The 143299-nt window shown below is 35.2% G+C and overlaps 12 protein-coding genes across 20 annotated transcripts; 2 read left to right on the top strand and 10 right to left on the bottom strand.

Annotated features, from left to right (window-relative positions):
- Nucleotides 1-1118: 1118 nt before the first annotated feature.
- On the bottom strand, nucleotides 1119-6193 carry LOC147403379 (Protein phosphatase 2C family protein). 3 transcript variants are annotated; one of them, XM_086438946.1, is made up of 6 exons: nucleotides 6041-6193; nucleotides 5833-5909; nucleotides 3493-3774; nucleotides 2985-3234; nucleotides 2220-2347; nucleotides 1124-1435 (listed from the first exon to the last, which is right to left on the bottom strand). In XM_086438946.1, exons 2-6 carry the CDS (start codon nucleotides 5863-5865, stop codon nucleotides 1298-1300), a joined length of 831 nt encoding a protein of 276 aa, XP_086295072.1. In that variant the 5' UTR covers nucleotides 5866-5909; nucleotides 6041-6193; the 3' UTR covers nucleotides 1124-1297. The 3 variants fall into 3 exon arrangements, with proteins under 3 accessions (XP_086295073.1, XP_086295072.1, XP_086295071.1); XM_086438947.1 differs by lacking the exon at nucleotides 6041-6193 and having other exon boundaries at nucleotides 1119-1435; nucleotides 2220-2317; nucleotides 5833-6012; XM_086438945.1 differs by lacking the exon at nucleotides 6041-6193 and having other exon boundaries at nucleotides 5833-6008.
- A 9713-nt stretch (nucleotides 6194-15906) lies between these two features.
- On the bottom strand, nucleotides 15907-17502 carry RIC7 (ROP-interactive CRIB motif-containing protein 7). The gene has a single exon (XM_086438942.1). The coding sequence runs from the start codon at nucleotides 17391-17393 to the stop codon at nucleotides 16014-16016; it is 1380 nt and encodes a 459-aa protein (XP_086295068.1). The 5' UTR covers nucleotides 17394-17502; the 3' UTR covers nucleotides 15907-16013.
- Nucleotides 17503-26547: 9045 nt separating this feature from the next.
- Nucleotides 26548-36843, top strand: LOC147403377 (glutathione gamma-glutamylcysteinyltransferase 1-like). 3 transcript variants are annotated; one of them, XM_086438941.1, is made up of 9 exons: nucleotides 26548-26795; nucleotides 28158-28314; nucleotides 29127-29365; nucleotides 30377-30540; nucleotides 32441-32492; nucleotides 33935-34162; nucleotides 34254-34766; nucleotides 36151-36204; nucleotides 36365-36843. In XM_086438941.1, the coding sequence occupies exons 1-9, from the start codon at nucleotides 26721-26723 to the stop codon at nucleotides 36377-36379; spliced, it is 1497 nt and encodes a 498-aa protein (XP_086295067.1). In that variant the 5' UTR covers nucleotides 26548-26720; the 3' UTR covers nucleotides 36380-36843. The 3 variants fall into 3 exon arrangements, with proteins under 3 accessions (XP_086295067.1, XP_086295066.1, XP_086295065.1); XM_086438940.1 differs by having other exon boundaries at nucleotides 36293-36843; XM_086438939.1 differs by having other exon boundaries at nucleotides 26549-26795; nucleotides 36151-36843.
- A 1492-nt stretch (nucleotides 36844-38335) lies between these two features.
- Nucleotides 38336-44400, bottom strand: LOC147403376 (kinesin-like protein KIN-10A). Its single transcript, XM_086438938.1, has 6 exons — nucleotides 42997-44400; nucleotides 41452-41607; nucleotides 41243-41350; nucleotides 40975-41085; nucleotides 39155-40651; nucleotides 38336-38792 (listed from the first exon to the last, which is right to left on the bottom strand). Exons 1-6 carry the CDS (start codon nucleotides 43642-43644, stop codon nucleotides 38505-38507), a joined length of 2808 nt encoding a protein of 935 aa, XP_086295064.1. The 5' UTR covers nucleotides 43645-44400; the 3' UTR covers nucleotides 38336-38504.
- A 1545-nt stretch (nucleotides 44401-45945) lies between these two features.
- Nucleotides 45946-50745, bottom strand: FIB4 (Plastid-lipid associated protein PAP / fibrillin family protein). The gene is made up of 4 exons (XM_086438937.1): nucleotides 50459-50745; nucleotides 47365-47601; nucleotides 46602-46728; nucleotides 45946-46391 (listed from the first exon to the last, which is right to left on the bottom strand). Exons 1-4 carry the CDS (start codon nucleotides 50696-50698, stop codon nucleotides 46177-46179), a joined length of 819 nt encoding a protein of 272 aa, XP_086295063.1. The 5' UTR covers nucleotides 50699-50745; the 3' UTR covers nucleotides 45946-46176.
- Nucleotides 50746-52076: 1331 nt separating this feature from the next.
- Nucleotides 52077-63588, bottom strand: LOC147403374 (uncharacterized). 2 transcript variants are annotated; one of them, XR_015177478.1, is made up of 2 exons: nucleotides 62732-63588; nucleotides 52077-52188 (listed from the first exon to the last, which is right to left on the bottom strand). XR_015177478.1 is itself a non-coding variant. In XM_086438936.1 (1 exon), the coding sequence occupies exon 1, from the start codon at nucleotides 63209-63211 to the stop codon at nucleotides 62804-62806; it is 408 nt and encodes a 135-aa protein (XP_086295062.1). In that variant the 5' UTR covers nucleotides 63212-63587; the 3' UTR covers nucleotides 61093-62803. The 2 variants fall into 2 exon arrangements, 1 of the variants encoding a protein (XP_086295062.1); XM_086438936.1 differs by lacking the exon at nucleotides 52077-52188 and having other exon boundaries at nucleotides 61093-63587.
- A 9091-nt stretch (nucleotides 63589-72679) lies between these two features.
- Nucleotides 72680-85122, bottom strand: LOC147403373 (heat-inducible transcription repressor). 3 transcript variants are annotated; one of them, XM_086438935.1, is made up of 12 exons: nucleotides 84926-85121; nucleotides 81593-81889; nucleotides 78333-78410; nucleotides 77654-78219; nucleotides 76996-77227; nucleotides 76595-76872; nucleotides 76301-76455; nucleotides 74764-74975; nucleotides 74207-74340; nucleotides 73749-74104; nucleotides 73556-73659; nucleotides 72680-73110 (listed from the first exon to the last, which is right to left on the bottom strand). In XM_086438935.1, exons 2-12 carry the CDS (start codon nucleotides 81870-81872, stop codon nucleotides 73040-73042), a joined length of 2466 nt encoding a protein of 821 aa, XP_086295061.1. In that variant the 5' UTR covers nucleotides 81873-81889; nucleotides 84926-85121; the 3' UTR covers nucleotides 72680-73039. The 3 variants fall into 3 exon arrangements, with proteins under 3 accessions (XP_086295061.1, XP_086295060.1, XP_086295059.1); XM_086438934.1 differs by having other exon boundaries at nucleotides 74213-74340; nucleotides 76595-77227; nucleotides 84926-85122; XM_086438933.1 differs by having other exon boundaries at nucleotides 76595-77227; nucleotides 84926-85120.
- Nucleotides 85123-86121: 999 nt separating this feature from the next.
- On the bottom strand, nucleotides 86122-105168 carry LOC147403372 (RNA-binding (RRM/RBD/RNP motifs) family protein). Its single transcript, XM_086438932.1, has 10 exons — nucleotides 105015-105168; nucleotides 101142-102628; nucleotides 100908-101045; nucleotides 93440-93511; nucleotides 90659-90700; nucleotides 90431-90520; nucleotides 90047-90154; nucleotides 87676-87777; nucleotides 87494-87573; nucleotides 86122-87042 (listed from the first exon to the last, which is right to left on the bottom strand). The coding sequence occupies exons 2-10, from the start codon at nucleotides 102534-102536 to the stop codon at nucleotides 86328-86330; spliced, it is 2742 nt and encodes a 913-aa protein (XP_086295058.1). The 5' UTR covers nucleotides 102537-102628; nucleotides 105015-105168; the 3' UTR covers nucleotides 86122-86327.
- Nucleotides 105169-111424: 6256 nt separating this feature from the next.
- On the top strand, nucleotides 111425-121797 carry LOC147403371 (exocyst complex component EXO84B-like). The gene is made up of 7 exons (XM_086438928.1): nucleotides 111425-111714; nucleotides 111809-111906; nucleotides 113992-115042; nucleotides 116425-116919; nucleotides 118151-118339; nucleotides 120174-120310; nucleotides 120934-121797. Exons 1-7 carry the CDS (start codon nucleotides 111595-111597, stop codon nucleotides 121643-121645), a joined length of 2802 nt encoding a protein of 933 aa, XP_086295054.1. The 5' UTR covers nucleotides 111425-111594; the 3' UTR covers nucleotides 121646-121797.
- Nucleotides 121798-124377: 2580 nt separating this feature from the next.
- LOC147403370 (multiple organellar RNA editing factor 2, chloroplastic-like) lies at nucleotides 124378-128907 on the bottom strand. The gene is made up of 4 exons (XM_086438930.1): nucleotides 128414-128907; nucleotides 127392-127489; nucleotides 127244-127309; nucleotides 124378-124744 (listed from the first exon to the last, which is right to left on the bottom strand). Exons 1-4 carry the CDS (start codon nucleotides 128830-128832, stop codon nucleotides 124602-124604), a joined length of 726 nt encoding a protein of 241 aa, XP_086295056.1. The 5' UTR covers nucleotides 128833-128907; the 3' UTR covers nucleotides 124378-124601.
- Nucleotides 128908-129710: 803 nt separating this feature from the next.
- On the bottom strand, nucleotides 129711-137882 carry LOC147403369 (protein unc-13 homolog). Its single transcript, XM_086438927.1, has 5 exons — nucleotides 134604-137882; nucleotides 132722-133600; nucleotides 131605-132054; nucleotides 131320-131506; nucleotides 129711-130859 (listed from the first exon to the last, which is right to left on the bottom strand). The coding sequence occupies exons 1-5, from the start codon at nucleotides 135123-135125 to the stop codon at nucleotides 129883-129885; spliced, it is 3015 nt and encodes a 1004-aa protein (XP_086295053.1). The 5' UTR covers nucleotides 135126-137882; the 3' UTR covers nucleotides 129711-129882.
- A 276-nt stretch (nucleotides 137883-138158) lies between these two features.
- Nucleotides 138159-142840, bottom strand: LOC147403368 (heterogeneous nuclear ribonucleoprotein 1-like). Of its 2 annotated transcripts, XR_015177477.1 has the most exons (3): nucleotides 142477-142840; nucleotides 139497-140719; nucleotides 138159-138504 (listed from the first exon to the last, which is right to left on the bottom strand). XR_015177477.1 is itself a non-coding variant. In XM_086438929.1 (2 exons), the coding sequence occupies exons 1-2, from the start codon at nucleotides 142696-142698 to the stop codon at nucleotides 139610-139612; spliced, it is 1332 nt and encodes a 443-aa protein (XP_086295055.1). In that variant the 5' UTR covers nucleotides 142699-142840; the 3' UTR covers nucleotides 139269-139609. The 2 variants fall into 2 exon arrangements, 1 of the variants encoding a protein (XP_086295055.1); XM_086438929.1 differs by lacking the exon at nucleotides 138159-138504 and having other exon boundaries at nucleotides 139269-140719.
- Nucleotides 142841-143299: the final 459 nt, after the last annotated feature.

Here is a 143299-nt window from a genome sequence, read left to right as displayed (position 1 = left end):
TCGCAAAAGGGTTTAGTGTGTTAATGTCCTCATTTGCTATACATACATTAGGATTGCAAAATGTTTCTTTAAGTTCCAGAATATCTGACATAATATGATATGCTCGTCTATGGCTTCAAAGTTCTTAAGCACTTTTGTTGATGCCAGCACATCACTTGCCACTAAAGCAAATTCAGTTATGGATCTTACCATTTTTAGCTGTGGATCTACAAGAGCAGTGTTTCAGTAAAACTTGGGTCTTGAAATAGTTGGTTTGGATTAAACTTAGAATGGATGACATTAAACGGCATTCAAAAGGGTTTATTTTAGGATTATAAGACACATTTTGGAATGCTACTAGTGCTGGCTTTTTTTCAGAGTTGTTCTTGCTATAAAGCGCTTATGATGGAAATTGTTAACCAGGTCTTTCACTTTTGTACTTGTTTAATATTATGTTGTGTTTACATCTAGTGAATGTTTGCATCAACAAGGGAAGATATGATGAAAGATAAAGTTACCAAAGAAGGTAGCAAAATTGTGGTTTAAAAATTGCTGAAATTAATTTACCATATAAGTTAATTTTTTTTCCATCTATTTTGCTATTAACAAAATTATAGGAAATATATACATTTTAAATTAGAATACATAATTATATGAAAACATAAACAAAAAAATAAAAATAAAAAAATTTATGTAATAACTTTAAAAGATATGAAAATATCAAACATTTATAATATGAAGAAAAGGGTAAAACATATTGGTTCCACGTACCCATTGGACAAAAATGGGATTATTGGTCCCAGTCCTTATTTGGTTCGATTCCTTTTAGACCCGGCTCTAATCTAGTGTTGAAAATAAGGATATGAACCAGAGTTTTGGGTTCTGATTCTGGTTTTGGTTTTGGTTCCAGTTCGGGTCCAGTTAAATGGGTTCCCATTGACACCCCCTATATGTAATCAAAGTAAATTAAATTATTAAAATTGTTTTATTATATTTTTCATTCAAAATTTCATTGTTGGATTGAAATAATTAACAATAGTTTACTCTACTAACGGCATTTAGGAGACAAGGGGTAAAAATGGCAAAATATACTTAAAACAATGTAGGAGAAGTTTTTCTTTTAAGAAAAAACAGTATTGTTATGAGTTATGACCATTGAATCACAAGTATTGAATAATGCTTAGGGAATTATTTTGGATCATATCATCATCTCTGTGAAGAAAATGTTGATTATGTCTCCGAATGAGATTTGATTGTTTTTGTTAAAACTAATACAAAATAGTAAATTTGTCTTTCAACAAATTAGAAAGATTTTATTTTAATCAAAACGAATGATTAAGCACGAAATGTTGCCTTTGCTCATTCTTGTCAAGGCCTCCTTTGCTAAGCATTCAGCTGCTTCTTGTGGGTCCTCAATGTGCCTGATCAGGTTCACTGCCTCCTGATTCTTCATCACCTACACACACACACACACACACACAAAAGCAATCAATCCACATGTGTTCTCCTATAAATTTTTTTTTTTTTTTAAATTATCTTTTAAGTGGTGGACGTCTATCAGTCAGTGGGCACTGAAAAACAGGGTAAAATTCTATATGAACTTTGAAAAAAAGGTTATTATTATGGCACACGTTAAAGTGCAATTAAATACACTTTGAAAATTGGATTTTGTACCAAAAACGCCCTTAAAAGAATCTTTTTATTGTAAAAATAGCCTAAGGTGCTTAATCCCAAGGTGTAGTTATTGCACTTTATTGAGACCCACTGACTAGTGGTTTGGAATTTTTTGGACTTTATAATTGGTGGGGGTGGGTCTAACTGTTTTCTTCGATGGCTAGAGGGCCACTAAGGATGATATTATCATGATTTTTAAACTCGGTATCCCGTCTCGTCTTGTTCAGTTTCGATACCGAGTCGTCTCGGATGAGTTTTCCGATACGTTTGAGACGTCTCGTGAGATTACTCAAAAAATTACACTGTGAGACATAAAACTCGGTCAAAAAATGACTTTGTGAGTTGGTCTCGTTCAGCTCCGATACCGAATTAACTCGGGTGATACGTCTCGGTCTCGGACGAGTTTAAAAACCATGGATACTATAGGGAAGAAAGAAAAATGAGAGGTAAGGGCATGTTTGGATCACCACAATAGCATCTTCCATCTTTAAAAATTGACAATCCAAACAACCCATAGAAGTTGATGGAAAATGATATTATGAGGTGAATGAGATTGGGTTTCTTACCTCCCATATACCACTGCTTGCTAGGATAACGAATTCTGTATCAGAATCGATCTTCTCAACACCAACAACTGGTTCTGAGATTTTAGAGGTCTTATTGCCTGCATTACATAGTCGCATGTGCAATGCACCTGATTGATACGGAGTACAAAAGTAGACACACATTCGAGCACAGTTAAATGCATGATACATGATCTCATTGAATGCATACAAAAGCCTAAATCTGTATATGTGGCTCATTGTAAAAAATCGTAACAACAAAGAGACAAAAACAAGCACATATACAAGAACATAAACAATCACTATATTCTCATCAATTTTACCGTTCTAGAGATCTCTATTTATAAAATCAAGAGTTACCAAAACATGTAAATCTCCCTAAAAAATAGAAAATATTACATGATTGCCCTTTTCATACCCCTTAAATTTTTTGAGCCGGGGGCTCTGGCCTCTGCATTTTAGCAATCTATTGTATGTCAGTCTAGATAAAAATTTGATTGTCTCTAATTCAATCACAAATAATGCATTAGTAAGAGGAGACTATCTTTATGAAGATGATATTGAATTTGATGATTTTGATTGGTTATAAATCTTATTCATGATTGTAATCCTAGTCTCATAATTTATATAATTAGATTGGATTGGATCATTTCGCCGAGTCATCCAAGCTCAAAGCACCAAATAGATTTAATCCATTTTTAGTTGGCTGATCTGATCCATGGATCCATTGACAACAAACACATGAAGAGAAGAATTGTTGTTCAATACCTGGAATGAGATTGAATGACCAACGTCTCCTGGACCTGAGATGTTGTGTCTCATCACATATTTGATAGGCCACACCATCTCTACATACAATAGCTCTATAATCACCTATGCTTCCTGCCACAATCTTCTCTCCATTAATCACAATCACAGATGTGGACCCCTCATTTTCATGCTTTCCATCACTCATCTTTGATCTACTTGAAAAGTATGCTTTCTTCATTGTGTCTTTGCTCCTCCTCCTAATTTGATTCTACAAAACACATCACCATGGTTTTAAAACTCGACCGAGTCCTGATGAAATTCAGAGGTTTTGGGTGAGTTTTTCCAATGTCGATCGAGATCACATTGATTCACCCAATCCCCAATTTGAAAATGGCCTATTAAAATAATTGTGATTAATATAAAATGATATTTTATGGTTGTAACGTTCTATTAATAAATGTTGTAACAAAAATAAAATCAATATTAAAAAAAGAACAAGAGATTTGATTTTTTTTTTTTTTTTTACCCGGTTGAGATCCTTAAGTAAGAGATGGGATTGCAAGTATTTGGTGATTCCATCTCCCTTCTCTGCATCAAAGACTCCAAACAACCACAATTCTAGATCTTGTATTTGCTCTCTTTGTACCACAACCAAGTCTGATTTTGAGTCGTCGGATTCATAAATCGATGTTCGTTCCTCGATGACCTGAAATCCATGTGAGATGGGAGTCATCCATGATGGCTTCTTTGCAGCCTCTTTGTTATTTCTTGGTCCACCTTTGATGAAAAATCGACTCACTCGGAATGCCTATTGAAATTAGAAAGAAAATTATCATTATGTGAGCATGGTTTTAAATCACATCTGAGACAGAGATAACTCGTGTGAGACCAACATGACTTGCCTGAGTCATCCCATTATTGTCCATGAACGAGACAGATAGACAAGGCATATCATGTGTGCAAAATCTCACAAAACAAACAAGATGACTTAGATGATATTTTTGAAAATCTCAAATGAGTAAGTAAAAAATCGAAGTATTAGTCAAGGCGGGAGCTTGACTTGACAATGTCAGTTAGACGAACTGGACCCATCAAAGAGGGTCCACTGATTGGACTCTCTAGAGAGAGCCTAGGTCAATTTGGCCCATTAAATTCAAGGTCAAAATTAGCCTAGACACTATATTCAAGAATAATGGTTTAAAGAACAAGATTTGATAGATAAGTCCTAATCTTAATTGACTGAGTCAAGCCCTCCCAAATTATTACGCGCCTAAATGGTGGTTAAGGGCTTAAATTTGACGCATTCCAATAGACTCAAATTTTGAGTCATGGAAGAAACTACTTGAGAGAGCTATGAGCTACAAAAAAATACCAGAAAAGCCCCAAGAAGTGTCCCGCCCCAAATGAGAATCGATGTGGACATCAACTGCAAAGTGTGGTGGTTTGTTACTTGTCTAAGTTATTAAGGGCATATAAATTTGATGCATCCCAACAGTTCTAGGCCTTTTGGTGTACTAGTTTAGGTTTTTAACACAAACTGATTTTATATGTATACATGTGTGTGTGTGTGCACGCACGCGTGACCAATGATAACCTGGCAATCTTTCTATGACTTGGCAGTGCATGGAACTAAAGATCTTTCTCCTTGTGTATCTCAAAGAAAGATCTACGGTTTTATGCACTGACACGTCAAGGATTTACAAAGATCCATATTTCAATATATGGGCTGGAAGTTTTGGAATAAGCTGATTTTTTTGTGAGGATGATCTCTAAGGTGAGGGGATCCTCACAAAAATCAGCCCATTCAAAAAATTCTAACCCACCAAATGTGATTACAAATAATTGATGATCTACGACTATTCAACTTGTAAATTAGGGTTAGAAGTTTCAGAATGGGCTGATTTTTTGTGGGGATGATCTCCTCATGATCTCCTCATCATAGAGATCATCCCCACAAAAATCAGCTCATTCCAAAACTTCCATCCCATATATTGAAAAAGGTTTGGCTCTCTTTAAAGCCTCTGAACGCTCCCCATATATATATGGGTTGGGACCAAGTGACAATCATTTGTCTTATATAGGTTAAAAGTTATGGAATGGGCTGATTTTTTGTGAGGATGATCCCTATACTAAAGAGATCATCCTCACAAAAAATTGGCCTACTCTGAAATTTCTAATCCCATAAAAAACTGTTTACAATTTAACGGAAAAAATTGATGGTTGATAATTATTCAAATTTTAAATAATTTTGGCTTTTTTATGAGGATGATCTTCTCACCATAAAGATCATCTTCCTGAAAAAACTCGGCCCATTTGAAAACTTTTAACCCTATAAAACAAAGGATTGTCATGGGATCCCAACCCATATATATATACTCAATAAAATTGATTTAATTTTTTTTAAGAAAACAAAGAAACTTTACTCTCAAAACTCAATTACTAAATGCTACAATCACATAATCTCGTTTTAATATCAATAATGAATACTTAAAACCAAATCATTAAAAAATACATCAAAGCCAATTTTTATTAAAAAATGGCCTTTTGAGACCCGATCTCAAATAAGTCACGATGAAGTCTGGATTAAATCTCGAAAGTAATGTTCTTATTTCTCTTTATGCATTGAGGTTCCAAGTCCAACTATCTTCAAGAATCCATATTTTTCTTTAATTAGAAATAAACAATAATATTCCAAACCAATTTTTTTTCCTTGTCAAACAGGCCCCTGGTTTGGGTCATTCTATAAACCTTCAGAATCCAAACAAAAAATTAAAATTAAAATAATCTACATATAATTACATAAAAATAAACAAAATTCCATAAAAAAAAATATGAAAGAAGAGAATACAAAGAATGATATTGTTACCTTGAACTTGCGATGAAGATCCTTTAAAGCCATTCAAATGGTGTTGCAGAGAACTCCCTTAAGTTTGATCTAAAATTCTGTAAAAATGGATGGATTCTGATATTTAAATCAATGGGTTTAAACAAAAACAAAACAAAAAAACATTAAACTACAAAAGAAAATTCGCACACACAAAAAGAAAAAAGAAAAAAAAAATGATGATAAATACGTGAGGAGGAGAAGGAGGAGAGACCCAGAGACTTAAAAGACTTGTATTTGATTTTCCACATTTTCAAGTCTATCTGTAGATACATAAAGATCTTTCAAGTCAACATGGACTCCTTCATCTACAGAGCTTTTTTGGTATTTAATTAATTAAGGTGATTTATTTCCTTTTTGGAAAAATAAAACTAACGGCCAAATTTGAAATTTTGTTGAACCAATTACAACTGAATCCATTTATAAGGAGAAAATACGGAAATAACCTCAGCACTCATGAATTTGCATAAGCATAATTAGGTGTGTTTGGGTACATGGATAATTGGAGGATTTGTTCTTTGAATGAGTTAAAACAGGTTTTCTATGAGGGCATTGGGCATGGCATCCAATCAGGTTTTCTAATGAGTTAATTAGGTGTGGCACTCCCATCACAGAACCGTAGATCATTTGTCTCGGGATATGCATAATCATAAATCTCTATGAGTGATTTTTTGTGAGGATGGTCTCTATAATGAGAAGATCATCCTAAAAAAACATCAATACAATCTGAAACTTCTAAGTCCATCAAAAGTGATTTACAAATTATTGATAAAAAATCGATGGTCCACATTCTAAATCACTTTTGATGGGGTTAGAAGTTTCAGATTGTACTGATTTTTTTTTTTTTAGGATGATCTTCTTATCATAGAGATCATTCTCACAAAAAATCAGTTCAATCCAAAACTTCTAACCCATATTTTGACAAATTATTATTATTACATTATTTTTACATATGTCCCATGATCCATCCCTAAATATATATATATTGAGAGAGTGGATTCCGTTAACTCAAAAAATATGACTCAAGTTATGGAACAAGATCTTGACCGTGTAAACACAAAATCCAATAGTAGAGATTTTATACATATCTCAAGAATAACTTTTAATCATTGGATTTTGTATTTACACTGTTAAGATCTTGTACCATATTTCTTGAATCAACAGAATCTAAACTATATATATACATTTTTTTTTTGTGGTAATTGTTCATTCTATTTTTCAACACACCAATCAGGCAACCACACATACGATGATATAAATAAATAAATAAAAAATCATCTTAGTATGTTTTTGATTTCTTCTTCTTGTTTTTTTTTTTTTTTTTTCCTTCATTTTGTTGAATTGCCATCACCAGCAACAAAGCTTTATCCCAAAGATTTAATAGTGTCTATACAATCGAAGTGAATCAAAAATCATCTGCCCTAATTCTAACATGAAGCAAATTATGAAATACTCAGTAACCCTATATTCCAAAAATGCTAAATGACACTTGGCCCACTAACTCATGAAAATTATGCAACATATTTTAGTGGACCTGCAGACCAAATTTTAGTCAACTTAATCTATAATTACTCCCATTTTGTGAGGCCCATATTGTCATACTGATAATATTTTTGAGTTATTCTCCACATAATGATCATTATCATTAAAAAGCAATTTATTCTAAAATTACTCGCTATATAAGAAAGTTAGTTTTAGTTTAACAATTCATTTTTTTAAATTTAAAGTCAATTCTTTTTTAGATTAATTCATTGGACAGTTAGATTGTGATGTGGACCTTACTTAGCTCAAAAACCTAAAGGATCTCCACAAATAGGCCTAGCCTGGCCCATAAAAACCTTGCTCAGCCCAATCTAATATGGGTCTCAATTTATAACCCCTCTGGCCCATCATATTTATAAGCCGATCGGGTAGGATCTAGCCTGGCCTGACCTGACCTGACCCAAAACCGTCCGTTTACAGTCCTACATGGCAACACTGGCTCTGTGTGTGTGTGTTGTGGGACTCTGGAGTGGCAGATCGGTTTCATGGCCATGGCTGCTTCAAGGGCCTTTATTTTCAACAAAAACTTACTTTTCTTCCTCCCTGTAAATCCTAAAACTGCCACCTTTCTCTCTCAATGCAACAATAGTCTTCACTTTCTTACCATCAGATGTATTCAATCCGCACAAAAAGCCCTCGAAACCCAAAATCAAGATATGGGTTTTGTTTGCTGACCCAATGTTGTTAAGATTCTTGAGGAAAGGTTCCTCCTTGAGTCGATCACTGGCAAGAATCTTAGCTCAGGTCAGCTTGTTCATACCCTAATCTCATTCTTTTAAAGGATTATTGTGGTTTTGATCCAACAGCAGAAAGTTTAAACTTGGGAAACTTAGTAGAGAGGCCTGAACTAGATTTTGGAACAATAGAGAAGAATACAATGGGAATTGTGGACACAATTAGTACAATTTTAAGTAGATGGGATCAGAATAGAAATTAAATATGGTTTTTGTAAAAACCCCGATTTCTGATTAGGGTTCTGAAGAAAATCAGATTTTGAATGTGGATTCTGCTAAAAACTTGATTTCTAATAATGAAAAAAAAAAAAAAATGGAATGTGGGTTCTGCCAAAAACTTGATTTTGAATGCTGTTTATGGTGATTCTTTCACAATCTTGAATAATTTCGATTGCTGGAAGGAGATTACGTTGTTGGATTTTTAGAGAAAAAGTTGGTCGATTTGTGAGAGTTGGGTCTATGCTGGCGAAGGAGAGTGTGAATAAAAGGTTGGAATCGTAACAAGGAATGAGCTACACAGCTCGTTCAGTTGGAATCCCTTTTTGACTCTGTGTCGTTAATTCTACTGTATTGTTATGTACGGTTGCCTATACATATGAAACCGTACATGCCTGTATCAAGTGACTTGATTCATCCACGGTGAAGAGAGTCTATCTGAGGCTTTGAAGGAAACTGAAGCATTGAGGCATAGAGCTGAGGCGAGTTTGGATTGGAAGACCATTGAAGGATTGCGAGTATGTCCCGTCCTGTTCTTTGCTTATGCTCAGGTCGTGAATGCTTCTGTTGTGGATCTTTCGGTTTTTCTAGTTTACTTGAGAGTAAATCGGTGGCGCAAGACCTAGTGAAGCAAGGGGGGGCTCTACTTGAATAACAACAGAGTTGATACTGAGGGAAAGACAAATGAGGAAGGAGACATTGTTGATGGGAAATTGGTCTTACTATCTGCTGGAAAGAAGAACAAGATGGTTGTAAGGATATCTTAACTGCCCTTTTTGGGTTATTTTCACATATATGTTCTAAAAATGTTCTTTTTTAGTTATGTACTTCCATTAATGATTCTAACAATGTACAGTCACATACACTTCTATGGGTTTATTTAGTTTGATTTGAGTGTAGAGTAACATTCAGAAGGTCTTCTGTTGGAGCAGGGCCACAGGGTGAAGTATATGGAGTTGCTTAGGATTTTTGAAAGGGGATAAGGCTTAGGTCAAAATTTATTGGTTTCGGAGATCATTTTTAGATCAGCTGAGATATTACGTTATTTTTCTTATTGGACTCAAATCTATGCATAGGCTTTGACATTTTTTTCCACTCTGTTCTTACCATCACCATTAAGGTACCTGAACTGTTGACTAGAGATGGGTCTTTGCCCTTTCGAATTTTGTTTACTAGGACTCTCTACTTTATTTTTTTTGCTTGCTCTGTCTTTGTTCACATTAATCCAACTTTTTACTGTTGAATTCACATATGTATTTGAGTGACTCAAACATGTGCTTATGCCTTCTTGATCAAACAAAATGCTAGCTTTCATCTAACTATTTTTAATACGCTCGACATGAATGAATATATTCAATGTAGTTGATCATTGCAATTGTTGCTTTCATCGTTGATTTAGGTTCACAAATTTTAATTTTAATTTTTTATGATAGTCAACTGTTCTGATACAAGGTGAAATATAGAAATTATATAACATGGTCGGAAAAAATATATATTTTATGCTCTTTAAAGAGAACAAAAAAGTATTTGCTTAACCCATGTAGAACCATTCAAGGACTATATTATATTACCATACAATAGTGGGACAGGTTGTTCTCCTCTCCAATAAGCACAACTTTTTCTTTTCTTGGCCAGACAATTGTTCATGTGTACAACTTGTATATCTCAATGACGAAAGAAAATATGCTTTTGGGAGATACAAGTTGAGGTATACGTATCTCATTATAGTCAAAACAATATCAGATGCTTTTGGATAAAAAACCAAGTGCATACGTAGAGGGAGGACACCTAGCCTGTGGAGCCAAATCTTCTTGGGTGAATGCGATCTTCGTGAAAAATTGGGTCTAGGTTCATAATGAAATAAGCTCAGATTCAATGTGTGTGTGTGTGTGTGTGAGAGAGAGAGAGAGAGAGAGATTACCTCCCACCCCCATAACTAAAACCAACACTCTTTTTGACATTTTCGTAGATGTGCAGAATTCATTTCCCAAAGACCATTTTCCTGATGAATTTATATTCCCTTGAAAAACAATGAAATGAAAATTTACTAAAAATTGAAAACTTTAGCTTCAAACTGAAATATGAGTATATGACCCCTCGAAATGACATATTTTCAAGATGCGTAATTATAGGTCTTGTCGTTAACTTTCTAACAGTATGTTATAGCAGTGTTACTGATAATTGATCACAAAGTTATGCCCATTATTACAAGCTAGGGTCCGCAGAGACCATTATTCGTATTTAAAAGCTTGTTTCTTCTAAGCCAAGCTCTCTAGAAAGGCTACCAAATGACTCTAATAGCATCTGAGATGCTGATACTACTTTTGTTTTGTTTTAATTGACTCTTAGTAGAGAATGAGACTAATGTAACTAATGATTTTATAATATGCACTTTTCCTTATAATTAGTCAAAAATGAGTGTGACATCTTTGAATATAAGATTATCTTTAGCTTTTCCTTTTGATGAATTTCATTTACAAAAACCAGATTACTAGAACAATGGCAACATAAAAAGTTTAGCAAAGATAATATTAAGTGTGGTCTTCTTTAAACAAATATGCTTTATTTATTATAATGAGTAGATCATCATTGATTAAAGAAACCAAGCTTTTTTATCTTTCTTTTTTTCTTTTAATCTTCTCTTTTTCTTTTTTCTTCGAATAGATGGTTAGTTAATCATGGATTTGAAGTGCCCTGGTCCTACTTAGGGAATATGTACAATTGCCCGAAAATCGAAAAGAATATGGTTTTAAGGAAGAATCCAATTCATCACACTTTTGATTGCACGTTTTCAAGAGAAAATCATTTTTCAAACAAGAATCTCGATCCTCCGTTTCATTCAGGACTTTAAACAAAATTGAATAGAGAAAGATTATTCTCGTTCGACCGACCCCAAATTTTTTAGAGAAGAAAGGTGTATAAGGGGCATAAGAAATAAGATCTGTAAAGAGGGTTTGGTAGGTCCAACTGATTCTAAAGAGCTGAGCCAAAAAATTCCTCTATAAGTACTAGTGGTGTATGTAAGGCATAGCTTCACAGGATAAAGAAAACATATGTTGTTTCCTCGTCCTTGTTCTGCCTAATCTAGTTCACAAATTCCAGAAAATGTTTATTTATTTATGAATTTTTGGTAGAATTTGTTGTGTGATTGATTGCAATTTTTGTGGAAAATTTATTTTTTTCTGATAAAACATTGTTTTCAATCAACACTAAAAGCATTTGTCAATTAGACACTTGGAAATTTTCGCATTTGCAATCAAATACTGCCTAACATTTTCTCACAAAATTAATTTAAAATAAAAATGTTTTTTCTCAGCAATTTGGACCAATCAAATCAAAGCTTCCCAAACTTTAGAAGTAATTAATGTTAAAATTAATTTGGATCAATAGATGCTATAATCAAAACCTCTCACTTCCCTAACCAAATAACATATATTTAAATTCTTAAAATTCATGTAAATTGGCTTAAAATACTGATGGACCAACTCAGTTTGGGGACCGACCGTGGCATTAAGCAATGCTCGTAAGTAAATCCTAATTTTGTTTTATCATTCAAATATTAGCACAAGTTACTTTCAATTTCAACCATTTCCTGTTTTGATTTGTTTTAATCACTAACTTTACGATTAAAAATTTTAAAATGAAAAAAGTCACCTCTTCCACTCCTCTTTAAAAAGTACTAAAGAAAACATCACTATAAGTATTTTTATTATCTCAGTTTAATATGAGATTTGATGATATGATATGAGATGTTAGTAGTAAGAATAATTACGTAGTCGTAATCCTAGTCAATGTTTTTTTTATTTATTTAACTTTGCCTTTTTTTATGAAATGTTCCCAAACCTCGACTTGGTGACTATGGTTTGTATTTGGGTATAGTGGAATAAATTCTCTAGTTATTTTATATAGGGAAGTTGGCCATATTGCATGGTGGGGACTGGAATATTACACATTAAATCATGGGTCAGGATTTTTATTTATTTATTATTTGTACTTAATATTTCATTAAAATGCATATATTCTTTTAGAATTTGTAAAATTGTTTTTGCCTATAAAGCTCACAAGAGCTACTCTTGACTCCATAGAACTAAAAAAATGGGAGGAGGAGTAGGAGGAGGAGAAGAACTAGAAGTAAAAAAGGAGGTGAAAGAAGAAAGAGTGGTAGAGGAAGTCAGTCTAAAAGAACTGTCAAGGAAGCTTGAAGAATTTGCAAAGGCAAGAGACTGGGAACAATACCATAGCCCTAGAAATCTACTTCTTGCTATGGTAATTTCTATTACTCACACGTTTTTTTTAATCGTGCCGTAGTGATCACTAATTTTAAGTTTAGTCCCACATCGGACACTCATTGTCTTGTCTCTCTCTTTATAAATTCTTGGGCCTCTCTACTCATAGTCAATTGATTTTGAGTTGGACCCTAACTTATTGACTAATTACTCTTATGGCCAACTTATTTTCTTGTTTTACGAGTTCTCGACTGATGAAGTCGAAGGCACCATCCAGTCGGCTTGGATAGTGTGCTTAGATGCACATGTCTGGGTTAAATTTTATTCTATTGTGAAGTGGTCACCCATTCCCTTGATCTAAACATTTAGTTTACTTTTGGAAGATTCTTCTAAGTCAATCGATTTGCAATGGTTTCAATGATTTTTTTTTAAAGAATTTTAAGATTTTTTATGATCATAGTTACAATAAAATAAAATAAAAAATTGATGGTATAACATCTGTTAATTTAGATTATAAAAATTTATTTTTGAAATATATAATAAAATTTACAATTGATGTCAAATTCGTTAAACAGATTCGACTATCTGATCTATAAAGTTAGGTTTAAATACCATGATTTAGTGTTGTCACTATATATCCTGTTGTTTGATGTATGATTGCTGAGATTCACAATTATCTCGAGGAATATCTAATGGATTAGAATTGAGTTTACACTTGTACAGGTCATAATCCTCTTTAACTATAAACCATTCCACCAATTACGATCAATTTAATTGACTTCTAACATCAATTGACTTAATTAATGTTAGACTGATGAAATAAAATCCAAAAAATCAGAGTGGCCTACCATACTCGAACTGATTTTAATTTTTTATTGAAAAAAGTTAACTAGATCAGATGCCTAAGATCTTAAATCTAAATCACAATCAATGGTTCTCTCGACAATCAAATGCTACTTTGAGTGTTATTTAGAGTCACTGTGGCAAGACATTAGTTTGAATTGATGTTACATCTTTTGAAGCATTGAGACAATACTAAGACTATGTTTGGTAACACTTCTAGAGTCTGGAAATTAGGGCCTATTTGGATATCAGGAACAGAACTATTGTTCCAAAGAACAAAAGTAGAACTACTCTGTGGAGGAGTTGAAAAAGTAATTCTGTGCAGAAAGGGCGTTTGGCAATCAATTCTATGAAGTACTGGCAGAAGTACTTTTGTGCTGGAAATCTGTTTGGGAACCATACTGAATTCTCATGACTTCTAGAAAAAAAATCAGAATACCCTTATATTATACCAGTTACTGTTTTTTGTCTTTTAGTGTCATAATATGCATTCAAACTATACTGTTTTTGATATTTTAACTATAAATATTATATAATATAATATTTTAAATATTAAATATTAATATAATATGTTTAAATCCATTATACTCAAAATTTAAAAAAAAAATTGACAGATTGTCTTTTAGTGTCATAATATACCTTCAAACTATACTATTTTTGACATTTTAATTATAAATATTAATATAATTTGTTTAAATCCATTATACTTAAAATTTAAAAAAAAAATTTGACAGACTGTCTTTTAGTGACATAATATGCCTTCAAACTATATTATTTTTGACATTTTAACTATAAATATTAATATAATATAATATAATAAATATTAATATAATATAATAATTTAAATATTAAATATTAATATAATGTGTTTAAATCTATTATACTCAAAATTTAAAAAAAAAAAAATTAATATTAATAAAGGTTTCTTTCGTTTGATTTAAGGGCAAATGAATTAGGAATATTTTCATAGAAAATTAATAAAGTTAAGGGCATTTTAGTAAAACGAACCGTTAGATTTTGACTCCCTGCAAGATGAGTTTTAAGAAATAGGTTTTCTCGACTTCTTCGCAAAGAGTAATTTCTTGTTCTTGCGCGAAATAACTCTTCGAAAGAGTTGTTCATCCAAACGACTTCTAACTCCCCGCAAGAATCAGAAAGAGCCAAGGAGTCCTATTCAAACGCCTACTAGAAATCAAACTTCAGAAATTTCATCCAACACCCCCTCATCGTTGGTTCAAAACTTCTGGATTTTAAAAATAGACTACCTCCATTAAGACTTCAAAAGTGATTATCAAACACACACTAAGCCATCCTACAAGTTATCTTTAATTTAGAAAATCATAAAGAAAATGAAAAATCTTGGATTTTATAAAAAAAGAATTTATTATTTATTTTTATTATTTTATATAGGTTGGTGAAGTTGGGGAGCTATCAGAAATATTCCAATGGAGAGGAGAGGTGCCAAAGGGCTTACCCAATTGGAAGGATTCTGATAAGGAGCATCTTGGAGAAGAACTATCTGATGTGCTATTGTATCTCATTAGATTGGCTGATATTTGTGGAATCGATCTCGGAGATGCCGCCACTAAAAAGATTGTCAAAAATGCCATCAAATACCCACAGCCCAAGCTCTTTTAATTCCCAAAAAACGAATATTAATATAAATCTCAAGGAAGTCATTTATGTGCTCTTTTTTTTCCATCTTTTAATATATAACATCTAAAATTATTAGTCTCTTTTAAAGTTCTTATATAACTCTTTTATTTTCTTCTTCGATCAATGGAGTTAAATTTTAATGTTTTAAGTGATATACACACAAACAATTAGACTTTGCTACATAAAATAATAAGGGAATATAAATTTCACAAGAAAATGATTATAAGAAAATGAAAATTTTCATTTGAATCTAATTGTAAAAAATAACTTAAACAAATCGTAACTTTTGATCCGAGCATCTATTCTGGCTTATTATTAAATACGATCCATCTACACTATTACGTAGAGAAATCTCGTTCCTTCGTTAATTGGGGAGACAAAATTGAATGAATAAACAAGATTCTTTCAACGGATCCTAAATTTTTTGAGATAATGTTTTGATTATGATTATTATAATGTAATACATATAATATATATCGATACTTTGAAGCATTTTCGCCATCTGAATTTACTGAAATAATACTAAAAGCACCCCAGCTTTTTACCATTAAAAAGACATTTTTGAATATTAATTCATGGTTTTAGAGGCTGTAACATCTAATTAATGCTTGTGTTGGATAATAACGTTCCCCCTTATGACGACGACCTCAAGGCCTTTTTAAATAGAAAAAATAAAATGGGCCTAAGTGCAATCGGCCCAATCCAGGGTACAGCCTGATTAGAAAATAGAAATTGGGTGTCTTAGCGAATCAACGAAGATTGAAAATCAACCAAAATTTAAGTAACAATCACACAAAAAGAACAGGGTTCAGAAATATATTTCATTTCTTCTATTAAAATTCCATATTTTCCTTAAAAATTTTAATATTAACATATTTGTCCCTCTCAACAAATTCCCAAACCAAAACTAAAATATCTCACCATCTCCAACTCTTAAAAAAACTCTTCAAAAAACAAAGACAAATAAAAACCCTAAAAACATCATCAATAGAGGAGGAGAATATTGTTGTAATGAAGAACACCCAGAGAAAAGGACAGGATTGGGAATATCCGGTTTGTTACATAATCTCAAATACCTCAAACCACCACTACTTTTAGCTGAAGTTAATCTCTCACCAACACACAGTTCAGGATTCCCAGCTAACTTTAGCTTTCCTCCAATTTTAGCCGAGAATTTAGAGGAAAATGGAACTCTCCCGCTCAATCGATTATTCTCCAAATTCATCTCATTAACAGATTCCATAAACCCTAATTCCTCTGGCACTGTTCCTTCAAGCCTGTTATTATCAAGTCCTAAATAACAAACATTTCTCAAATATACCCCCATTGAAGCAGGAATTTTACCAACTAAACCCAACCCTGATAATCCTAACCCCAAAATACCCCCAAGTTTTTCCCATATTTCCGGAATTTGTCCTCCAAGTTGGTTTCCTGTTAAGTACACCTCTTTCAAGCTCGTCATCTCCGCTAAAAATAGCGGAACTCCAAAGTTAGCGAAACGGTTGTAACTTAAGTCTAAGAACTCCAATCTCTGTAAACCCATAATGGTTTCTGGGATTCTCCCTTCAAAGTGATTCGAACCCAGATCGAGTTTCAAAAGCTCTGAAATATTTCCGATTGAATCTGGAACATTTCCTTCGAACCCATTGTGGCTGAGATCAAGGACCTTAAGTTTCTTCAGCTTCGCTATATTTTGCGGAACTTCTCCACTCAATCGGTTTCTCGAAAGTGTAATCTGTTCTAGCTCGAGTGACTCGCTAATTCCATCTGGGATTTCTCCAGAAACATTGGTTCCGGTCAAAACTAGCTTCCTCAAACTTGTAAAATTACCGATTTTGCCACTGAGAGTTCCGTACAGAGAAGGGTTTTCGATGAACACGAGTTCTTCTAAGGTTGAACTCAAGTTTGAGAGATACCCAGGAAGGGAAACCGCTGTATCAGTGAAGCATTTGTAGAAGAAGAGCTTGCGAAGTTGTGCGAAGGAGGAGAGATGAGGGGTAAAAGAGGCATTAAAATTACAAGGAGGGTTAGAAGAGTAATCTGAAACGTAGCCAATGTTGAGCTCTGTAACGTGGAGTGAACTGTTACCAGTTTCATCGGTGAAGTAATCGCAAGTGAGACCGTGTGGACCCGAGTTGCAGAGGTCGTCTGGGAAGAGAAATCGCCAATCAATAGCCGAGTTAATCGCGTTGAGAACTTGGTATACGGCTTCTTGTTCGTCAAAGCTTAGAAGGGATGTTTGCAGAGAGGTTTCTGTGTCTGAGCGGGCGAAGGAGATTAAGAGGAAGATGAGGACAAAATGGGGAATAAAAGAAAATAAAGCCATTAGAAGAAAGTGAGCTGAAGAGGTTTGGAACCAGAGAAAGAAGAAGATGAACTAGTTGGGTTTTAAATCGAACAGAACTTTAAAGGACCAATAATCAACGAGAATGCCGTGCACTTAGTAAATGACTAAAATAGCCTTCTATTGAGTAAACTATAAAAAGAGTAATAAATTAATAAACGTTCCCCAGAAAATAAAAAATGAATAAGGATTTTAGTATCCTCCTTGGAGAATACCGTAGAATGTAATACGATAGGATCCTCGAGATTCATCTCAGCTGTACTCTAATGGATCCAACGGCTTGGACCTGGGGATGACATTGATACAATTTTCTGGGGTGTGTTCCCATTTATAGTTAATAAAAATTATAAATGGTATTATCCTCTCTGCAGTTGGAACGTCATCGCGAGATCTGGACCGTTGGATGGTCCTAGGAAATTTGATAGACTGTTGACTGTACTCTGGATGTAATTTGTAAAATTTTGGAGGTAATTTGTAAAATTTTAACAACAAAACGTTAAAAAGATATATACTCTTTGATGCTATGGTCATTTTTCTGGATTTTCTGGTCGGGTTGGTGGTCCCAAAATAACTCTAATGATTAAGTGAATCGATAATTTAATACAATTTCAAGTTTGATTATACATATCATAGATATGTATGTCTCGGGATACACGATTGCATTTTTTCATAAAAAAGTGTATCCTAAGAAAGCCGTGTATCTCAGGACAGTCTGATTTACAATTCCCGAACTTGTCCACATCAAGGAATCGATTGAGTATGCCACCTGACGAGTTATATTATTAGGACTCTAAGCAATTATCAACTTTTTTATAATTTCCATGCACATTTTATAACCATACATCAACTTCCCATGATTTCAATTCTAGATTATTTATTGCGAGTCTTAGGAAGCAATCTCTTAGCAATGCTCCATATACCGATCATCTAAATACTTTAACGGGATAGATCTACCTGATCTGATTGTAAGATCCTAAATTTTTAATTTTGACCCCATTGACACCATAACCATTACATCATTGATTTGGATCAATTTTGTTATTTGAAATCTCCAATATCAAACTATCAATTATGCATGTCTCAGAAAGAAAATTTCTAAATGTCTTGGTGGTTATTCTAAAAATTATTTCTATGGAAGAACTTTTCCCCAAAAAAAAAAAAAATTCTTAGAAAATTAATACAGATAGAATGTGGTTGTCCAACATTATCGTGCAATAGCAATCGCAATGTAAAGTATCAAATAAAAAGAGGACTGTTTGGACCAAACAGGTGTGGTGGCCTAATAACCCACCTTTTCTAAAAGAGGGCACCTCTGTAAGTTTTAATTTTGTAAAAAATTTCTTTTAATTAAACAAAAAAACACAATCGCCTAAAGGGTATATTGTGTGGGACAGCTGGTAAATGGAACCCTACACTGAAATTGGAAGGTTCTGCCTCTCTAGTATGCAAGTCTTCATAAGACATTCTTTTTTTTTACGTAATTACCAAATTACCACATCAACAGTTGAACAAAAAAAAACCCTGTCAAAAGGCTAGCTATTTCTGTCTCTTTGTTTATAAATAAACATATGCTCTTAATTATAGGGAGATACTATTACCACACCAGCTTTTACTATTTTCACACCAATTTAAAATCTTCAATAATTACTATGGAATGTGAGAAGTAACTCAAAAAAAAAAAAAAAAAACACTTGGTTTCTCTATTTCGATCTTACCTCTCATCCAAGAGAAGGAATTCTCTCCCTCTCTCTCAATCCATCATCTTCACCCTATCCTAAAATCCTAGATTTTTTATCTCGAAAACTCAACATGAGGGATCTTAGTAGTTTTTTAGTCACCAACAAATGAGAAACTCAAGGTAGGAAAAAATGAAAAATAGATAGAAGAAAGAGGACTCCACCTTCTTCGTCATCCTCTTTTTGTTGCACTATTGTGACGTGGAGATTAGGGTTACTTGAAGTTAAAAAGAAATTTTTGTTTGTCAGCACAATTTATATAATTTTTTATTTTTTACTTATTTTTCAACCACTAAAGATTCAAATAATTCATTTCTTGATTCTGTGGGTAATTTCCAACAAATCTATGTTAAATTTATTGGTAATTTTTTACTTGAAAGCATCAAAGGTGTTTGATGAATTGTGTGAGAAAAGAATGTATGCAAAAGAATCTCTATTAATTAAATGATTTTAGATATGACAGATATGTTATTGAGCTACTCTTTATGGTGATGTTTTGATAATGGATCGGGATGTGTGTTTGAATCTCATGTAGAGGTATATAACATTAAGTTTTGTTAATGGATATTTTGAATTTGATAGTCATAGATGTGTGCTTCTTTGCGAGATGATAGTAACACAAGAAAAATGCTAAGATTTTTTGTCCTAAAGCATTGGTGTGTAGTAAAAACGAATGGTGTATACATTTGTTTTTTTTTTGGTGTGTGTCATATAATTTAAGTAATTGGTGCGGCAATAATAAAAGTTGGTGTGGCAATAGTAGCTCTATGATTCTAACTTTACTACAATTGCCTAAGGTTGCTTTGGTAATTTTGATTCGTTCAGTTTGCTTTCCACATGAAGTATCAGTAAGTCGTTGTGTGGGGCATCAGACAAATGATCAGAATCAGATAAACAGGAATTTCAGACAAACAGAGTTCCGTAAGTATCGAATATTTGGTTGCCACGCGTACTTAGATGAACGGTTGAGATTGAAGAAGGGTGTAAGAAATGTTCGAAATTTAAGATGAGACGATGGTTGGTTTATTCATGTTGGAAAACATGATCTGATTCTGACGTGGCAGAGAATGGAGCCGGCGGAGCCGACCACGATCTGCAAAGTAGCCGCCGACTACGAACGTGACAGAAGAAACATGTTTCCATCCACCGGCATGTGCGGACTCTGTGGGGCCCACTCATCGTACGAGAAATCACTTCTGTAATGATTTAGTAAAACTCCTGCGAAATTATTTATATTAGGTTTACCACCTTCAATGAATCAGATCGGATGGACCAGAAACTCGATCCATTTCGATAAGGAAAATGCTGGAATGACACGAGGCATTTACTGCGATTCTCACAATTCTACACATAATCATAGATGTGTTTCTCGTGATACAAGTAAAAATTATCTACGATTATGTATGCATCTTCACATTAAAATTGTGAGAATCACAATAAATCCTGTGTCACCCCAGCACGACTCTTTAGATAATGTAGTGTTGCATCAATGATTTGAGTTCCAACAACATCCAGATACAATAAAAATTCAATCCAACAACTTGATGGATCCCTTTGAATTAACAATGTTCCCATGATTATGTTGTACATTAATTATTTTTATTTAAATATATTAAAAGTTGGCATGGGTAAAATGTACATGTATGAAAAGGATTATTTGTAATTTAAAATATTGATTTAATGATCTAGGAATATCATATCATAAAAATGATTTTTTTATTTTTTGTAATTTTGAAAACTTACTACCGTTGTTATAGGATAGTGGGCCACAATTTTCTTTTTCTTTTTCTTTTTTATTAAAATGATTCTCATCATATTAAGTTTAAACGTAAAGGTTGAGGGGGGAGGAGGAGGGTGGTGAGATCCAAACCTTGACGTCGAATTACTTCAATTCAATCATCCTCACAAAAATCAGTCCAATTTGAAACTTTTCAATCATGTAGAACAAACTTGTTGGCTCCCTAATGTTGGTTGTTGAACCTAATCCTATATGGGTGACGTTCGACAGCCATATAGGAGGTTTGTGAGATCCAAACCTTGATGTCGAATTACTTCAATTCGATCATCCTCACAAAAATCAGTCCAATTTGAAACTTTTCAGTCATGTAGGACAAACTTGTTGGCTCCCTAATGTTGGTTGTCGAACCTAATCCTATATGGGTGACGTTCAACAGTCAATGTTGTCTTATATGACTTAAAGTTTTAGATTGAGTTGGTCTTGTTGTGAGGATGAGCTATGTGGTGAGGAGATTATCATTGTAAAAAAATTAATACAATTTGAAACGTTTAAGTCCATCGAAAATGATTTACAAATTTTTTGTAAAAAATTAAAGATCCACAATTTATAAACTATTTTTTATGGGGTTAGAAGTTCTAGGTTTGCTAACTTTTTGTGATGATGATTTTTCTCACCATAGAGATCATCATCACAAAAAACAAACACAATCCAAAACTTTTAAGCAATATAAGACAAACTTGTTTGCTCCTTAACGTTGACTGCTGAACCTGATCCATATATATAGTTTGTTAAGTCGATTTAAGTTTGAGTGTAGATATTATGATCTAAGTTCAAAATCCACCTTTACTTACTAATTATTGACAACTAATCTCACTTGCATATGAAAAATAAATTATATATATATATATATTAAATTAGATTTGATCTTAAATTAATTTAGTTTTGAATCCAATATTGTGATCTGTACACATAATTTTTAATATGACGAAAATATGTCATGCATTTATATATTTTATAATATATCACACAACTAGGTCATTATTTTGGATGTGACTACTTAGTTATTAGATTTAATAGTTGTCAGATATAGTACTTATAAAAATCCAATTATTCGATCAAAACTTGAAGAAATTGTATTGAATTTTGGACTTGACGATCCATTGATCAACCTATGAAGGAGGTCTTTGGTATCCCCTTTGATATTTACCTCCACAGGCCTTGCTTCTTTGGTGGAGGAATAAGGAGTCACTTTTTGTTTTTTGTTAGAGAAAATATTCGTAGAGCAAACACAATAAAAGTTATGTTCATTTTTTATTTATTTTTATCAATAAATCTAATTTTAATTGAGTTCAATAACTCAGTGATGTCAGGATTTGAACCCAAGTACGTGGTGTCATCACACAAATACTTTACCAACTAAACCAGTTGGCACCTGCAAGTAAGATAAAATTATTTTGAAAGATGCCAAATGAAAAACAATCTTTAAAACTACTTTGTCAATATGTATATGTGTGTTTGTGCCCATTGGGAATAGCCTCTTATGATTATCATTACAATTGGAGCAATTTCCATCTAGTTTGGTAGATATGAAACTATTAAAGCTATTATCAAATGCGCATGAAATACTTATCAAATTGATATAATAGAATGTGTGTTGTGGTACCAAGTACCGATTGAAGTTTTCACCTTTAGAATCGCTTGGAACTCCAAATCAATAGCCTGAGATTTTACGTAGAATACGAAGGCGATACCAACCTTGAAAGCGCAATAAAAATTGAATCATTGGTCTTGAAGTTTTTTCATAATACATGCCTAGTAGACTAAATAAAGAAAAAAGGAGAAAAAAAAATATTATCAAAAATTACGAAAATAAATTTGAAGCAAATTTATTTATTTTAAAGGAGTAAACAAATGACTCAAAAAGAACCCTTTTCAAAATAACAGAGCCAATATATATTACATAGTTTTAGAGACCATATTATTTATTTATTTATTTGGGTGTGGTGTTTTAACTTTTTATAAGTGTGAAAAAAAAAAAAAAATTTATGTAGGAGTACGGTCATCTCATATCACCAGAAATAGTGTGATTTAGGGGGGGGCACAAAAGTGGAATTCCTTTGGGTGTACTCAAAAGGTTTTGATTCTCTCTTCCCCACTCACTATAGCAATGAAGGGGTTAATCAGATTGTCGTGATCCTACATATTATGATGTTATGATGTGACAGCGAAAATCATTTAAACAGTTCACTTCACGCTTTCAGCCATGGCTTTTCTAGTTTTCTTTGTTAACTTTGGCTAAAGTGGGCTACCGCTCTAAGCTAGCGAAGTCCCTTAGAGTTACGCTTCTTTTCTTTTTCTGAAAAAAAAAAGTGGAATTTCGCAGTCCTTGTCTGACACGACCGTTTTCTTTCCGTACAACGCTATGTATGTGATATACCGGCATAGACACATTTAAAAGCTGTGTAGCACAGTCTATTCGGTGGGCATTTATTGGATCGGATTGGACCCGAAAACCGATTTGTTCCGATAGCCGTCTGAAATCTGGACCATAGCCACAAAACACGCCGAAAATTTCAGAAATAATCGCTCAAAACTTTAAAGGAAGTCTAGAAAAGAAAATCGCCGATTAATCGACTGGTATAAAATAATTTGTAATCTATTAAGAGGATCACCATTTTTTTAAACAAATTATTGATTATTTTAAATTATACCATGGCCATTTTTAAAATATGAGATATTATATTGCCACCTCAACTTTTGCTAATGCCACCTCAATTCATATACAAATCAATTACATAACTCTTAATTTTTCATTATGAACCAAGACCCTACTCTTTGATGAAAAATGGTTAGAACTTGTCAAATAAGAATACATTATAAAAACAAAGATTATTTATCCATTTATTTTGATTCTTAAGTGGAAAGGGTAGAGTGGAACATAGATACTTGATCAATAGATCCAAAAGAGGATGACATATGTGAATTAAAGGTTATGGGGTTTATCGCTCCTCTATGAAATGTATACTAGAGAATGTTGCGTGATAAGGTTTTTTTTTTTTCCCTTCAAAAGGTAAGCTAGACTTTAGCCCCTAGTCTCAAAATAGTAATGATTCAAGAATCTTTTCAAAACAGAGTTTGTTGATTTTTTGTCATTATACACTAATAATTAGTTTATTGTCTATTTTTGTCATTGATTACATACAAACAATTTCATCAATCTCTATTACGATTTCATCATTAAATTCATACAATAATAGAAATAATATGAAAAAAATAAATAACACAATGATTTTCTACTTGATTCGGTAAATGTGCTTACGTCCACGGACTCGGAGAGCCGTTTCAATATAAATCAAAGTTTTTTACATGACCTCTTTGTCTCGATCTCTCCCTTCCTCTTCTTTTTTACAACACCTTAAAAATCCTAAAAAGAATCTTAATCCTACTTAAATTACAATTGAACATATTTCCCTTATCCAAAATTGTAATTATATAATAAGAAAAAAAAAATCCTCTTAATTTGGGATTATTCCCTAATAAGATTGAGTTATATTCAAATGATATCACGTGTCCGTCTCGAGATGCATGTTGACGGTACGAATAAACAATCTAGATAAGAGATTATTTTATCTCTCCACAGTTGTCTTGAAATAAATATTTTTGTTTTATTCAGTTCTTAATAAGAATCTAACTTAACCATGATGAAATTGTATATTTCCAACATTCATAAAATATGAATAGCGTATTTTTCTTATCGAGAACTCCAATGCAACCAATCAAATAATTTTGAAGTTAAATTATTAAATATTTTTTATGGAAATGAAAAACAATGCCCAATAGTTATAGACTCATGATCCAATATGGTGTCCCATTTTTATAAAACAGGACATGTGTCTATGTGGCATGCTTTAGTTAGTGTTTAAAATATCTTGGGCTCCAAATCAATCCGTTCATGCAGCCCAATGTGTTTAACCAATTGTGCCAAGTAGACATTGTTCCTAACTATAGAAACGGGACATCGTATGGGATCTCAACTCATAGTTATAACCTTGTCATCAATGGTTCAAAATATCATAATGTATCAGCCGATGGCATTGGTGTTGATTCAGACCGATATGAAACATTGATCCCAAACATTGAATATCTCAATAAATGTATTAAAATTCTTTTAAAGTTTACAATTTGATTTTTTTTTCCTTGACCAAAACATTAATCTAATATGATGTGTTAAACCTTGTCTATCATGTTCATGCTTAAAAATTGGAAATTCAAGAAAAAAAAAATCAAATTAAGATGTAGAACAATGTCTTAATGGAAGGAATAACAGAATACTAATTCGACCAATATTTGATTTGGGTGCAAATTTAGGCATAAAAAAGAGTTTATTCTCGCTGTCGTGCTCATTACTATGCTAAATCGTGCGACTATCGTCCTAGGAGATGACTCGCAAGTAAGCTTTAAAACCTCTCTCACACATACGCACATACACGAATACAAATAATACACTAAGCCAACAATGACGAAAAATGCCCAAAATATAACTTTAACTACCAAACAGTGGTAACATACTTACATGGTACTAGTTGTACAAAGTTGTACAGGCAACTAGAAGGTCAAAAGGTTTTTAATACTATATTATAAAAGAAGAATATATTTTTGTACTTTTAAAAATTAAACAATGTGATTGCGAGTGACAATTTGATTAATTTTTTATTAGAATTATCAAAAATATATCAATTTAAAAATGTAAACGTAAAGGCAAGGCAGAGCTAATAAAGAATAAGTGGGGGCAATTCTCTCCCCTTTCTATTTATGCCTTAATTTTATATATGATTGTATTTTTAACTAATGACATTGCCTCATTTGCCCCCACTCCCTCACCTCTCTCCAAATTTTGTCCAATCCCTCAATTTTTTTAAGATGACATTACCCCATAATTAATTAAAAATGACTTAAATACCTTTTTCTTTAACATCTAGCCAAAAACCTTTGAATCTTTTGATCCAAAATCATTTTGACGTCAAGTTCTTCAATCTTACTATTGACAATACTTTGCCCCCATTGCAAGAAAATCCCGATCCACCACTGGTCAAGAGTATTCATGGGATTCAAATTTTGGTGTGGAATCACTTCTACTTCGTCTTTTCTCATTATACTAATTAGGATTTGAGTTTTAATGCACAAACATTTAATGACTCACCAGTTTGTTCATACTTGGCAACTCGCATGCCAAGTAATTTGGTAGCATAGTCATAAAACTCTCCAATGTTTTTTTTTTAAATTCATCAAATAAGGATTAATTGATTACATCAATGAATTAATCAATAGCAATTCATCAATTAATAGTTGAAAAAAGTAACATTTCTATCTTGGAATCTTAAAATTTTACTCTCATTAATCTCCAAATCTCGAGAATAAGATATAATTTTTAAGGAAATTGAAGATGATGGACTTTGAGATGAAACCCAACAAAAAAAATTATTTGTATAATATCTAAAATCTTTCCGAATGTTTTGCAGGATTTTCCGAATTTTATCCGAATTAATCGAATTAAACCCGATCAAATAATTGCCGTATTTATTTACTAGACTAGTTGTTGCCTAAATTAGAGATTTTTTTTTTGGATTTAAAATTGACCCCAATTTATGAAATCGAAAGAAAAAGCCAAAAAGATAAAAAGAAAACGAAAAAAAAAAAAGTTCTCCAAAAAGTAAAGTCCGGCGGGCGATCTCTCCAAAAACCCTAGCGAAACCTCAAGGAGAAAATTCTAAACGAGAAAGTTGGAAGAAATTCATAAAATAATCAAATAAATAAAACATCAAAATCAGATCGACAATGGCAATGGCAGGTTTGTACAGGCGAGTTCTTCCATCTCCGCCTGCAATTGAGTTCGCTTCCTCCGAAGGGAAGGTAAAATTTTCTTTATTTTTTATGTTTCACAGTTTACGATCAAGTATTAAAAAAATCCGAGAAACTAATTGTTTATTTGAGGTTAGAAAACTGAATCTACTGTTTTGTTCTTCATATCTGTTACTGGAATTGATTATGGTAGAATTTTTGTTGTACTTTATTCTGTAAATGTTTTAAAGACTTTCTTGATTTTTTTCATATGTGATTTGTGCTTCAGTTATTTTTATTTATTTATTTTTGTTGTATTTTTTCCTCTCAGGTGAATTGCAATTATTGGAAAGTTTGGTTTTTGCAGTGAAATTAGAAAAATGTGCACATAGAACTCTCATGAAATGGGCAAAAAGAAGCAAAAATCTAACAAATGTCTAGGAATGACCTCAAAGGACAAAAGACATAAATGGGTTTACGGTTTTTGGGCAAAAGTCACAAAACCAGTTGATAAATTTTCTAAATATTCACACCCTTAGTTATTGGCACAAAGAAAACTTGAAAAAATGAGCAATGATCGACACAAGCTTACTCTCTTACGAACATGAAATGTAGTAGTGAAATTTGATTCTATTAGGTGATATGCAAAGTGGGTACTTCACCTTTGATGGATAATCAAGTGCCGTCAGTGGTGAGATTGTGTATAAAAGTTGTTGCCATTTTCCTGCTCAATACAAGTTGTGAAGACCCTGTCAGAGTTGTTTGATACACTAGAGCCTTAGGTAGGCTCAGTTTTGAGGTTTGAAGTCTTAAATGGTGGATTGTCTAGGTCCTTCAAGATATGTGGCCTCACATGGGCTTCGGCTAGGATCTAGTCCTTGGTGCGGCTTACTAACAATGTACTAGGTCAAAATGTACATTTTGGGTACCCAGACATAATTGAATTGCAATTTAGATCTAAACTTGTAAACTGATACCCAAAGAACCGCACTTAGAATGTTATTGGCTGGGTCGCCCAAATTTTTTTCTCTTAGAATCATCAACAACTCCTCAAATATAGGATTCAAAATTTGAATATAGAACCTGTCCTCCTTATCATAGTTTAGAGCTGAGCATCCAAAGGTTGGGATTTGATTACTCTCCCTTGATCTAATGGTGGATGATTTTTTCTCATCTTCCATAATCGGTGAGCAAGATCGTCCAAGATAATTTTGTATACTTGTGTCCTTCAGCTTCTTATGTATTATCAGTTGGTATACAGTGCTTATATTAATAATTCTAGTAGAACCTAATAAGGCCAAGTTTTTATATGCATTTGTGCCAGAATAAGAGTTTTTCCGATTTATGCGTTGTGAATGTGCAATTCTTCAGCACTAAAAGCATGTGTTCTGATTTCCTTTATCCACTATAACCCTTTTGCTGTGGAATTTGCAGCAACTCTTCAGTGAAGCCCTTCAAAGTGGAACCATGGAAGGATTCTTCAAGTTAATATCTTATTTTCAAACACAGTCTGAGCCTGCATATTGTGGATTGGCCAGCCTTTCAATGGTCTTGAATGCTCTTTCAATTGATCCAGGACGAAAATGGAAAGGTAAATCTTGAATTTCTATGTCTTGAAAAAGTGGATCTCGGCGGTTGTTTGTTTACAGTGGATCCTCTCAACACGAAGGGTAAGAAAATGAAATTTCACTAATACCAGACCAAAAAGGGAAACTGAAAGCTATTAAACACATTATGTTCTTCATGGTACTTTTGGGCTTTTGGGTTTTATTAAAACACCCGTCTAGTCACTTCTATATTCTTGTGTGGGATTGTCCATTATCTGTACTTGATTTCGAGATTTGTTGGATATTTTATATTCAGATGCGTTCTAGTTTGTTCAATGCAATATTCTATACTCTGTAAATAGAAGCACGCTGGTTGTCTTACAGATGTTCTGATGAACATTACATGAGGACCTCTGAAATATTTTCCCAGCATGTACTTTGTGTTAGGCATTGTATGAGTTATTTAATTTGAAAGCCACAAATAAGAGGCTACCTGTTGTCAGAGAGCCTGGTCAATAATTTAAAAGCTTATACATTTGTTCATGTTGAAGTAAGGCTCTTTTGGAGGGTTTGAATGCATATTCTGTTAGAGAGATGGTATACATGTTTATGATCACTGGGACGCAGCCCTAGGTTGTTTAGTTAATAGGACTATGAATCATATTCTATTGGCTTGGATTGAAAATGCAATTCTTCACCTCTGACCATGATCTATTGCATGGCCAAATGACTTGGATTCTCATTGTATGTGTTCTTCACCTATGGTATCATTAACTCGTGTGTGCATTTATATTATTGTATGGAACAATGGGGGGAAAATAAACATGTGCCATGTAATTGTTGTGCTTTCCCACAGGTCCTTGGAGATGGTTTGACGAATCTATGTTGGATTGCTGTGAACCTTTAGAAAAGGTTAAAGCTGAAGGGATCACCTTTGGCAAAGTTGCTTGTTTGGCTCAATGCGCTGGGGCTAATGTTGAAGCTTTTCGCACAAACCAGAGCACCATTGATGATTTTCGGAAATATATCGAGACATGTACTTCTTCTGAAGATTGTCATGTGATCACGTCATACCATAGAGCACCTTTCAAACAGGTATTTTGAGGTCATTCCAATCTGCAGTTCAGTCAATTGTAGTGAAGGTTTAAAATCTCAAACTCATTTCCTGGCTTCTAAAACTGACATAGCAAGACAAAACAACCAGGATGGTGATACATTTTGAACTCTTGATATCTCTCAATAAACAAATATGCGAAGAACACTTTAAACTATATTTTTTTTAGTTCTTAAGTAAAAAATATTGTTTATCTTTATGTTTGTTATTAAAACACATATATCACAAATGTCAAGGTTTCACTTCTACTTGAAAAAAATCTGGACTGTTAAATTACACTTAATTTAAATAAATTTATCATATGGTTTGTGATGTTGGAATAGACTATATATATAAGATTAGCTGTAGAAGATGATGTTATATATAAAGTTAAATTTAAACCTATTTAAGCAATGCACTACAAATTACTTTTATCTTGTGTTTCTTGACTTCTATAATTATGATCATAATACTCTGAATAATTATTTAATTTTACTGATATACCCATGTAATCTTATGTTATTTAAATCTATGATACCCATAATAGTCAACATGCCTGTATTGGAAGGATAAGATGTCAATATTGGTATGGGAGTGTGCATGGATACTTCTACGACACAATTTTCTCATTTCCTATTACATTTTTTGTTATTTTCTTAACTCCTATCATTGTCTTCTTTGTTTCTTGAACAAAATCATAGAAATTGTGGCAAACTTGTTGTGAAAGACTTCGCTAATATTTGAATCTTGATTAAACTTGTCTGGATATAAATATTTATATAATATACTTAGCTTAAAGAGACTAATAACTAAAGTATGATATCCACATATTGAATGGATTACATGTATCGAATAGTGTTGTAGGTTTTTGGTATGAAAAGCTGTATACTTGTTTCCTGTCTGTATCCCATATGCATGATATTTTAGGCTAATTAGCTGTCATGATCTTGTTGTGCACTTTCCTGTTTATTGATACATTTAGAGATGGGGAGATCGTTTTATTTTGTTTGCAGACGGGAACTGGTCATTTTTCACCGATTGGTGGCTATCATGCTGGAATGGATATGGCACTGATTTTGGATGTGGCCCGCTTCAAGTATCCTCCTCATTGGGTTCCACTTACACTTCTTTGGGAAGCCATGAATACTGTTGACGAAGCAACGGGACATAGCCGGGGGTATACTTTTTTTTAAAATCATTTGAAATATAGATTTTGCAAAGTAATATTGAAATGGTTGTGTTGTTAGATGGGGTATAGTTTTCTTTTTTGCTCTCTTTATTCATTCACTTTATGTATAGTGTTTTACCAATTTTATAGTGAAAATGGCTGTTTAGTTGGAAACGATGGCTGTTTAGTTGGATTCTACTTGTCTGTTCCCGAAGATTATGATTCACTAATTGAAAACAATAAGCAAAAATCATAAATGAAGTTTCAGAAAAAGGAAAAGTACAATTATACATGCCTTGACAGAAGACATTGTATTACAGTTAAATTGCAATACAATGATTTAACTGTATTACAGTTAAATGGCGACACAATGATATATATATATGTATCTCATCATCTATTCTCAAAATTTGGGGTTGGCAACATGAATCCTTTTTTGCAATTTAACTGTAATACTATGTCTTCTGTCAAGGCATGAAGAGTAGAGTGGTGGGTGAAATCATCAATGATGCCAATAATGATCATGATAATGGAGAAGTTCCAATATGTGATCCCCCTTAAGTTTGGGAGTTATGAGTTTTGGTGAGACTTTTTTAATTTTGTTGTTTCATCTTTTTTAAGATACAAGGAAAATACGTTTTAAAGGCACGTATCATGTCGTCGACCCTCTTACTGTATATAGAGTACATTGGGGGTATATCAAAATGTCAATTCACTTAATTTTTTTTTTTTTTTGATAAATATAAATTTTAATATTGATGAATAAGGATAAAAGGAGGCTGAGATAACCCCCAAACAACAGAACAAGAAAAATCAACGAGGAAAAAAAAGAAAGGAAAAAAGATACACGCCCGGCGGGGGGCTATGAATCACAAATGGTTTCCCAATTAAAAGCAAAATCTTGGAAGCACACTCCCGCAAAGTCTTTACTCATCTTCGACCAAAAGAAAAGAAACCCTAAAATCTCCAAAATCACCGTGTGAGACTAGCTCTCCTCACTATGGAAAACCCTGTTGTTGCGCTCACTCAAGAGACCCTAAGTAATAGTGGAAGGAAGGATAGCCCAAAGATAACTCTTTCTAGAAGAGAAGATATTGAAATTCCAGCCTTCTAAAAGCGCGAAGAAAGAAAAGGAAAAATCCAATCCACTTGGAATGAGATAAGAAGAACATCCAAATAACACGGGAGAAGGAACAATGAATAAGAATGTGGTCGTGGGACTCCCCATCCCTTGAACAAAGATGACAAAAATTGGGGGTAATCCACTCCCGATAGATCAAATTATCTAATGTGAGGATTCTACCCAAAGAGGCAAGCCATGAAAAGGAAGATACCTTAGAGGGAATAAGAGCGGACCAAATGATAGATGGATAGAAAGATACCTCACATGATAGAAGCAAGCAATAATAGAAAGACTTGACAGAGAACCTCTTATCCTTACCTTTGGACCATTCCCTCCTGTCCTGCTTGTTCTCTCTGAATTGGATCGAATTAAGGAGATCAAGAAGAGATGTGACTTCCATCAATTCCCAATTATTGAAATTCACTTAATTCAACTAAGAGTTAAAATATAGTTGATTGTAACTTGTCTTCATACATTTGTTTTTAGAACATGATTTGTCTAGTGTATCATACCATATTGTACAATCTCCTATGATACACCCTGGTTTCTCAAACTTACCAACACATTCCAATATATATAATATAAAGTTAATTGCATTAATCATTCTTCTTTAATCACATTGGGCTCTTTCTAGAAGTTTATTTGCTCGCATTAATATCTTAGTTTTAGGATATTTAGTAGTTATTCGGATGAGCTCTAAATATGATATGGAAGATTTACAATAAAGACTTCAATGTTAGCTGTTTCAAATGGTGTCCTATTTATTGAACTTCAACAAATTTTCAGGTTCATGCTTATCTCAAAGCTTCACAGAGCACCATCACTGCTTTACACCCTGGTATGATTTTGTTTGGCAAAACACTTTGCTCAACTACTTCTGGTTGTGGGTGGTTCAATATTTTGTTTACTCTCGGAATATCTTTGCCAGGACGTCTCAGTCTCAAGGTTATTGGGATGAGACATTGAGGCTGTGTTGGGTTCGCCCAACAGTTTTTTCTCAGTTTTTTTATTTATTTCATATAGCATCAATCAAGAAGTTTTTGTTCAACTTGGACATAGATCGGACTTTAAACCAAGGTCATAGATTGAAAGCATGGGTTTGCATATACAAGATCTAAACATCGATTCACCCATAACATCAGTCAATTAATGTTTGACCTAATTTGGAGAAGTTGAATTCATTTGGAAATGGTTGTAAAATTTGTCAGCTTGAGCAAATTTGATAAAAAAAATTTAAGCCGGTAATTTGGAAGTTCACAGAAGTGACCCACAGGAAGTTTGGAGAATTTCCTAAATTTGGCTATTAACTATGGATATAATACCATAGAAAAGGTAATTAGTAATGTTTCAAGACTTGGACAGCCATCAACCTGATGAAGAAGTTGGGATGGATCAATCCGGTTGATTTAGTCGGACTGATCCATGGCATCAGCTGATGTCACATCAAAACAATTTTACTACAAATGAAATAATAAAGGTAAAAAAAGTGAGAATGGAGCCTATCTTGGATGCTTGCAAATTGCAATCTTCTTCCCTCTTAGTCATAATAATGGACTCGTAAAATTCTAACATAAATTCAGGTTTTTTTTGCCTTCTGATTTCACCTGAGTTTGATAGGAGTTCCAGTTAGAATTTATTTGCATTTTATATGTTTATTTAGACAATGCCATTTTCAAGGGTATACTTTACAAAGGTTAATTTTGTCAGTAAATGAATAGATGAATAATATGATGAGGAAATCGAATAAATGAACATGCACACACAGGTGTATATATGAATATAGAATAAATCTAGACTGGTTCCTTACTGGTGACACCACATTGTGCTTACTATGGCGTTAATAATCAGCAAAAAGGGTCTGTTATGATAAAACTAACCATGTTAAAGGTTGCCTAAACTAACAACAGCATGATCCAACATTTTGAAACACAAGTTGACCTCATATGGTTAGGAAAGTAGGAATTAATTGATTCTTTGAGACTGATCTCTGTGGTATGGATAATTCACTAAGTGGTTGAATTGTTGAACATGATCTTGATGTGGCCCCCAACATCGTGTCTAAGAATACATGTAGATTTACTCATCTCATGTTTGTGTGTGCTTTCTGTGGAAGTGATTCACCCATTCTTTTGGAAGCATACATGCACACATCTACTTACCTACCGATGCCCATACAGATGCATCCTAATTTTTGGTAGATAATCTGAATTTGTAGCTACGAGTCCATGATTGGATGCTTGGCTTTGTCAAAAATTGTGAATGGATCTGGAATTTATGCAGAGCTGTAAACATGAGAGTTGGATTAGTACTGCAAAGTACTTAGTGGAAGATGTTCCTGTCCTGTTGAAGCCTGAAGATTTAAAGGATGTTCAGGAAGTTCTCTCAGTTGTATTTACATCACTTCCCACCAATTTTGGGGAGTTCATTAAGTGGGTTGCAGAAGTTCGGAGGCAAGAAGATGGAGTTTCAAGTATAAGCAAAGAGGAGAAAGGAAGGCTTGCTGTCAAGGTCTTGCATAGCTTAATCTCTTCCATTTCCCTCGTAAATCCCATTTTGTAGTTTTTCCTAAATCTTGGAACATGACCATTTTGGGTTTCAGGAAGAGGTACTGAAACATGTACGGGAAACTGCACTATTTAAACATGTCACCGAATGGTTGTCTTCTACTAGTTCATGCTGTAGAGGTATCCCATCATTGGAAGATAAAAGCACTTTGCCCGAAATTGCAGCAAGTGTTTGCTGTCATGGAGCAGAGCTATTGACAGGGAAGCATGGCTCTGCGTCTGGGTTTTGCTGTAGAGCGACATGTGTGAAGAGTTTGGAAGCTAATGGTAACATGCCCGTTACAGTGGTGTCCGGAACAGTGGTGACTGGGAGCAGTGAACAAGGGTATGATATGCTGGTTCCTTTATCCCCAACAAAGCTGAGGAGTTGCTGCGGTTCTGGCTTAAATAATTGCATTGGAAAGCACCCAGCAAGCAGTGACATTTTAACTGTATTATTGCTGGCCTTGCCGCCGCAGACATGGTCTGGTATAAAAGAAGAGAAGCTATTACAGGATATTTGTGGTCTCACGTCAGTTGAAAATCTTCCTACTTCACTTCAAGAAGAGGTAAGTTATTCTCTTTGCTTCTTTTTTATGATTTCTCTTCGTTTGCTTTGCCTTTTAGATAACTGTTATGCTAGGTACCACTTGTTCAAACTTCAAAAATGAGATTTTGTTGTTTGTTGTAAGAGACTTAACCTTCTAAAATTTATTTCCGAAATGTCTAAATTTTGAGTTATATTTCTATATTTATCTGGGTTCCTTGCTTGGTATTGAAAATTTAAAATTTTGGATAAGATACCATATATATTGAAGGATATAGTTTTTATTTTTATTATTTCGAGGTGGGGGAGGGGATCCCTTTCCTAGAAAAATGAGATAGATTGGACTACTTTGTGCTACAAACACAGTCCATCTCCAGAAAAAAAAAAAGGGAAGAAGCAGCAAAGGAACTACACATTCCCATAAACAAAAGAGAGTGATATGGTTGTTTCTGTGTAGCACACAATTCCTCTTAAAATATCAAAAGAAGAAGGTTATCTTAGCTGGGGTTCCAAAATGCGAGTTAAGGAGAGAAATGAGTTGAAAATAATCTATTGGAACATTTGATTTCATGTCTGTTTACATGTATATGGAAAATACATTATATTAAGTTGCATGGGCCAATGCTTTGATACCTGTTGAGTAGCGCCTGCCTAGGGGTTAGAGGCCCTAGCTTGGCAAGGCAAGGGGTTCACCTAGTCAGAGCTCACTGGTAAGGCTTGTGTGTAGATTTTGTAATGCATTTTTAGATTATCATTCATATCCTATAAAAGTTAAATGTAGTAGTAAAAGAAAATATTATGTTGGACTGAAGTTGATTGTTTACCGTTGAGAAAATGTTTCCACTGCTGGAAAACTGAATTTCATCGAATTTCGAAACATGCTTAATGAGAAATACTTGCAAGTTTGTGAGGCATGTTTAGTGGAAACTAAATTGTAAAAAATGTCATGGGTTACGTATGGAGCCATCCAAGGGTATGGGACCAGATTGATTCTGAGGGGACAATCCTCAGATTGGAAGCATTCTGTTTCAAAGTTGAGTCTCAGCCTATGTACTGACATGTTTGAGCGAGAGGGACTGAATTGGTTGGGTTCCTTGGCAAATGTAGGTTGTTGAAGGGTCTACTAGAGTAGAATAAGACCAAAAAGACTGCAGATTGAGGTGGTGTAAGCTGACATGAAGGCACTTGAATCAACAGAAGACATGACTTTGTATATAATTGAAGGAACATAATTTGTTCAACCGATTCCAGATAGCTGGGATAAGGCTTTGATAATGATGATGTATTGTTGAGTTTCTATTGTTGGTTTGTAGCTTTCATCATGTAAGAATCTATGTTGACATGCAACTACTAGATATTCTCTCTTTCACAAGGTAGGTCTCATTGTTGTACACATTCAATGGCAGGTGCTACACTTGCAACGGCAGCTGCATTTCCTCAAAAAATGTCAAGAAAGAAAGGTAGATGATGATCTTGGTTCACCTTCTTTCATTTAAAAGCCCTTTTTTTGTTATCTTTTCACCCTTACCATTTCTCTTCTTGTAAAAGGAAACCTATTATGAGATGTAAATGTTCTAGCACCAGAATATTTAATCTATAATGTATGTGTACTGCGCAAAGGTTTCACAGTTGTAATAATCAAGAATCTTGATGAAGATGCCTTTGGAAGATCAGGCTGACAGTGGTACCAATCATCCTAATACCAGAGCATTTTTAAATGGAGGAGCAGCTGATTAATGAAGTCCACATCAGCATTTATTTACTTTTTTTTTTCAACCCTGATGTAAGATATTTAAACATTTCAGGTGTATGAGGGTAGGTAGGGGAAGACATCTAGCTGGTATTTTTCTGTTGTTGTTTCCCGCTCTTAGGTATGTCACCTCGACATCCTCTTTGTATTAGAAAATAGAAATAAGGTCGGGTTCAGGCCACTTGATCTTAGGTTTCAAGATCAGTATAGTGGCAAGTGCAGCAGACAAAAGTATTTGGTGGGATTTAAAGATTGAAGAATTAATCATTCTAAGGTATGGGTTTTCTAATTGTTCAATAGCATTTATGTAATTCATTAGATCTGATATGCAAGTTTACGTTTATTTTTATTTTTTGACACTAGCATTTTCTGGCTGTTTTGCATCTACTACCATTTGTCCGTTCCTCATGCTTGGCTTGGTGTAAAATCTGCTGTGTTTTCATTGTACCAAGAACATCTTAGCTCTCTCCGAAAAAAAAAAAAGCTTCCTATTTTCTTTTCCTTGCAAGTACCTGGTACTGGCCGGTCGAATACTCTCATCTTTAACTACCTCTCCAGGATATACAGGCCACAATGGTGTCTCCCTCTTGTCGTGGACCATTTGATCTTGAGTACACAGTTATTATGCATATCATTGTACCTGCGCCTTGTATTTTACTCAAGGGTTCTTTATGATTGTTGGGAATTCGTTTTCAAGGTATGAATTCCTTGGTAAAAATGGTGATGGGGAAAGGAATTTCGTCCTATGAAAAAAAAAATATGCTTTTTATGTTTTGGGAGCTGGGTAATCGTGAGAGAATAATGTTAGGACGTGGAAAAATCATTTTCCCAAAGGGTGTGGGATGGGGATATTTTTCTGACCCCTAAGGTGGAGAATTCCAGAGAAAGTATGCAATTGTACTTTAAAAATTGCATTTTTCTGCCCATTTTTGTGTGAATCAATGTGAGAGCCATTCATAAATCCCCACAGGATCATCTATCAAAATTATGATAGGATCTATTATTGCAAATGTCTTCTATTATAAAAATTATGTCTTCTATTATTGCATATGTGTTCATATTTCCGGTCTTCATCTAGTTATGATAGGATCTTCAAAATTCATGTACTTTTCTAATCCAGGCTGTCATCGACTTCCACATCCCAAGAGTGACGTGGAATAATCCCTATAGTTGCGTTGTAATCGTGGAATAATCCCTATCTATAGTTGAGTTGTAATCGACTTTCGTTGTACATGACCAAAACGTATCAATCAACTTTCATTAGCTTATCATTAATTTGGGACTATTGTTACATTTTCACGCTTATTGTTTCTTATTTTACTCTAATTACTAGGGATGGAGTTATGAATTCCATTATTTGATTATATCATGAATCATGTCTTGTCAAAAATAGATTCCTTCGTATCTTTATTTATTGCCTTCATTCATGTCATTTTCAATATATTAATTTGATAAATAGACCGTTAATAATGTTATTCACTCAATTTAATATGATAAGTGTGTAAATGTCAACAGTTAATTTCTTTCATTATTAGCAAACCAAACCATTTCTCTTAATAAACTTCCATAGGTTCGGTTTTACCATTGTAGAAACATGTTGCATTTAAAATTTCATAATCTCCCTATTGTTCATAAACCATGCATGCATCCTTTTAGCTTCTTTGGTACTAAGCTTCGACTAATTAAATAGTTCCGACAAATTAAAAGGTGCATGCATGGTTGCTTGAACATAGACAAGTACCTAAACAAGTAACAAGGCTGATATTATTGTTCTGTTGTGTCAGCATCGCAGCCCCACTACTTACATATCCTTAAAATGGAAGAAAATAACGAGAAAAAGAAGCGTTCTAGACATTCTTCCTGCAAAAAAAATGAATCTCCAAACCAATAAACCATAGTAGCACATTATGTACTAGGAAAAAAAAACAGAATTTGTTTCACAAATCGTACATGTATGAGTACATATGCAAATGTACTCAAAATTTCCATGAGATGATGCACACACACATCTTATCTATAAAGAAGTCCTTTAGTAACATATGGGGTGGGGGGGCTTAAGTTTTGGCCTAATTTGGGAGAGAAACCTTCGATTTTCTTCATAAAGGTCGACGGAGAATTTGAAGCAACCTGGAGTTTGTTCTCCAATGGGCTAAAGGGGAAATGATGATTAGGCTGTTGTGCCGCCTTGATTGGACGCAAGCAGGCAAGGTGGACACCCAATTGGTTGTTGCAAATGGGGAGTTTGCTTGCTTGAACAGTTGCTTCTTTCTCCTTCATAACTGGAGCTCCTGTAGGTTCCTGTAATAGGTACAACCACCACAGTTTTTTAGTATTAAGAAGCTAAAAAACAAGTATAAATCCTACACAGATACTTCAACCCAAAATGGGTAACTGTTTCTTACAACTCATACCCAACAATGTGTAACTAAAAGTTGCAGAACCATCAACAGTCTTATGGGTTATTTTCAATAATCTTATGGTGTTCAAGTGACAGGTTTTTTATGACTTATTTTAACTAATTCGTGTAAATAACAACAATGTCTGTTTTCTATACTTTCAAATGTTCTTTTTACAATATCCTCTAAATGTTACATTACACTACTATTAAACACTAGTAAGAAAAGAAGTGAAAACAGGGATTGAGCATTTTCAAACATTACCCCAAGCATGAGAAAGGTGAATCCTTGTTTGCTATTTTCATCATCAAGACGTGTCTCGATCAGCTTCCGTAGATCAGCAAGGCTGGAATCTTTTACAACATTCAATTTAGTAATGAACTTGCCTTGATATTCCTTTGAGGCCTCCCACTTCACGTAAACTTCAATCAGACCATCTTCGTTCTCATCATATGGTCTAGTGTTCTCCTTCAATTCTTGTTCTGTTGATTTCTTCTCATTTACTAGTGATGCAAATATCTCCTTTAGTCCTGAATTTGGGTTCTTTGTAGTGTTTCTCAATGTTACATCCGACAGAACTCGATTTTGCAGCCCAAACTCTGGAGCATTAGATGACTGGATGTCAGCAGCTTCGGTTCGTTTCTTGAAAGGCGTTGGGATTCTAACATGTTGAGCGAGCTCTCTATGGTTCCCACAAAGCATGAAAATGTTTTGAATTCGAGTTTTTCTAGTCAAGGCCGGATCTTTTGTATTTTCAAGTTCATCCATCAATCCCAGACCCTGACTCTTCTCATCCGAATGGTCTAAGCTATTATAATCCGCTTTGTTGAAGTCTCTTCTACCAAATTGTACGGCTGTTTCCTCTACTACTTCTTTCTCCACCTCTTCATCCTCGGTACTCTCTCTTTCTTCTCCTTCGTCTTCCTCGAATACCGTACTCAAATATACCTTTTCTTTGAATTTGTCTTCCTCGTCCATAGCATTTCGAACACAAGAATTAAAAAGTGTGTGGTTGCCGAAGTTTTCGGTTTCCTTCTCTACCACCACTTTCATATCATGAACAATTGTTGGTTGTTGGTCTCCCATATCCAAGTCCATCGATTTTTCCATCCCTTGGTCCCCATCTCCATATATTTCCAACATCCTTCTCGCAAAGTTAGTTCCCTCATCTATGTTTTGTAACCCATTGTTCTCCTTTGAACGACATAGCTCAGATTCGATTTCCTCCAACCGCTGCCTCAACATCTCGACTTCCTCCTGTTGTTGCAAGATCTTCTCTTCCATTCTTCTCCTTTCTGATTCGACAAACTCATTTGCCATTTTTTGGCACTCTTGTAACTTATTTTCTAACTCAAGTTTCAGAACCCGGGTCCTCTCTTTGACCTTCAAGTCAATCTCTTCTTCACTTGCTGCTGATTCCCTCTCTTCAACCTGCTCAAGCTTAGCCCTTAGAGCCGCTACTTCTTCTTCTTTCCTCAAGAGCTCTTTATGGGCTTCGTTCCTCTCTTTTTCCCTCCGTTTGTTCTCCATTTGTAGCTTAAAAATGAACTGATCCATGGCTGCAATTCTTGACCCTAAAACTACTTCAGATGAGGAATTCTCAAAGCCAACTTTATCCTTGTTTGGTGTATGACCGCAACGAACAATGCACTTTGCTTTTGCCCCATATTCAAGTGTGGAAATGGTCTTGTGCATCTCCTTGGGATCCGGGCTCGCACATAGTATCATCAGTATTTTTGATTTATCGTCCTCGAAAGAATCCTAAATAAATACAAAAAGAAGATGATATTGTGCAGAAACCAATCTCTCTCACAAAAAAAAGGCTATATGTGGCCACTCGCCTGTTTGGATACACTTTCAAAAGTAACTATTTTTTCTTTTTACTTTTGAAAGTTGAAAAGTTAAAAAACTTGTTTGGGTTAACTTCAAAAAACTACTTTTAAAAAGTAAAAAAAAATTAACTTTTTAAAAAGCAGGAGACTTTTTTAAAAACTATTTTCTTCCCTAGCTACTTTCTTCTTTGTATCCAAACAAGGCCTTACTGTGAAACTCATGAGATTGACCACAAGAAGAATGGAAATTACCTGCAAAAGCATCGTTAATTTGCTATCTCTGAATGGAACATGTGAATCTCCATTTGCTATGGACTCAACCACTCTCTTCAAGGCTATATTGCCTTGGTTGATCTTTCCTGTCTGCAATTCCAACAAAAGAAAAAGAAGTAAGTCGTTTAAGCTAAATATGAGAGTTAATCAGCCGACAACTAGATAGTTACTCTCTTCAAGATTGAGTAAGAAATAATATAATTCATTTCCGACTAAAAGATAATATAAAAGGAAAAGATAACTCCACCTGCACTTTTGCTTCAAGTCCAATTTGGCCAGCTTGTTCGATATTTTCAGAACCCGCCATGTCGACAAGCATCAATCTTCCTCCAACAGTAGGGACATCCAAGATTATCTGCACAAGTTTCAGAGAGATTGATAAGTTCATGTACAAGCAATGCTTATAAAGAGAACTAAATACAAAGAAGGAAAAATAAATTGTTAGAAATTATTGACCACGCAGTGGCTTCTTGAACTTCTGTCATTGCAGAGTGTGCTCTTAACAATTCTTCGCTTCTCCACTTTTGCGACTTCTCTTGATATCTTTCCAGCTTCATTACCAGAAATGAAAGTTGCATTCTTTGCCTTCTTCCCCATCACTTCGAGTTTTACCTACAAACCCCAAAATTGAAAGAATGAATATATATATATATATATATATATATATATATATATATATATATATATATATATATATATACATATGGTGATCAGTATATGGTTGCCATTGATTCACCTTAATTTTGCAAACAGTAGCACTCATGGCTAAATCAAACTAAGAAAATCAAAGTTTTATGAATGGGTTTTAATGCAATATAAATATAACATAAGGATAAAATAGACCAAGAATTATGTCTGGTGTCTTAAAAGTTAATGGATATCCATGTAACATGTAGGAAACAGGAAACATGTTCTTATTTGTTAGAGCATCAAATTAAACCTGAATTGTAATCTTATTTATCCATTGTGAGAATAACACCCATGGAAGTTTTTCTATTGTTCAAATGGGGTCGATTTAAGCCATGAAATAAGACTTTGTCTGATAAATTTCTGAATTAGTCACCATCTTCTAGTCTGACAGAGTAAAATACAATGATTCCAAAAGCCGAAATCTGTTGTTTCTTCTTCAAAGTAAAAAGAATGCCATGTATGATGTTCTTATTTGTTAGAACATCTAATTAAAAAATGACTTGGAACCTTATTTATTCATTATGAGAAAAACACCCATGGAAGTTTTTCTAATTTTCAAATGGGGTCGCTTTTAACCAACAAAAGGAAACCTTGTCTGATAAATTTACAAATTAGTCACCATCTTCTAGTGCGATGGAGTAAAATATAGTGATCCCAAATGCTGAAATCTCTTTTTTCTTCTTCGAAGTAATAAAAATGCCAAAATTCCCCCACACAAAGAGAACATAAAATTGCTAGGCCAAAAAATGTGAAAAAAAGAAGATAAAAATAGAACTTGTTAATCTTATTTACAATGACTTCATTTATTATCCAATCTACATTCAATCTTTTATACGAGGATTGGGTGTCCATAATTCTATCATCGGTACTCTATTCTTGAGTCACATAAGCTTCCACATTGCTAAACATGGATCCCCAGCCTGAAAGTTTTTGTTACTAGGGTAATTCAACTATGGGAAGAAAATCACACAATTTCTTGTTTGGATTTTCCCTGTTAATTTTAGATGGGGTTTGGGATTGATATATAAACTTCATCATTAGCAAAGCCTTATCTCAAAGATTTATGGTTGGTTATTCATATAAACTTATTCAAAAAAATTTAATTCACATATGAAGCTGTAGAAATAAATGTAGCCTAAGGTAAGCCATGTGAATCTGTATGCCTTGTATGTGTGTGTTATTGTTTACTCTTTCTTCTTGTTTGATTATTTTCTCTGAATCAAGAAAATAAAGATCACATATAGCCATAAACTTGCAAAAGGTTTACCATGGAAGATCAAGACGAAAACAAACATCTATAAACTAATTTACCTTGCAAGAATTACCCTTGGGCCAGGCAAGGCCTGATCCTCCTCCGCAATTGTTCGACAATAGATCGTAAATCTCCTCATTGTATATCTCCAAAACAGTAACTTGAACGAAGGGTCCGACACCGATAGCATGACTTTCAGTATCATTCTCTGCATCACTTCCCCCCAAAATATCTTTCAAAGCTCTGTAGACTATACCCGGTTGCTTTAGACACCCAAACATTGTATGGCTCTTCCCTGAACCCGTCGGCCCATACATCATAATGGTGCATTTCTCCCCTAATTTCACACCATTTATCCTCGATTTGATGAATTTCTTGTAAAATCCATCAAGATCTTCTTCCTCGGAAACCGAAACACCATCGAGGATAAAATCTCGGTACCCGATATCTGTTTGAACACGAATGGTACAGTGATCTGCAGAGACGTGAAATCCTGATATGGGTTTGTCTTTCTGGTCTGGGTAATCGCGTATTCGGCCAATAACTTCGACCGGATGCTCAGCTAGTGGGTTTTCTTTGGCTGCTGAGGTTGGATTGGGAGATGGGTGGGTGTTTTTAATGGAATTGTAATGTAGGCGATGTTTGGATTGTGGTGTCTTTAATGGGGTTGTTTGGCCTTGAACAGATTTTGAAGGTGTAGGGGCCATTGAAGAAACCCCCAGAAAGGAATTGGAGGTGTTCTTGGAGTTTTTTACAGAAATTTTTTGTTAGATTTAAAAACTCTGTTTTGGGGGGTTCCGCAGAGGAGGTTTTTGAGAGAATCTCTAATCTTGAGTTGATGAGAAATGCTGATTTGGAGAAGAAAAAGAGATTGGGTTGGAGACGATGAGAAAGAAATGCGTAGAAAGCTGAAACGAAGAAGAGTTGAGAAGATGGATGTGAGAGAGAGCGAGACTTTTGAAATTTGAAATAAATGTAGCCGTTACGAATCCAACGTCTTTATTAGGAAATTATGTAAACTGTGAGGGAGCTCATACGACGCTACGTACCGCTGTGTTCAGCAGCGATTGGGGGCTCACTTATCGGGAATTAATCGGCGAAAATTTTCTTATTTGTTTTCTGAGTCGAGGCGACTCGGAAGAGTTGGAACAGATTCGAAGACAGCGAGTTTTCCATTGTCTACCGGTTACCTCATTAACTCGTTCCTGACCGAGTCAAAAGATCTGTGAAAGTTTTTTTGGGAAATTCCACCCAATCAACATGTGCAAATGATTTTTTTCTTTAAAAAATAAAAATAGAGAGATTCTATTGTCACACCACCTTTTACTAATGCCACCCCAAGTGTGTGATTCTGTAAATCAATTGGGGTGGCGTTAGAAAAAGTTGGCGTGGATTGGCTCTGATTTTAGTTCATGAGGTACCCTAGAATCAAGAACCCTCATAGTTTTCGAATCTCCAATTTTGTCGATACTGATTCTAGAATAAATCGAACTAGAATTGAGGTACCTTAACACGAGCATTTTACATATATATATATATATATATATATATATATATATATATATATATATATATATATATAGGGTAGCGTTCAAGGGCAAACTTTTTAACAAACTTTTTGGCAAAACATTTTTCAAAACAAGGGTTACAGGTTTTGGAATGGGCTGATTTTTGGTGAGGATGATCTCTACGGTGAGTAGATCATCCTCACAAAAAATCAGCCCATTCCAAAACTTCTAACCCATGTTTACCAGTTGAAAAATCGTGGACCGTCCATTTTTTGTAAACTGTTTTTGATGGGGTTAGAAGTTTTGGAATGGGCTGATTTTTGGTGATGATGATCTCCTCACCATAGAGATCATCCTCACCAAAAATCAGCCCATTCTAAGACCTCTAACCCATGTTTTGAAAAATGTGTTTGCCAAAATGTTTGCCAAACTGTTGGCCATTGAACGCTACTCTATATATATATATATATATATATATATATATATATATGGGAAATGTTCAGCACCCTAAGTTTTACCACACACTTTAACAAATGTTTTTTGTCCTACATGGGTTAGAAGTTTTGGAATGGGCTGATTTTTGGTGAGAATGATCTCCTCACCATAGAGATCATCCTCAACTCTATATATATATATATATATATATATATATATATATGGGAAATGTTCAGCACCCTAAGTTTTACCACACACTTTAACAAATGTTTTTTGTCCTACATGGGTTAGAAGTTTTGGAATGGGCTGATTTTTGGTGAGAATGATCTCCTCATCATAGAGATCATCCTCACCAAAAATCAGCCCATTCCGAAATGTTTAGCCCCATGTTTACAAGTTGAAAAATTGTGGACCGTCCATTTTTTGTAAATCATTTTTGATGGGGTTAGAAGTTTTGGAATGAGCTGATTTTTGGTGAGGATGATCTCCTCACCATAGAGATCATCCTCACCAAAAATCAGCCCATTCCGAAACTTCTAACCCATGTAGGACAAAACGCGTTTGTTAAAGTGTGTGGTAAAACTTAGGGTGCCGAACGGGACCCTATATATATATATATATATAGAGTAGCGTTCAATGGCCAACAGTTTGGCAAACATTTTGGCAAACACATTTTTCAAAACATGGGTTAGAGGTCTTAGAATGGGCTGATTTTTGGTGAGGATGATCTCTATGGTGAGGAGATCATCATCACCAAAAATCAGCCCATTCCAAAACTTCTAACCCCATCAAAAACAGTTTACAAAAAATGGACGGTCCACGATTTTTCAACTGGTAAACATGGGTTAGAAGTTTTGGAATGGGCTGATTTTTTGTGAGGATGATCTACTCACCGTAGAGATCATCCTCACCAAAAATCAGCCCATTCCAAAACCTGTAACCCTTGTTTTGAAAAATGTTTTGCCAAAATGTTTGTTAAAAAGTTTGCCCTTGAACGCTACCCTATATATATATATATAATATATATAAAATGGATTCAATGTTGAAAGTTTCTGGAACATATAGTTAAAAAGAATTAAACTAACTTTGGAAAAAAAAATATTAAATACAAGTGTTGATTTGTTCTTTCCAAGAGCCATGGATTACAATGTGGACTTATACTCTATAGCACAACAAGATCTGTGAAAATGGACTTTATGACTACCATAAAAAAAGTTCGAAATTTCAAAAAAAAAAAAAAAAAAGAAAAAAGAAAAAAGAAAAAAGAAAAAAGAAAAAAAGAAAATTGCTGAGACTTTATGAGATCACAAAGACCCTCAACTCGCCTCGATCTCCCCTTGTGATGCGGGTATCTGCATCAAGGTAGGTAACTTCAAATTCACCACTACCCGTATTAGATGGAGGCCTCAATGCATCTGGAATTCGAGGTAACTCGAGAGGTGGTAGCTGCGATAAGTTTCCAGTGGTCTTGACACTCGACTTCTCAAATACAATTTTTACCTTCGCAGATCCTACACAAATTGTTCCAACAACAAATTTCAATTCGATAATAGATAAATATATGGACGAGATTAAATGGGTGTGTTGGGTTGCGGTTATCCGAGGCTAATATTAAATGGTGCTTTATATCTTTTATGGAGTGTCACTTGCAATTTCATTAATTGGTGTTCCACCAAAAAAAAAAAAGTTGACTTGGTGGTGAAGGGGGCAGACAAACCAACCTATAACTTCAAATTTGTGTGCCAAAGTGGCAGTTACTTCTATGGGTGGAAGCGGCCATGGAGCACCTAACTCAAGCTCTACTATGTTGTCAAAATCTTTGCTGAAGATATCAATACGTTGGAAAACCTGTTCAAACAGAGTTGAGTTAATGCATAGTGGAGGCAAATTGATAGATAAAGCGATTGTTTTGTGTCTTTTGGTAACAAAAAACAAGAACTTTTTTTATTATTATTTTATGACATTTTGGTAAATATGACAAAACCTTGAAAAGTTGTCTTAGAATATAACATCATATAATGTGTATGTTCCTCCATTCTCGGGTGTGTCATACCCCAGTTAAGCCCCGTGACCCTCTTATATTCCTAGCTCTCCCTCTCTTCAACAGATCGGTATTTTGGAGTGGTTGGTTGGTCGACATGGTATCTGAGCACCAGGATCGTATAGGTCACGGGTTCAATTCTTTCCACCCTTAAGGGTGAAGGGGAGTGTTGAGTGTATTTTCCCCCATTCTCGGGTGGGTCATACCCTAGTAAAGCCCTGTGACCCTCTTATATTCATAATTCTCCCCCTGTCAAATAGATTGGTCTTTTGAAGTAGTTGGTTGATAAACATAAAATGACGATAAAACCCTTTCTTTTGCAGCTAGACCCCCTCACAACACCCCCCCACCCCCACACCAAAAAAAAAAAAAAAAATTTCAGTCAATGCTTGCATTCCCTCAACAACAATAACAATAATAATAGGAGAGTATTCGAAACACACCTGGCCAAGAGTTATGGGCAGTAGCCTTCCTGTGGGAGGCCCAGGACGGCTCCCACCAAGAGTACGTGATGAGAATGCACTACTGTATACTAATTTCCATCTGCCTTGAAGTTTATCGAGATCGACTGAGAGGTCCACAAGTCCTCCTGCAGCTTCAAGCTCCTTGGCAGCATCATCCGCTTTTTTCAAATCTTCTTCACTTGCAGCAAGTCCTCTGTTCAGCCCAGAAACAGCACTCTGCATTGGATCACCTCATACATGTTGCATGAAGAAGCTTATTATAGTATGAACGCAAAATCTAATGGTAGTAAAGGTTTGATTCATATATAAATAAAAAAAGTTTCTACTGACTTCATTTAGAATTGCAGTAGATAGATGGGTTGAAACTGTTAATGTTTTAAGGAACTCAAACTGATCGAGCTCCATGGTTGAGATGGAAATGTGTGGTTACCGACTCCTTATATCAAACATTATAAGCTCCACTATCTTACTTAAAATTATGGTACAAAGTGGATGCTAATTTTTCAGTTATGTGGTCGTAATCTTCGACATATGTGTAGGGTTTCTATGGCATATTTCCAAAAAAGTGTGTGTACTTTCGACATGAAATGCTATAGGTAGGTCCATGTCATCTTGAAATGTCATTTCCAAGTTGAGCTTGCGTTCACACATATTAGCATGATATCACAAATGAAAAAAGAATGGTGAACGATGATTATATTTATTGTTGCTCTTACAAAACAAAGCTCCCATGTGCATGGCTGATGGGAAATAAGTGAATCATATTCAGTTGTATTGTTTGTTTACTTGGGCAAATTTGGGATCACTTTCTGTCACTATTCGGCATGTTCGGTTTCCTTACTGAATCTATTGATCGTTTATTCCAGTCATGATCCTCATGGGGGTTAGCATTTAATGCTTCAAAGAGATCACTTTGGAGTGTGATCCCATTTGCAGTGTGTCAGGGTATTTGGAAAGAAAGAATCATAAGGTCTTTGAAGAAGGCTGTGAGATGCTTCAGGAGTCCATTATTTCATATTGAGTTGAGTTTTTTTTTTTTTTTTTTTTTGGGGGGGGGGGGTTGTAAAGTCTTTAGGGAATTCAAAGGGTCTTCTTCAAAGACTTTTTGGGAAGATGATTGGGTTTGTAGATTCATTTACTTTAGTGGTTGTGTTGTAGTTTTGTTGGTCACCTCGACCACCCCTTTAATATATCAATACAATTTATTTACCTAGAAAAAGACAAAGGTACCAACTTTCACTTGCTTTGCTATGTCACCATTTGCTCTCTCACTAGTCACAATTCTGTCATATATATATATCTTCATTATTATGTTAATATTTCCACTTAGAACTCATTTCTTTCAAATACCTACAAAATTAATTCTCTAGGCCCTTTGTCGTGAAGATTTTTTGCCTTTTTAAATATGATTATATCCTTAACTCGTGCATGGGGTGACATCCATCGGATGGTGCCACGTAGGCAATCCAGTTCAGATGCCTGGCCAACTTCCCATGCCGATTTCCCATCATACTCAATTCTTGGGTGTTCAGATCTAGTCACACGAAACTTGGAGTGACACATCTCCAGCTTCAATTGAGTTCAAGTATTTGCATACATGGACATTCTTCAATGTACTACCCAAAAATAGAATTTTCTAATGACTTCTAAATTCCAAGAACTAATTGATAAGCCCCTTATTCTCTGAAAAATAAAAATTAATAAATAAATTGAAAGCAACATAAATAATACTAAAATACTGGATCCAACTGACAAAATATAGGATTCAACCTGTTAATGGGACTCACTCATGTGCTGTCAACCAGCAGTAGAAACCCAAATTTTGGGCTGTGCAAACTAACCAATGGGATCCCTCCGTAATATTCGACAAGTGGAGAGGAGAACTCAAAATTTTGGGTGGTACAAACAGCACTAAAATCTGCAAAAGTATGGTTGCTAATGGCAAGAATCAAACAAGGATTTATTGGGCACTTTTCTACTCTAAATTTTAGTGCTTCCCTATCTTCATCAACCCATCAAGAGTTTCTTAGTATGGATTCAATCCAAGTTTCGGTTCTTAACTGAAATGGAATTGATACCAATCACATGGTTCAACGATTAAAAGAAGGAATCAATGAGAGGAGCAGAAAATTGGACTCAAATGATCTCATTATTGATTTAGAAACTCCAGATGTCTTTATTAGATAAAAACATATGACAAGGTTCCTGAGTTTTGACAAGATATGTTAACATAATTAAGAAAAGAGTCGTGCTGGAGTGACCTCAAGATTGAACCTCACATCACACACCCTGACGTGAAAGTGTATAGGAAACATATATGCTTTTTCACTCAAATCTTGATGAAAAGCATCTATGGTTCCTATACACTTTCACGTCAGGGTGTGTGATGTAAGGTTCACTCTTGAGGTCACTTGAGCATTACTCTTAAGAAAATATATTGGGGAGTGGTAGCTATTGTGATAATAATTGGTGGTTACAAAATCGAGACTTTCACGCATCGTAAAACAAATCCGGGTGTGCTTGCCTCTTGCATGAACATGTTGTTTTCCATTCTACTAAGGTCAACTAACACATCTTTTTTTTATAGAGATCGTTTGCTTTGTGGAGTGGAGTTAACTTTGTAATTCCATCTTATCTTTTCCTTAGGTCTCTTGCCTTTCTTGTACTCCCTTTTCTATATTAATTAATTAACATTTATACTGATATAGATAAAAAAGAAAATCCTAATACATGGCTGAGAATGGTCACCAATAAAATCAACAAATTAACAAAACATAAGGTACCCATTTTCAAAATCATAAAAAACAAAGGTGAATTTGAACAAAAACTAAGCATAAAAAACATGATATTAACGAGAACTGAGTCCAAGATCAAAATCTTAACCAATCAGATGAGTAGGATTAACTACAAAATTAAGCATCTAAACCACAAGATAATCCACCAACAGACTAACACAAAAAATATAATAGATACCCACTTAAGAATCTCATTGAATGAAGGAGAAACAAAAAAAAAAGAGCAAAATTAAGAATCAAAATCAACCAAAACCCAAATTTCATATATTGCTACTAACCAACAATTTGAGCTTGATTTCAGAAGTCGATGGTCGGATTTCAAGAGCTGGGATTTCATCAAGGATGGATCTTCTGATGAGATTTCTCTTTGATTGACTCAATCTCTGAGGTTGTGGTGATGTTGTTGTTTGAAGATGAAAAGGTCTAAGAGAGTTGAGACCCAAAGTTCTTTTGCTTGTAAGAGAAGTATTTGAAGAGTAAGAGAGAAGAGCTGAGGATTGCAGCAGAGAAGCAGCCATGGCTAAAATTAGACCTTTTTTCTTGGAGAAATTTTTAATTTTTAATTTTTAATTTTTTAAATTTATTTCTGAAGATGGAGAATATGATTGGATCACATGTGAAGGTGGTGGGTCCCATTTGGAGATTGTTTATCACTGAAAATTGGGCACGTTTGACAATGGGGCCAAGAACTAGTTTGGAAAAAACTCATAGAGGAAAGATTGGGTCCATCCATGTCCATAGTGGAAAATGCTCAATGCCAATAGTCAGGTTGATTTGGGAGTTGTGAGTGAATCAAGGGTTTAGGCATACTTGATCATCTTGATCATGATTTCCATCATCATTATGAGTGATCATGATGATGATCCTGATAATGATGATACTTATTTTGCGATCGTATATGTATATTTAGAAGGTATTTTGATAAATATAAATAATCTATGTTTCCTTATGAGAAGTATAAAAGTAAATTACCTTAAAGTTTCCATTTTTTTTTTATTTAGTTGGTAATTTTTTTTTGCTTGCAAAAATGTTAATTTAATGATTTTGTAATTAATTTGGATGGTGTATTAAAGTTGTTATTGCGCCATTTGTTTGTGATATTTTGTAGATTCTTGATCGAATACAATTAATCACCATGGGCTTTCAAATTTACATTTAAAATGAAAGAAAATTAATTCAATTTTTTTTTTTTAATTATAGAAATCTTGTAAAACGATTTGAAAAGTAATTTTCTTTCACTTGGTTTGTACTCAGCTGACGTGGAAAGGGCACGAAACTATTGATCATTTCCCTTTGTATCCCAAAGAAAATGATCTATGGTTCTGTGCCCTTGCCACGTTAGTCGAGTATAAGACCGAGTGAAAATTTTTTAGTCAGAAAATCGCAACTCATTTATTTTCTAGAAAACTATCACATCAAGCTATGATTAATGATGATTATTTCGGAGCATATTTTTAAGGATCAATTTTCTAAATTGAAGAAATCAAAATGTATATACATGTGTTTCATTTTATTGAAATTTAAAATTATGAAATTATTTTAATTTAAATTTTACAGAAATTATTATTGAGAAGATTTACTCTGTTTGGCAGCAGAGTTTAAGTTGCACTATCTAGAATAATTTAGGACCCATAGTCACATGGTTTATTATTATAGGTAAATGAACTGAAATTACTTATCATACCAAATTCAATTTGAATTCATAATCGTCACATTCAAACCATTGCAACACTTTCGATCTTTCTTATAAAAAAATAAATTTGAGTACCAAAAATGAATAAAACGACGACTAGAAATCAATCATTAAAAATTATTATTATTTGTTACGGATCCAGTAAATGATCAACTTATATGATTACTAGTCTCAAAAAGTATTTAATAAGATATTTCAAAATATAACATCAAGCTTTTGTGACGTATCGCTATCTTCTTTATTACATCAAGCTTTGCTCTTTCGATCCTCTCGGTCCACCCATGCTCCTTCACTCTATCCACAATGTCACTAAATCTGTAAAAATGATTATAATTGAGTTACATTAAACAACTTCATGCTTCAAAAAATTCAAACCAGGACAAAGAAAACTTTCTTGTAACTTGAATTCGAAAAGCTTGGATAGAAAATCGAATTAATTCGACTAATTTACTTTTGAAAGAGAGATTTAGGGTTTTTTTTTTCCTTGAAACTTACGTTGAAGCGGAAAGTATGTGAGAATGACAGCTACATGAAATGTCACGAACAACAATCACAAATAAAGAAATACAAGATGAAGAGAGAAGTCTTCTTCTAAAAAGTGAACAAAAGTTTTAACCATGTAATCACTCTTCATGCTCTAATAGTGAGGTTTATATAGAAAAAAAAAATTCATTAATATTTCGATGTAGCATAGGTGTGATATTTAATGTCAAAAGATTTTGGTAAGATTTTACAACTTGGCAAATCTTTCTTTATTAATATTCTTTTTATCTTGTTTGTAATATACTTTGAATCAAATATTTGTCATTAATATATTCTTCTTTGTATTTATTCTCAAATTTTCAAAACTCGTTTGAGACCGAGACACATTGTTCGAGTCGTCTAAGTATGAGGCATGAATGAGACGGACAAACAAGTCAAATTTTAGAACGAGATTTAATACCTCACACTCATTTTTGAAAATTTTGAACGAGACGTCTCAAACGTATTGAAAAACTCGTCTGAGACGACTTGATATTAGGTATGAACGAGACGAGACACGAAACCAAAATTTAAAATAATGTACGTAACTTCAAATATTTTGGTAACATACATTGAATCAAATATGCATGGTAACTAACCTTTTTTTCTACCCAAAAAAAACTTTTACTTGTTCTTGAGATTTGAAGGTTTAAGGAGATTAATATACGATGGGATTTGGGGGGAGAATCAAAGGTTTTTAGTTTTTTCTAGAGTTTATTAGAGAAGACTGATGGTCAAGGGACATGTTATCAGTTTGAAAAGATAAGGGGTATTTCAAATATTCACCAAAACGTGAGGGGTATCTTTAAATCACCCCCAATAGAAAAACATATCAATCAGTGCTTTTCTTGTAATAAGCAAAGTTATCTCTTTTGATTTACTTTTCGACATGAAATTACGGAAAGGCCTCCTTTCAGATACTAAAATTACTTAAATGTACATTTTTATCCTTTAAATGAAACATTATCACAGGAAACAAATATAATCAATTTTTAAAGAAAGATTTCCATACCTAACTTTAGAGAGATACATTATACAAGAAGAGATCAAGAATATACAATTGATTACAACTTCTATATGAAATCACACTAGATCGATCTTAACACGTTATTATACTCTTTGATCTTCTATCATAATTATAATAATTGCATCTCTGATTTGCAATAATTAGGAAATCTATGCATTTACATTACTCTTCAAGGGAGAGAATAAGGTGTTTGCTTTAGATTCTAGAATCCAATCTTGCTTATAATCTTAAAAAGGTACTTTCCTTACTAAGTTAGTAAGATTTTAAGTCTTACTAAGGGACGTTTGTTCAAATGGATTACGACATTGGGAATCCAACACCACAGCCCTCTAGATTTCAAGAAAAAACTGAGATTCAAAAAATGGGCTTCATCCAAGATTTTGAAAATGGATGGCCACTGAAGCTCCTTGGAACTCCCAAATTTAAAATTAAAAGTCAAGGGTGGAAAATAATTTTTCTTTTTTTATTTTTTTAAAATTCACAGAATTCTATTTTTGGATGCCACAAGGTGAGGTCAACCACACTAAATAAGAGTTGTGATCTTACCAAGTTAGTAAGGCTAGTAGGACACATAATGTTATTGTTGAAAATGTGATTTTTTTATGATCTGGTGTATAGTATTTTATAGGGTGATTTAGTTATGTCCGCTATGTTTTGGTCGATATTAGAGATACGCCCTAGGTTTTGAACTAATGACAAGCCTCCCTTATTGACCTAGTTCTTCTAAGAGTAGCTAACATAAAAGACCTAAATGGCCTCATCTTCAACCTCTAGCCAAAAGCCCCTTGACCTTCTCCTAGAAAATTTGTCATCTCAAGATATTAAATTCTAACAAACAATTATAACATATTCAACTTGGTCTTCAATGCCTTGCCAAAAAAAAAAAAAAAAAAAGTTAAGCTGTTAACCTCTATGATAATCTATTTTATTGTATTCCATCTCAATCTTCAATGTCTTGCACAAACCCTTGAATTTTCTACCCAAAAATCTCTTTTTTTCTCTTCAAAAATCATATCTTGTTCTTGAGGTCTGATGATTGTTAGAAATAAAATCTTAAAATTGAAGGCAACAATAAAAAAATTTAACCTGGTTGAAAAAAGATGAGTATTGTGGTGAGAAAATCAAGGGGTTTTTAGTTATAGGTTGAAAATGAGTATGTTTAAATCATTTATGGCATGTCATCAGTCTGAAAACAAGGGGGAATCTCTAATCTTGATCCAATTGTGAAGGGCCATGTATAAATTACCCAATGTAATATAACAACAGTATATAAATCATAAACATGACTATAAGATGAACCCACAACCTCGAAGTTGCATTATAAATTAAATTGTCAATGTGTGGGCTATGGATAGGGTTGGATGAGCCCTAACCCAACTCTGAAGAGGTGAGTTGCATCTTAGACCTACCCTAAATTCTATCACGACTAAGTCGGCTAAGATCAAACACGATCATATAGGATTCAATTGATTTTCATGTTTTATATAAAAATAAAAATTCTTCTACTTCTTGTATAGGTTAACTTTTTCGAACTGCTATTGAATCTATGGATAGACAAGAGACTAACATGACAAACTGAAACATATTAGAAATCAAAGGAAAATAAAGCAAAAGAAATTCTCATAGTAATGATGAGCAAAATTGAAAAAGAGACAAAGAAGTGAATTCTTTTATTTTGTATTTTTATATTACATGATTTCACCGTTGATAGTGGATCAAATCGTTATTGGGTTTAGTTGAACCCGTGTTCTAGCAATATCCGACAGGACAAGTCAAGGTCCTAAATCATTTTTTTTTAATGAGATGGTTCGGATTAATAGGTCAGCCACAATTACAATGAGAAATATTTCACATCAACAAGATTGGCTACTAACCAATGGGAATTTTTTTTTTGAAAGTTTTGGTAGAATCCTCTTCTTTAGATTATATGTGACATATTCAAGGAGGTATTTCAAATAGGGAAATATTCATCACCAAACATTTTGGCAAAACATTTTTCAAAACATGGGTTAGAAATTTTGGAATGGGCTGATTTTTGGTGAGGATGATCTCTACAGTGAGGAGATCATCATCACTAAAAATCAGCCCATTCCAAAACTTCTAACCCCATCAAAAATGGTTTACAAAAAATGGACGGTCCACGATTTTTCAACTTGTAAACATGGGGCTAAAAGTTTTGGAATGGGCTGATTTTTGGTGAGGATGATCTCTACGGTAAGGAGATCATCCTCACAAAAAATCAGTCCATTCCAAAACTTCTAACTCATGTAGGACAAAAATGATTGGCTAAAATGTTGGCCAAAATGTTTGGTGTTGAACGGACCCTTTCAAATATTAATGAAAAAGTAAGGATGCATATTGCGAAGATTATTGCCAGTTGTGAAGTCGGTTTCTAACCAATAACCACGTTGGCTGTATCCTTTGGCCGAGTAGAGGTTAGGTGCATTTAATGGGCTGTACCCTGCCACAACAGAACATGTGCACACAAAGAATCACACCAAACATATGAACGTGGATCATGCATTAATTTGCCAATCATTCCAGCTGGTACCTACGGACATTGATGAAAAAGTAAATATAATTAGGATAATGCTGAAGTAACATTAAAATGTACATCGATCATACATAGACACATAATCATAAGATGTTTTTCACTGAGATACGAGTGAAAAATATATACGATTATGATGATTAAGTGCATCACCACCATCAGAATGTTAGAAGCGATGTGCATTTTAATGGTACTTTAGCACGGCGTAAAGGATTTTTGAGTTTCCATATTTAACTAGGATCTTGTAAACATGTGCCTTTAGGGCACATGATAAAGTGCAATAAATACACTTGGGAAATTGGATTTTTTTTATATCATGAATGACCTTGAAAATATTATTTTTTACCAAGATGTCCTTCAATTCCAATTTCTATTTTCCAAAGTGTTCTTTAGTTAACAAAATACTTTAAAATTATTATTCCTTCTTGACGAGAGGTAGAGGACTTTGGTGTCCATGTTTTTTTTTTTTTCTTTTTTCTTTAACTTTAATAAACCTTTATTTTTTCTAATGAGATCAATGACAAGAATTAAACCCAAATCTATGATATCATCACTCATAGATTTAGCAACTATACTAACTAGTACCTTTGGGGTTGATTAGAATATAATTCGATGTAGAAAAATAAGGTATATTGTGATGCACCAAATCTTATTTAGCAGAATAGATCAAATATTTAAAGATAAAGATTATAAATAATTCTAATTATTCAATTAGTTGGGATCTTCTCCCTTTTTCAGATAAATCCTCTTAGGATTTCCATAAAAGTATTTTATTGTAGAATAAAAAATTCTTATTATTTCACAGTGCTTTCACATTCGATAATTCTTTCTCTTCTTAAATCAATTGGTCATGATTCTCCATTAAAGATCTTGGATCAATTTTTATTAGAGGTTTCTTGAATCTCTTATAATCTTTCATTTAGTATGAATTTCGTTTATCACGGAAATCATGTATCTACTATTGATCACTTTCAGGCAATTAGAAGAATTCTTCGCTATCTCAAAGGTATAATCAGTCATGAGATTTTTATTTAATTAACCTAAGCTATTGAATGATCCATTGCCCATATCCATGACCCGGTCCATTTGACCCAAATATCCTGCTCAATTTCTCTAGAGCCTTCTACAAAACATGAAACATGCATTAGTATATTTGATTTGTAACCAAGACAAAATATTTCCTTGCCATGCATGTAAGAAAAATGGATATATTTATCCCACAGATGGCCAGTCAAAACATGATTTTAATCAAATTGATGATTGGACCAAAACCTTGTAAATTTTAAGGTTGACATATTCAAATACAACTTTGAGGTTGCATGTTCATCCTCACAAAAAATCAGCCCATTCCAAAACTTCTAACCCATGTATGACAAAACCCGTAGGGCAAATAGTAGGGTGCATAACATTTTCTATATATATATATATATATATATATATATATGGTGGTGTTCAGAGGCCCTAAAGAGAGCCAAACATTTTTTCAATGTATGAGTTAGAAGTTTCATAATGGACTCATTTTTAGTGAGGACGGTCCACGATTCTTCAACTTGGAAACTAGGGTTAAAAGTTTTGGAATAAGTTGAGTTTTGGTGAAGACGATCTCTTCACCATAGAGATTATCTTTACAAAAAAAATCAGTCCATTCTAAAATTTCTAACCCCTATTTTGAAAAATATTTGGCTCTTTTTAGGACCTCCGAACGCTTGCCCACACACACACACACGCACTAGAGTCCGTTTGTTCCTATATCACCAACTTCCTCTTTGGGATTAAGGGGCTAAAAGTAAAAAATAAAAAATAAAGTTGGATGGGTATTATTAACATCTCTGAGGTTAAAGAGAAAAAAGATGAAAGATAGTAAAGTAAGAGGGGTATTATTAAAAAATGGGATAAAAGAAGAAAGATGATAAAATTGAAGGGGGTGAAAAAAGAAGGTGATAAAATGAGGTCCACAAAAAAAGGTGGATAGAATGTTTATCCCCCATAATTACAACAAAGGTGGACCCTACAATTGTATTTTATTATATATTAGAGTTTGTGCATACCATAATCCTCTTTTGAGGGTTAGAGGGGTAAAAAGGAAAAAAAAAACAAAATTGAAAGGGTAATATTATTAAAAATTCTTTGGGATTAAAGAGGTAAAGAGAAAAAAAGTAAAATTATAAGGGTATTATTGAAAAAGGGAGAGAGGTGAGGCCCACACATAAGTTGGATGAAACGTTTGTCTCCCATAAAACTATAGTAACTGAGGGACCCACAATTGTGTTTTGTTTTATTCTAGAGTTCGCCTATGCGTGGTGCCTACTAGGGGTGCAACTCGGTTCGAGTTGGTTCGATTTAAAGTAAAATTAGAACCGAATCGACCAAGATCGGTTCTATTATATAGGAACCAGAACCGAATCGAATTAGTTTAGAACCAAACCAATCCAAATCGACCTTAATTCAGTTCGGTTCGGTTCGGTTTCATGGGTTGCTGAGAGATTTTCTCATTTCTGATCGAAGAGCAAAATTTCCCCCATTTCAATCGAAATCCAATCGTCCAATTTATGGATTAACCATTTGAGGGGCACATGACACAAGTAGAGAGAGAGAGAGTAAGTGAGAGAGAGAAAGAGAGAGGGAGATGAACGAACCGGTCGCATGTTACAGCCGCAGGTCGGAGGTTGCAGGTGCAGGCGCAGTCGGAGGTTGCAGGTGTAGTCGGAGGTTGAAGGCTCAGTCGTAGTCGCACTCAAACGCTGCAGGGGCAGTCGGAAGTCGCAGACGCAGTCGAAGGGCCGGAGGTTCCAGGCTCAGTCACATTCGGAGGTTGGAGGTCGCAGGCGGAGTCGGAGGTCAGCTGCAGAAAGAGAGAGAGACTGCAGGTTGCAGGTCACAGCCGCAGCTCAACGGGAGAGACGAGAGAGAGAGAGAGAGAGAGTGAAGGAGAGAGGGTTTTGAAAAAAAAAATACATTTTATTATAAAATAAAATATCTTGGTTCGGTTTTCGGTTCGGTTCGATTATTTATAAATTCTGAACCGAAATCGAACCGAACCCATTGGTTTTTATTTTTTTTAATCCGAAACCGAACCGTATTTAATTAAAACCGAACCAACCCAACCCAAAACTCACGGATTGGTTTGGTTCTCGGTTTGAACCGAATTAAGTTGCACCCCTAGTGCCTACAACAAGGGCATCCTCTTTGGGATTAAGGGGAAATGCAAAAAAATAAATACAGTTATTAAAAAAGTTGAGATTTAGGGGTAAAAGATTAAAATAATAAAGTGAGTTAAATGAGTCAAAGAGGAAATATGGTAAAGTTAAAGGGGTGAAGAAGAAAACAATAAAGTGGGTTCCAAAAAAACTATAATTAGATGGTATGTTTATACTAGTTGGATGAAGTTTGTCTCCCACAAAAATAAGCCTATAGTTGTGTTTTATTATATATATTTGAGGAGTTGACTCACTAACCTTCTTCATCTTAAGAGCAACTCGAACACATGACCTATGCCACTATCCATCCACTTTCAATTGCCATTTTGGGTTGTGAATTCCAAAATAGGGGTCTCCAAAATACTACCGATCCTACCACATTTTTTGGGGGTCATAAAATTTTGATAACCCAAAATAGTTCGCTCTCCAAAACATCCCCATTTTTTTGGAGGGAAAAAAATTCAAATAATTAGTTGTAAATATTACAATTTTAGATGGTTTTAAATTTGAGTTGAATTAAAACTATACTAGAATATATACATGTATAGGGCCGCATTCCGTGTACACATAAAGCTACTCATATCTCTACAAACGATTTCAGTCGTTAGATCGCGTTCGATCTAACGACTCAAATCTATTTTAAGTTGAAGTAATAAATTTTAGTATTTTTTACTCTACCCTCATTTAACTTTTATCTATTTAGTTACACCCCCTCAACAACCTAAAACCCAAAATACTATTCGAGAACAATGAGTTCTTTCTCTTTCTCAGATGAACAAAGAACAAAATGGAAAAAAAGGTTTTTCCTTCTGATTTCGACCTCTCCTCTCTTCTCTTATGTGACTCAAAATGGAATCTTAACTAGTTTCGTGTTTTTCTCCACTCACCAACGATTTGCAACAGCAACAACCGTCAGATTTTCATCTCCACTCTTCTCCTCTGCAAGTTCGTAAATAACTTGATGATGATGACAACAAAACCCCTCATCTCAACTTGTCGGCAACCCTAAGGGGGAACCCTAACGCAACCCCCTTTGCCATCTACAACGATTTCACCCCCAAACTTTTATTTTATTTTATTTCATTACTCTATTTTTTTATTCAATTTAGGAATATTATGGGTTTGATTGATGCGTTCTAAATTTACATGTTTTTAATTCATGGTTAAAAGGTAAACAAGAAACAAAATTATTATGAATCCTTGGTTGAATCATTGAGAAATCAATCCAAAAAACTAAGAAAAATAAAACAATTTGAAGCCCTTGACTGCATGACCAAAGGATAAACCAGAAAAGAAGAAAAAAAAAAAACCAAGTAAAAGGGAAAATTCCTATTTATTCCCAAAAGAGAGAGGTCAGAGGCAGAGAGCGTCTTCGTCTGAGAGAGGTCGAGAGCGATTTGAGAGAGAGAGAGAGAGAGAGAAGAGGGTTAGGGTTGCAGAGAGGGAAATGAGGCAAGAAGAGGGTTAGGTTTTTTTTTTTCTTTTCTTTTTCTGAGAGTAGTAGAGTACGTTGGATCGAATTTTCTTCGTAAGTCTTAAGTTGTGTGAGGGAGGTCTAAGTAAATAAAAAACATTTGAGGAAGGACATTGTTAAAACACGGAAGTTATTAACTTAAAAGATGAAATTAGATCTTGACCGTTGGATCTATGTTTAATCCGATGAATGAACTGATTTGTGGAGATATGAGCAGATATATGAGTACACAGAACACGACCTTATACATATTGCAATTTTTTACAGTTTGGTTAGAGTAAATACCCCATGAATATCCAAAGTGGCTATCTATAAACCCATGATTACCCATTTATGGGTATGGATAGTAGTATCCCCCTAATAAAGATAGAAACGACTAAATATAACAACAAATCATCCTTCAATCAAAGATAAGATTTCATTTTAACTCTATTTATTATTTAGGATATTTCAATTTTCAAATATATTTAACTTTTTTTATTAGGACAAATCTCATTTGTTTATCAAATTTTTTACCTTACAATTGCACCATATGGACATTTTGGATGAGAAAGTGCAATATCTCGAGCTTATCCAAGTAGTATCCTGATCTCGATAATGTTTTCCGAAACCTCAGAATGATGTTCTAACACTTGGCAGTGTTGTCCCAATCTTGAACATGATAATATATCAAAGCATCAAATATGTGAGGACAAAAGAAGATTGGACAGAGTCTAGGATTTCGACGCTCTTGATTGAAATATATTCTCACAATCAACAAATAAATGAATAAAGGATTCAAAATCCTGAGTGTAAAGCGTGTGAACACATTTCCAAAATCTTAAAAGAGTCTCCCATATGAACATCATGATATTGAGCACATGAGACCTAACATTTTATAGACTTAATTCACAAAGATCAACTTAAGAGTGTTACACGTGAAAAATGATTCCGAACACGTACCATCAAGAGTGCACACGATCTGACATCTTGCGAATATCTTTTAAATTATAAGTGGGTATATAATAAAATCGTCAAAAATGATATCAGCAAGCAACAAAATTTTACAATCAAAGACTTAATCTAAAATAAAATTCTACCAAAATTATTTCTAACTTGATCGTTAGAGTGCAATGACAAGGACCCTACATACTTGAGGAAAAATACAGATTTTCTAGGGATGTGTAGTTGTGATTTTCAAATTATATTAAGAAATAGAAATCACTAGAAACTTACTCCCATCCCAACCGTTCGTTTAATGGAGAGACTCAAACATCGTTTGAGAATATTATCGTTTTCCTTCTACTTCTCTCTCTCTCAACCCATCCAAACGTCTCTCTCTCTATCTCTCACACGCACACGTTTTTCATTTTTTCTTTTTCTACTTCTCCTTCAAGTAAACAACATGAAGAAAGACATTCTTGAAAAAAATATATAAGAAGAATATATTCCAGAGAAATGATTTTCTCTACAAAACCATTTCCAATTATCCCAATTGTAGCCCACTGTATATTTGGTTCGAGGTATCGTGTGCGTTTGACTTCAGGCACTATTAAATAGCAGAGAATTTCTCTTTTTTACAAGAACAAAATCCTCTCTTTTGACATCTTTCTCATAAATAACAAGATTTTCTTTTAGATTCTTTTTTTTTTTTCCTTTCTCCCCCATCTTTACTTTTCTCTCATTATTCGTGAGCACTTCTCGTACGGAAACATATCTTCAATGAAGCAAGGCATCAACGTTGCAACAGTACGACACACAACAAAACTCCCACGTTATATAATTATCATACATAGCCTCTGGATAATCTACTCGCGGGAGTCTAATTGGATAATCAACTACTTCACACAAACCAGCACCACGTGTCCTCATCTAGCTAGGCTTAGTTAATAGATGAGGTGTTGGGTTTCCAATTCAACTCCCGAGAGTACATAATCTTGATTCTACATGAAAACGCCATGCATGCATGTTGCTTCCAGCGTCCCATATTTCTTAGTGAGAGAGAGAGAGAGAGAGAGAAGTTTTAAACAAAATATGAAATAGTTTCAACTAGAAAAAAAAACGAACAGAAAATAAAATCCAGAAAGCAAATATTTTCCATCACTTACGCAGAAGAGCTTCATTTCTTACGTGATATCCAATGAAATCACACCACGTAGCTTTCCAGTTTTGCATACCAATCACATCTGAAGCCAACGAGCGAGCTGCGTTGGGTTGACAATCCCAGGTATGTTGGCCCCATCGCTCTTCAACAAATTCGCCACCTCAGCATAGCTTTGATGCTTTACTACCGGCGCGGCTGCTTTTGTTTCAGCTCGAATCTTTGGGTTTCTAGCCGATACTGGAGTGGCTTCGGCTCGAGCCGGATCATATTTTTGACCAAAAAGTGTACCCTGAGTGAGAAACTCGTGCGCTAGATACCCGGCTAGAAGCCGATTGTCTGTGGCCGGCTCGGCTTTGTTAGTTGTTAGTGTGATCGCTTTTGACGCTTTACCTTGGGAGGTGTCAAAAAACCCTTCTCTAGCTTTACGCTTTCGTGACGCTTCGAGCGTCAAAACAGCACGAGATTGGTTCGATTTCGACATCATTTTTTTTGAGACTTCAATGCATGCCACGTCAGCACCAAGGCGTCAATTTTTTAACCCGCATTGAGAGGTTGAAATAGAGGGTTGTTTTTTTTTTTTTTTCCTCTCTGGGCAGAGTAAAATAGAGGGTTGTTTGGTTGAAGTAAAAAAAAAAAAAACGTAAATATTATTTGGAAAAAGGGGTAAAATAGTAAATCATCACAACAACGTTGATGGTGATGTCAGATCCGGTGGATGGACGGAATCTGACGAAACAGACGAAAATGGGCGTCAGGAGCAGTGCTTCAGGGGCAACGCCACCGATTGAGAGGGAAGAGGGAGGACTGAAGAAGGGAGGGAGAGAGAGAGAGAGATTTGTCTCAAAGAAACGGCGAGAAGAAGTGAGGGAAGAGGTTGATATTTATAAGGTGTGTACTAATAAGTACCCCTGTTGTTTAGAGAAATATCGCTTTCGCCATTGAACGTGTCAATATGACGAAACTACCCTTCTATGACAGAGACTGAAGGATAAATGTCATTTATTAAGTTTGTTTGTCTATCTGTCCAAATTGAAAATTTCCGAAATTGTGTTGATATCTGAAATAACTATAATACCCTCAGGGTAATGACGGTGATGTGATGTGACTGTCTTTAGCAGGGGTACTTTAGTCTTTTCATGTACTGAATAAAAGTAAGGTTTTCTATAAAGGATAAGTTATCAGAGGCAGCTAAGCTGAACCGACCTTTGTCAACCAAACATTTATTCACCGTTCATCATACAAACCCTTCCATCAGGAATCAGAAAACAATGGTTTTGATTATCTAAAGATCCATAGAGGGGACAACAAATCTATATTGGTTAATGAGAGATTTCTGTCTACACCAACTTTACTAGGGGCACCCCAATTCATGTGTGCCAAAGAAGAATCTAGTACCTATCTTGGAATGATCTTAGTAAAAAATTGGTGTGGCTATAGAATCTCTCTATAATAATTAAGTTTTGTTTCTTGCCTATAAGCTAAATATTCCAAAGATAATATTGATCATTGGTGAACCTATCATGAAAAGATGGCAGCATCTTAGAATTTAAGTGGTTAGGTAATCTTTATTAAGAATTTTAAGATGGTAGTTAGAATAATAGAGGCTAACCCTAATATCACAGATAAGATTTGATTACTCATTTTGGATTTAAAAAAAAAATTGATTCTAACTTTTTAATCGGAACCAAAATATAACTTCGATTAGATAGTGACTTGAACATACACTTAACATCGTTTACGATATAATGAAGTTTAGTTGCACACCTTACAATTTATTAGAGAAGATCAATAAATAGGCAGATAAAAATTCTCAATTAAAAAAAAAGAAAAAAAATTCAAGATTCCTTCTTATCTCAAAAGCCTATTAGTTATAGAATTAATGCACTCTTTAAATGAGGTTGAATTCTCCTTAATTTTTTTTCGTAAAAGAAGTGTCTCGGGGTCTTTTAAAGTACTGGACTAATCCTCGGGGGCGGATTTCCAGTGGGGGCACTTGCCCCCACAAGAATTTTCAATATATATCAATTAGTGAACTATTGCAACAGATTTTAACAGTGGATATAAAAATCTGTCACTATTACCTCCACAATTTTTTTTTCCCACTCTTAATTGCCCCACAACTATTTTTTTTTGCACTCTTACTTGTCCCTTACAATTTTTTTTTTTACTCTTGGTTGCCCCCACATGATCAAAATCTTGGCTCCGCCCCTAGCGCCCCCCCCCCCCCCTCCCCCCTCCCCTCCCCTCCCCTCCCCTCTGCCTCTGCCCACTCATTAGATAATTTTTGGGATAAATCCACGAGGGTGACTCCTAAGAGGTGATTCAAATGACTCACGACCTTCTCTTCGTTCCTAAAATGTAGTCTTGGCCATTTTTCCAAATTGTCCTTAAATATTGTAATTGAGAACCTTGATCGATTCAATCAACTATTGATGCGGACGGTCATACCATTTGGAAATGAACAACCACCGTCAACAACATGGCCTGCTATATAACTATAATATGGAATAGACGGAAGCTTGTCTTGTTGGTGATGGTGGTGGAGGACTTTGTTGAAGTTTTACAAGTAGGTTAAGATGTAGAAATTCTTGGGGCATAAATAATTACAATTTTAAAATCAATCCTCTATGACATATTAATTAGTAGTTGATCAAAATCTATATACATATTCATAACCTGACCCAGTGGTATAAATTAGTTTTGAAATTTCATTTTTCATCAAACAAAAAAGCTTAAAGTCATCGATTCAAACTTTAACTAAATAGTAGAAAAGATAATATTATAGGAGAGATGAAGATTTTGAAATGATTAAATAGAAAAAAGTAGAAAAATATAATATTATAAATGAACCCATTCGAGAAAAATAGAAGTAACTCCAATAAATAATTGAGATGGTTTGAATATATTCAACAAAGACCTATTACAACTTTAATTGAAAGGAATATTCAAGTTGAAGATTTTAAGAGTAAGAAAAAATATCAAAAAATGTGGATTGAGATAGTGAAAACGAACTTAATTTTAATAACAGAAGATGTGACTCTAGATATAGTAGAATGGAATAGAATTCATTTAGCAAATCCCAAATCTTTGGGATAAGACTTCAAATACTTTATTATGTGTTGGGTTATATCTTCTATTCTTGTATATGGAGATTTTTCGTGGATTCAAACCAGATCTTTTGATGATCCGTTAACAACCTACATGACCCGTTTAATTGGTAATGTGTGGGGTTTCCCATTTGATTTGGTTTTGGATCCGACTTGTTTAATCTCTTTGTAATCCTAAGTATATAAAGGGTAAGAGATGAAACTCGAAAGAGGGTGAGAGATATACGAAAGACAGAGAGAAATTGTAACCTTGTTCTTCTTTAATTAATATAATGAAATCGTCGTTTTTGCCCGTGGACGTAAGTCGATGCTTTGACTGAACTATATATATCTTTTGTTGTGTGAGATTCTTACGTTCTTGTTTGATTTATACTTCGGATCATAGGGTTTTTTCTAACATTATGAAATATGCTTTGACTCTATTTGTATTTTGTAGATCTTCAACATATTTAGTCATAGTTCTTAGAAGCCATCTCAGTCACTGACCTTTTAATTTTTTTCTATTTGATAAGTTTGACTAGAATCCATGAGTCTCAAAGTTGATTAATTTGGAATATGTCAGCCTTTGAATTGAATGAAGAAAGAAAAATTAGACTAATAGAACCATTAATGGTCTTACAAGAGCTAAGACTTTGGAACATGTTTGAAACTTTGGACTTAAGAACAGAAATTGTTTAAAATTCATATTATCACAGCTTAAGACCGTTTTTTTAATTTTTGTAGAATCAATAATATGGGGATCAAATTAGTACTACAACTCCTATCCTTAACCATCCACAATTTGCATTGGGATACGCATCAATCTCCTCATTTCACCCCAATTGTCCCATTAGATCATGCGGTCCTAATAATTGGAGAGCTCATCACCTCGAATGGATTACTCTGCCTACGACAACCCCATGAAATTGAGGTCCTCTTTTGAATCAGCCCCACTTTCCCTCTACAAAAGAGGAGGCACTTGGGGTGAGGTATATACTCGGCCACTCAAGGTAATCACATGTGTGAAATTATCAAAATAGTGAATGTTAGTTAGTTGTTGCTTTTATTCACTATTAACTTGATTGTCGAAGTGTCCTGAGTGGAAACCCCACCAATATTGGACTGACAGTAGATTACTATGAAAGAATAAGCATTGTTCAAACCCATTGAAAATTTTAACAAACAGGAATTTTTTTTTCCAATTTACCAATAAAAAATAAGTCATGTAATATTAGCATAAATCAAGGGCTTTTTACCTTATCTAGTTTGGTCCAAGGCCTTGGAAAGTTGTCCTGGGGTTTTGAATAAAAAGGAAAGTTAGGATAGAATTCGATGGTGAGGGAGATTATAGTAATTTCGCAAGCGAGTAGTGGGGACCGTAGTGGATAGGTGCGTGTGTGGAGAGGAAAGGGAGAACCTTTCCTAGGAAGACTATGACGCACCAAATCCTGATGTATATCCTTTCAATCAATCAATGAGATTCAGCCAAGTGTCAGAATCTCCTCAAAGAACATACGAGCTGGAGCAACATATGAGATACAGCAAAGGTATCTTGGTAAGTAAGAATGCAAACTATTTGGTGGATAGTGTAGTAGTGTAGCCAGGGTATCAGTGGATCGGATCAGACCCGAAATCCAATCCGTTTTGATCCAATAAGGATTGGATCCAGCAAGGTCCAATCTGATGACTTTTTGGATCACCTAGATCCTAATTTGATAATATATATATATACATATATATATATATATATATATTGATTTTTTATCATCATCATCGAAGTCATATTCCAAAGATTAAGGCTATGCTCTATGAATCTGATTTCCAAATCTTTTCTATCTAGCGCTGTGTTCTATTATTGAAAGAGTGTTTCATATTTAGTTCCACTATCTCTATCCACATTGTTTTTTTTTTTTTTTTAATTTTTTTTTTAATTTTTTAATTTTTTAATTTTAATGCAATCGATCGAAGGACCACTTACTCATATGAACTGTGTACTTGCATACCACAAGGATCTAGAGTACAAAATTTCAAGAATTCTACTTTTGTTCCACGCTATTATTTAATCCCAAGGGGTTGGCCTAGTGGTAAGCCGAGTCTTGATAAGCTCCTCATGAAGGGTAGGTCAAATGTTCGAAACCCCATGAAACAATGAATTCCTTGGGGCAACCCTCTAGGATCTAGTTGACTCTCAACTAGGAATAGTCTCACCCAACGGGTGGGATACCCACGATAAGTATATAAAAAAAAAAAAAAGATTAGGATCGGAAGACACTTACTTGTTACAATGTCCGAATGTCGTCCATCCTCTGATGTTGTAATATATATATTTGAATGTTGATCCAACACATTTTGAATTTGGGGTTCTTATTTTCAAAACCTTTGATTAAGTTAAAAAAAAGGTGTTTGTTTGAATTTACATTTTAAACTTAAAGGTAATATTAATATCAACCATGAACTTTTTACGCATAGGTTTTCTGTATTTGCACAGAGTCTCATGTGTTTAATCTCCAATCAAAACATGCCATGTAGACATCGTATTATGCTATAGGAACGGGAGACTGTTCTCGATCACAAAACTTTAAACATACCTCTCCTGGATTATTCTGCTTACTTGAGATACTTATAATTTTAAAACCACGACATAGTCCCCTTGATAGTGATTTTCTAAGGGGGATTAATGAAAGATGACCAAAACAAATATTTTAATTCTTATATTCTAAAATAATATAAAACTAAGAATATAAAATTTTCCACAAAAGCTTCATAAACCCAGGACACAAATACCCTCATCTTCAACCACTAGTAAAAAAAAAAAAAACATTCATGATATATGTTCCATCTCAAAATCAGTCATGCCCAACTTTTGGGGTAAAATATTTTTATCCTCATCTTCAATCTTAAGATTCTATATAAGTCAACTTGCAAACGTTAAGATTCGGGGTCATTTTGGTCATTTAGCATTAGTCTATATCGAGGGTATGTCATCAATTTGAAAACACAGTGTGGTATGTCTAAATCACCATTTATTTTTTGCTGATGTAATTCTCTATAGGAACTTTATTATTAAGGACCCTAAATTCAAAGGAACATGATTTTCAAAGAAATTCTTATCCCAAGTCCACCAAATTTCTATGGAGAGCGATCCTTGTTATTGCTTGGTCTTGAACCACATATAATTTCCATGTTTTCAAGAGACTTCCAAGTTAACGTTTAGATTAAGGTATTTCCCCTAAATGACTTTTTACGTTAAATTAAGGTATTTCCCCTAAATGACTTTTTTTTTCTTAAAATTAATTTTGTATTGGGGTTTAATTATTAGTGAACATTCACACCATCAAAATCACAGTTTTTCCTTTAAAAAAATTATGTTGAATTTTATTTTTTTTAAAAGACAATTTATTTTAATATTAAAAATATAATAAAGATGGAAGCATGTAAGTTACAAATATAATATAATGTTAAAAATTCTAGGAATTTAATAGAAGAAAAGAAAAAATTCTAGATTCACTTCTGTGTATATATATATATATATATATATATATATATATATATATATATATATATATATGGGTCCCGTTCGCCACCCTTAGTTTTACCACACACTTTAACAAACGGGTTTTGTCTTACATGGGTTAGAAGTTTCGGAAGGAGATCATCCTCACCAAAAATCAGCTCATTCCAAAACTTTTAACCCCATCAAAATTGATTTACAAAAAATGGACGGTCCACGATTTTTCAACGTGTAAACATGGGGCTAAACATTTCGGAATGGGCTGATTTTTGGGGAGGATGATCTTCTAATCATAGAGATCATCCTCACCAAAAATCAACTCATTCCAAAACTTCTAACCCATGTAGGACAAAAAACGTTTGTTAAAGTGTGTGGTAAAACTTAGGGTGCCGAACGGGACCCTATATATATATATATAGGGTCCCGTTCGGCACCCTAAGTTTTACCACACACTTTAACAAACGCGTTTTGTCTTACATGGGTTAGAAGTTTCGGAATGAGCTGATTTTTGGTGAGGATGATCTCTATGGTGAGGAGATCATCCTCACCAAAAATCAGCTCATTCCAAAACTTCTAACCCCATCAAAATTGATTTACAAAAAATGGACGGTCCACGATTTTTCAACGTGTAAACATGGGGCTAAACATTTCGGAATGGGCTGATTTTTGGGGAGGATGATCTTCTAATCATAGAGATCATCCTCACAAAAATCAGCTCATTCCAAAACTTCTAACCCATGTAGGACAAAAAACGTTTGTTAAAGTGTGTGGTAAAACTTAGGGTGCTGAACATTTCCCATATATATGATTAGAAGATCATCCTCCCCAAAAATCAGCCCATTCCGAAATGTTTAGCCCCATGTTTACACGTTGAAAAATCGTGGACCGTCCATTTTTTGTAAATCAATTTTGATGGGGTTAGAAGTTTTGGAATGAGCTGATTTTTGGTGAGGATGATCTCCTCACCATAGAGATCATCCTCACCAAAAATCAGCTCATTCCGAAACTTCTAACCCATGTAAGACAAAACGCGTTTGTTAAAGTGTGTGGTAAGACTAAGGGTGGCGAACGGGACCCATATATATATATATATATATATAGGTCCCGTTCAGCAACAAACATTTTGACAAACATTTTGGCAAAACATTTTTCAAAACATGGGTTAGAGGTTTTGGAATGGGCTGATTTTTGGTGAGGATGATCTCTACGTGAGGAGATCATCCTTACAAAAAATCAGCCTATTCTAAAACTTCTAGTCCCAATTTACAAGTTGAAAAATCGTGGACCATCCATTTTTTGTAAACCATTTTTGATGGGGTTAGAAGTTTTGGAATGGGCTGATTTTTTGTGATGATGATCTCCTCACCGTAGAGATCATCCTCACCAAAAATCAGCCCATTCCAAAACCTCTAACCCATGTTTTGAAAAATGTTTGTTGCTGAACATTTCCCTATATATATATGCCATTGGTTTACGAAATCTAACGACAGAATTCAATGAATCAGAATGGTTGGATTCACAAATTGGTAACTACGGGTTTGTTATATTCCACAAATCCAGTATGGAATATACTACAAAATAATTCATTTCGTACCAATTCGATCTAGTAGAAACAAATCTAGTAACATGGATTTGAAGTTCGAACTAACAAATGGGTTGGTTCTTTAAAAAAATCCGGAACCATTTGAATAGAGATAAAGGAATTAGGTCAACCAAGCACGACCATAAATTTTCAAAACATTAGTTGGTAGAATTAGTGAGAGTATTCCACTCCAATTACGTTGGTATTTGTGAACTTGAAATAAAAGACCATTGTAATGAAATTCAAACTAGTATTTAAAGGTAGGCTCAGTAAAATAACCATTGGTGAAAATGAATAAATACAAAATGGGTTTACGCCCTTTTTGATAAATATTTTAGAATATCCTCACTTTTCGTACTTCCCTCTAAAAGTCACAGTTTCCTCAATAGCTAAATTATTGTGTTTGATTACCCCAAAAACTTATTGAAAAGTCAATTTCCCAGGAAAATGTGATTTCCCCAGCATGATCGTAATTTCTCAAAGAACTAATGAGATACACGATTAGTCAACAATGGTGTGGAAAACATTTTCCTACACCCCAGAAAGATATGTTTCATGTAGGAAGATGTTGACTGCCACATGATTTCGATCAATTTTTCCTCAGAACCCAATTTCCCATGTGTGTCACAATCACAAGGTAAAGAATTTTCTGGGGAAATTGCTATCCCACTTGTTTTCCCAGCAATCAAACAGCCTAGGTCCACCTTTAGAGAGTAGATGAGACCTTCCCATGTGCAGATACAAACATTGCTGTACAATTTGGTCCGAATTCACGGTTCATGGAATGCAATGAATCACGTACCAAGCAGACCCGATCAGATCACTATGGTTTACTGAATTTTTCTTCTTCTTTGGGTTTGAATAACTCAATCAAGATACAACTTATTTGCTCGAGAAATTCTATTCCCCTATTGAGAGGATTGTGAAATTCTTTCTGACTAGCTCCTTCAGATGCCCATTAAAAACCATTTTACAAAGAACCAAATTAATAAAATTCAATTTTCAATGTATCTAGGGCTTCTTCCATGTCAAATTTCATTTTCATTGTTCCAATGTTTTCCCTTCCTTTTTTCTTTCTATCTTTCAAATATTTGTTAAAAAGTCCTGATCAAACTAGATACTTATCAGAAGTCTTACAAAAGCAATTTGTCATTCTTATAGGTCGTGCTTCAGCAAAGTCCATTGTGTCATGTCAACTTGATCACACACAGTCGACCCGGGATATCATAAAACTAAAAGATTAGATTGCTAAAGTGGAATTTGGCAGAAAATTTTCACTAGACAACAATAATGTCAATTATACTTTTGTGGAATAGAATGCTGAGCAGACATTGGACACAACGTTCATAAGATAGGTGCAACAAAAAGAGGCATGTTGAGGGAAATAAGTCAAATAAAAAATTAATCTATGCGACAAAATCTAGAAATAATCCTCGATGGAAAATAACATAAAAGAAAAAAAAAACCAAGTTAAATGATTTGGGCACGTATAGCAAAGACCAATGATTGCAACAATAAGAAGGAATGTTTAAGAATGTGAGGAAGCCCGGAAATGGCATGGAATTAAATGTTATGAAAAGATTTGAACACGCCCAAAACCTTTATACCAATGATTTGGGATTTCTACTCTGTCCGATGCCCAAATTGAATGGTTTTCTAAATATAAATGGTGTAAATCATAAGGGCAATCTAGAAGAGTTGGAGCTTAGGAAAGTTGAACTCTACAAGATAAACTTAATTTGAATTATCAACTATGGAGGATTACAACAAAAAAATCCACCAAGGATCCCTCTGCTTTTATTCTAATTTCATATACCATCTTCTGTATGGTGGTAAACATTTCTCATTCATTAAGAAAAAAAAAGTGTGATTCTAAGACAATGGTTTATAATATAAGACCCATCAATCATCTATGATAGCTCAGGTCTAATTTCTGAAAAAGAATATGTATGCGCCAATGCCACCGACACTACACTAAAAATAACTAGAACATACCTTGGCCTGCCCTTCTAACGGAGGTACTAGTCAAGAATTGCCCAATCTTGGACAACTTGATGAGAAGAATAGTGGATCCGTTGAATCGCCAAGGAGAATACATGATAGAATAATGGGAATGGAATTAAATCGAATTTCCTAGATTATACCTGTTGCAATGCTGGAAGTTGCATTGATCCTCAAAGAGTGGTCTGGAATATAGGTCCGACCTGTTACATCAGGCATATTTTCCAATTAGAATTCCAGGTTAACAATCAAATTTGCAATCCTTTCTTTCAGGAGAAACACACATTTTCCAGATCTATGCATGTAGATAACCTTTGGAGAGAATTCAGCATTATAGTCAACTTTATGCCATTTCCCAAGTATTGTGGTCAGCAAGATGAACCCCATTTTTGGGCTTTAGACCCATAGCTCAGTTGGTTTGACACATTGCAAAGAAACTTTTAGGTCGTGGGTTCAAGTCCAGCTTACCGATTATTATTTTATTTTTTATAAAAGGATGAACCCCATTTCTCATTTCAGCCTTCTAATTATAAAAGGAGGAATTTTATTTGCCAAAATAGCTGATAAATGTTGAGGATTCAGGACGGATTTTTCATATGAACGTATATGGAAAGAAGATCAAGCAAATAGTTAGGAGCAGATGCATACCTTTCTCCTTAACATTAACCTGAAGAGTATCAAGTGTAATTATCCCATCAGTTAATGGTAGCAACTCGAGTTTGACGGTTGCGGTGGATTGAGAAGGAACACATCTGATGTGAACATAGTGAAAAATGATTCTCAACATCATCTAAAATTATTGGAAAAAAAAAAAACAGTAGCAGAAGCAAGGAAAATTTACCCTAGAGGGACTGTGCTCTGCAACCACAGGTGCGTACAACCCAAACCAGTACTGGGAACAACATCAGAGATGGAAGCAGTCTGCTCATCAAAAGAAACAGATCTTGTTCCAGCACTGGCTTTTTCTTTCTGATTCTCTGATACAAAAGGCATCGAACTCAGCTTCTGCTCACTAGTATTGCCTCTATCTCCACTCATTCTTCCTGCAAATTCAGAGAAGCCAACAAATGGGCTCATTGGTGTTGATGGTGCAGAATTTAACGACACCACTGACGGGGGTGAAGTAAATGATGCTGGAGCAAGAACTGTTAAGGTTAGATCTTCTGATGTTAAATTTGAAGCCTGAAGTGTTAACACCTGAAATTTTCAAAATCAATGCACAACTGCACAAGTTAGATAACAAGTTATATGCTTAATAATGTAGGAATAGAATCATTTATTGATTTAGTAATGAGAAACCTGAACCGGAAGTTGAGTGAGTCCTCCCTTGGGTCCAAAAGTTAGTTCTGACATTTCAGATGCAACAGAGATCATGATATCCCTTGTGACACGGGGTCGCCAATTAGTGGGTTGCTTGAAAAATAGCCTTGATTCTATGGTGAGCAGAAAGAGAACAATATAAAAATCATAAATTACATATGAACTTTTTCAGGCTATGTAATAAATGCATGTATGTCTTGGTGTCCGACAATTTGGACATACAGAAACTCAGAATTCCAATCAATGAATGTGTCTGTGAAGTTCATTCCATTTGGTGAGAGACATATTTAAAAAACTTTAGTATTCATATAAGCTGATATTATACATCAAAAGCATATGAACATTATCATCATCAACACATTTATCCCAAAAAATTCAAATCCTTTTCTTTTTTTATAGATAATGCAAGTGTATTTTTATCCGTTCTCACTACCTCAATCCACATTCTTTTTAGTCTGACGTGAGCACAACATTGTGTCTAAGTGTCATAGTTGCACAGATTTTTCAGGTAATAACGTATTAGGATAATGAAATACCAGAGTAGTTGCATCGACATGATACTAAAATCGCATACTGATCTCCACTTGAAGAAATTTTCTTTCCTTCACCAGTCTTGGATGGCAGATCCGAATTTGATAGTGCAACTCCGGTTTGTGAATGTGACTGAGAAGTTCTTTCACCATGAGCCTTAGGATTCCTCCACATAGAAGTTGTTGGTTTGAGAATGAAAGAGTGCTCTTCGTTTCGTCTGCCATGATAAAAATAAAAATAGGTTGTTAATCCAACCTGAATTATGGCTATTACTCTTCGAATACTAACTGAACCCTAAGAATACAATTTATGCTCTGCTTGCAGCGGAGCAACAGTTGAATAGCTTAAGAATACAATTTATGCTCTGCTTGCAGCGGAGCAACAGTTGAATAACTTAAGTACATAGTGCTTGATATGCATTACTTTTAGAAAAGGTACCAATGAATGAAACTTAACCAAACTTCGTGGTAGAACTTATTTGATGAGCTAAATTTCACTATTACACTATCAACCCCTCCTCTAAAGGGAAGATCATGTGTAATTCGGAAGGTATACATATCCTCCCAGAATAAACGTGGTTCAGATTCCTTCACTGAAGTTTTATGGACATGATTTAGAGGAAGTTATTGCATGATATTGGTATGGATTTTTCCCAAGAATTCTCTAGATCTTTCACAAGGGTGGAAGACATGCTTTTAATCACGTGTGGGAAGCCATGTGGAAGATTATTACCTTATCAGTATCTTTGACAGTTTAGAGAGAAAAAAATAGGTGAACTTTTCAAAATGAGGATAGTTGATGTTATTCCTCTTTACGGTTGGCACTCAAGGAACCAAGGGAAACTCCATACAAGGATGAGACGCTCGTGCAAGGACCTCAGTTCTCGTAAGGAGGTTGGCCTATATAAGTCGGAGCTACCCTGTCCCCATAGCAACACAACAGTGTCTGAAGGAAGGAGTTTAGAGGCCTAATGTTAGTATGGATTTCTTACAAGAAGGATACTCACATTGAAGACTTTCAACAACGAGTAGTATCCAAGAAGAATAATCGTTGAAGTCTTTCTACAGACTTTATAACAATGAGGTTTCAGGAAATAATCGTTTGATAGTCCAAGAAGAATACTCTAGCGGATGGACACTAGTGTAGAGAAGAGTTTCAAGGAGGGAACAAGGAAATGTAGATCAACAGTTCAACACTAATATTCTTTAAGTCCACTAATTCAAAGATTTAGTGTTTAGACGGGATAAAATTGTACACGATCTGCAGTAATTTTGAGTGTCTTAGCAGTGAGTGCGATGATGTTTCTTTTCTTCTTCTGTATATAATCTAGTTTGCGCTTTCCTTTCAATATAAATGTTACTTATAAAAAATAAACTATATTTTATTTAAAAAAGGAAATTATGATGCCGTCATCATCAGCAGCAGCAGCATTGAAATCTTATAAAAGATTTTGGGGTCGGCCTGAAAGAATCCCGTTCCTTAATTCAATTCTGCCCAGAACCATGCCTTTGGTAAAATGAGGTAAATAAAATCGACACAAACCTGAGGGCAAGATTTGGTAAACTGTAGTCATTTCCAGCCTCAATACATGCAATTGGTAAGGATACAGGTGTTCCACCTTTTGGAGCCTCTTCAAAAATAACAGTTATGGCATCTAAATATATCACAATATCTGGTGTATGTGATGGAGAAACATTCTGCAAAACAAGGAATTTAAGATTGATGACATTTCTGCAGAATTGTGAAATAGAATCCGACATATAAGTGCACAACTTACTGCAGTCAAATATTTTATTTGAGTTCATTGCTTTTGACTGTAAGAATCACAACTCGCACCTTTATTTGAACACAGAGGAGGTCCTCCGTATTGCAGTCAGCAGCAAAAGAATGAATTTCTACCGGTTGAATAATTTCAAGTTTCCTTCTCCACCTTCTGCCAGGTATGTAGATTCCTTCCAAACCACAATGAACAGAAAACCTTTCTGGCTCCAATGACACACCTCGAAACGATAGAAGCTCCTCATTCTTAGCTTCTGGACTCTTTGAAGATTTAGGGAGTGAAAACCGATCCCAATCGTCTACGTCAGAGATAGGTTTAGAACTTGAGTTTGTACCTGGAGGTGGCATGGTGTTTTGAGGAAGTGAAGACATAGAGTAACTTCTAAAGTGACCAAAAGAGAAGAGTTGGGAGCCAGATGAGGCAGAAAAACTTGACTTATGAGATGTGAAACCAGGACCTGAACTTGAACTCAAGGAAGGGGGTGATAGTGGACGAGTTGGTGGGGGAAGAGTACGATTCAAGGGAAGCAACCATTTAAGCAGTTCCCCACATGGGTCCTCCTGGTTGGCATTAACAAAATTGTCTGGGTCCAGAGGAGCAAAATTTCTATCCTGATATTTCTCAAATTGAAGCACCTCGAGAATGGGGTCTTTGAAAAAATAAGTGCCGACATTCACTTGTAAAAGCACCTGCATCATAACAGATAATTAAATGGGACGAGAATCAGTTCTAGTCCTGGTAACTGTGTTTTTCTTTTTTCCAGCTATTACAAAATTGTGAGACACATTGTATTATTATCATTGAAACATTATTCCAAAAATGTGGGTCAGCTGAACGAATCCTGTTCCCTCCATTCAATTTTTTCTAAAGCCATGTCTTACTTCATTTGAAGTGTGTTTGACTCCATTTTTACTACAAATTAGGGATGCAAAAGTCAGAAAATAAAAGATATAGAAAGCAATAAGAGAGAATCAAGTAAATGAAGCATCACAATAACAACATTAAAGTGACGGGCATGGTCTTCTTTTTCCAAGTTTATTTTATAAAATCACTCTGTCCTTTACAATAGATGAAAAGATTAATTCCATGCACAATAATAGAAATTTGAAACATACCACTATGTCTCCATTAGAGAGAGAGCAGCATTTGATAGCATTTCTAGCCACCCCACCAGATACACTGGCATCAAAACTTCCTCTATCAATAAACGCACTAAGATGACTATCAGTTCTCGAAGTCTTTCTTGCTCCAGCGTCAGAAGTCACAGATGATGGTTCCTGTACATTTCTTTTAGACCAAAGTGGCTCATCTGACTCTGCTAACCTAACAAAAAAATGGGAGTTCTTAAATCTTTCCAACTGCGTCTCAGTCTGTTTTTTGTGATCTTCCATTCTAAGAATAGATTCACTTGCATTTATATCAGCAGCTTTGTCAATATTCTCTTTAGTTAATAGGGTTTCACTGTTCTGTTCTATTTGTTGACTAGCAGAGCCTTGATGCATGGTGTTCTCGTCCCCTCCATTGACAGAACTGGATTCAGTTCCCACGCTATCATTTTGCTGCTTATTTTTCTGTAAAAGAATGCCATTTTTACTCATCACTGCAGCAACCCTAAATGGAGTTATAATCTCCATATCCAGCTTAGATGCCGATAAGCATGCCAATATATGAACCTGTTCACCTGGGAGTAAACACGATTCAGATCCCAAGAAATAAAGCACTTCACAAATGGAATACCTCGATGCATGTCAAACTTGAAAGCTAGACATGAAACATTCAAAAAAGATATAATACCAGGAAATACAAATGAGCGGTCCAAAGAGCGAAATGAAAGTATATCTGGTGCATCACTCCAATTATCAGGTAACTCCTCTGCAAGCACATACAAAGCATCAGGAATATTACGTAAATGTCCTATGGAGAAATAAGACATAGGACTTGATCTCATAGAATTCAGATAATTTTACACATGCCTGTAAAAAAAGAGAAGATAATTTTACCCATGAAAAAATGTTAGATGGATAAATCAATTATTAGGTTCATGAAAATTCAAACAGTCAACCAGATTTTGTAGTAGTCTAGCTTCAAACTAGAATGTTCAGAATTCATCTTATCATATAATAAAGTAGAGTTGGAATAATATGACGCCCCCTACACCCTCATTACAGAACCGTAGATCATTTGCCTCAGGATACACAAGAAAAAGATTTATGATTATGCGTATCCCAAGGCAAATGATTTATGGTTCTGTGATGGGGGCATAGGGGGCGTGTGTCAGAGGGGGGCATCAGAAAATTATTAGTCAATGTATTATCATGTCAAATTTGTATGTTAAGAATGCAAAGAATAAGTTGAATAAATAGGACAACTTCATATAAAAGTAGGACCCATAGAACATTAACCATAGTGGAACTCAGATCTCACAACATGCACAATCGGGTCATTCGTGCCATCATACAAAGTGAACAGGGCACACCTTTTTTGCAGTTCTTTCCCTCAAACGTCTCATCCTCCATCAAACTTTTGATGTGAGATCTGAGGTTCTAGTCATACTTGACTTAAAAATAAATACTAAGTTATATTTCATGGAAATAGAAATATTCCAACATTCTTTCGTTTTGGCTCATGGAATGAAAATATTTTGGTATACTTCATGGAAATATGTTTGAATTTTGAAAAACATGAATTTATATAAAATGATTAGGGAACTGTTTCAATGTTTTTTTCTTTCCAAATGAACCAATGTGGAGCACTAAATGAGGGTGGATAATGTCTTTGTGACATGCATGGATAATGTAGTAAAGAATACTCATCAAGGAGGTTTATGATGAAGATGAGCTCTGAGACTGCTACAGCTACACCTAAACATGTTTGAGTATCTTCACTCTCACAAATTCTGCATAAACACTGTTGCTATTGCCTTGACATGGCAGTTAAATTTAAGAGGGATGTCATATCTGTGAGTCTATTTTGGCTTTGCTTTTCTCTTGGAGTAAATTGTTTGTTGTGTTCAACGGTATCTTCTTTGAGGAGTTTCTAGTTAGGAGGGATAGAGTTTGTAATCTTACGACAGGTTAGTGTTGCATTTTGGCTTTGCTTGTGGTGTGTAGTGGCGTTAATGCCTCCATACTCTTTCTATGTCTGGATGGTTATCTCAACCTCCTACCTTACCTCTTTTTTCTAATAAATTGATCTTTACCTATCAAAAGAAAAAGTGTGCATCAGAGATTTGGCTTCAACATTATAGGTTGGTCGCACCCACACCTTCACAATGCATTATGAAGTCCAGAAATGGAGTTGTCATTCAAAAATTCTCTAAAGATTTTTTTGATAGAAAGGAATATATATATGTAAGACCATATAATTCCAGTTTGAACAAGACAAAAAGTAACAAATAACATGCATATAATTTGGAAACATATATTTTAGGGTACTGATCTCATGACCCCCAGGGTTTTAATAACTAGATAAAGCAAAACCTGCCACATTGCACAGTTCTGGCCCACAACCCCATGCTTTTTAGGCTCTTCACTTGGTGGAACTACACACTGAAATCCCCGATGGCCCGATGGGTATTTCTAGCCATTGATTAGAGCCTTTCTTATACTTATCAACGAAAAAAAAAAACAAAAAGATTTGAGCATTTTATCATAGTGGAATCCAAAGTTTTCTACCTACGGGACAGGCCCATGATGAAAAATACTCAAAAGCAACGGACGTAGATCAGCAATCAAAAAAACTTTCCGGGAAACCATAAAAAACTATTCATTAACCCGAAGGCTAACAGGGTGTTATTTACCATTGATGTGTCATTTCCCCTAATCAGCCCAGGTTTTTATGTCATAAATTCCACCATGGTTTTCACAATAAGCTTCCACTTATGTATTTAAGTTTAATAACTGAATATGAGTGCAGAAGTATATCCTGGTGATGCACCTGCATTATATCAAAGTTAAGCTCTCATCAAAAGAGATGGGCCATAAGAAAGGACACAAGTGCAAGGAGTCTCCAAGAGAATAGTGTTTACTATTTTCAGTAAATTATGTTTTTACCATTTATAATACCAAATCTGTAGACTATTTATACAAAATCAAGACCTTACTATCTGTAGTAAATTCTGTTTTACTTTTTTTAGTAAAACTCATAGTTAATATTTTTGGTAAATTGGGGATTTTAGGTAGAAACTTTGAAATTTTTATTGTTCTTAGAAAAGTTTTGAAGATCAGTTAGCAAGTTGAGAATTTTTGGGAAACGTTGTTAGATTCTTGTTATTTCTATTGGGAGAGTTTAGCAGCTTAATCTAAATCAGGCGTGTAAACTGCAATTACATGGTTAAAGACAACACTTTTTTTTCCCTTTTGTTGGTGTGTGCTTCAAAAGGTGGGATTCCTTGAATTATTGGTGCTTTCCTAGGGGACATGCAACTCAGTCCAGCCATTTTTTTTAACTTTAAATCATTAACTGCAGAAATTGAATGTGATATTTTCTAACTTCAAATAAGACCTCTATAGCTTGTTTTAGCCTAATTTACAGCCACTTTGACCACTGATTACAGACCTGTCATAAATCTATTCCAGCACATAAAACCCTAAATCCATTGTTCAACCTTATTACAATATAAATCCTCCATGACCCTTATACATACACACACAGACACAAACACACAAGGTTTAAAATGTCATTTCGAGGTAATGTTTCGTCAGGAGAAAAATCAAAATGGTTTTGACTGAAAATTCAATGTTTCAGAGTCAATGTTTCGTTCCGATTTCGGCCAAAACAAGAATCTTCTACTGAAACATGTTGAATTATACAAAACTGCATACAAACACATCTATGCAAAATCAAGAAAGGCCAAGGGCGAGACAAAATTTTATCCTTCATATAAAAAAAATTGATGATGGTAAATTTTGGTAAAAAATTCATCATATTATCATGATGGAGAAACATAAGTTCATCACTCTATTCTTATTCTTGAGTCACAAGGACATCTATTACACACATGTAAATACTTGAATCAATATAAATTAGTCACGAGAAATAAGTGAAGGGAGTACTGTGTGGTATGGCTATCCATCCTTCGTGTTCAGTAACATCCAAGTGGTTTTCAACAATTGGAACTTGGTTGTCTGCACTTGGACCAGCAATACCACTGCTTTCACCTTCAACTCCATTGCCATCTCTATCACCATCTTCAGTCTGTGGAAATGGATCTTTCGCAATAAGGCCTTCTAAAGTAGTTGCTGCTTTTGGAATAGAATGAGTCTCAGAGGAGAGTTCACGAACATCAGACTGACTTGGAACTGCAGGTTGCGCAGTCCGCAACAGGAAATTCATCGTGCCTCAAAAGATATCTGTAGATTTACAGTGGAAATTCTATAATATTAATAAGAAAAACTTAACCTCTTTTCAACTCTTCTAATCATGTCATTTTTTAAAGTAGTCTAAAATAAAAGAAAGAGGTAAAACAATGAGGATGAAAGGCATAAAAAGAGTAGACAAGAAGATAAAAAGGAGATCATCTCTGCCACAGAACTAACCCACTAAGCATAAATGTAAATGCACATGATCACCCAAAATTCCTTCCTTTTTTGACAAGTGTAGGATTTATTAGCATTCATAACCAGAATACAGAAAGCGGGAAGCGTAGACTGTTAATATGACCTACCCAGCAGAAAAAATGTAACCCCCATTAAAGATGAGATCCCACCTAAATAAAAAATCCTCCTGGGGAAACTGCTACACTCTTTAACGAGAGAGGACACTTCTAAGTTAAGGATTTAGAACTGAGAACAATATTTTGGTAGTAACCTTCTTTGCCCCCAAACACTGTATGGTTTCTTTCTTTTCAAATAGCCCCACAAATTGCAAAAGGAGAATCCTTCAAAGAAAACAACTGAATAAAAAAAGGATGGTCATTGCTGTCATGACCAACTATGGAGAACCTCAACAACAGATATGGGCATGATTCACCTAATACCAAACCGAATAAAAAAAGGATTCCCAATAGCCTTTATGGGTATCAAATTATCAATCATCAATATCTTATCCAGGGAAGCAATTGACATTAAAAGGCTACCATGGAAGGAAAACTTCAAACCCCAAAGGAAGTAGGACAACTGGTATTGGAAGAACAGATGATATCAAAGATGATTAGAAAGATCTTATGGAGAAAAGACTTCTTGATCCCAAGCCCACAACCATCAATAGAAGAAATATTGAAGGATCTATAAATAATCATGAGGAGACTACCAACCGTCAAGATCTTATCCAAGGAAGCAATCTACATAATAAAAAAGCTACTTTGGAGGGAATCTTAAACCCCTAAAGGAAGCAGGACAACTAGGATTAGAAGAACAGAAGGAAGAGATAAAAAAATGCATAGATCTTACAAAGGAAAGACTCTTGATACCAAATCCAAAGAAATTTTTTCCAGTGCAGCCTTTTATGATCTGGGATGGTGGAAACCTTTATTGGAATATGGGGTACGGGAGGAAATTTAAGTGATTGGGAGATGGAATTTGTTCGTAGCCTTATGAGAAATTATGGACTCCTTTTTAAAGATTTAAGTGTAAAGGTGGCTTTTGAGTCTAGGTCTGTGGTATTACCACATAGACTTCTATCATCCCACAAAGTAGGTAAATTCCCACACTTTTTGTTGAAAGCAAATACTACGGGAAGCCTTACGAAAGAGGATTCACTGCACCATTTATCTTGCCAAAAGTGGACGTTGTCACTCTTACCCAACCCTTACCACACATTACAAAAAAGACTGAAATCAAGAAAATACAATTATCCCAGCCAAGACTCAATTCCTCGTTGAATCTCCATAACCATTTCCCTAAAAGATGATAATTCATGGTCGTAGGATTTTTGGTTCCCGAATCACCTTCATATATAGCATAATGACAATTTCCCAAACCAGATGATACTTATATGCATTATCATGGTCATCTCAAAAAAACTCCACCAATCTCTTTACGATATAAACTAGAATAAAAAAGAGATTAAATTGAGCAGGAAACCCAGAAAGGGTACTTTTAATTAACATGAATTGACCTTCTTTATAGAGGTACCTAGCTAGATATTCATGATTCTAGCCTTGACCGAAATCTCTCAATCACAGGATCTTAAATCGCTTTAGGCTTTTAGCTAGCACCCGAGGGAATATCTAGATAGGTATAGAGAAAAGACTCAATGCCACGCAAAACTACTACTCTAAGAAATGAATATCCTCCACTTTCCCACTCAAAATCTTTACTCTTAGCCAGGTTGATATTAGACCCTGTCGCTGCTACCAATACAAAAACATTTGAAGTTCCCATTCACAACAACAAAAACTTATCCTAAATATTTGGCGTCAACTAAACAAATCATGTTCTTCTTTTCCACTTTCCCATAGCCAAGTCTCCTATTACTATCTCCATCCACATTCTTTTGGGTTTTCCTCTCGCTCCTGACCTTCAACTTGAATAGTTCTTCTAATTAGTTATAAATGGCCTTTGTGAACATGCCCAAACCATCTCAGATGACTTAAACCATTTCAGTCGATTTTCTCCTAGTTTACCGCCTATTGGAGATACTCTTATATTTTCCTAAACACATTCATTTATAATTTTATCTTTCATAGTATTTCCACTCATCCATCTCAACGTCATCATCGTTGTGACACTCAATTTATTGGCATCATGCTTCTTGATAGCCCAACATTCAGCTTCATAAAACATAGATGGTCTTACTACTGTCTTATAAAATTTTCCTTCAAGAACAGTTACCAAGTACAGGTTCAGGGCTAAGTAGGCAAGGAGAATAGAAGTTTGGGTCTGGAATCTGAGCCAATTCATCTGTATTGGCTTGCTTCAATTGCATTATAACTTGTAGATTGCAACAGTTAACTCAAACGAGAGGCCGAAGGATATCATCAAAGATGAAGTAGAGTGTGATCTATTACTCAACAGAGTGATCTAAATCAGGAACAACACCAATAATAAAAGATGTGGAGATGCCTCTTAATTTTGAATCATTTACTGCTCAAATCTTTCCAGAAATTTTCAAAATAATAATAACAGACTGAGAAGATATAATCACATTCAAGTTCCCTTCTCTGTGATCAGAATCATTTGCAAGTTGCAATCTACCAATCGTTCATGAATATCTCAATTAACGAGACCCTAACACAACAAAGAGATTCAAAAGCGACATAACAACCAATATGTGAAAATTGACTCTACAAGATCAAAATAATTCGGTTATAAACCCTAGCTCCTTCGATCAAAAACAGTTTGTCGCCATAACTACCAAGAAAAACAAAATTAAGCCTGCTTGCACTCGTAAAGAACACTATCATGAAGTAATAGCGCAGATTTAGAAGCTAAATTTCGGTAAAGTACCTTTTCGATCAGGAGATTTAGGGTTTCAGCAGAATTCCTCCATTAAAAAAGCTTCGCATACAGTTAAAGGTCTTACAGTCCTTTGATCTTTCATTTGCATTCGGTTTGCTGCATCGGTTGGTTGGAGGGAGAGAGTATACAATGGTTTTAAAACCCGGCATTACCGAGTTGACTCGCCTCCCACATCTCGTCCGGCATGATATAAACTATAAACCATTTAACCCGGATAAGATATACTTTTATTCCAATAATTCCATTTTGCAATTAAATAAGTTGGTTTAGAAGATGCTTAGTCACAAGATCACATTTCTTTTTTTGGCAAGATAATAAATATTTTACAACCTTAAAAAATCAAATTTTTATTAAAATACAAAAATCCAATAGAAATATTTTCAAAATATTAGACAGAGTTATCAAATCTAGTTAATGTAAATTCACATTAAAATTCTCACTCCCTTCATGATATTGGGATGACTTGGGCAAGTCTTCTTGATCTCAACCATTTTAAAAATTATGTGTAGACTACAAGTTCTCGGATTGATTCCACTCGGTGTATTCCAAATTGTCTTGGACATGTCAACTCCGAGGGCCACGGTCCTAAAAATTTGTGATTAATAAAAATACAGATTTTTGTGATTACAACATTTATTGATAAAATAATAATTTTCTAATGCCCCCTCTAACATACACCCCCACCCCCATCACAGAACCGTAGATCATTTGCCTCAGGATACATATAATCATAAATCTTTTCTTATGTATCCCAAGGCAAATGATCTATGATTGGGGGGGGGGGGGGGGTTAGGGGTTTCAGATTATCATGACTTTTATTGATGTAATTTTGTAATAGAAAATTTATTATATATTAATAAAATCCATTTGAATCGGAGTTAAGTCCAATGCAAGTTCACTCACCCGAGTCACTTTGGTCTCTACAATCATTGAGATGTTTTCAAAGTAGTTGGAACAATGACCAACCTTCATCGATCAAGTCCAAACAATCTATCTCTATCATCACTCTTAATTTATCCTTAATTGGAACAAAGGTACTTCAGCGGTAAAACATCCAATGTCGACATGTCAATCTGATTAACTAAACAAATGTAAAACATATCTCAATAACTAAAAGATTAGAATGGTGATTCTGAGTCATTATTTCATAGAAAACAAAGATGAAAATGCTGGGGCAAAGGACAAGAATCAAACAAGGAGGCTTACACTAAAAAATTAGTATCTCTTGAGACAAACATAGGATCATGAAGACAAATAAATAGCACAACAAACGTATGAGGAGCTCTCAACCCACTCCACCAAAATCAAAATCCTAAAAAAAAGTTGGAGTACTACTCAGTGAAGACAGGAACGCCACTATACCTCATAAACCATGATATCTAACCCAATCTTATTTTGGAAACCTCATCAAGTATGAATCATGATCCATGTAGCTCGCCACCACAACCCGGTCCCCATAGAGCCGTCCATGTAAGCAATGTGCAGTCATGCACGAGGCTTCTTCTCTCGTAAACTCCACGAGAATGCACCCGTTTTCAAAAACGTCAGCAAGATCACCAACCTGCTGCTTACGTTCATCAGATTCCCTTCCAACAGTTTCCTTCGGTTCAATAGAAGTTTTCTGCAACTCATCCTTGGCTTCCTCCTGTTTCAACTCTTCTTCAATTATCAAACTGTTCCTCGTGCTAGAGTCCTCATTTTGATTAAAATCAGCGTCGCTAGTCAATTTATCATTATTTACATCAAGCTGGCCAGGGGATTCCTGGGAATTCGCATCAGTATCAAGTTTACTATCGAGCTGACATGGTTCACTCATTCCATTCTTCACAAGATCATCCTCGAGTTTATCAACACCACCTCTGTCATCTTCTGCATCTCCACCATCTTCTAGAGGTTCTCTTACATCATTTGGAGGTTCTGGTCTGCTATTTTCTCCATATTTTTGGTCAACGTCTTCTTCCATAATTTCTGTTTTTTTGGTATAACCTTCAATGTCTGGATCTTGAGAATTCCTCAAATCATTTTCATTATCAACTTCAAGTGCTTCAGGGGCAATGGCACAGCTGTCGTGCCTGACAATATTAACAGATTTTATGGTGCCAAACCTGCAATGCCATTGAAAGGTTAAACAGATGCTAAAGAGAATCTTGAAGAGAGATGCTATTGGCAACCCAACTTTTACAAGTTATACCCCAATTAAAAATAAAGAAAATAAGTGCATGGTTGAGAATTAAGAAAAAGTTTAGGTGGCAATAGAAGCTCCTTTCTCTTTCTTTCTACATTTCTATTTTTTGGGTTTAGGATTTTATACGATGAGCCTGATCATAATTGTAAACTACTGAAATTGTTTGAACGAGTGTTATCATGTTCGATAATGTTGAGATTATAATTTGAGCCAAACCTCTGTAATGTTTGACGAATGTGTTCTAATCTTCAATTGGGGTGAGATATATAATTTGAGCAATTGGGTGTGATAAGTAAAAGTTGGGGTGCCAATAGCAGCTCTAAAAATATATTGGAGTGCATACAAATGAAAGGCAGAATTTCATCACAGACCTGGCACATTCCAACCGTATATCTTCCAAAGTTTCTTCCAGTTCAGGTCCAGGTAGTAATGAGAGGTCATTCTGATCGAGCTATAAATAAGACAGGATATAAACCCATTATCAAAAAAATCAGGAAGAAATTTAAGATGAGAGCTGCACTGGAATAAATAGAATAAGCCTCAAATATAGTACCAGATTTTTAATCTTCAAGACCTTCGTTGGTTTTGAAAGTAGCGCCTTCGCGTGCTCAGGGATCCCATAGAATGGAGGTTCTTCAGTATTTTCCTGGTTTTTCTGTACAATTCAGAAAATAAAGAGATCTTTCAGATCATCATAACTAAGAAATATTGATGTAGGTCAACAAACTTTGATACCAAACTCATGCAAGACAATCTAGTAGCAAAGGAAGACAGAAAAACTGTAGTGCACTAGCAGCAAACAGAGGTTTATGGTTGGGTGATTTTAATTAGTACACCTTTGAATTTCCGGGCTGTTTTGCAGGCTGAAAAGGTACTATGAATTCAGGTTTAGGTTTGATCATAATAGAGAGAATGAAGAAGATAGATAGGTGTATAAAAATTTAGCAGTCACACTCTCACTACTCACCTACGTAGTAGTCACACTCTCACTTCTCACCTACTAGTATAGAGTCTCACCTAGGGGTGAGATTGAACCCGAACCAAGTTTTAAAGCTTTCAATCCAAACCCTAATGATATGCTCAATCCAACCCAAGCTGCTACTCAACCTAACCCAAATATAACCTAGGGGTGACACTTGGGCAGGTCAGCTTGGAGTCCAACCTAAACCCGACCCAAGCTATAAAGCTTTCAAATCCAAACCCAAACATGATATGCTCAATCCAACCCAAAATACTCAACCCAACCCAATTTGGGTTTTACCACATTAGGTCAGGTTAGTCAAATTGTAGAGTAGATGTAACTACAAATGTACCACACCCCATATTATCAAAATATGATTTGTATCATCATCACAATCATTTTTTGGAAATCTTCATCCTACGTTGCTTGAAGGTAATCAAGAGGTTCGTTTTCCCCACTCAACAATTTGGTTTTCAGAGGTTCCTACAAAAGTGTCTTTCTTCATGTGGTTGGCGGCCTTGAATGGGCTTCTCACAGCTGATCTTCTAAAACGTAAGGGTGGTTGATTTTTGTTGCATGTGTAAATCGATGGGGATTCTGTGGATCGTATTCTTATTCATTGCAATGTGGCTTGGGTGGTGTGATCTTTTTTCTTCTCTTTGTTTAGGTTTCTTGGTGTCATCCCAGTTTGGTTGTGTCTCTTTTGTACAGGTGGAAGCCCCCTTCCCTTTGTGGCAGGTTAAAGATTCTGTGGAAATTCGCAATTTGTTGAGGTCTGTGGAAATAGAGGAATATGCGCACGTTCGATGGCAAGGAAAGAAATTCTCAGGAGCTAATTTTCAGGATCTTTGGTTTATTGTTCTATTGGTGCAAGCAGTTCAAGGAATTCAGGGGCTTGTTCTTTGCATACTTCTTGTTTAGATGGGAAAATGTAATTAGGGAGTAGTCTCTTGTTCTTGTTTTTTTTTCTTGTTTCTTGTTTCATGTTGCTTGTTTTCTCTTGAGGACTTCTGGTTCTCCTCACAATAAAATATGTACTTATAAAAATAAAAAAAAAGGATTCTACGATTAGAAAACTCAAGAATTGTATGACTCGGAAAAATGATTTAAAGTGTAAAAGAAATTAAAATATAACATGTATTACATGTTACATGTATGGTGATAAAGATTGGATTGGTTGGGTTGGGTTGGACAAGGCCTTGCGCAAAGACCAACCTGATATTATTGTGAAGGAAAACAAATTCCAAGCCAAGCCTGAAATATGCAACCTTAACCCCGGCCTGGGGTTAAGTTGAGCCTGTTGGACCCATCCCTAGTCTCACATTACCAGAGAGAACTTATGAAAACAAAGTAGATTATTCATTCAATCAAATTATATTCTAGTCATGGGTACATGCCTTATTTATGGACTAAGGTCCTAAACTTTCTGAAAAGAAATAAAAACTTCTAATGAATCCTACTAATTCTCAACTTGAAAAACAACTAGAACTTGCAAATCAGACTAATTCATTAATCAATCAAAGATTCAGTATCCTAAAAAATCCGAAACTTAGTACTTAACTCCTTATCAATCAACTAATGGACCCACCAAATATTATTTCAACCAACAATGAAAAGTCTAAAACTCCAAAATTTACCATAAGTAGTAAGTTCTCAATTCATTGTAGTACATTTGATAATTGCTATAGGTAAAAAAAACAAATAGATTTACTAAATAGTAGATGATGTAATTTGATCAGCACAATAATTCCCTCCTAATGTGCTGAACTTCAAGCTTTGTAGGACTGCTGCAACAGCACTAAGATGGCCAAAAAATGGGCTTGAAAATTTTCCATATTGTGCAAGGATGTTGTGATTGATTGTGAAGTCCAAAAAAACCCACAAAATTTGATTTTCAACTAATATGCTCCTATATTTATTACAATGAAAAATAAAAGTATAAAACAAGTATTGAAATAAATACCTCTAAAGATGCTTTGGTAACAGCTTGAACAGCAATTAAGACTCGTCCTCCTAACTTCATCCCATTCAATCCAGCACATGCCTTGAGAGTGATTGAATGGTCTACATACTGAAGCAAGATTATTAGATAAAAGGTCCACAAATTTTCAGGTCACATGAAATGTGTGACTGAAATACATATGATAGAATAATAAAGATGAGGGCAGGTTATATATTCAAATCTGGTAAGTTTCATATGGTCATGTATTCCTCAAAAATAATCTGAAAAATAAGAATATTTTGCTATGAGGTGATTCTTTCTATGAGAAGAAAGACCCAAAAATTATTGAAGTCGAAGCCCTCAAAAATTAGAAGAAACAAAAGCATAACGTCAGTGTTTTAGTACCTCCAGAAAGGCACATGGTTCATTGAGATCTTCATTAACCTGATAGCGGTATGCCTTCAAAAATCCAAAGGCGCTAACAATCTCCATAAGCTGCAAAAAGAAGCATGCCAGAATAGATGTATCAGTCTAGTCAATAAAAACAGAGGTTAAGGGTAGTGTCTTCCTGAGAAATGGATGATACAAGAAAGCTCTGTCCATAATGCAATGTGAATTCATCGACCAACTTACCATATCAGATGACAAAGCCTTCGAAATTCCACCAATGAAAATCTACAATAAAGAACAGGTGAAACACCAATGTCAAAAATCCCCGGCATCATCTGAATAAACCAAGACAAGTAGCAAGTTCAAAACAAAGTACAGTCTCACAAAAACAAGGTCCAAAATAGGAACATAATTTCACGCTTCAAGAGATGGACATTAAAAAAAGGACAAATAAAAACGATAGTAGCTCCCCAGGAGAGTCAATCAATGGACAGGCACTAGGAAACAGCATATTAATGTCATTTAGAGTTCAAACAGATAAAAATGGTTATCTTAGCATCCAATGGGTCCACTACCAAATTCCCCGTGCGCCTATAACATGCAGTATATGTTGGATACCACCTAATCACAACATACTAAGGTCTACGACCTTCATAGCTCACAGATAAGAAGAAATTATTCATGAGTATAAAAAACATCCTAGTACTTTCCTAAGCAGTAAACATGCCTAATTATGATAAGTTTCTTGAGCCCATATAGAAAAAAATATCTACAATGGTTACATGACCCCACACATTGATCCAATCCACACAGACACACACACACACACACACACATATATATATATATGGGGGGTGTTGTCCAAGGGACATCAGTATAAACATATGTAAAAACAAACATTTTTCAAAATATGGGTTAGAAGTTTCGGATTGAGCTGATGTTTTGTAAGGATGATCTCTATGATGAGAAGATCATCCTCACAAAAAAGCAGCCCAATCTGAACCTTCCAAATCCATCAAAAGTGGTTTACAAATTATTGCAAAAAAATCAATGGTCCACATTCTAAATCACTTTTGACAGGGTTAGAAGGTTCAGATTGGGCTGATTTTTTGGGAGGATGATCTTCTCATCATAGAGATCATCCTCACAAAAAATCAGCTCAATCCGAAACTTCTAACTGATATTTTGAAAAATGTTTGTTTTTACATATGTCCCTTGATCACTCCCCTACACATATATGTATATATATAAACTTTATAAGAAAAATGTAACAAACTGAAAATTAAATACAAATCTTGAGGAAATATAGTCAAAATTTTCAGATTTTGATAGAAAAGACATTTGATGAACTGACTTCACCATTGGATCAGGGTAAAGGAAATGATCAAGGAGGAAACGAAATTATAACAATGGAAAACTTAAAGATTAAAGGATTCTAAGGAAGCTTGCAACAAAGGAAGAAACCAAGTTCAATGTTCAGTTATTTTAATTTCTCAAATTTATTGTTAAAATAAGGATTATGTTCGCATACATTAACCTTGTTAAAATCGCAAGCATATGCAATTGCTTTGCATCAGAATTATGTTGTATTCATTGTTGATAAAGTTTTAATTGAAAGAAAATGTTTCGGAAAAGTTGTCAGCAATTCTCGGTGTTGTAGACAATACATATGCTGAAAATAAATTTAAACTAGTTTTAAAAATAGATTTATATTTAGCTAGTTTAAGATTGAAATACAAGTATTTTAATTATAGTTGATTGAGATTTTTCTAAAAACAAAACAATGGAAAAATGATAGTTCTCCACTGGTTGGATTACGAGAACAGTAGGTTCTCTTATGTGTAATTACGTATTGAGTGATTATGATGCATATGTATATGTATTGTGGTCCACTAAAGAGTTAGTGAACGCCTAAACGAGTAATTCGCTGTTGCACTTCTGGATACGACTCTGTACTCTAGAATAACACTTGAGATGATTGACCTCCTTGGTGGTATGGGATATCCGGAAGAACATAATCACTTGTGATATCTAGAAATCTCATTTCTATCTTTAATGAAAAACAAACAATCGTATGTAAAGGCGATCTCTACATAGTGTAGATATGTTTAGGTCCATATTGTATTGTCTGATAGGCTTAGAAGCTGCGAGTTTCTCATAGGCTTGTTAGTGATCACTGAAAGTATGCAGTCATCAAACGATTGATCAACGTATTTGGTTCATGCATTTGGATCTTGGTGAATGGTGAAACTCAGCCGAATAAATGGTCACCCAAGTGTTGTATGCCAGACTGACCACAAAATCAAGGAAGAACAGTAGGATACTAGGATTCCACACCGGAAGTTGAGTATCAGGATATAGATTTGTCAATGCGAAGGTGGTTATACCAGCATGTTTCTCAACACTCTTATCGATTACATCCCTTCCACCCTCATTTGCAAGTAATTCCTTTGTTCAAAGGAATTAAAAGATCTAGTTGAGAGATAGCAAGCACCCTACTAGTTTCGTGAGTATTCATAGAGGTAGAGGGTCATGTGAGAGTTATTTTTAAGTAGGAAAATTAGTTATTTATATATTATTGACACAATATACATAGGTTGTGAGTTTCCGCTACATTTATTTACTTTATCTAATTTAGAATCCATTGGATTATTAATCATTATCACTGTATTGGAAACTATCTCACCCCTAGATAATTTCAACATAAAATCCTAGGGATTCGTGTTGCAATTTTGGGTGTGACAAAAACAATGGTAGTTGTCTAGTGGAATCTAGATATGATGAAACTTCCTTCAAATTCAGGACACTTCCTTCAAATTCTCCCGACATCAGATTACAGTTGTACCCCAAGTATATTGCAAAGGAACTGAAAAAAATAAGCAATAGAAATATGACCCAAAAAACTCAGGCAAATAACTTATAAATATTATGCAGCAATGGATACGACATTCAAGCAGAGATTTAAACACTAGAAAACATAAACTCATAGACTTGTAATTACAACACTGAGCTCCAAATGTATACCTTATGTGGTGAATCCTTTACGATGTCAGATATTGCATCAACTGCCGCCACTGATTTCTCTAGGACACCAGTCTGCATGAAAATAGCAACTGTCTGAAAACCTGCTACATGGATGGTAACCACAATATACCTCAGAAACCGAAAAGTACCAGTAGAAATTACTATTCATACCAAAAATTGACACCATTACCACACTAAGAAAAGAAAGCAGAGGACACAAACCGCTCCTCAAAAAGGACAAAAAAAACAATAAATAAATAAAATATGCAAGCTATTTAACGTAGTAAAAAAAAGATGAAATATTACAGGCTTTAAGTAATATGGTAATGAAATGTCAACTATCAAACATTTTTTTATAAATACTATCTAACATATATGTGTGGATATGTACATGGAAAATTGGAGTATCAACCCACTGTGAGAAGAAACATTGCAGTTGATGTCGGATGAATTTGAAGAAGAAACATGTTGATGTCGAATGAATTTGAAGAAGAATCATTGAGCATTCAGAAGGGTGTATAACCTACATCCAGTCTCTACTATTAACAAAATTGTAGTACCTAATGTAAAAGATTGCCAGTTATAAGTTATAATGATAACGATTATTAAAAAAAAAAAGAGTAAGAGATTGTTTAAGGCCTTACTCGGCATGCCCACAAAATCACCAAAGAGCAAAATTTGGCATGGTCTTTTAAAGTGACTTTTGAACGGCAAAGCGTTGCACAATTTGTTCAAAAAATTAGCGGGGTCATGAAAAAATTACAATCAGTGAAAGGCCATCAAGTATCCAAAAGCAAAATGCAATGATCTTCGGAGTGGTAACTAAGCACTTGGTAACTATTTTTTTTTTTTTGTTTATACACCGATTTAGATGATTTGTGGTCGTACCAAGCAGGACCTAAATAAATAACCACCTATTGACTGCTATATATATATATATATAGCTGCATCACTGATAACATAAATCCTTAAGCTAATCCATAGAAACAATCAAACAATCATTCAACCAAGTCAAGCCTGAACAAACAAAGTGGTCATCTCTTCCCAAATTATGCAGATCTTCCCATTGCACACGTGGAGTTTATGCTTCCTTCATATCCACTTTTTCAACATCAATAATGAATACAATGTACTTCATATTCCCATGAACAAAAGGTAGGGAAAATGAGACATAACTACAGAATTCATGTTACCCTAACAATAATTTAAAATTATAAAAAATCAAATGGCTAAAAAATCAACCAAAAAATTTGAAGACATGTAAATTAGGTAATGATGGGAAGTGATCGTGTAATCATCATCTTCATCTACACCTCCCAATTATTGGATTTGCGACATAATCTATTTCTCCATTCAACTATATTCCGAGCCATATTTCCTTCAAGACATGTGCTTCTTACAACCTCCATCCATGTCATTGGCGGCCTTGCTCTTGCCATATTAAAGGATTTGACTTGCACAAAAGTGTTTCTTATATTAGGTGCTACTATTGGGTTTCTTTGTAACCCAAATCATCTCAAATAACTTTCCTTTATCTCATCTTCACTAGTCTTACCACTTATTCAACTCAACATCTTCATCTTTGTCACGTTCATTATGCATACACCAAATTTAAAATAAAATAAAAAGAAGCTATGAACACATAGTTTCTTGACAACCCAACATCACCTCCATCTATCATGGCTGCACTTATTGCCATCAAGTAAATTTTCCTTTCATTTGATCATTATATGTTGATCACATAATACTCGAGGAGCGCTCCACTTGATCCAGTAAGCATTAATTCTATGGGTCACATCCTCGCCACTTTATCATATTATTGATGACTATAATAGAAGTGGTCTTTGAGGTATTTATTTCCCATCAAGCTTACCTAATGTTCAACCCTAGGAGTGTCATGACTAAAGTTGAAGTGCATAACTAAATGACGATGTTTTCGCTCAGTAACACCACTCTGTTGAGAAGTATTAATACAACTGGTTTGATAAATAATGTCATTATCAAAAAGACTAAATAGAAGATTGCATGTATTATAAGGCATTATCAAAACGGATAATTTTCACAAGCTTTCCAAATTGGACTGAAATTTCTTTATTAAAAGTAAGTAAAACACGAGGTAATTTAATACGATCTTTCAATAAGAAAAGTCATGTCATACGAAAATAATCATCCACAAACACCACAAAATGATGAAAACCAGATAAACATTTTATTCTTGACAAATCCCAAATATCTGTATGAATTAGTTCAAAAAGACTAGATTGATGATTCTCAGTACCACTAGGAAAAGAAAGACGGTAATGCTTGTCAATTGACAAGCCTCATATTTAAAAACTAATACTGAACTCAACTTAGGAATAACACAACGTAAATTAGACAAAGACACGTGACCCAACCGATAGTGTCATTGAAGGGATGAAATTGAAGCACTCAAGGCAGAAGCAGGCACATCACGCATAAAATAGAGAAGAGAATTAGTAGATCACCCCCAATAGGGTTCAACCTCTCCTTTATATTAAAAACATGTGTTTGGTCGTGTGGGCTTAAGTATTAGGCCCACAAGACATTAACTAAGAGATCTAATAGAATGTATTACCTCCCTATCTTCCTCATCGTCCAATACTACATCAGCTACAGGAAACATATACCAAAGGACCTCTCCTTGAATGTGAGCAACATACAACAAACAACAAAACCTTATCCCAAAGATTTGGGTTCGGTTAAATGAATCTAGTTTCTTCATTCTACTATTCAAAGTCATGTCTTTCATCATTGAAAGTGAATTCATATCTGCTTTCACTATCTCCATCCACATTGTTTAAGATCTTTCCCTTGCTCTTTCTAGACCTTCAACTTGAATATTTCTTCTAAGCCTCTAGCCAACCTTCACTGAACATGCCCAAACCATATAAGTCGACTTTCTCCTAGTTTATTTCCAATTTGGAGCTACTCCTACATTTTCTCGAATTTATTAATTTCTAACTTATGCGTCACCTCAGTGAGATGGTAAATTCCCTGTGGTAATACCACAGACCTGGTAAACACATGAATATGATGTACTTTACTTTTCACAGCTGCTTCACAAAATAATAAAATTATATTGAAGTTCTCAATAGCGAATCCTAGATAAAGGTCTCTACTTGCAGTATTATCTATCCAAATCACTATCTACAAAAATATGATGTGTACATCTACTAAAAATTGAACAAGAAAGCTCCATGTATAGATGTCAATAATCAAAAAGAATTCTCCACGTCAACTTGGGAAACACCTTCATTGCAAGAGTGGATGCTTTGAAGAGATAAGATCATAGAGAAACCAACGACAATTACAAAAGGTGCCACCACACGTGATTGTTCTAGGAGAACGAGAGTGTACCATCACAAGATAGATGTGCAGATGTTGGAATCTGGGCATAATGACATCCACAGTCGAAACAAAGAATGTCATTTGGTAGAAATAGGCAATGGAGACTTAGGAGAGTGGTTACACTGAAAATAATTTAACCAAGAATGATGCCAACAACCCTATGAGAAATGCACTTCACATCATTTTGCAATGTTCGCCATAAAAGCAAACACCAAACGACGTGTCAACATAAACAATTCTTTCAACAGCCTACATCAATCATCCAAGATCAATTCTGGAAAGAAAGCTGCAAACACATCAATTAAACCACTACACCTTGATGTCTTCTCTTAGAAGTCCTCAGCTTCCACACCACCCTGAACGTGAATTATGAAACACCCAATACAAATACCCTATTTAAGAGAGATTCCAAGATGATGGTCAGACAATATCTCATCTCAGGATAATATACTATGCCTTGTACAAATGAAATCTAGTGAAATTGCATAAAGTTATAATGGGGAAAATTGATAAAGTAATCTGTAGTAATTTTCCCAAGGTGAAATGACTAATGATAAAAGAAAAAACTATACTGCAACCATCAACCGGAACCCTAAGTTATAAATTAACTAGACAGTTGGAAAATTCCAAAGGTAAGTGATTCAAGGGGACTCTTGGGATCTTTATCCCTTCTTGCATTTTCCAGAATTTGCATCCATTTGATCAGAGTCCCATACACAGTTTCCCCTTCTTGATTGGTCTCATACGCAGTTATTGAAGGATTTGTGCTTTATTCATAGCACTAGTTTTTTTTATCTTTGAAACAGCATCTAAGTTTCACATATAATTTTAAAAAGAAAAGATTAGTGGATACAATATGATGTCACTCCATATAGAACGATAGGTATTGTAAAGGTGTCAATGATCCCAATGCACAGGAGTGGGCCTTCCAACAAAAATGTATAAGTAACATAGTCACCAATTCAGAGTACAGGTTTGAAATGGAAAGGGAAAACTTCAGAAAAACAGGAAGAAGAAAAAAGAGGGAGGGGGACAAATAATTGGAAGAAAAAAAAACAGGAACAAAAAAAGGATTATATGTAACACATTAGACATTTATTCTTAGTTTTCAACATATTTTTTTAGCAAAAAACAACACTAAGCACAATAACAAACTATTGAAAAAATTAACAATCATAACATCAAGACATTATCCTCTTATCCCACATAACTACAATCAATTTTTTTATGGATATCACATCAAACACATTCATGAATCACCAAATCTTATATTTATACATCAAATCCCATATTAAACAACATTCATAAATCAGCAAATCATATATCATGTATCAAATCCCACATTAAACAACATTCATGAACCGAATCACAAACCACCATAAGCCACAACAATTAACCATTACGAAAAGGCATGTTTAATTTTATTTTATTTGTTTGCGTTTAAAATGTCAAAAAATTCGTATTTTACTCGTTTTATTCACTAGAGGGCCAAAACATGCTTTGACTGCAACTTTAGAAAAACCAAAAGGGCATTATTATCTGAACCTTGGACAAATTTCGAAACACCTAACAAATAATCAATGAATGGTTTTAGGTCCAGTATAATCTTGCAGTGCTACTCCCCAATGGATCTCAAAGAAAGTTAGAACTTCCAACTAGTTTAGGGTATTAATCTAGTATCAAGGGTAAGCTTATTGAACCTTATCAAGGGTAAGCTTATTGAACCTAATCAAGGGTTTCAACGATGGACAAGGTTCAAAGATGTAATCAATAGGAATCAATTTTGGTTATATTGGACATTAGGGCATCATCTAGTTTCTCTATTCACCTCTTGCACACTGGTAAAGGTGTTTTACTTTTCTTATTTCTGTTTTCATTGATTTAAACCCATCAATTATGCCCTGTACCCTTAGCCGAACCTTCTTTTTGTTCAAAGAAACCAATTGGACCTTGTGAAAATGAAACTTTAACCCAAAAGGAACAGTGAATTATAAATAATATTAATTTTTCAGTAGAAATGAAATATGATTGATTAGGTATCTTCCTTCACCTTAATGAAATCATTTTTTTTTTTGTGTGTGTGATTATAAAATTATATCATCACAAGAGGGAAAAAAAACAAAACCAAGGGATATAGAAACAACCCATAGACCCTTAAGTTCGCTAAACATAAAATATTCAAAACATATTGCCTTAAACTCTAGAGTATCCAGCACCCCAATTTGATCCTTCTACCAAACTAATAAGATTCCTCCCGATAATTAGATTAACAGGATACCGAATGAATTGAATGCTTCAATTTCCCCAAATTCACTTTTGGTGTTTTCTTTTAATATCTTTGAAATATCTGATCTGATCGTAGTATATGTTTTAAAAAAATAGGAAAAGACCATATTAAGCTCGTAGCAGACTTGGAACTCTTGCAAGGTTGCAAATTCCAAAAGGTAGGAGTTGAAGGGTTTTCGAAGATTCATAAAGGCTTTTTAAAAGCACAAGATTAGCAATGGAAAATGGAAAGCAGATTATATTTTAGGAGAATGAAAAGAGTTGTGTGGGCACACTCTTTGATGTGTACCCATTTATACAAGCTGGTTTCTATGAAGGGTTTGTCAGAAATCAATTAATTTGTAAAAATAAACAATGAGATAGAGTGGTGGCCTATATTTACAAAGTCTTTCGGATAAGGAAGTTGAAGGATCTCAATCTCGGACATGTTAGAAAAGTGGATTAATTGTACAAAAAATTTCTTCACGCACACCTTCTATGAACACCTTGCCAAAAAATAAAATTCAACAAAGAGGACTCCGCAAAGTATATTTGGGAAAAGTCGTGCCTCCCAGAGTGGAAGCATTTATTTTGACACTAGAACTAATAAAACTTCTACATCGCTGATCATGTTATCCATTATAAAATGATGATCCCAAACGATGCATTATGTGCAAAACTCATGAGGAAGTTAACCATCCGATATCGAGGAGCTCTCTTTAGGAAGGTGCCGAGTTTCTTTATTTCGTTGGTATTTGATTGGATCTTTCCAAGATATATCAAGGACGTGTTCTCATTTTGGTCGAATGGAATTTTTTTTAAATCCTTTCTATGTTGGGTGATTGGGGAAGAAGATGTTTGAAGATCCTAGTAGATCAATATTGGAGTTTCGAAGGCCTATCGGACAGCTCTTGATAGGCCGGGTCGATTCATCTGACTTCCATGAAATGCTTCCCGAGAATGAGATTTAGCAAATGTATTGATATCATAAAGACCAAATCCATGAGTGTATCAAACAAAGATGTTAACCCTCATGGGCATAAGCAACTAGAACTTGAGGTGGTATCTACATAACAACACGACAGAAAACTGCTAGCTCATTTGTATCAGCATAGGTATCAATGTAACAGGAAGTCGTGTGAGTTCAAAAAAGGAAATTTTGTATCAAGTCATATGCGACCGCATATGCTTTATAACAACATTGGATGGGAGAAGTACTAATACAATTATTAATAGAAAAACATTTTCCTTACTAAGTAGGATTTTAAGCCTTACTAAGGGTCGTTTTGCTCAAATGGATTAACACGTCAGCAATCCAATACCACAGTCCTCTTAAGTTTCTTCGAAAAACTCAGATCCAAAGACTAAATTCGAAAAATAATTTCTTTTGAGCTTGATAGAAGGTTTTGAAAATGGACGACTACCGAACTTCCACATAACTCCCAAACCTAAAATTGAAATTCAACGGTGAAAAATAACTCTTTTTTAGAATTTTCTTTTTCCAAAGTTCATAGAATTTTGTCCTCTACAATCCTGAAGCATCTGATCATGTTTTTGGATGCCAAGCAATGAGCCCAAGGACCCTTAGGGAGGGTGAAATCCTTACTAACTTAGACCAACCAAAATTCAAAACACGTTCTACGATGATGTCCAAGCATCAGCTTACATCGATCCCTTGAAGCAAACAACATTATCGTAGAGCGCATATCAATAAAAAGGAACATATCCAACAATAAAAAATGCATTGCATACAACAATTGTAAGAAATATAACCAATCACAAATATTATCATGTGTAGGAAATGAAATGAGTAAGACATAATTAGCAATCTTACTGCTGCTTCAACAAAGTCTTTTGGACGTCTGATTTTAAGAATTGTGCCAGAAAAGGTTTTCCCATTAAAAGAAAGAGCCGTCGTGGCATCCTCAGGTGAAAGAAATTCAACAATAGCCTGGCCATTCTGTTTGTTTATCTGCAATTAAATTATATAGGAAGGATAATCACAGATATGCCAAAATGCCTGATTTAAATCCAATGTATGATGAGACATGAGATCATTTACACTTACAATACAACTGATGCATGGCTGAGTTCCTTGGATATGATTAACATCTGATGACATCAAGAAGTTATTAAAGCATTCCATTAGAGATTTATTAGAAGCTGAGGCTGGAACATTTTCTACACAAAGCGTCCTCATAGGTCGTGTTGCTTGTGTTAGTTGGATGGAATCAACGGAAACATCCTTCTTCGTTGATAAAATATTAGAAGCCCCGGTAACGGATCTCATTGCATCTGGTGTGAGAGGAATGGTAATGGGGAGGGATTCATGTGCACTTGATGATACAATCTTGCGTGATGATTGAAAATTAGGAAGAACAGAACCAACAGCAACGATGCCCGTTCCTGTAGGTGGGAGATCCCACCCAACACTTTTCCTTTCTGGTGAACGAATCGTTGGTGAAGGAGTCTTTACAGCTGCCTCGGATCTTCTCTTCCTTGGGGAATAGCCACCAAGCCTACTTCCAAGCCCACCATGACGCCTATGGTGGCTATTTTCAAACCCACCATTGTTGGACATTTTGTTCCTATCAACATCAGAGTGCTGTTGCCTCCTATCTTTCAAACTATGCAATGATGACTCTCCATGTTCCCGCCCATTACGAGAAGTACGTTTGTGTGCTCTCGGCGAGAGTGAAATAGATCTCCTATCTTTGTCCCTAATTTCCCGACTCCTTGACCTTCTCCTTTTTGGCCTCACTTCTTCGTAATGGGATTGTGATGTATCTTTCTTCCAGCTCTTTCTTTCCGCGGGTTCTCGATCGTACCGTTTGCCAGAATCATGTTTCTTTACAATATTTCCATCTGTCTCCAATCTATTTTTTTCGCCATTTCTGCTTCGCTGTTTTCTCTTGTTTTCTCTTTCAGATTTCCCCAACTCACGGTTCCTGTGTTTCTCCTTACCCTTCTTAGATTCGTTTTCAAAATCATCTCTCACTCGCTCCTTATTTCTACTTCTGTGGTGACTCTGTTTCTCATTCTTGCCTCGTTCTGCTCTGGTGCTCCTATATTTTTCTGATTTCTCCATTAAATTAGCTTCTGAATCACTGCTTTCTTTGCTTTTACCTTTAACTAAACTCCCTTCCTTCTCAGAGGCAATTTCCTCTGTCTTTCTGGAACTTCCCTTCACAGTTACCTCTGAAGCATCCTTTGTGACAACAGAGATAGAATCCTTGATGCGCCTACAACCTCCATCAGGTTCAGAATAGTCATGGACTGTTTCAACAGTGTCTTTCCCTCCCTCCTCTTTGGCATCAGCAATTAGCTTCTTGTTTTTCCGTCTTAGCATAATCTCCTCAAAGCTGAAGGGTCTTGTCCGAGCTGAACTGCCTTCATTAGCATCATCTCCAGAAAGCTCATTACCATTGCTGTATTTTTCTTTTTGCCGACTAACTCTGCTCATCCCGGTTTTAGATATAATTCCTACAATACGTATAAGTCATATGTTGAAGATACACATCAATTATTACTGAGATTGTTCCTTCCACGATTTCACTGCAACAAAAGAAGATAAAACATCTGATGGTCAATATGAAATCAAGTATATAGTCAATTAGCCATCATTCCAAATGGCTTCAACAAGTTCAAAGCCCAACAACTACAACTGGACAAAGAAGTCAAATTATTGTACAAACAAGTTCCAGGCTCAGCAAAGAGAAAAGAGATGGCTTTCAAGCATAAATATAAGCATGAAGAGTTTAATGATGAGCTGAGCATTCATCGATTATTTGAGCCAATCTAATTTAAGCAGTTATATGCACAATAACCAACCTGAAAAAATATATAATTGGCATACACGAAAACCAAGAAGTCCAAGTTGGGATAAAAAATAACTTGAAAAGAAAATAGAATATGCCAAGTCCATAATTTATAACATCGACATTTACATTCAGAAAGTACAAGTGAGCCCTTGGCCAAATTCCACTTCTAGGAGCATCAACCAATTTCTTCATCTGAGAATCGCTCTTCCAGTGTGACAAATTTAATAAACAAAAAAATTAATAATAATAATAATAATGTCTGTAAGACTAAGTAGAAACGTTAACGGAAACATTAATTAAAACCCAATTCCAAACAAGCAATAAAAGAATTTTCGATTCGCTCCAATTACCTCCCAATAGAAAAGGCCCCACAACTGTTCTCTTCAAGAAACAAGATATTATATTTTGGTCTTGGACGACCAAATAATTAGCATCAACTTTTGTGAACACATTTCCTCTAGGTTCCTATTGGAGGGTCTTCCTTTCAGTATTCAGAATTAGAGGAACTCCAAAATTGATTAAATTGTTAGGATACACCTTCTTTCCCTCCTTCTTCCTCTTCCCTTTATTCTTCACAGACATGAAAGCATGTGCTTCGGCAAGTGATAGTGATCCACGTCACAAAATATGAGCACAGTATATGCACCCCTTAACTATATTGAGTTGGACTACACATTCTTCATCAGTAGCCATCATCTCCAACTCCTATAGTATTAGTGATGCCTAGATTGATGTTTTGCTAATGATAGAAATACTCATAATATTATTCAAGCCATATATTATCGAATCAATCTGAAGCTTAGATATGAATAAGTAAAAGCCAATGATTTTTGCATGGATATTATGAAGCGTATAAGAATCACAATATGAGTAATGAGCGGGAGAGTAATAGTGTCCATGAAGCATTGCATCCAAATTGGATTCCTAAGACAATCACTGGACTTAGATTAGAGATATGAAACGGAGTTAGGTTCGAGAAGGTGGCCAATGAGGATACCTCTCTTATTAATTTGCTAAAGTTATACAGTACCTTATAAAGGATTCCAAACAATTCAGCTATGTAACATTTCTTAGGTCTACCGTCTACTAAATTAGATCAACAACACCTCCGCCTCCAAGTGTATTTGAAAATGGAAACACATCAAGAAAGTTGAATTTCTACATTAGTCATTTTTTTCTCAGCTCTTTCAGTTGTGTAAGGTCTACCATCTTTGGATGGCGCCATGGCGGTTACTCGTGGTCACCATCTAAAAAATTCTCCACATTTTTCCAAAAAATTAGGAAAAAATTTCACTAAACTAAGGGGTTGCCCTGATTAATTCACTGAATTAATCGGAGATTCTTCAAATTAATCGGTAAATCATTGAATCGAAAGAATAATAATAAAGTATTTTTATTTGATCAACTAAATCATCCCTAACCTTCGCCTCTTTCCATCTCTATAATGCACCTATTTTATCGCTTAAAAGCATCATTTTTATAATCCCTGTATTTTTTTCTGGATCTTTTCTGAACTAAGCCAAACTACTTCCACTAGGAATAACTACCAAAACCGAACTTAATTGCAATGCTCATGGTGACTTGAACTTATGACCTCAGACTTGATTGCAATATTTCAATCAAAGCACTGCATGATAGATCGTCTTATTCATCGTCGCAATATGGGTTTCTTCCAATATGATTAACCAAATTTATAAGTATTTTTTCCTCCACTAGGCATCAAGAAAATTTAAGCTTTGGCATAAATTAGGAAATGAAATGTACGAATTTTAATGTAATTTAACTAGGCTTTCAACAAGCAATCTTTTTTACTTCAAATCCTTCTATTAGGGGTTTTTGTGTGTGTGTGCGTGTGTGTAATTCTTTCTAGATAAACCAAGTGCCATATTGAACCCAGTCCAAGATCCCGGTTTTCGAATAAATAACAAAGATATTTGATTTTATGCTAAAGAAGCTACTGTTTTCCTACATAAACATCTAAAAATATATTGATTCTCAACCTTTACAGTCAGTGAGAAGATATTCTTGCAGAAACAATAAATTTTTAAGTTCATGAAAGTACCTTAAAAAAACTAATACAACAAAGAAAAAATGGAGAACCAAAAAAAAAAAAAACTTACTTCGCTTCCAATGGAGAGAGAGTTGGTGCTGGTTGTGGTGGTGTTTGCGTGGCTACGTTAGGGCTTCGTGAGGAACGAAGATGGGGTTTGGGGTTTTTTTGGCACTTTTTGTCAGCCTCATTGGGAAGAAACTTCGATACGAGGCAAGGTTCACAATATTGAAGAAATCCCGGGGTGACATTACACGTGTCCCCCTACAGATTTTGGTTGGTTTCACTTGGGAGTTGGGACAGTTCCTATTTTCTAATGGATGGCATGTTTTTTATTTTGGTCTTCTATGAGAGATTAACTAGAATTACTTAAATGACCTCATCTTCAATCTAATGCCAAAAGACCCGTAATTTTTGGGGTAAATTTGTAATACCCCCCCTCGAAAATTGGTAAAATTAGGGTCACCCTCCCCCCTTAAAATGCAAGATGAGGTCTCCTCCTAGACGTTCGTTGACCTGGTCAAGTAGTTAATAAAAACGATTCTCTCTTTACAAAGAAAATTAAATCTCTAAAATACCCTTAAGTAATTCAAATTACAAAAACACCCATTGTTGGATCTCTTATGATTGAAGAAATTTGTACTTTTTCTGGTAAATAAGAATTAAAAGGGATCCAATCAATTTGATATTTTTGGAATAATGAAAATAGTATCTGATGTTCTTGAATTTATGGATTCAAAGATGTTTCGTAGACCATTCGGGGGGAATTCTTAAGCTTTGTTCAAAGATCTAATGTTGGATTCTTGAAATCGATGGAAGGTGGGAGTCGTTCAAGGATAACACAATATTAGATCCAATGTTGGGAACGATAGTTCATCTTCATCCTTTCTCTTAACGAGGATGGTGAGAAACCCTATTTTATTTTTATCCTTGTAAAGACAAACTTAGGGTTTTTTTGGATTTAATCCAATGGTTTACAATAGTTTAATCAATTGTTGAAAGTATTTAAAAAAAAAAAAATGTTGTGGGAAGTGTAAAGAAGAGCATTTTCATAAAAAATCATTTTACAATGGTGTTTTTTGGTATTTACAAAACATTATGTTGTCAAAATAGATAATGTTAACGGACAAAATGGGTCAATGAAAGTCCAGGGGGGAAGGCCTCTTCTTGCATTTTTTTTTTTCTTGAAGGGGGGGGGGTAACACTAATCAATACCATTTCACAAGGGGGCCTTACTAAAATACCCTAATTTTTGCCCTCGAAACCAACCATCTTTAAACTCTAAAGAATAACTGTTTGAACTTTCTTATGAGGGGAGAAAAATAATGTGTAGAAAAAATTTAATCAATAAAGATTTTAAAGCTAGAAAAACGACATCTTTTAAACAATATTTCTCAACTTTAAATCTTAATTTCAAGTGCACAAAGGGTGTAAAGAGATTGCCTTGAGGATACAATCAAACTCTTTGATTGAATGAATATTGTAATACGAATTGTACACTGTCCGATCATATTCAGATCACACTTTTCTAATACTGGTGATGCTCTAGAAAACAAAAGATTAAAATAATATTTTATAGATTTTTCAATTGTCCAACAAAAGAAGCAAGTGGTGGTTTAAATAGATACCCAAATAATACTTCGATCAATAGGTACATTTTTTTCAAGAGACATCTAATAAACCATTGACTTCTTTTTCAAGAGACACCTATTAAATCCAATGATTTGGATTAAAATTGGGTAGAGACATGTCTTTTCCCAACTAATACAACCTATAAGTTACATTATTTGTCAACTAATACAACCTATTCACAATAGGCACTTAAACCAATAAAATGGATTCTATGTCTATTCTCGAAAGACACAACCACACAATTGTCCAAAACAAACAAAATAAAAACAAATTTTATTATTGAAAATATCCAACAATTCCCTCCCATTTTCAAAATAACAAATGATTTAAATATATATTATATATTATACAATAAATAACAATAGCTGTACCACAGAAAATGATTGCCTATGTGCCCTTTCGAGGATCCAGACATGTCTTTAGTTTACTTGAAAACCTCAAGAAATTAGGATATCCATATAAGTACTAGGTTGGGGGCATGTGTTGTGATGTTTCGTTCATTTCGAAGATCTGTCGGGCTAACTCTTACAGATCGTCCGTAACAAATTGTAGATAGGAATGCTTTGCTACGGTGGTTTGACCCCTGAACAAGTTGTTCAGCTTGAACAGGAGTTCCATATTTACATGACTCACGATGGCCACATCAGGTAACCTCACACGAAAATTAAAACTGCCATTGATGTTATACCTTACTAGTTAGAAATGTGATCATGAAGCCAATGTAGATCAAATATGTGGTGACACTATGACATCTCTTGCTCCCTATACTATGTGCCATCCTAGTGGCAGGGGGGAGAAGGTATTATAATAATAGAACTTGAACTTAAATTGCTCTGAGGCACGTAGTAATCTACGTTGTCTTATAGACAATAGACGCCCCCACTTCGATTAAACACGAAGATGCAGATGGGTTGCTGGCGAACTTGTCTTCAGGATACAACAGAGCCCAGTTCTAACACAACTGTATATTTCCTCAAAATTTGCACTATTTTGAGAAAATCTGTCATACTGAATCTCGGATATACGAATGCCTCTTTTTGTAGAAAAGTTTTGAATTTTTTTTTTTTTTTAACTTAATTGATCTCCATAAAAAATAGATAACAATTATAAAAGTCACACCCATTCGTAAATGATTTTTGAATCTCAATAGGTATGAAACCCATTGGAACTACTAGGCACCTATTCGGATCAAGGAATCCGTTAAGCACCCTTAGGCCCCTTCAACACCTTTCGGATCGGCCTTGGTGCCTATCCAAAATTGGACGACCTTATTAAATATTTAATTTTTCTCTCTCTCTCTCTTTCTTTCTTTTATATATATATATAAATAAAATAAAAAAAGAATTATTAAATTTTCATATAGCTTGAAGCCATTAGGAGCTCTCAAGGAGAGAGTATTTGGAATGAAGAAAGAGTTGAGAATAGGTTTAAAAATCCCTCCAAAACATTTTAAAAAGCAATATGGGATTTATAAAAATTTGAAAAAATGAGCCAAAAGAACTTTTACAATTTTCAATCCATGTGAAAAGTTATCAACCAATAGAAATGTTCTTTTAAAAATTACTTACTTTTCTTTAACAAAAAGTACACCAACCATAAAGTAACTTTCAAATATCATTTTAAAATAAATTAAATTAATTTTATTTGAATCAATTTTAAATAAATATAATCAACATTTATTAACATTTATTTTAACAGAAGGATCATTCAAATATGTCAAACCACGAAAATTGTTATTCTGTTTGAGCCGCTAATCAGTATTACAGAAATGAACCAGTTCATAGATGGTTCTGAATTGTGATCATTTAATTGGCGTAACCCAGTTGATTTTGAATATTCTTGTTTACGTCTTGCAATTTGTGCAGTATGGCAGGTGTCACCACAGGCAATGTATAGATTACTTGGCAATGCAATTCACGACGTTACAAAATCTGGTTTCCATATCAACAATCCTCAATCAGTAGTCATCGAGAGCACGTGCAAGATGGTTGAGGCTCGATATGGAAGGTTGGAAAAAGGGAAGCTTTCTATTGTTATGGCAAAGGTACTTCCAATTTGTTCATTTTACATTTATAATATTTTCTGGATGAAGTTTATAAACCTAATTTGAATCATCTGTCATGTTTTTGTTGTATTTTTAGCCTATCGTAAATCTCGGGGAAATGATGCACAGTGTATAGATCGATAGCGTTGAAGCTGAATCTGTGAGTATTGCTTATAAATTATTAGTTCATTTATTCTAAAATAAGTTTGAATCACTTAAATGATAGGGAGACATTGGACTCCATCGACATGTAACTGAGCCTTCACCCCACGATGCGACACCCAATGATACATGAGTGGAAGATTCCACATCTTTTCAAATGAAAGGATCAACAGAGGTGATCACTATGCATCCTTAGGCCAAATTCCACACGATGCACCAGTGGTAGATTCTCATGGCCATGTTGAAACCATAGTAGGAAAAAGGGAAAAAAAAAGTGAAATTGAAAGGTTGGGTGATGCTACTATTCTTCTTCTCTTAGCCCTCTAAATGAATAAGAGAATGATTGTTTGTGGTACTTCTTAAGCTTGTTCTTAGTTGGGGTTCTTACTCCATCTTTGGGGGTGATTTTGGTTTAATCTTATAAAATATTCGAAGAAGATGGCCAAAAGAAATTGTAATGGCTTTTGATCCATTAATTTACTGAAAATAAATTATGAAAACAGAAAGAAACTTAGATTACTTATCAAATGAAGCTAAAATTCCAAGAAAGATCCAATACAATTTTGATAGAGTTTTTCCAAGCTTGTTCTCCAAGAGAGTCCTCCCAAAAGTATCTCAAAAGGTCCTCTTGATTCTCCACAAGACTTCCCCATTTATAGATTGGGAGTTTGTTGCAAGAAAATAAAATAAAGTTACGAAAAAAACGCCCTTAAAAAAAATTGAAAAGGCCTTCTGTCATTAGCTATCCAAGTGAATGACTCATTTTTCAGTCTTTTTTCTTCTGAATTCTTGCCAAATGTACATCTTTCCCTGGTGTTCTGGAAGACCTTTCTTAGTAGCAGATCTCCATCTTGAAATGCTCTCTCCTTTACATTGTCTATGTATCATCTCCTTAGGCTCTAATGGTATTCATCAAGTGTAGTACTTTTTTTTTGAAACATGGTATCCTCGTAGGTAAGGGACCAGGACTTGGTTCATCAGGCAGTCCATATGACAGGCCCAACCCAGGTTTCCCAACCATACCCGACAAGACTAATCCATGACCACATGCACCGACCCACACAACACATGTGGCATTTTAATCAAGAAATGACCCTCAATTTTGAATTCACAACCTAAAGGAGTAAACTCTAGTTGTTGGTCTTACCAGCGAGGCACACCCCTGGTGGGTGGGTTCAAGTGTAATACATGCTTAGTCTCTCCTTTCCTTTCCTCAACCATGTCTAGGTAGAAATTTCGCTTTATTAAATCCTTTCCTAATTCTACTACTTGGTGCCTAGTGGTAGTCACTACCATCTAAATTGGAGTGACAACTTCCATTCCAAAAGCCAATGAGTACCAAGTTTTAGAAGCATCTGACCATAAAATTGAGCCATACTGTCAAGAGCAATGAAAGAGAAATATGTTATAAGGTTGAGTTGTATACGTATATGTGTATGTGTAATTATTTCCGATTGGAGTAAACAATTGATAGGATATCTCCTTAAAAAAGTAACATTAATGTATCAAAAATAACATTGCTCATTGTATCAAATGAAGCATAAAATCCCGTGAATTTGTTATTAATTACCAAGTTGAAATCTTAATATTTCCATTCATACTTTCCTTGAAAGAACATTTATAATGTCCTTCAAGGGCTCCCGCTCCCCTACCCGAAACCCCCCCCCCCCTTTTCCCAAAAAAATAAAAATAAAAATAAAAAAATAAATAGAAAGAAGTCCTAAAATGGTACTCACTGGCATAACCTAGACCAATGAAATGTTGGCCTCTTCTCAATGAAGTCTTGGACCGAAATTGCGTTGGTCTGAGTGATACTAGCTGTCGTAATTAGGGAAGGGAATCATGGTTAGGGGAATTTATTGGACCGAAATTGCATTGGTCTGAGTGATACTAGCTGTCGCAATTAGGGAAGGAATCATGGTTAGGGGAATTTGAAGATTTAAAAAAAAAAATTGGAAAAAAAATCTTAAAATTTTGTTATCTACACTTTCAAGGATTCCCCTAATTACGACTTCCCTCCCTAATTACGATGACTAGTATCATTCAACCAATGCAACTTCGGTCAAGGGGGCGTATCATTAGTTTGAAAAATGCAAGTAGAAGATGTTATTGACAGGGTGGATTTACAGTGGGGGCAACGGGGGCACTTGCCTCCACAAGAATTTTTGAAAATGATAAAACTCTATTGCAATAAATTTTCAGTTTGCTCTCCACATTGGGAATTTTTGGTATAGTTGCCCCTCAATTTTTTGGGTTTCTTAGAATCCCCTCTAATTGGTCAATATTTGAGATACACCTTTGTTTTCCAACTCATGACATACTATCCCATTTTGACCCTCAAATTTTTATGAATATTTGAGACACTAATCAGTGACATGTTCCTTCAATTTTTAGTGATATTTGAGATATCCCTATTTTTTCAAACTAATGACATGCCTCCCCTCCCTCAATATTTTGGCTAATTTGGACCCCTTCATATTTAGGTGAATATTTGAAATACCCGTGTTTTCAAATTGAAGAAATGCCACATTGACTTTGTTCTTCTTTTCTACACTAATAAAAAATAACCTAAATACCCTCATCTTCAACCTATAACTAAAATCCCTTCATTTTTCGAGTTCGCGCGGTTTTTGTCCCATCTCCTAAAATCCAACACCGATCTCTTCGAAGAAATCGAGGCTCATTCGAATTCAATTAAAAAAAAAATGGCAGAAAACGACGATCAAAGCCTCCAAATTCCATATTTTCTTTCAAATTTCTGTCAAATTCACCTAGAAAATTTTCGATTTGAGGTTCTGCAGAATCGCTTCCCATGGATTCGTCTACGAAATTCATTTTCAGAGATTCGACGGACTGCGAAAGCGCTTCAGATGTTTCGTCAGAGTCTTCCTTCGGAGACGATGAATCGAAGCTTGAATCGATGACAGCAAAGGTGTCTCTTTTTAGGTTTTTAATCAAATTTTGTTCAATCTCAGTTAAATAAGTCATCGTTCGAGTTTTAATTTGTTGCTGTTGACGATGATTAGGGCGTAAAGCATCTTTGTTCGGAGTTACTTGAATTAAAGAAGGCATCGTATGAAGATTTTCACAGAACTGTTTATTTAAACTATCCGGCCTTTATTGGGTAAGATTATTGGGTTCTCCTGTTACGCATTTATAGGTGGATTTGTAATTGTTGAGTTAGGTTTTGCACCTTATTATTCATAGTTCAATTGTAGTTGTTTTTCTGTATATCTTGCCTAATATATAATTTGTATTGCTTGCTTAGCAAAAATAAATTATAATTGATATTGCTTGCAGTGGTCGAGATGACTGACAAAGAAGTACACAGGAAAAAAAAAGGATACCCAAGCACAATTACAATAATCTACAGACCCAATCTCATCTCCCATATCCCCATGAAGTCTTCAAAGACTTTACACCAATAAAACAGAAAACCTTTAATAGACACTATGATGTTATAAGTTGAATAATTTATGGGGTCATTTGTTTGGGTACCAAAACTGTGGTTGTGGGTACAACATACAGTCAATGTTTTATATATCAATTTCAGCATAATTTCCATGTCATGGTTAAAATTGAAACAAATCCCCTTTCTTAGGAAATAATTTAAATGCCATAAAATTTTCTCAAAATTTTAAGCTATCACAAATTTGAAAGCTTTCAATGGATTTTTGTGTGTGTGTGTGGGGGGGGGGGGGGGTGTTTAAGGTTCATCGTTAGTAATTAGTTGCTGACCCAGGTCGTGGTATCAACACTTACAGAATTAGCCAACATAGCAAGCTAGCACCTTCAAACCTTGGATGGAGTTATATGCCACAATGTTCATTTCTTTCTTAGTTATGAATCTAGGATGTTGTCAGTGGCTAAGAATGTTGGGATTTAATGAACTTTTCCCTTTACATAATATAAATAAAAAAGAACTTTCCCATTTATGTGTAATTGAAGAGATAAACTAACTAAAATAAAGGAAGTGGAAATAAGCAAAGAAACAAGAGAACAACACAGATTTTTCAGTGGAAAACCCTTTTAATGTGAAGGGAGCACGGGACCTATTCCAGAACTTCCAATATGATATCAAGGAGTTACAACTCTTCTCAAGCACAAACTAGAGGGTATCAGACTTCAAGAATGTAGACGAGTCTTGGATAACACATACAGATTGAAACACATACCCTCTATGTGATATTCACGAACACACATACACTCATTGTGTGATTCTGACACCCTGAGACACTAAGAAATAAATACACATATTCTCACCGCCTCTCTCTATGATACACTTTCAAACACGCTCCTCTTGCTAAATTCTGCATCAGGAGACATAAAAACACTGATGGTCTAAAGCACTATAAACAGTAAAATGAGATATAGTTAAGTAGTTAATTATGTAATTCTTTGGCATAATACTTCCCTTTTAGTGAGCTGAACTTCGGACCTTGTCGGACAATCGGAAAGAATTGGACCCTCAAGGCTTAGAAAATTTTCCAATATTATATGGAATTTGGGTCTGATTACGAGGTCCAGAAAAACCCAATAAAATCTGATGTCAACCTGATCTGTGTGCACAGCACCCATGTCACAGAGAAACTCTAATGAACTACTTGTTTGTTTCTTCTTACGTCTTATTATTAATTTATTGATTTATTGTGATCTCTTGTCCTATTGTATTTTGCTTGAAATAAACCCTACTAATGGTGCATTATTGATTGTATGCCTATTCAATGATTGGTCTTCTATTTCGGAAGATTTCTGGGTTATCAAAGTGTAGGATTTTTCTTGTATTGAGAATTCTTATTTTTGGGAACTTAGCCAAAAGTCAATGCATTGGCTAGTCTTTGTATCTTTGGACCTCTTTCATTTCTTCACTATTTGAAATTGCTTTTCTATATTTGTTATTCATTCTAAAATCAAGCCATGTTGCATGTTTGTCTAAGTGTTATATATTAACCTTAAGGTAAATCGATCTAGGGCAGTTATTATGCCTGCTCATGTAACAGGATAAATGACGGCCTTAAAGATGTAGAAATAGAGGTGAAATATGGTTTTTCTCACACTATTGTGTTTCGGTTCCTCATTTATGTTTATCTTCAAAACTAAACTCTCACAGTTTCATTTGATGCCCCCATCAAATAATCATCATTAGTTCTTTTGTTCCTGCCATGCTTATTAACCAAATAAAACTAAAAAATTTTCCTCTCATGTGCAGAATATTTGAAAACGTAGGAGGTGTAGAAAATGAACTGATGCAACTAAAACAACATGTCTCAACCCAAAGAAAGCATGTAAAAGAGCTTTTGGATGGCATCTACCTAGAAGTTTTGTCAAGGGAGTCGATAGAATCAATTATTGAAGAATCTGTAGATGCCGAGGAGTCTCCTATGAGTGAGTTAGAGGCTCACACCAATGCCATTTCAGAAACCTTGGATATTCTTCTGTCAGAACATAGGCTAGATGAAGCTCTGACCATTCTAGAAATGGAGGCCAAAGCTTTGAAAATAATAATGTTGGAAGAAGATCCTCCACTCCATGTTTTAACGGTTTATAACTCTACAATATCAGAAATGAAGTCGAGGCTTGCAGATCAATTTGCCCTAGTGGCTGATCATCCAAGAGTAGCTTCACCAGAATTTCTAAATGCACTCATTGGGCTCCGCAGACTCGGTGATAGCCAGCTTGCAACTCAGCTATTCCTTAAGTTTTATCGTTCACGTCTTGCAAATGGCATACATGATTTGCAATATTCAAAACCATTTTTGAATGGGACCTACATTAAAGAACTTACAAAGTTTGTATTTTCTGTAATTTCTCAAGCAGCAAAACGCTTCGTAGATTTATATGGAGAGAAATCTCCATATGCTTCTGAACTTATTCAGTGGGCCCGTGAAGAAATAGAAGTGTTTGCATTCTGTTTCCATAAATATGTTAAGTCTGTCTCGGAAATAAATGGTGGTTTGTCTATGGCAGTAGAAGCCGTAAACTTTGCAATTTCATTTTGTTCTCTGTTAGAAGCTCAGAGCATAGTGTTGCTCCCATGCTTGATCAAGCTGATCCGCCCTTGTATGGAAGAGGTACTACACATGCATGTAGACCATTTTAAGAAAGTCCTTGGTATCTTCACAGCTTGTGATGCTTGGGTTCTAGGTAAATATCTTATTTCGGGAATCCTTATGGAAGAAGCCTCTCCTATGATCATTGGTCACAAACTGGAATATTGCCTGCTCACCAACAGTGGACGGAAGTTTGTGACTCTTTTGCAGGTGCGTTTGTATCATATTGCAACTTCCCCTTGAGAAAAAGCAAAGCCATACTTTCCCATTTCTATCTATACCATGGTTTCAAAACTCAGTTTGATGTCTCAACTCGTTCATGGACGAGGCCGAGTTGTCTTGGATGAGATATACCATATAGCTTGGATTACAATTATTTATTCAAATATATTTATTTGAAATAATTGTAATTTTTTTTAGAAAATAAGGTAGATTAGAAGATTTTTAGTAATAAAATCATATTTTATTCAGATAATAAATATTTAAAATTTTAAAAATAATTATTTTATTAAAATATACAAAATCCTTGTTGACTCAGATGGGTTTTACTGACTCAGCTGAGATTTTCAAAATATCTTCCGAGTCCTCTCATTTGTCTCACAAGATTTTGCACATTTGAGGATGCCATGTCTATCCATCTTGTGCATGGATGATACTGAAATGACTCGGGCTAGTCATCTCGGTCTCGGACGAGATTTAAAACCATGATATATACATGTTTGGGTACTTACACTTGTCTATGGGGTGTAATTTCATGAAAAAGAATTGAGCACAATTTACATTGTTGCCAATGCCAATGGAGTATCATGTGAACCATCTTTCGCATCTTGTCCAGTGGGTTGAAAAATTTTAGTTAGTAAATGCCATTTAAGTTGACACAAGCACCCATGCATTTCACAACCGAGAAGTTCACAATATGTATGATATTGACCCTGGATACATATGTTATTGACTTACTCATGTTTTGGCTGATTCATTGGTTCAGGGGCTTTATCCTTTTCTTGAGATTGATTTATTTCATGTTGACCAAATTGCAATTACAATGATTAACTCTTTGCGGAAGTTTGTGGGAGGGCATATGTATTCTTGTAAATAACATTTCATACGGAACATGAATTATATATCAATTTTGTATTGGAACTTAATGCTTTGAATCAGGGCCTCCTTGTATTTGTAAAGAAATTTATTGGAAATTCTTGGATGATTTTACCTTCACTTTGATAGAGTATTTATAGAGGTTAGATCATGCCAAGATATAGAAAGTAAACAAATATTAAGATCAGAGGTTTCCTAATTTACGGAGATCATTCTTATTATTTTAATATCCTAATTACCAATATTTCCTAATATAAAAGATCCTTATTCATATAGTGTTCCATTTACGATGAGATGCAATGACAATGATACAATGCATCTCGTATATTTTTGTATGATGCATCTCATTCTCTAACAGTATTATTGATATCTTAGCACTTACGTCACTTTGTTGTTGGTCTTTACATTTAGTTTCTTGGTTGAAGCATGTACCTATTTTACCAAATCTACCTCTCGAGTGAGTTGATCGACTCTACATTTTTTCTTATTCAATTCAGGCTATCATGAAAGAACTTTCCCATTTAGTTATCCTTCAAATGGAAAATTCAATTTATAATGAGCTTAGGGACCTCTTCAGAGAGTACATTGACATTCTTCGAAGAGCCATCCCCTATAAAGCAAATGTTGCAGATAAAGGTGGTTCCAGAATTATTTTGGCACCAACATTGTCCCAACAGCTTTCTATTTTAGCCAATTCATCGGCACTTGTGCATATTTTCTCAAGTACTGTGGAGAGCATTTTTAAGGGCACCAAAAACAATGATGATCTGTTTATACCAGATCATGCGATGACTTCTCTTAAGAAGGAACTTAATAACTGGATATTATCAATTCAAGAGGCGGCAGATGGACTCAGAACTTATTTCTGCCAACAATTTATATATAGAGTTATCTGTCCAGAAGATGGACCAAAGCTTAGTCCAGAAACTTACATTGACGGTGAGGGTGATTCTAGCTCATACCAAGATTCGATGCCCTCTCTTGCTTTTCAGGTTTGTCTTACTGCTTTCAGATAATGTTTTAAGAAATTTTATATCCCATAAAATATGCTGTGGAAGGGTAAACTTACCCAGTTGAGACAATAGTATTTACCAGTTATGATAGAAATGCCTCCACACTTATATAAGCAGAATGAAAGAAATTCTAAAGTTTTCTTTTTTTATCTTCCGTTAGCTTAGCTGACATAACTTACTTTTTGTTTAGCAATACTAGCATCGATACTGAAATAGTTTAGTTTCCAAAGATATTTTACGTATGTTGTCTTTCACATTTTTGGCCTTCAAAATTACTCTGTTGATGACCCATTAGTCTTTGTAGTTTATTTGTGAGCTTGGTATGCTATTTTCTTGTGCTCCATCTTCTGTCTATCAGATATTCAATAATATCAAGCTCGACTATCTGTATCATTACTAGTTGCCAGAACTGGATTTAATTAAATAGTGAAAGATGAAAATTGCTCTGTAAGATTTAGTTTCTTTTTCTCTGATTGATCTTGACAGCATTGAAGTTCTTTTGTTTTTCCTCACCTACATGGATAGTATTTTATAATTTGAATTGAGTCGATGGTTATCATCTTTTCAAGAATTATTCTTCAATTAGTAGTCACTTTTGTTGGTTCAACATTTCCATGTTGATCGTTGCATGGGTCTGGCTTTTGAGTTTCTAGGGTCATTAAATGGCAAGAAGAGGACTTCCTTTCACTCTTACTCATTCTAGGCACTTGCGCTTCCCTCTCTCTCCTTTAAGTCGATCCCGCCTGCTGGCATCCTGAGGGTTAGGATCAAGGGCTGGTCAAGTGTTGTTGGCAAAGTGAGAGATAGGATGTCCAATGCAACAACATAGAGAAATCAGTTCTACTTTTTTGCGTTAGAGTTTTTGAATAACAAAATGAGTTCACAAAGCGATTACAAAACTGGGGAAAAACAGCCTCAACATGACGCAAATCATCTTTCTAGGCCACTGTTTGGGCCAAGTAAAGAACTGATATACATCTAGATTTTGAAGAGTCATATTCTGGTTGCCACCTTGTTAGTATCTTTTTACCATTTCTTAAATGAAAAACATAAAAAAAGAGAGAGTGTGCATCTAGTGGACTTCTATTATTCGCTTGTCAAAATAGATAAATAAAATAGACTTCTATTATTCAGAAGAATTCTTTTTCTTTTTCACTCTGTAAATTAACTGTTACTTATATCATTATCATTTTTGGGACATAATGAACAGGTACTGTTTCTAGAACTGAGGCATTTAGAGAACGTCGGTAAAGATGTCTTTGTTGGAGTGGAATGGTTGTTGGAGAAGCTACTGAGAGAGCTGATCGAGACTGTTTTTGTCTGGCTTTCAAATAACCAAAGTTTCTGGACAACTATCGAAGATAATTCAATTATTCAACAGTCTCATGGTTTTGAGCAGGTATATGATATATATTTCAATGTTGGAAGAAATTGCTAAAACTAAAGCTTCTTGAACTGTATCGATTTCACTTCGTAATGTGGTTGACTGTTAAGACAAGTATCTACTTTATCTCATACAATGTATTATACTTCAACTTCACCCTAAACTTTGCTCAGTTCGAAGTTGCCATTATCTCAAGGAAGTTTAATTCAACATGGAGAGTTTTTAGTAAAATTCTGCAATTTAAAAACAACCACTGGAGTAACATATGCAATAAGAATAGCACTCATCAATCAAAAAAAAAAAAAAAATAGCACTCTGCAGAGACACACGTATATGAAAGACTCAGAATTTGAAGTACAGAATTTACAACTATGTGTAGTTAAGTACAGATTGCTTTCTCATTGCCAAATTGGCATACAGCCTCAAATGGCATTTTACCTGCAATGAACCATGTCCCTTTGACATTCTTTCTTCCTCATCTCCAATCTTGAAAAAAGAAGTCTATTGTCTTTTTGGAGAAGTTGTCTAGCGATTTTCTCAGCTTTCCAAAGCCTCACTGCTGCTGTGATTTAATCGGTTACTCCTAGATCTCCACTATGAATTTTCCCCCCACGAACTTCATTGCTATTGAATAGGTGCATGCTTTCAGACATACTCATATGTAAGTGCATATATATATATATATGGGAAATGTTCAGCACCAAACATTTTGGCAAAACATTTTTCAAAACATGGGTTAGAAGTTTTGGAATTGGCTGATTTTTGGTGAGGATGATCTCTACGGTCAGGAGATCATCATCGCCAAAAATCAGCCCATTCCAAAACTTCTAACCCCATCAAAAATGGTTTACAAAAAATGGACGGTCCACGATTTTTCAACTTGTAAACATGGGGCTAGAAGTTTTGGAATGGGCTGATTTTTGGTGAGGATGATCTCCTCACCAAAAATCAGCCCATTCCAAAACTTCTAACCCATGTAGGACAAAAATGGTTGGCTAAAATGTTGGCCAAAATGTTTGGTGCTGAACGGGATCCTATATGTATATATATATATATATCTGAATGAAGATATGAGATACACATACATGGTTATTTGCTCAAGTATAATTTGTTTGCACTTCTGTTCATCCCTGCTTCGACTTTATATATGGCCTGGTGAGACACGCTTTACCCTCCAATCCTGGGCGGTCGGATCCATTTTGGTTGTATCTTTCCCTGGATGCAGAACTGGCCTTGGACCTGCCTAATAGGAAAGTAGGTTCACCGGTGCATAACATAGAAGAAATTGAGGGGAAACATCTGAAGAATGCACTATTCTCTCCGTGAAGGAGAAGAAGATGTAGCGTATGACATCTTGTTTCTTGGTTAAATATGTTGGCCAAACTCTGGATCAGCATTCTAATGTAGTTTTAGACCTGGTCGTGATGTTCAAATTGGATCAATGTTTCAATTGGGCTTTAAAACATGTTATTGTTTCCCATTGTGCCACTTTTTTAACACCTTATACAGGAAATATATCAATGATAGGGCTCTAGATACCCATAAAAAAGGACTCAGATATAATTGAATGGTGGAAGAGGATTCATGTTCCCTCCCCACTTGATGATGATAACATGGAAGATATTTCAAAGTAAAAAAACTGTCTTGTTAGGGGAAGAGGACTTTGAGTGCATCCACTTTTCATCAAGTATTCTCGATGGACTGCTTATGGTGCACTAAACAACTTTTGTGACTTCAGTCAAGTTGAGAATATTATTTGGTTTCAAAGCTCATTTACTCTTGGTCTATGGTGAAGTTCTGCATGATGTTGTTTGTACCACCCATGCTCAGCTTCTGTTTCCTGGTACAGTTTATTTTGGACATGCAATTTCTGGTGGAAATCACCAAGTTTGGAGGATACTTTTCTCACAATCTGATTGATGCCTCGTTGGCCCTCATATCTCGCATGGAATTGGCATTTCTTTCTGCGGGATTTGATCCCAAAAGGTATACTTTGAGTTTCTCTGCTGTTAATTGGTCCTAATCTGGTATGGTGCATTAACCTAAAAGCACCTGTACCACCCCTGATCTTTTCAAATTAGGCCAAAAGTTGCAATGCTGGCAAGCTACTTCACAGAACCTCTACTGATTTAACATGTGATTCCAAAATCGGTTAAATTGTTATGGGCATCTGTGAAAAAAAAATTAAGTTCTTTCTCACCCAGTAACATTGATGATAAATGGTAATGTATTGGTCTCATGTAACATTGTGATATTTTTGTGAGAAACAAATCTAATTCTATAGCACATTTTCTTTCCTATTAGTTTTGCGTTTTTCAATTACGAGGTTTGATTAAAATGCTTTATCACTATCATTTGTGAAATGAGGAGCTATTTGGTCTCCAAAAAATTTCCCTATTCCAAATACCAATCCCCAGTTTGAAGCATCTTTTTAATGAATTCTAATAAATCTTCTGATTTATTGCACATATATGCTTCGCTCTCAAGGGAAATTGAAAAAGAAAAAAGGGAACATAAAATGGAACGACTATCCTAATTATGGTTCATTTTGGAATTTCATAGACCACTGAATCACTTAAAGAGCAAAAGCTTCTACTTTACTTTTGTAGAGATGTACTTGATGATGAGTGGGCCACAAATGCTGCTATTGAAGTCATCCAGAAACTACAACAGATTGACCAAACAGAGTTGCCACCCACAGAGGAACCTACAATTACTTTTGAAGAGGATACTAACAAATATCAGAATGGTTATGCAAGGGATTCTTTCGAGGAGAATGCTGTGAGTTTATTGGAGGATTCTACGGAGTTGGACGATGGGGTATCCATAAATGCGTTTGAGGCCATCATCAACACAGAACAAGGGATACGGGAATCGGAAGTAAGTGCTTCTGAAGGACTCATCTATAACTCAGAAGAGGATGCTGACTTGGATGACGAGAGTGCTCAAAGTTCCACAGATTGGTCTGTACATTCAGAAGATTTGGGAGTTGTAAATGCTGCAATTGGGAAATTACATGAAATCGAAAAAGCAATACGATTTGTAGAATCACCCGTGGGTATAGTTTTGGAGGCTTCTGACGAACAAGAGGACAAGGCAAGCGGCTTCCCTAGCAATGCTAATAGTCTTTGCGGTTATTCAATCGATAAACATGTAGAAAATATGGATGAGTCAGTGATTAAAACGTTACAGGACGATGATGCAGGAACAGAAGCACCAGTGGTGAACGTGTTCAAGTTTGTTGAAGATGATTCCGACAAAGTGGAAGCGGAAGGTGAAAGTGCAATGGATAATGTCAAGAAGGTTAGGGTTTTTTGTTAAAGAAGGTTGTGGCAGAAAATAAAGAGATGTTGAAACTGCTAAATAACACAGTTATTGTAGTGTATCCTTGAAAACAATGACCATTATTTAAGTACAGAATTCAAGCATGATTTCAAAGATTAAAATCAAATTTCATTTGGAAAGATGTTATTTCAAACGTTTTTCAATTATACCTGTCACCTCTGCTACTGTTTGGTTAGTGCAGTTAGGTTACTGTTATAAGTCATAACAGTAATATCCCCTGAGCATTGAACCTATTATAACTGTATGTTTTTTTTTTTTTTTAAACTATTAAGTAAGAATTGGACTGTTGGTATTATATGACTTCAAAAATACATCTTTAAAATCCTTAACAAAAAAAAAAAAAAATAGAGGATATTCTCCTATTTATTTCCTTCCAAATATCCCAACACGTGCAAGTAACACTAAATCGAAGAAGGCAAAATTGATCAAAGGGTTCTTTTCTGATTGGGAAACACATTCAAGTAACACTATTGGAAGATTTCTACACTAAAAATCAATCTTTTAAAATGATTTTGACCATTCAATTTGTATGATATTATTTGCATATTCTTAGTTCATCAGTAATATTTGGAAACAACGTCCAACTAACTGTAATAGATGATCAACTTCTTTATTTACTTTTGAATGACAAGGAAAGCAATGATGGTTGATAGTTGATACCACGGCCTAGGTTTAGATCCCACCTTCACCATCTAAGAAATTAGAGTATAATCCCTTAGGAACATCCTCAACAACGATTCCATCAAATAACCCTTTAACCGATTCTTCAACATCTGCGTTAACTTTAATCACATAAAATATTCGGTTGTTTCTTTCCCTCCAGCATAAATAAATTGAAGCAGTGAATGTCACATTGAGCATGCGGCTAATGATTTTGCTTGGAAATCTCACACTGTTAAGCACCAAAAGTTCTTCATCAATAGAACCAGACCTCATATGCAAAATACCAATCTTTTCTGCACAGCCAACCAAGCAATGAAGGAGAGCCTCGGCATGTTCTTCCCCCAAATGTACTTTTCCAATCCACCCTCCTTATATCATCAATCATAGCCAAATAAGCTGATTTAGAGGTAAATCTACCATTAGCAGTTAATTCCCAAACAACTCTATCCTCCAAAATACCCTTGGAAACAGGCTCGCTACAAACCAAATTTTTTACATCATTATATGGAGGAGGAAAGATCCAATGATTTTCAAATACAAAATCACTAACTTTTGCATCAAAGCTGCTGTCAAACTGATTAATGACTTAATTTCCAAAACCAGAAATAATACTTCTAGCATCAAGCCAAGGATTCCTCAACTTAAAGTTATTTTTACCATCACCAAGAATCAATTGGGTGTGCTTCATATTAAATTCAGGAGCTTTTGGAATACCCCTCCATGCCCAAGAGGCATTATTTGGAGCCGAACAACTCCAAACATCTGCATTAGTCAAATATCTCCTCTTCATCCATTCAGCCCACATACAATTATTTTCCACCATTCTCCAAAACAGTTTAGCCATGCCAAGTCTATTGCTTTCCCTAGGATGATGAGTGCCTAAGCCTCCTCTATCAAAAGGTTTACAAATCTTACTCCAATTCACAAGATGGACTGTACGATCAAGGGAAGGACCACTCCATGGGAAATTATTCAAGATATTTTCTATTTTTTTCCAATTCACAAGATGGACTGTACGATCAAGGGAAGGACCACTCCACGGGTAATTATTCAAGATATTTTTTATTTTTTTCAAAATTCACTGGGATGTTGAAAGAAGCTGATCAATAGACTTAAAAGCTTGAAAGAACAGACTTAATTAATGCTAGCCTTCCTGCATTAGATAGCTAGTTAGCATTCCAACCCTCTACTCTATGACTAACTAAATCAATAAGAGGTTGGCACAAGGAACTTAACCGAGTTGAATAAAGTGACAACCCCACATATCTAATCGGAAAAGAACCTTTACCAAACCCAAGAATAGTCAAAGCCACTTACTGGTTTTTACAAGACTCACTGAAAAATACATTACTTTTAGAGTCATTGACTTGGAAGACCCAAAAGTTCATGAAACAAGGAAAGCACTTCTTTGATATTATGAAAAGAATCCCAATCATTCTAGGAGAAGATAAGCACATCATCCGCGAAAATCAAATGAGACAAACCCTGGGTACCTAAAACAGTCGGATTTAAAATGGACCCTGCCTCTACTGTCTGCTGGTATAAACAAGAAAAAGCCTCCATTGCATGAATGAATAAATAAAAAGATAGGGGATCGCCCTGTCTGAGACCACATTCACTTCTAAAAAAACCATGAGAAAACCCATTTGGTAAGGACCAAAAAAAACTAGGATCTGACACATTCCATCACCAGATTTAACCCACCCTATAAGACAACACAATTGGATTAGAATAGCCTTCTAAAAAAGACCAGTTCACACAATCATAAGCGTTTCTGATATTTATTTTAGCAGACTTCAGATGAAAATTATGGACCATCTCCTGGGCAAGAATGATATTATCTTGGTTTTTAGTGTTTTTATAGTTAAATAAATGATTTTTAACGTTTATGATTAAAAAATATTTTTTTGTGCTCAAACAAATTTCAGATAGATATAGACTTCCCAATAATCCCCAACTCACATAAATCATGTTGTCTAGTCTTCCATTGCAGACCTGCCTTAAATATAGTCAGAATAACAGTTTGTACAGATTACATATAATCATGTTAAAAAAAAAAACATTAGCAATATATTAAAAGTCTTGGACTAATCAGAACAAACATGTTTGAACAGGATTGGAGCACAACTACATAATTCAAGTCCACTACCAGATCTTAGTGAGATATAACCATGTTTTACCAAGGCTTAACATTAACAGACAAAAGCTATTCTTCCTTCCAAACCACAAACTTTACAGCTCAGCCATAATTCATGTAGGGGGGTTTCACTCATCGCTGGTTTTCTCTCCGCCTAACATATCGGGTTCTGTCATTGTATCTGGGTCTATCTTGGGCTCTCTGAGGCACGGGCTCCACCCTCCTCTGTCTCTCAGGAGATCTCTGAACTATCTCTCCATTCACAAGCAGTTCAGCTGTAAATCCAAATAAACATACAAACCCAGAACGATTAGCATGTCAATGTAACATAATATTTTTTTTGGATAAGTATAATATATTGAAAAAGAAAGGAAAAACAGCGTATAAGGAGGCCGAGAAAGCCTCTCAAACAACAGCAAAGTAATGGAAACTAAAACATTAATGGGTACATAAAGAATTCCATCTCAAAACAAAGTCATCAAAAGTACTCCCCGCAAACTCTATGTTTTGTTTTGACCAATGTAACATAATATTAAGAGGGGTGCTATCATGTTCAACGCATCAATTTTAATGTGAACAGCACGCATAATTCCTACATGTACTGAGAACGATATACTAACAAGTGACCACGACAGAAAATGATAAGGGGATATAATTTATGACCAATTTGTAAGCATTTGAGTGAAGTAAAATTACAGTATCAATACAGCTTCATGTTTATAAAATTGCTAGTAATTATGTACAGGAATGTCGCAAAGTTAAAACTGATCTAAAGATCCATGATAGAGAACAACAATGTAGGAAGAAGATGCTCCCAAAACAGTTGAGATTGGTAGAGTAGAAAAGATTTGAATAACTAAATTAAGCCACCTACCAATCATAAAGAGAAATCAAACTCTTACACTGGAGTACTCTACAAGTATTTAGGGGCACAAAATTGCATGTTTCATCTCCATTGGTCTGCAACTTCTATGAGAATGAGAAGCCAAGAATAGTTCAGAGAGGATTTTGACGTTGAGTCCACTAGCCTTCAAAACTAGACATTGCCTTTAAAGGCTTCTCTGCTTTGCTAAGATGGACTGAGCATACTTACTTATTTTCCCTAGTGTCCAGTAATTCAAATCAATCATGAAGCAGAATGTAATAGCTAAAGTTAAACCTTAACATCCACCGATCAACAAGCTATAAAATTGCATGTTTTAGCTCTACTGATCCACAACTCCAAAGAATGAGAAGCATAGAACAGTTGAGCAAGAAGTCTGATTTTAGTCCATTAGCATTCATAGCTAGACATTGCCTTTTAACAGCTTCTCCACTTTGCCAAGATGGACTGTACTTACTTCCCCTAATGTCCTGTGCAAATAAACCAAAAAGGTATAAAATTGCATGTTTCAGCTCAATTGGTCCGCAACTCCATCAAGTATGAGATGCCCAGAACAGTTGAGAGAGAAGTTTGATGTGAGTCCATTAGCATTCAAAGCTAGACATTGCCTTTAATGGCTTCTCAGCTTTGCCAAGATGGACTGAGCATCTTAACTTATTTTCCCTAGTGTCCAGTAGTTCAAATCAATCACTAAGCAGAATGTAATAGCTAAAGTTAAATCTTAACATCCACTGATCGACAATCTATAAAATTGCATGTTTCAGCTCTACTGATTCACTACTCCAAAATATGAGAAGCATTAGAACAGTTGAGTGAGAAGTTTGATTTGAGTCCATTAGCATTCAAAGCTAGACATTGCCTTTTAACAGCTTCTCCGCTTTGCCAAGATGGACTGTACTTACTTCCCCTAATGTCCTGTGCAAATAAACCAAAAAGGTATAAAATTGAATGTTTCAGCTCTACTGATCCACAACTCCATTAAGTATGAGATGCCGAGAACAGTTGAGAGAGAAGTTTGATGTGAGTCCATTAGCATTCAAAGCTAGACATTGCCTTTAGCGGCTTCTCCGCTTTGCCAAGATGGACTGAGTGTACTACTAAATTCTTCTTGCGACCAGTGCTTCAAATCAATCAATAAAGTAGAAATTCATAACTAATTAAACCTGAACATCCATAAGCTATAAAAATTGCATGTTTCATCTCTACTGATCTACCACTCCATCAAGTATGAGAAGCTTGGAATAGTTAAGAGATAAGTTTAATCTGAGTCCATTAGCATTCAAAGCTAGACATTGCCTTTAAGGCTCTTCCGCTTTGCCAAGATGGACTGATATCATACCCCTAATGTATGCATGCTCATCACCCATCCATGTCTTACTTTCCCTAGAGCTTAATGCTTGTGCTTCGAAACCACAAATAAATAGATATTTCATAAAATCATAATTCAAGATAATTGTAGCACCCCAGAAAATATAAAAATCTCACATCCCCTAGAGTCTAGAGCTTCAAATCCATGATAAGCACACAGTTCATACCTATTATAAATATTTATACATTGAAACCATAAAAAGAGTATGATAAATCTCTATCGATCTACAACTCCATTAATTGTAAGAATTCCAAAAACGATTAAGAGTGAGGTTTGATAAGACTCCATTAGCTTTCATAGCTAGATAATGCCTTTAAGGCTGTTCCACTTAGCCATCCACTAGAGTCTAAAGTCCACATAGAGATGGAAGCTAAATGTAAAATGTAATTAACCCATACTTACTGTGAGACAATATCTGTATATCAGATTATAATTAAAATGATAAAGTTATAGTAGTTGACTAGCTTCACAATGAGGCACGACAAAATTTGTTTATTTCTTCTCATGTCCTTAACAGTTTACCTCCATAGTCTTTGTTCTCAGCATCAACATAAGAATCTGGAAGGACAAACAGAACACCAGGCAGACCTGTAAATACAGAAACACACAACTCAGCAAAAACACAGCCCCACCAGATATTCAACAAATGTGGATTGTGAACCACACAAACCTTCAAGCTTATTAGAGGTCTCCTCATCAATCTCACATCCGAAACCGAAATACCTCTCACATGAAACATTGTAAATCTTCTTCTTTGCTTCCTCTTCACTGATGTATCATAACATTTGAAACACAGAATATAAACAAGACAAAATTAAAAAGTAAAATTTTCATAAAAATCACAGGAAAATAATATAAATTGATACTAGGATGCACATTTCTTGTATGATGTGTAAGGTCTTATGCCTGATAGGTGAGTGAACATGTGTTTCCGAAGAAAACACATAATCTCCTACAAGCCAAATTAATGGATAACTCTTAATTCTGCGTGATTAAGTGTACCCCTGCAAGAATTATCCTTGTATCCAAACACACCCAAAAGGAATAAATGAAAAGATACAGAAACCCCAAAATCTAACAAAGAACAAACACGTGCACACATTTTACTTCCAACAACCTTATTTAGTGTTTGAATTCAAGTATCTCAAACTATCCTTGAATCCAAACATTCCCAAAAAAGAAGAAATGAAAAGATCCCGAAACCCCAATACCCCAATATCCAACAAATAACGTACAGAAAAAAACCCTAAAGACATAAAACTAAAACCTTAAACCCTAATCTGAAGTTCTGAGAAAAAAAAATCGATCTTTCACTCTCCCACACACATTTTACCTTCCAACAACCTTAGTTAGGGTTTCAATGTAAGTAACTGAAACTATCCTTCTATCCAAGCACTCCCAAAACGGAAAAACAAAAAAACAAATAAATCCAAAAAAACCCCAAATACCCCAAAATCCAACAAATAACATACAGAGAAAAACCCTAGAGACATAAACCCAAACCTTAAACCCCTGAAATTCCAAGAAACAAATTTGAATCTTTCACTCTCTCTCACACAAACATTTTACCTTCCAACAAATAACATACAGAGTACTAAACCCTAAAGACATAAACCCCAAATCTTAAACCGTAATCTGAAATCTTGAGAAACAAAATCCAATATTTCACTCTCTCTTGCACACACATTTTACCTTCCAACAATCTTGGCTAGGGTTTGAATGTAACAATCGATCATCTGCTGCTTAGTCGCACCCTCACCACCGGGATTCTCCATGACAATGAGCCAATGCTCGTAATCGCAACCAGGGAAAAGCGGCGCCATTTCGGTCGGTGGCCGGTCACTGAAGTTTGACCCAGAGTTCAATGGTGAGTAAGCCGAGTCCCCACCAGACCGGTGAACCCTACAACGAACCTGGTTCAACCGGATGGCTTCTGGCGCGACGACACGCACCGAGTGAGAGATCGAGAATGAAGGTCTCCTGAGTCGAAGAGTTGGGAAGGGAGAGGCTTGAGCTAAAGAAGAAGAGAAGAAGAGGCGTCTGGGGAGGAACAGAGAGGGTTTGGAGGCGATGGATCGAACTATGGATGCAGCCATCGTTGCAGCCGCCATTACTATGGGTGGGTTAGGGTTTACGAGAGAGAAGAAGAAGAAGATGAAGAAGAAATGAGGGTTTTAGGGGATACAGGAGGTATTTATCTTCTCCTGCTCAATTTTTCGTTTTTCAGGGTGATTTAGATATTAGACCCTCTACGTTTTGATGAATATTTGAGATATCCTATGTTTTGAAACTTATGACATACCCCCTTGACCTCAGTCTTCTCTTACAGACAAATAAAATGACCTAATTACTCTCATTTTCAATATCTAGCACAAAAACCCTTGATTTTTCACCCTAAAATCTGTCATTTTCAAGTCCTTAAACCTCTACAATTAACTATTTTGAATCTATTAAACCTCATCTCCAATTCATGTTTTCATTCTCACCTTAAGTCCTATAGAAAATAGTGGATTTTTTTAAATCTAAAATTCAATCATCTTCTACTTCTTCAAAAATCCTATTTCATTATCTAGTCTTTGAAGATTGAAGTGGGTAAAATTTTAAGACTATAGATGATGGTAAAGATTATTAATCGAGAGGTTGAAGATGAGACTTAGTTTTATAAAGAAAATCAAAGGTTAGAGGTTGAAGATGAGAGTATTCAGGTACTTTTTCAGGATATTATAGAAAACCGAGGTAAAAGGATCCCCCTTCAATGGGATAAAGCTTTAATGATGATGACAATAAGATTTCAAATTAAAAAAATAATAATAATAATAATATTCAAAATCGAGGTTAATTTTATCATTTATATTAGCGAGTTTAATGACTATTTAGATTAAGAATCAACTCTAACAACCACTATAAAATACCAAAACTAGTACAAAAGCATACTCAACCCCAAACACAAATCTTGATATAATATACTAAGAAGCCAAACTACTGATACTAGCATTCCCAAACATTTCATTTCTATTCTTCCTTGGTAAACATGGGAAAAACAATAATTAATGGCAATGAAACCATTTATGATTATTAAATTTTGTGACTTAGAACCCAACATCATTTTCCATCACATCACAACAAGGCTCTTGCCACTTGTACAAATAAATCATCTTTCTTCACCTTCTCTTTGCTAACTGAAAGGTCTTCTTCAGAAAGCGATTCGCTGTACTATCGTTCCTATAACACAGCACCCTCAAGATCGTATTTGGATCGGCTCTGTTCCACCTACCTGTTGTCGGAGGCATCGGCACCTTTTGCCCAACACCCACAACACCAAGCCCACTCACTTCGCACGCCACAATACTGAAGTCTTCCACCAATTGCTCCGTACTCTGACCCATCAGTCCCACTACCCCTTCCACCGTCTCTGCTTCCTTTTCCACAACTTCCTCGGTCATCAAACCCTCCCCACATGTGCAAAAGACACGTTTAAGGCTATCAAAGTCCTCCTCAATCATCTCGTGGTCTGACAATAAAAAGGCTCGGTTACTCCCCCCGGCAAGCAATACCATAAGATAAGCCTCAAAAGTGGCCTTCATCACTGATTTTACAGCTAGAGGTTGAGCACGATCCATGAGGATTGCAGCTTGGAGTGTGAGGTTTTGCTTGAGTGTACGCAATGCAGGACGTATACGTGCATTGGCAACATCACCCGAGTAGAGGCTATCATAGAGGATGAAAGTTGAGTCAAGGAAGATAAGACGGTAAGCAGCTACTTCCGAGACACTTTGTAAAGCTGCCTGAATGGAGGACCGAGCAAGGTCAAAGTACGAGGTTGAAGTCACAAAATGTCGGCCACTATTAGATAAGCGGTTGCGAGGCAATGGGTTTTGGCGTACAGAGAGGGAGAGTGACTTATCGATGGAGTGGAGGTGAGAGAGGATGTAATGAAGGGTGTTGAGGCGGATATAAAGGCGTTGTGTGCCACGGCTCATGGATGGGCGAGGGTGGTTACCATCTGTCAACCCACCTCGATACATGTCTTCCACCCCAACATTGCAAGGACTTGCTTTCTTCCAAAGCTTGATAAATTTCGAGTCGTGGTTACATCTTGTTAAAGGGGGAAGAGGAGGGATATAGTTTTGCTTTGATCCTAAGAGCATATAAACAAAAAGGACGTAAAAGTTATAATTGTTGGGTTTATCACAAAGAAAACACAAGTCTCATAGAACATCTAAGAGTAACTCCAACGGGAATATCCAAAAATGACTAACCATTCCATTATGGATAGTCATTTTGGATATTCAAGGGGTATGCACTCCAACAATGCCATTCAAATGACTATCCATAAATATTTTAATATTTTTTAATTGAGATGGAGATGGCTAGTGCGTTGGTCCTAAAATCCGAAATGACTCTCCAAAATAGCAGTAGAGGAGATGGAGAACCCAAACTTGCTAGCCAAAATAGATAGTGAAAATCCCACTCTCCAAGATGGATAGTGTGTTCGAAACACATTTTGGATTTGGCTCTCCAAAACGGCAGTTGAGAGGGGATGACGAGTACATTGGAGTTGCTTTAAGCTCACAAACATATGGAGAGGGAAGTCTTACCACATGATGCAATAAATGAAGTGTAGTCTTGGAAGAGAGATTCTAATCCATCTGCAAGATCTTGAACTAAATCATCAGAGATGGAAATAGGGATTTCAAAGAAGTCGTCCACGGTTTCCATGGCAAGCTTCATTATTTCCACGGCTGATTGTGCATATGGCTCTGTTTTGGACTTTGGGTTCCATGTCTGACATACAAAGACATAACACACTTGCAAATCATCAAGACTAATGTAATTTTGTACTTCAAACTCAAACCATTAGTAGATAAAAAATTAAAACTTACCTCAGTTTCTTTAGCTCTACCAAGAAACTCCCTCCCTCTCTTCAACCTCTGATCTATCCATGTTTTTAAGAGGTTCAAAATGATGGAATCAACCTCATATGGAACCATTTCCCTTATGATCACCTTGCCTCCGTCTTCGCAATCCACAGAGGCTTCAACCACCATTTGAACTAAATCCTTCTCTAGCTTTCCAGCTCTCTGCAAGACCCCGATCGTCTCATTCGTTAACATGGACACCCCAGCTAAGTACTGTTTTAATACAACTCCGTAGCAGTTATGAAGGGTCAAAGCCGCAACACCAGCTGCAATGGGGTGCCATCTCTTGAGTATAGGACTGAAGCTTTCCTTTTCTTTCATGGCCAATTCCTCTGTTTCTTTGGCTAATTGAATGAGGGCTTCACATGTCTCTTCTTCATCAATGGTCATGCTGTTGGCCACATTTTCTAATATCTTTTGATCATAAAATAGCCAAAACAACAAAAAAGAGAACAAATATATGGTATTAGTTATTTAGACTTAAATAGAATTGAAAGGTGGAACAAGATTCATTCAGTCCACCCCAAAATTTTGGGATAATGCTTTTGATTAGCACAAGTTTCTTAGGATACATTCGGTACAACTTCTGGTGAGCAGATTTGACTTTCCCACCCGTCAAAAGAGCATTTGATTCCCAAAATTTTGTTTGATATGCACTCGGCTTTGGAATACTTGCTGAAGGCATAAGCCAAAAGCCAAAAGAGGACTAGAAGCCGAGGTTGCTTGGACCCATTATTGGTTTCTGGCTTTTGTGGGAATATGGATGGTAAAAAATCTACAAGTTTTTTGGATGAAAAATGTCACCAAATTTTGAAGCAGATGATTAAATATGCTCGAAAAATTTTCAAGGGTTGTTACTCCTATTATTTGAGGGGCATTTTAGTTCACAATCTAGAATGCAAAAAAAAAAAAAAAAAAAACAGCTTTTCACCAAATGCCGCACAGCTTCTGGAAGCACTTCTAGACCAAAGAAAAGCACTTCCGGAACACTGTCAGCAAACAATAGATGTCGCAACATGATTCTTATAGAAGTGATAAGCAATTCTATTGAAAGGGGAGCTGCCTGTGGTCGAATACGAACCTTAGCAAACGCATTTCTCAATGATGATCTTATGTAAGAATACACCTTATTCCCTGTGGAGTCCGCCGTTGAATCCCCTCTCTCCTGTACCACACCAAGGTTCGATGCGTCTTCGTCCAATATCCTTGTAGTCGATAATGCCAACGGTAGAAGGTTCTCCATCAACCCGGCCGTCCCCTTCTGAAAGCTCTCATGATAATCAAGAAGTCTCTTCTCCGACCATGTTTGCATCGAAACCAAAGCGGACGACAACATCTTAACATATATAACTTCTCGATCTACTTTCTTCATGTCGTTAGCCACTTCAGCTAACATAGCAAGAGAAGCACATAAAAGGTCTTGTTCGGTTTGTGCCGTTGCTACATATTGTTGGAATAGTACCCAAGTAAAACACACATTGTGAATCAACTTGTTGATTCCTAGTATGGGCCATGTCTTCTTCATGGGCTCCCACAACTCGTCGATCTCATCAAGTACTAATGTCTTGTCCTTGAGATCGAAAATTGAGTATAAGAGAGAGATGTATAAGTGAATGTTGATGGGGAACCCATCGGCCCAATGACACACCTCTGAGGGTGCACCTTTAGCACTACGGCATGACAATGAGACCACGCAATTGCATAAAGTTCGAATGGTTTCGGAGTTTTTGCTAGTATCAATGGGCTTCTTCTCAACCTCATGGACAATGTCACAGAGCTGCATTGCAAACGAGTCGGATCGATCTAGTGGGATGGAAGGATAGAGAACGAGACCCGCTTCGAGAATTTTGAGTTGGCGCTTTTGCCAGAGATGATACTCATGGGCATCACTGAATTCAGATGGTTTTAGGTGGCGGAGGAGCTCAAGTGGGAGGATGATGGTCTCTGCTCGTCTACCCATCTGTTTAAAATGATATAACAGTGATGGTGAGTTCGTTATAATTAGTTTATTGATCACAAGCTATTTTTTAAGACTCATCTTAGTCAACTAGCGAAGTTTGAGGTGACTCACTACTAAACCTAGTTTGGAACAATTCATCAAATTGACTTATAAACTTGGCTTGATGAACTAAAAAATGGGTGAGTCGGATTAGAGACTTGACCGGGTAATAGTTTTCTTTTTCAGGAAATCTTTACTATCATAATCAAAGAAGAGTGAGTGTTGTTGACACAAATTCACATTAATAAATATTTTTTAAATTAAAGAAATAACCTTTCAAAACAATCTCTTAAATTAATCATTTAGATAAATACTAGTTTGTATAACTCACGTGCAAAATCACGTATCATCAGAGTTGAAATGATCATATTTATAATATATAAAACAAAATAAAAAAAATATTTCTTGAAGAGTAATAAAATGTACAATGGTAAAAAATATTTGAAAATAATACAATTTTCATATTTGAAAATGCTAAACTTTTGGGAAAATTAATATATTTACTTGAATCTAGTAGGTTTTTATATTTAACCTTGATGATCTTCTCTAATAATCATCAAATGAAAAAATGACCTAAATACCCTCATCTTCAACATGTCACCAAAAAAAAAAAATCTTACAAACTAGTCATCTTAAACCACCTGGGTAAAGTATTTCATGGTACTCTGCTGGTTCAATATTTAAACCTAAAAAAAAAAAGATAGAATTTTTTTTTATGTAAAATATGAAAAGAAAATTTTAGATTTTCTACAGTTTCAGGATTGGCAACGAGGTTATTTTGGTCATTTTCTCCTTAGTAATTAGAGAAGAGCAAAGTCAAGAGTGGTCATATATTAAGTTTGAAAACACAAGGATCAAGGAGTATCAATATTCCTTCCCAATTCCCAAATCTCAAGCGCATAATAGCAAAATCCAAATCAATAGAAGCTACCATGCGCACCACCACTAACGTTAACGTACGTACCTGGCCAACAAGAGTCCTCATAAGCGTTTTTCTAAGTCGGTTGTCACTCTGGTCCGACACCTTCATTTGCTGCTTCATAATCTCCGCTGACGTCATCGGTCTCCTTAGCTTCATCTGGCTCGAATTAGCCAAGCTGAAGTGCGCGGTTGGTGACGAAGGATTCGAACCATAACCAGAACTCTTCTTCGATGACAACCGCTTCACAGTCTTTAACCCAAGTGCCCTCTTTATTCTACTCCCTCTCGTCGTCGTCCCTACTCCTCCTCCACCTCCACCTCCATTACCTTCTCCGCTATCTTGCACCGATGGGTAGTACGAGAAGGCATTCTTACCTCCAAACCCTGGAGATGATCGACACGCAGTGAAGAAGATCTCGTACGCCGCTTCTCTTAGATCGTCTCGACCTAGGCCATCGATTTTACCGAAAGGCCATTCGAGATCGAAATCGATTTCATATTCTGATCTGAATGTGGAGAAGGATTCTGCCAGGGATTCGCGACGGGAGTGATGGCGAGGACCCATGGTTGGGAGTGGAGGGAAGGAGAGGGTTGTGGGTCAGATTCTGGCGATGGGGTTTCGTCAGATATCCGGCGCAAGGGGAAAATGTAGGGTTCTTCTTCTCGGCATTTTTTTTATTTTTTGTGGAGGAAGGGTGTGAGGAGGGGGGTGTTATTAGTTGTGTGCCAGCGAAGGAAATGAAGAAGAGCGAAGAAGGTGGAGGAGAGACAGCTAAGCCCAGAAACGGAGCCAGAGAGAGAATTGGTTTTTCGTCTCTAAATTTAGTTAGGCCTTCGCTAAATTTAGCGGAAGCTTTTCTCTTCTCCATGCTGTCTGCGTAGCAAAAAAAAAAAAAACAACAAATCTTGGGAGGAGCTACCATTGGCACTCTTTAACTTTTATTTATAACACTCTCTTAAATTATTTATCGCACCGCAATTAGTGATTAAAACACACCGTTTATTTGGCTCAATTTAGAGAGTTACTATTGCCACATCAAATTTTACTAATGCCACGCCTGGTGCAATTCGTTGGAGATTTTACATAGGAACTGGTGCGGCATTAGTAAAAGTTGGTGTGGCAATAACAACTCTCCTCAATTTATTATCTCAGCATTATAAGACTCGTTCAAATAATTTCAGTAGTTGTTTGCATCTCAAATAAAAACTTATAACCCAAAATATAACCTATGAACTCGTGGGTTTATTTATTTTACGATGAATCTCCAGCATTTATCATCTTTATAACCTGTGAACTCGTGGATTTGTCACTTGTAATACCTGCAAACTCGTAGATATACCAAGCAAATTCATTGAGTATAAAAGTGATGAATTCACTCAAAATGCATGTTATGAATTTAAATGAACAATGATCCAAAATCGAAAAAAAACTTTTCTGATAATCTAAAAGACATTTGAGACACTGCATCCGACCAAAGAAAATCACAGGATTCCTAGAGATGAATGTTTATTTTTCTAGAGATTCATTATATTATGAAGTCTGGGGATATCATTCTCATATGTTCCAACAGATTTGCATGTTTTTCCTATAGTCGAGGTAACTATTATCTAATATTGAGGGTGTGTGCCACATGACCAAAACAGTTGCATCCGATCGTTTAATTTTAAAAAACTTCATGACCGTCCATTTTCAAACACTTTGATTAGAGAATATTTTTTATTATTTTATAAATCTCATCTGAACCATCAGTAGAAGAGGGCTGAGTTGTTATTTTATTTTATCAATGTGATGGGCTACAAGAAAAACGGAGTACAGAGGATCTGCTCCATTAGTAAATTAGAAAAGTAAAAAAAGTTACTACTGATCTCTAATAAAGTTATGTTTCTATCTTCTGTTTTCTAAAAAGAATATTAAAACTAATCTGATATATAATACATAAAAAAAAAGAGGAAGAGCAATGAGATCATGATCAACTCATGGTTTCAAACCTTGTCTGAGACACAGATGACTCACCAGTCGATATTGTTCTATAACGGTTAAGACATTCAATGTGAATAGTTTCCCAGAGTGTATTGTCTTGTTCGATAACTGAGATGGAACTGAAGATATTTTCAAAATCTCGTCTCAATCAATAAAATCAGATGTGTCGACCTATTGTTATAATTTTTTAATTAAAATAATTATTTTGTATAATTTAAATATTTATTTATCGAACTACAAATCTGATCTTGTAACCAATATTCTTCTAATCCACCCTTGAGCATTGGGCAGGGTTTATCTCAGCCTAAACAAGATGACTAAAACAAGTCAAACTTCTGAAATACCTTACCAGCACTCTCATAGTCGATCTAGAGGTTGAAGAGCTATTAAAACAAAGTCTGATATATTTTCTAATGAGCTTTTCGCTCACAAAAATCACCAATAAAAATCATTTTTAAAACACATTATTAGTACAAGATCGAGCTATCTAGGACTTTTAAGGTTCTCGGATCGAGCTATAAATGTAAATATTTATAATAAATATAACATTAACAGGCTGCATTTGGAACCCACATTTGTAATACACCACACCACACACACCCCATCACTTTGCTGAAAAGAAGAAAACTGTCGAGTTTCAAGTATTATTGAAATTCAACCAATCGTCAATTGAAGTCACGTGGGTATAAAAGGATACTTATTATCTATAAATGTTGAATTCAACCCAAGCAGAATTATCTAATCATGAGTTGAAGCTTAAACTAAACTTTCTTTCTTGTCCACCCCCCAATGGAATGACAGAAGAGTCAAGAACCTGCTTAGCAAGCCCTCGGTGACAGGGAAATAATCAAAAGATGTGTATGCGCAGAAGGTTTCAAAACCATTTTCCCCCCCTTTTTTGGCTACAGGAATGATCTTTTTAGAAAGGTTGATCAACTAAACTCCAGGAAGTGAACCCCAAGCCCTCCTCCCCCTCCTGCATGGCCTTTAGGAGGGCACCATCATCAGCTAACCTTGGATTTACCCCAAATTGCACTAAGATGGAGTGGATGAATCCATAACTCAAATATTCCATCGATCAGAGATATTTTTATAGATAAAGGGTTAGTGGTTAGCAAGATAAAGTTGGATTAGGGCTTAGACCCATAGTTCAGTTGATATGAACCTAGGACGTTGGAACAACACTAACACACTTCTGACCAACTTAGCTAAGTTAACACTTTGGAGTTTAGTTTTTTTCCAAAAAATTTTGACACTTCCACTCCCAATAACTATGTTTGTATCTTTACTAATAAAACTTTATATGATTAACAATGAAAGCACTCTGCTGAGTTTCGACAGGCTAATGAGAAAGGGGAAACAATAAATGGAAAGGAAACTAATAAAGATTAATTAACAATGAAGTATATAAAAGGATTACCATGTTTTGAACTAGGTGTGTAGCATTTAATGAAGGAAGATTGTACTACTACGTAAAACACTTTAATAACCAAAACACCTTCTATAACACCAGATACCGCACAAGAGATCAAAATCGATAAGTTTAAATGACATTATTTTCTGGTATCTACCAAATCTACCACGTTCTCAGCTAGAGGTATTGAGAGAGAAAAAATGGTAAAGAAGTGTAAGAATGGAATATATTTATAGAAACATGGATAGAAGTTGTCTTAAGCAGAACCTATTCAAATGCAAGCTAACTACTTGTCGAGTAAACATACCAAACATGGTTAAAATTTCATGACTGGAGCCCATCACATCCTGTTTGGAAGATTGGAATTTTCGTAAAATGAAGCAACCGCTTTGAAAGATTTGACATTGTGGCTAGCCTGGCCTGGCCTGGGGTTATAATGCATAAAAGTCAATAGCGCGAATCCTGCATTTCATGCCACAGACCCATTAAAAATCTTTGAGATCAACCCACAAGGATAGAGACTTCATTGATGGCGGCATCTCTCTCCTCCTGTACAACAACGGCAAATACAGGAGGAAAATGATTATGACGTCAAATATCTCAACTATCACTATGTTTACCGCTACCTATTATGCATCAAATATCTCAACCATCACTATGTTTATCGCTACCTTAATGCATCAAATATCTCAACTATCACTATGTTTACCACTACCCATTATGCAGTAATCAAGCCAAGTGGCATAGTGCTCCACATACATTACCAAGAAGCCTTCCAATATATCTACATATCTACCACTACTACACATTTTCTTGTAAAATGGGATAGGGTTTGTAGTCTCAAGGCGATAACATAGTATCAAAAATACCTATTCCGGGTATTACCCACCCACCAGCCAAGGGAATTTAAACAAATAAAGATCCCCAGTCTAGTCCTCCATACCGAGATATATCATGAGAACTATAAGTTGGTTTGTGATCTCAGTATCAACTGGTTGGCCCCAAAAAAGTAATCTTTCTCAATGAAGTCCGTTGATTAGGACAAAAATGTATCTCCCTTAGGAATAGTTTGGGGAGTAGGTTGTGATCAGTGTCTGCTTTTTCTGTTTCTCTTGTTCTTTTTGTACTCTTTGGGTTGGCCATCTCGACCTCCCTTTTCAAATAATATATCTTTCCTTATCAAATATATATATATATACTTCCTAGTCATCGACAAAGAAAAATTACTGATTCTATCACTATCAATCATATGTGCTTCTAATCATAAAACGTTGTGGTACTCAAGCTGCCAGATATATGCCAATGCTCCAAGATTAAGAAAATTAACTATCTTCCAAGCACACAAAGATAGAATTTAAGCTACTCTAGCTTTAAAACTAGAGAAAAGGAAAAAGCTCCAAATAAGCTACCAGACACAACCAAGCACACCAAATATAATACTACAGATTGAAAGCAAATACCAAGAAAGGTGTCTAAATTACTATTCAAGAACTAATAATTGGATACTAGCAAAATAGCAACTACTGCAAAAGCAATCCGACCCGTGATAAAATCAGCTGTCGTCTTCCGAGATCCATCCCTCTATGCGGATAAGATAAACAAGCACAACTGATGAGTGCAATAGAGGTTCTACTGAAACAAGGACAGGAGGATACTACTGTTGGGCCTGCCTGGAATGAGAGCCACCATATCCACCACCATAAGCCACCTGCCCACCTTGAGGTACATTCACCTGGCCGGCCCCATAATTCCCGGCTTGTGAAGGATCAGACCTCCAAACTGCATTTGGATAACCCGAATTGGAGTCACTATAGCCACCCCCCATGTAACCACCACCCGTTCCCTGTAAGTCTCCTCCACCAGCACCAGCAGCATTGCTATTTGGGGTGCCACCAGCACGCCCTCCTGCTGCACCATAGCCGCCACTTGGGTTAGCATAAGATCCATCACTCCCACCATAACCATATCCTTGATTCCCATAGCCAGCACCACCACTTGGAGATTGACCTGTTTGTGCAGAAACAGTGCCACCTACACCTGAGGCACTCCAAGGTGTTGCAGTCCCATAGCCTGTATTCACACCATAGGCCGCAGAAGGAAGCTGAGAGGCCCATGGGCTTCTTGCAGCACCGGGTGGACCACTCGCAACAGGACCACCATACCCAGCATTGGAACTAGGATAGCCACCAAAACCACCATAACCAACAGCATTATTTGCTGCACCATACCCATAGCCTGGTCCGGGTCCACCATACCCAGAAGAACCATATGCTGGAAAACCACCTCCCGTTGCCTGAGGCTGCATGTACCTATTATTATCCATTCGACCATCGTACGCACCAGTGTTGGCACCAGAAGCACCATAACCTTGATAACTCCCACCACTCGATGAACGGCCACCTCCACCCCCAGAGTTTAACTCTTTGGGAAGAGCACGCTTAACTTCCACAGATTTACCATTCAAGTCATGAAAAGTTTTGTGTAGAACTCTATCGACTGCTTCTTCAGTATCGAAGGAGATGAAACCAAATCCACGAGGCCGTTGGGTACTCTGATCATACATAATTACTACATCTGTTACATTACCATAGGCCTCAAAATACTGACGAAATCCTTCTTCAGTTAAAGTGGGAGGTAACCCTCCTACAAAGATCTTCTTTGTCTTAATATTACCACCACCACCTCCAAAGGTTCTACCATTAGGGTTTCCAGATCTAGGGTTGGTGTGTTGTTCTTCCCTTGATAATGCCCTTTTAGCTTCTACCTGAATTGCCAAAGCAAAGGGTTACACTGAAGAAAGGAAGGATACTTAGGGACATAGAAAAAATAGCAAAAGACCATAACAAGTTCGTTCTTTGTGGATATTACAAAACTAAGTACCCTCAAAGAGAGGCTGGGAGTATCGAAAACCTCCAAATTGAGTTAAAACCCATATAATTTACACTCCAATATTAAGTGAAAAACACATTTTCAAATTAAATATTAATAAGAAAAAGCAGCAACCAATTCTTTCGCTTTCTTTTAATTATGTGTGGATTTTATTGAAGAGAAACAATAAACCAACACACAAAATGCATAAGAAAAAAAAGAAGAAGAAAGAACGTTTTCAAGTCTATATACACAAAAGAACACAAATGACTGAATTCCCAACCATCATCAACAAATGAAATGTAAATTCTCCCAACATCAAAATCATTAAAGCATTATCCCAAAATTTTGGGGTCAGCTGAACAATTCTAGTCCTAACATACAGCTTTGCCTAAATCTACGCTTTCTATTAACTCATGTGTGTTCATATCCACTCTCATTACATCAATCAATGTTCTTTTTGGCCAGCATTTTGTTCTTTTAGAACTTTCAACTTGTACAGTCCTTTTAAAATCGGACTGTAATAAGCCTTCACTGAGAATGACCTAACCATTTCAATTCACTTTCCCTTAGTTTCTCACCTATAGGACTACTATTATAATTTGTCGAATGCATTCATTTTTTATTTGATCTTTCTAGTTTTTCCACCCAACCATCTCAGCATCTCCTCACCTCATCTACGTTTCAAACAACACAAGAAATAAAAACTCTAAAAATCCAAAGATTCATTGCTTGGGTTAGTAGGTATCAATTCAAACCTGAATGAATTTCCAAAGAACAAGATAACCAAAAGTAACTACAACGGAAACAAAAGAAAAAATAAAAAACAAAAACTACTTGATTGAAAAAACAGTACAATATGAACAATTTAAGAAACAGTTAACCACATAACAATCAAGCAACAGTTTTCAACAACGCGGAGTAGATTATAGATTAACAAACAAATATTTGAATTTGCAACTAAGAAATTGCCAGTGCATAAGACTAAATAATCCAAAAAATCATCACCCCACATTTTATCACGCAGTAACCATCAGGAAATTAAAATAAAAATCAGACAAAATGAGGAAATTAAGAAAACCCAATGCCCCAGCACATGACCCAAACAAGCAAAATAGAGACAAATAAGAGGGAACCCATCTTAGATAAGAACAAAAAACAAACTTCAAAACCCTAGAAATGAAAACAATGAGAAAATGCAAATAAAAAATATGAAAATATTGATACCCATCACAGATAATGAAGAAATTACAAAGACCCAGAACAAAAAGGAAATCTATGAGAAAATCCATCTAATGGATCCATTGAGCCTAGAAGAAAAATTCAGTAGTAACCATCATTAAGTTAAAAATAAAAACCATAAGAATCGGATTCAATGAAAAATTTAACAAAACCGACATAAACAAGTAAATCCAATACCCCAGAAAATGATCCAAACAAGTCGAATAGAGAATAATGAGAGAAAACCCATATTATTTAAGAAAACATAGCAAAACCCTAGAAACGAAAACAAAGACAAAAAGCTAATAAAAAGGTCAACATAGATACCCATCAAAGATAATCAAGAAATAACAAATACCCAGAACCAAAAACAAATCAATGAGAAAAACCCATCAAATGGGTCAATTGGCACTAGATAATTGAATCACTCACAATTCTTCCATCAATGGTGTGTTGGTCCTGAAGAACACTATCGAGGACAGAAGGATCTGCAAAGCCAACAAATCCAAAACCTCTAGGCCTCCCTGTCGTCTTATCACGCATAATCACAGACTGCAACACCTCACCATACTTGCCAAAATACTCATTCAACTTATCCTCTGTTGTGTCCCATGAGATCCCTCCAATAAACAACTTCCCTTCGTCTGAATCCATCTTTATTCTTCTACTATTCTCTATGTGTCACTCTCACTCTCTGTAGAGGTGAGGAGGAAGAGAAGGATTCGAGCGTTTGTGCAAACCACGCCGACTTCGGATTTGAAGAAAAAATAGAGAATAACGACTCTGTCTACGAGTCTAGCTATCCTCTCCTCTCAGTTGGAAAAAGGTAAGAAAAAAAATGGGGTGATTTAGACATGCCCCTCCATGTTTTAGTTAATATTATAGATGCCCCATATTTTAAAACTGATAGCATGTCACCCTTGACCTAGGTTGGTTTTAGAGATTAATATAAAATGACATAAACACCCTTATCTTTAACCTTTGGAATCACAAAAAAGTTAGTGGGTTGGGTTAAGCCTAATTATCTTTGGGTCATAATCACAACACGTCTAACCCGTCTATTAAATGAGTGATATCTAGGTTAGGGATATCAGCTTGTTTATGTCTCCATTTTTTTTTTTCTAATTATCTTTTATTTTGATTTTATAGGTATGAGTTTGGAGGAGTGGTGATGAGAAGGATGGAGATAGATTATAGAATGATGCTTTTATAATTGTTATTTTTTACGTAGGAAGAAAAATATTATTTTTTTCTT

Source organism: Akebia trifoliata, chromosome 4 (assembly GCF_017979445.1).
Source record: "Akebia trifoliata isolate Shusen 1 chromosome 4, ASM1797944v1, whole genome shotgun sequence".
NCBI classification, from domain to species: Eukaryota; Viridiplantae; Streptophyta; class Magnoliopsida; order Ranunculales; family Lardizabalaceae; genus Akebia; species Akebia trifoliata.
This window is presented reverse-complemented; position numbering and strand designations above follow the sequence as displayed.

Bases quoted from the DNA above. Each gene is read 5' to 3' on its own strand.
- LOC147403370 (XM_086438930.1), bottom strand. From the start codon at position 128,832: ATGGCGGCTGCAACGATGGCTGCATCCATAGTTCGATCCATCGCCTCC. The intron at 127,490-128,413 runs GTAAAATGTGTG...ATGATACATCAG, and splicing joins CTAGCCAAGATTGTTGGAAG to TGAAGAGGAAGCAAAGAAGA. The intron at 127,310-127,391 runs GTTTGTGTGGTT...CTGTATTTACAG, and splicing joins GACCTCTAATAAGCTTGAAG to GTCTGCCTGGTGTTCTGTTT.
- LOC147403368 (XM_086438929.1), bottom strand. From the start codon at position 142,698: ATGGATTCAGACGAAGGGAAGTTGTTTATTGGAGGGATCTCATGGGAC. The intron at 140,720-142,476 runs GTGAGTGATTCA...TTGGCAATTCAG, and splicing joins ACACCATTGATGGAAGAATT to GTAGAAGCTAAAAGGGCATT.
- LOC147403377 (XM_086438939.1), top strand. From the start codon at position 26,721: ATGGCAATGGCAGGTTTGTACAGGCGAGTTCTTCCATCTCCGCCTGCA. The intron at 30,541-32,440 runs GTATACTTTTTT...ACAAATTTTCAG, and splicing joins GCAACGGGACATAGCCGGGG to GTTCATGCTTATCTCAAAGC. The intron at 32,493-33,934 runs GTATGATTTTGT...GAATTTATGCAG, and splicing joins CATCACTGCTTTACACCCTG to AGCTGTAAACATGAGAGTTG.
- LOC147403376 (XM_086438938.1), bottom strand. From the start codon at position 43,644: ATGGCCCCTACACCTTCAAAATCTGTTCAAGGCCAAACAACCCCATTA. The intron at 41,086-41,242 runs GTGGAGTTATCT...TTGGAATTGCAG, and splicing joins GACTTGAAGCAAAAGTGCAG to ACAGGAAAGATCAACCAAGG. The intron at 38,793-39,154 runs GTAATGTTTGAA...TACCTATTACAG, and splicing joins TCACCTTTCTCATGCTTGGG to GAACCTACAGGAGCTCCAGT.
- LOC147403369 (XM_086438927.1), bottom strand. From the start codon at position 135,125: ATGGGTCCTCGCCATCACTCCCGTCGCGAATCCCTGGCAGAATCCTTC. The intron at 133,601-134,603 runs GTACGTACGTTA...CATTTTAAACAG, and splicing joins TGAGGACTCTTGTTGGCCAG to ATGGGTAGACGAGCAGAGAC. The intron at 131,507-131,604 runs GTAAGTTTTAAT...TTTGTATGTCAG, and splicing joins GTAGAGCTAAAGAAACTGAG to ACATGGAACCCAAAGTCCAA.
- LOC147403374 (XM_086438936.1), bottom strand. From the start codon at position 63,211: ATGATGTCGAAATCGAACCAATCTCGTGCTGTTTTGACGCTCGAAGCG.
- RIC7 (XM_086438942.1), bottom strand. From the start codon at position 17,393: ATGGCTTTATTTTCTTTTATTCCCCATTTTGTCCTCATCTTCCTCTTA.
- FIB4 (XM_086438937.1), bottom strand. From the start codon at position 50,698: ATGGCTGCTTCTCTGCTGCAATCCTCAGCTCTTCTCTCTTACTCTTCA. The intron at 47,602-50,458 runs GTTAGTAGCAAT...GATCCAATGCAG, and splicing joins AAATCAAGCTCAAATTGTTG to AGTGCTGTTTCTGGGCTGAA. The intron at 46,729-47,364 runs GTGTGTTTCGAA...CTGTTTGAACAG, and splicing joins TGCCCATAACTCTTGGCCAG to GTTTTCCAACGTATTGATAT.
- LOC147403371 (XM_086438928.1), top strand. From the start codon at position 111,595: ATGGATTCGTCTACGAAATTCATTTTCAGAGATTCGACGGACTGCGAA. The intron at 111,907-113,991 runs GTAAGATTATTG...TCTCATGTGCAG, and splicing joins AACTATCCGGCCTTTATTGG to AATATTTGAAAACGTAGGAG. The intron at 120,311-120,933 runs GTATACTTTGAG...TTACTTTTGTAG, and splicing joins GCGGGATTTGATCCCAAAAG to AGATGTACTTGATGATGAGT.
- LOC147403379 (XM_086438946.1), bottom strand. From the start codon at position 5,865: ATGGCTTTAAAGGATCTTCATCGCAAGTTCAAG. The intron at 3,775-5,832 runs GTAACAATATCA...TAATTTCAATAG, and splicing joins ATCTTCATCGCAAGTTCAAG to GCATTCCGAGTGAGTCGATT. The intron at 2,348-2,984 runs GTATTGAACAAC...CGTATCAATCAG, and splicing joins GTCATTCAATCTCATTCCAG to GTGCATTGCACATGCGACTA.
- LOC147403373 (XM_086438933.1), bottom strand. From the start codon at position 81,872: ATGAATTTCCTGTTGCGGACTGCGCAACCTGCAGTTCCAAGTCAGTCT. The intron at 77,228-77,653 runs GTATGTTTCAAA...GTTATGATGCAG, and splicing joins TCTCTAATGGAGACATAGTG to GTGCTTTTACAAGTGAATGT. The intron at 74,105-74,206 runs GTTTCTCATTAC...TGAAAATTTCAG, and splicing joins TCACTCAACTTCCGGTTCAG to GTGTTAACACTTCAGGCTTC.
- LOC147403372 (XM_086438932.1), bottom strand. From the start codon at position 102,536: ATGAGCAGAGTTAGTCGGCAAAAAGAAAAATACAGCAATGGTAATGAG. The intron at 93,512-100,907 runs GTAAGATTGCTA...ATTTTCATGCAG, and splicing joins AAGACTTTGTTGAAGCAGCA to ACTGGTGTCCTAGAGAAATC. The intron at 90,701-93,439 runs GTATACATTTGG...TCTTTATTGTAG, and splicing joins TAAAGGATTCACCACATAAG to ATTTTCATTGGTGGAATTTC.